This window comes from Nymphalis io, chromosome 15, assembly GCF_905147045.1.
Source record: "Nymphalis io chromosome 15, ilAglIoxx1.1, whole genome shotgun sequence".
NCBI classification, from domain to species: domain Eukaryota; kingdom Metazoa; phylum Arthropoda; class Insecta; order Lepidoptera; family Nymphalidae; genus Nymphalis; species Nymphalis io.
The window spans coordinates 7,603,717-7,747,895 of record NC_065902.1 but is presented as its reverse complement, the minus strand read 5'-3'; the positions used below and the strand labels follow the sequence as shown (position 1 = coordinate 7,747,895).

At 34.5% G+C, this 144,179-nt stretch overlaps 10 protein-coding genes and 1 long non-coding RNA gene across 15 annotated transcripts in view; 4 read left to right on the top strand and 7 right to left on the bottom strand.

Annotated features, from left to right (window-relative positions):
* The window catches only part of LOC126773699 (uncharacterized), a 9,280-nt gene extending 4,253 nt beyond the window's left edge, over positions 1–5,027 (bottom strand). Inside the window, exon 1 of the mRNA XM_050494779.1 lies at positions 4,838–5,027. Within this exon, the coding sequence (XP_050350736.1) occupies positions 4,838–4,906 (69 nt within the window). The 5' untranslated portion in view covers positions 4,907–5,027. The remainder of the gene's footprint in view (positions 1–4,837) is intronic.
* Positions 5,028–10,850: 5,823 nt separating this feature from the next.
* On the bottom strand, positions 10,851–23,274 carry LOC126773702 (uncharacterized). The gene is made up of 2 exons (XR_007669762.1): positions 23,139–23,274; positions 10,851–11,025 (listed from the first exon to the last, which is right to left on the bottom strand). It is a non-coding gene; the product is annotated as an uncharacterized LOC126773702 (long non-coding RNA).
* An 8,712-nt stretch (positions 23,275–31,986) lies between these two features.
* Positions 31,987–33,032, top strand: LOC126773698 (transcription elongation factor SPT4). Its single transcript, XM_050494777.1, has 4 exons — positions 31,987–32,238; positions 32,310–32,416; positions 32,631–32,686; positions 32,853–33,032. The coding sequence occupies exons 1-4, from the start codon at positions 32,170–32,172 to the stop codon at positions 32,969–32,971; spliced, it is 351 nt and encodes a 116-aa protein (XP_050350734.1). The 5' UTR covers positions 31,987–32,169; the 3' UTR covers positions 32,972–33,032.
* Positions 33,033–33,236: 204 nt separating this feature from the next.
* Positions 33,237–34,358, bottom strand: LOC126773700 (TP53-regulated inhibitor of apoptosis 1-like). Its single transcript, XM_050494780.1, has 2 exons — positions 34,108–34,358; positions 33,237–34,037 (listed from the first exon to the last, which is right to left on the bottom strand). Exons 1-2 carry the CDS (start codon positions 34,252–34,254, stop codon positions 33,936–33,938), a joined length of 249 nt encoding a protein of 82 aa, XP_050350737.1. The 5' UTR covers positions 34,255–34,358; the 3' UTR covers positions 33,237–33,935.
* Positions 34,359–34,884: 526 nt separating this feature from the next.
* On the top strand, positions 34,885–40,803 carry LOC126773685 (ESF1 homolog). The gene is made up of 8 exons (XM_050494760.1): positions 34,885–35,501; positions 35,718–35,841; positions 36,775–36,877; positions 37,361–37,478; positions 37,789–37,979; positions 39,259–39,460; positions 39,597–39,791; positions 40,117–40,803. The coding sequence occupies exons 1-8, from the start codon at positions 35,021–35,023 to the stop codon at positions 40,779–40,781; spliced, it is 2,079 nt and encodes a 692-aa protein (XP_050350717.1). The 5' UTR covers positions 34,885–35,020; the 3' UTR covers positions 40,782–40,803.
* A 96-nt stretch (positions 40,804–40,899) lies between these two features.
* Positions 40,900–48,162, bottom strand: LOC126773683 (DNA (cytosine-5)-methyltransferase 1-like). 3 transcript variants are annotated; one of them, XM_050494755.1, is made up of 8 exons: positions 48,128–48,162; positions 47,412–47,517; positions 46,252–46,669; positions 45,684–45,897; positions 42,602–45,605; positions 42,028–42,208; positions 41,685–41,866; positions 40,900–41,050 (listed from the first exon to the last, which is right to left on the bottom strand). In XM_050494755.1, the coding sequence occupies exons 2-8, from the start codon at positions 47,496–47,498 to the stop codon at positions 40,970–40,972; spliced, it is 4,167 nt and encodes a 1,388-aa protein (XP_050350712.1). In that variant the 5' UTR covers positions 47,499–47,517; positions 48,128–48,162; the 3' UTR covers positions 40,900–40,969. The 3 variants fall into 3 exon arrangements, with proteins under 3 accessions (XP_050350712.1, XP_050350711.1, XP_050350713.1); XM_050494754.1 differs by lacking the exon at positions 48,128–48,162 and adding an exon at positions 47,637–47,986; XM_050494756.1 differs by lacking the exon at positions 48,128–48,162 and adding an exon at positions 47,708–47,725.
* A 6,626-nt stretch (positions 48,163–54,788) lies between these two features.
* Positions 54,789–57,750, top strand: LOC126773690 (serine--tRNA ligase, mitochondrial). The gene is made up of 4 exons (XM_050494768.1): positions 54,789–55,521; positions 55,859–56,046; positions 56,538–56,705; positions 57,426–57,750. Exons 1-4 carry the CDS (start codon positions 54,919–54,921, stop codon positions 57,739–57,741), a joined length of 1,275 nt encoding a protein of 424 aa, XP_050350725.1. The 5' UTR covers positions 54,789–54,918; the 3' UTR covers positions 57,742–57,750.
* Positions 57,751–57,942: 192 nt separating this feature from the next.
* LOC126773693 (KRR1 small subunit processome component homolog) lies at positions 57,943–59,745 on the bottom strand. Of its 2 annotated transcripts, none has more exons than XM_050494771.1 (2): positions 58,586–59,745; positions 57,943–58,447 (listed from the first exon to the last, which is right to left on the bottom strand). In XM_050494771.1, the coding sequence occupies exon 1, from the start codon at positions 59,631–59,633 to the stop codon at positions 58,602–58,604; it is 1,032 nt and encodes a 343-aa protein (XP_050350728.1). In that variant the 5' UTR covers positions 59,634–59,745; the 3' UTR covers positions 57,943–58,447; positions 58,586–58,601. The 2 variants fall into 2 exon arrangements, with proteins under 2 accessions (XP_050350728.1, XP_050350729.1); XM_050494772.1 differs by having other exon boundaries at positions 57,959–58,051.
* A 16,565-nt stretch (positions 59,746–76,310) lies between these two features.
* Positions 76,311–108,678, bottom strand: LOC126773681 (NFX1-type zinc finger-containing protein 1-like). 2 transcript variants are annotated; one of them, XM_050494753.1, is made up of 27 exons: positions 108,566–108,678; positions 106,936–106,981; positions 104,941–105,066; positions 104,050–104,717; positions 101,240–101,462; positions 100,408–100,453; positions 99,869–100,094; positions 98,839–99,015; positions 97,814–98,767; positions 96,723–96,875; positions 92,646–92,793; positions 92,336–92,419; positions 91,807–92,075; positions 90,790–90,936; positions 90,246–90,420; positions 90,000–90,142; positions 89,211–89,362; positions 88,250–88,439; positions 87,961–88,089; positions 87,586–87,708; positions 82,345–82,503; positions 81,868–82,105; positions 80,944–81,106; positions 80,600–80,711; positions 79,944–80,161; positions 78,606–78,889; positions 76,311–78,459 (listed from the first exon to the last, which is right to left on the bottom strand). In XM_050494753.1, exons 2-27 carry the CDS (start codon positions 106,967–106,969, stop codon positions 77,729–77,731), a joined length of 6,072 nt encoding a protein of 2,023 aa, XP_050350710.1. In that variant the 5' UTR covers positions 106,970–106,981; positions 108,566–108,678; the 3' UTR covers positions 76,311–77,728. The 2 variants fall into 2 exon arrangements, with proteins under 2 accessions (XP_050350710.1, XP_050350709.1); XM_050494752.1 differs by having other exon boundaries at positions 108,402–108,611.
* A 4,112-nt stretch (positions 108,679–112,790) lies between these two features.
* LOC126773691 (serine protease persephone-like) lies at positions 112,791–120,370 on the bottom strand. Its single transcript, XM_050494769.1, has 10 exons — positions 120,015–120,370; positions 119,862–119,940; positions 119,019–119,167; positions 118,755–118,793; positions 118,317–118,408; positions 117,378–117,487; positions 116,178–116,321; positions 114,991–115,106; positions 114,263–114,424; positions 112,791–113,966 (listed from the first exon to the last, which is right to left on the bottom strand). The coding sequence occupies exons 1-10, from the start codon at positions 120,070–120,072 to the stop codon at positions 113,800–113,802; spliced, it is 1,116 nt and encodes a 371-aa protein (XP_050350726.1). The 5' UTR covers positions 120,073–120,370; the 3' UTR covers positions 112,791–113,799.
* A 2,741-nt stretch (positions 120,371–123,111) lies between these two features.
* LOC126773688 (aryl hydrocarbon receptor nuclear translocator-like protein 1) lies at positions 123,112–128,675 on the top strand. The gene has a single exon (XM_050494764.1). It carries the CDS (start codon positions 123,372–123,374, stop codon positions 124,932–124,934), a length of 1,563 nt encoding a protein of 520 aa, XP_050350721.1. The 5' UTR covers positions 123,112–123,371; the 3' UTR covers positions 124,935–128,675.
* Positions 128,676–144,179: the final 15,504 nt, after the last annotated feature.

Here is a 144,179-nt window from a genome sequence, read left to right as displayed (position 1 = left end):
TTAGATGATCTTACTGAGTGTGGAAGGGACAAAGATGATCATGATCAAAACTTAAACTGTTTTATGGCTGTTATCAAAAAGTGAGCTATTTAACAATTAATAAACAAAAATCTATCTTTGGTGTCCATTCTATTAATCTACATTCGGCTACAATATAAAAGAGAATATTGTCAAGCCTGATTCTGATAGATTGAAACCAGTTTTAGACCCGCCAATTCCGACAAATGACTTTAGATTAAAAAGAACATTAGGTTTTTTTGCTCACTACGCGAAATGGAAATAACTAATTTTTCACAGAATTTTCAAAATTTCATTGATAAATTACGTGAGAAGCATAATTCTCTGTCACCCGAGCATTGTAAAAAATGATGCATTGGGTTCGTATGAAAAATTTACCGTATTCGGTAAATGATATAAAGCTTTTTACACTGTCTTGCCCATTATGTGCCGAAGTTAAACCTCGTTTTATACAATCTAAAGGTCAACTAATAAAAGCAACAACACCTTTTGAGCGACTAAACATTTACTTCAAAGGACCTTTACTGTGGAATACTTCACAAAAGTACTTATTAACAATAATTGATAAATACAATAGGATTCCCTTCGCATATGACTGTAAGGAAATGACAACTTTAACTGTTATAAAATGGTTACAAGGTTTATTTTACATGTTCAGAACATACGACTCTTTTTATACATAGCGATAGTATCTGCTTTAATTTCTAAAGAGTTTACAGATTTTTTAAGTTCCTTGGGAATCGCTTGTAGCAGAATAACACCTTATTATTTACATTTAAATTGTCAAATCGAGCGTCTCAATGGCACGTTGTAGAAAACTCTAAAACTTGCTCTTCGCACAAGAGAAATGTCAATTCAAAACTGGGAGCAATTTTTGCCAATGTCCTTACATGCGATTCGTTCGCTTCTGTGTATACAAATACAACTGCTCACGAACGGCATTATCATCCTCGCAGATCACCTAATGGAGAATTGTTACCTTCTTGGTTAGTTCCTGGACCTGTGCTAATGAAATAAAATATCCGTAATAAATATGATCCATATGTTGAAGAGGTTTATTGAACTGTTACAAAGTAATCCCTATTACTCTTTTGTATATCATAAAACGTACGTATATCATAAAAATGGACGCGATTCAACAGTTTCAAATTGAAAAGCTCCAATCCCTTCTCCTATTGAACACTTTATAAATCAAAATATAGAAGAAGAATTAAACGACTCAAATACAAAAAGAACAAGAAGACATTGTAGATGTTTTTTGACTCTGGAGTTCGAGCTCTAAGCTCGGAGCATAAGGGTAAAGAGAATATACAATCTGTAGCACCAAACATGATGATCATCTTAGGAGGGTCCGCAAGGGATATTGCGCGTCTGTGAAAATAAATGTGCGACTTTTTTTCCAGGCTAGAAACTCCCCGAATGTAACAGCCTCACTTTGAAATATCTACGTTATTTAAAAGCGCGAAATTTATATATTTTCATCATATAAGTATGTATTTCAATCGGTGTATAAAAATACTAATACTAATGACATAAATATTAGAATTATTACAGTCGTAGCCTATTCCAACCACAAGAAGAGTAAAGACAAATAAATAACTTTGACATCAAATTGACGCGATCTTAATCATTGTCGAGATTTTAAATAATCTATTATATTAACTATGAATTCGCGTTTTTAATCGGGACTTTGGAAGTAAAAAAAAGTGGTTATAACTAGTTAAGTGGAATATTTGTATTATAAATAAAGGTCAATTAATCAAGAATTGTTATCAAATCGCATGGAATATGTAAAAATAAGGTTTGTTTATTTTTCTTTCTTCTATTGAAATACGCACTTTTCAAGATTATGTATGTGTACAAGGGAAGTAGAATGAAATTAAATAATAGAAGCAAATTGTAATCAGTTGAAGTTAAATTAAAGACGATTTTAATTTTAATTAGATTTAAAAAGTAGTGAAGGTTTTGCTGTGACCGTATCCTTTAAAAAGTGTTTGTTGAGTGATGTCATCACACGACGTCGTACGACGCGCCCTTGAGCGTATCCGGCGACCGGCGTACCTCACGCCACGTTTTGTTCATTGATAGGCAACATGCACACTATCAAGAAACTATATTTAGGAGAGAAATGACTTTTAAAGAAACACCTGCTTAACGTATATTTAACGGACAATATATTTGACTTGTTTTATCTAATCTGCCATTTAAAAAAAATGTTAACTGTAAATATGTGTCTTAGAAACAGTTCTTAATATGTTGTCATCCGTATCCATGACCTGCTCCGAAACCGTGATTTGAACCGTGATCTTATCTCAACTAGTCGAAACCGCTGATCATAAATTAGCTTTATCTATATTGACTTCATAGTATACACAAATAAGTGTCATCTGTTCAAGAAATTCTTTTTTAGAAATAACTTAGAAATCTACGCTTATAGATTTTCTTTACAAATTATTTTTTTATCATTTTTATTTATAAGTAAAATTTGTATTTATAACTTACTTTCATAAATGCAGATATTTAGCTTTTATGTAACTTATTAAATATGTATACGTATATTATGGAGTTCTTCAATATTAATTGAATACCACTATTTTTTTACGGTGAATAATACTGTTAATGTAATCGTAGCTGTATGCGCAGGTATGTGCCGAATCACAGAATGAATGGCGATATCAAATACACACCATCACGTGGAAGCGCGGTCGTATAACTTGTAAACAGGAAATTATACTACTGCGTAAGAAGTAGAGAAGGTCGTTGACCATGCTATTTCATTATTTGCGCTTAAAATTGTTTATGTAATATTGGATTACTAGATAACAAATAAACAAACTACATGGTTTTTGTGTTTCACGCAGTGTAGAACGGTGCACAGATAAGAAAAAACCGATCACTCACAATTTTAAGCCTTTCATATAATTTCCGTTCAGAAAACCGTTACGTTGTATAAAATAACGTTATATAGATATAATTAATTGAACGTAAGATATAAAAAATAATTTATATGCATGTAGTAAGAATATATTTTCAATTCTAAGAGTAACTCTTTATTTACAAAATAAAGAGTTTCTAAAGAGCTTTAATTAGTGATCGTTGCTTTGCGTTGTCATACGTCCTACAATTTTGGCAACAACCACATTGTTTTGTCTTAAATATATATATATAATTCGATTGCTAAAAAAGACAGTTTGAAATTAGAACTAAACCATTTAAAATATCTCTGAAAAACAATTAACAGGAAAATGTAAAATAAATTTGTTTCCTAATATTGTGTCAGAATTTAGATGATGCATTTTCCAGCAATTTAAAAAAAATCTCTGGTAAGCGCTACTGGTAACTTTTATATAGAAAATATTGTATATGTTACATATATGTAAAATCTACTCAAAACAACATTAATCTAACATAAAACTAAACTAAATTGTTTCCGGGTCATCAAGCGTTAGGAGTGTAATTATAATTATATGCATTTGCTCTGTTCTTGTAGTTGAGATGAAACTGAGGTACGTGATGTTAGTCACGACGCTCAGCGGCATCCCGTCATCAATCAAATTCTCAGAGATGATACCACATTTTAAGATTTCCGTGCCAAAAATAATAAAAGGAATATCACTTTATCCACTTCAAGTACCTAACTCAATATAACACTCGGAATTCGATTTTATAGTATTACTAAACACTTACTGTTATAGTTTATAAAGTAAAGTTTTATATTACTTTAAAGTATTTTTAAATAAAACATAGAGAAAAAAAATCTAACAATACATTACATCTGCTCGACCTGATTCCTAGTAACATTAAACAGTGGTGAATTTTTAACATGATCTCATAAAACTGGGAATTGCGTCACCTCCTAAATTATAAATGAAGGGCCAAAATATTTATTTAACGTTATCTCGTCTAAAGTATTTGAACTTCCCCCCGAACATGGAGTAATAATTTTTATGTGAAAGTATAAGATTCTTGTGAAAATTAACATATTTATTTATTTCTGTACTTTTTAATAAAATAATAAGTATAAATATATCATATTATATTTTACTTTTAATCTTATTAAATTAAGTTAACGATTAAACATATCTAAACAATATTTGGAGTATGTAGTATGAAGTAATACGCAAACGTAACTATTATAATGAAAGCACTATTTATATATTAATATTAAAAAATAATACTTCGGCATTGGTGTAGATCAGGGATATCAAGGTATCGAACTACGAGTCTGACGCCATTACAACAGATGCATAAAGTTACAGCTAAATTCATAGAAATGCTAATAAGCTTATCACACATAAAGTAATTATATTAGTGATAAAAAAATTAACAAGATATTCAAATAATATAAGTAACTTTATTTAGAAATATATAAATAAATAATAATAAAACAAATAATATTTAAATAGTCTATAAACTTAAAACATTTTAATAACAACATCAATATATATATATATATACCAATCATATTCAGTTTCTATATATTTATAATTTAACATTTATTTTTATTACAATCGGTTAAGGAATTGCTTTGTTTTCACAAAGCGCAAAAACTGCCTGTAAACAAAATCATATATCACCAAACAGTTTCTTAGAAAACCTTTTATTTAATATAGTATGTGAGATTGAACTAAAATCCCTCTAAACACGTGTTTACAACAAGTAAATTGCGTCGTCATTTAATGATATTAAATCATAAAAATTAAACTATTAGTGCGATAAAATGTGTTAGTACATAGAATGTTTATATTGATAAATAAAACTGAAAACCTTTGTCTAATAATGCAATAAGCCGAAAAGTAAATTATCAATTAGAACTTACCCTGTCCTTGGGGACCATGGCGGCTGTAAACATACACATAGCAACTAAAACGATCAGTACTCGATTCATTGTCACTCGTTAACTTATGCGTTAAGTTAAAATCACGATTTTTAAAGTTCCAACAAGAAACGTACGGTGTGCGCGATGGCGGAGCGTGATGGAGTGTCGGCGGCGGGCGAGCGAACAGCGGTTATAAGCAGGCTGGAATGGCCCCACCGCTGCAGCGTGCCGTACCATATTTTTCTAATGGAGATGTTACACTCTTATGTCAGACATCTGTAGGGGCCTTTGACAAGTGCGATACAATAAGCATAATTCAGGAATGGTCAAAGTCAATGCCATATAAAGTTGCCGTAACGAATTAATCCAATCCTACTTAGAAATAAATATCTGTGAAGATATGCTTAACATTGATTTTGTTATAATAAATCACAACGTAAAACCACTACGACGTGGTTAGTTGACAGAAGTTATCGCTTGTTATTATTGCGATTTAAATGACATGAATGGACAAGCCTATTTGAGTTTACTCGCGATAACCGATGATACGCACGCGGTCGATCAATATACATAGTGAGTTGTTTGTTATTCAGTACGAGTACTACGAGATCGATGATCTTAAATTAACTAATCATTTATTTAATAAGCAATATTTTCATAATAAACTTAACTGCGCTATGAAGTTCCAAATATCATTTCACAATGTATTTAATTGAACACGTGTTAGATTGTTTACTGATTCTTAAAATATAACGTCAATTCTATCTAACTACGCGTTAGTTGCTCATTTCATCATCATTAATTATATTCAACATTTTGTAATGCTTAGTTTTTTTCCCATTATCTTTATATTTTTTAATGTAGTAGTTTAGTGGAGTTCACATTGTTAAAAGTATTAAATTCAACGCTTAAAGTTGGAAGCGCGCCCGCCCTCGCCTTGCGCGAGCTTTGATGTGGCGTGCAACGGAATTGCGTCATCCGACCATGCACAATGTTCTCAAAAGCTGAATAAAATTTCTAAGTCTTCCATCACATTCTTTCACCTTTTGAAGGAACTTAAATAATTGATTACAATGATGAGAACTTGTAAAATAAAATAAATGTTAAAAGTAATAATTAAGGAATTGTAATATAAATCTAATTAAGTATTTATTTAAGTTTCGAAAACAAACAAACGGTTTGACTTGACAATAGAACGATAGAATAAATATATGTCCATAACAAAGTCTTGAGAGTTTATAAGTTTTTTTTATTTGTAAAGAAATTCCTTATCTCACGGTAAAGTGTCTGGAGTTTAGTACATTCATAGTAGTAGTACCTACTACTATGAATAATAGTAATAGTAGTATAATGAAGTAGTAGTAAACTAATTCTCTACAATAAATTGTTTGAACGTAAATTATGTGTTTGAGTCAGTCGCAATAAGCCTATAATAAATAATGTTTAAGAGAACTTTATTCGAATTAATAAATAGTTACAATCCCAATCAAGTCTTTTAACCATCATAGTTTGGTTCGTCGAGCCGGATAATACGGTGCATTGTTTCTCGGAAGCCGGCCGACGAGCGATAAGGATTGCAGTAAACATTTTTTTTCATACGGACTTCTATGCGTTAGTGAAAATACAAAAGAAGTTTTTTTGTATGCAATTTTGAGCATCGGCGACGCGTGTGACTTATTTAACAAAGTTAAAGCAATTATTAACATATTAAATAAGATAAAATTAATTTTTCTGCTATGTCTTTGGTGGAAAATTTAATTGCAACGAGTGACGATTTACACCAACAATAAGAAAAGGCTCAAATAAATCATAAAAATAGTCCGAAAATAAGATTGACAACTATGGATCAAAAAACTAAGTTACCATATTTCGTGGAAGACAATCACAATCAATATGAGTTCTTAATTTCGAGTTAAGAAGCGTCCTAATAGACGCATTGGAGAACGTTGTATCTACAAGTAGTTACAGAAAGTTCGAGCACGTTTCTTCGGATATACTTAGTCTTCTAACTCGACCAACACTGAAGTAAAGTACCTAAGATTAACCTACCTACTTTCTCCGGTGCTTATGAAGACTGGCAGTCATTCGAAGACGTGTTTTTATCGCTGATTCGTAGGAACAATAGACTTAGTGATGTGCAAAAGTTATATTACTTGAAATCGTGTGTTGGTGGAGAATCAAAAATTGCTGTTAAAAATTTTCAAGTCATAGAGAAGAATTATAGTGTAGTTTATGAAACATTAAAAAATTGATATTCACATAAAAGACTAATTGTAGACACTATTTTGAAAAAAATATTTTGTATAAAAGGGTAACAGCAAACCAATTAAAACATTTAATCGATAGTGTACAAGAATGTTTAAGTTGTTTACAAAATTTGGATATTGTTTCGTGGGATCCGATATTAATATTTTTAATTTCACAGAATTTAGACTCAGAGAAGGCAGAGGATAAAGAGATAGGATAAGAGCAGATTGAGAATAAGGATTGGGAAAAAAATTTAGTACTGAATACTAAAAGGAATTGCCTTCATTTAAAAGTTTAATTAATTATCTTAAATCTAATATTCAAATTTTAACGCGCGCCACACGGGATCGTTCTTTTCGTGTCAACTCTGTGCAAAATATACGTTGTAGTTTTTGTAATCGAAATCATTATTTGTATAGTTGTAAAAATTTTATTAAGCTAGATCCTAGTGACAGGTCTAAGTTCAACAACAACAACAGTCAATTACGTGGTACGGTGGTTGGAGGTATGATCTGAAATTTAATCTTTCTGTAAGGGCATATGTATTATCATCACACGTGATGACAACATTTCCATGCCAATCACTCAAGCCAAGGTGATACTGGAAACATTTGAAAGGTCTTATCCGCATTATCATATTGCCATTATTAAAATATATATATATTTCCTACAGAAGAATTATAGAAGAGTATATACTACTAAATCATATGGAAAAAGTTCCAGAAAACGCAAGAAATAAGAAAGCTACATACTTACCTCACCATGCAGTACGCTGTAGAGGTCATTAGGGCCAATAGCAACTAGACAGTTCGAAAAAAAACCATGCAGTCATCAAAGAAGAAAGTGAACAAAATTCTGAATTGTATTTGATGCTTCTTGTAAAGGTTCAAACGGATAACAGTTACAAAGAAGATCTTAGAAGTCTTGTCAGGAGATGGCGTTTGAAACCAATTTGCTTCGTGGCAGTATATCTGCCACCAATAAATACGGATACTGATTTTAAAATACTTACACCTGATCATTTTTTAATTCGTGAAACACCTGTTACGAACCGAGTCGAAATCTGCGTGATTTTAATTTAAGTAATTTATCAAGGTGGCAATATGTACAAAGATTAGTTAGGGATTTTTGGCATCAATGGCAAACTGAGTAATAAATAGGTTGCAAGAACGTTTCAAGCAGCTAAGGGATTTTAAAGAGTTTGAGTTAGGGAATATTGTACTATTGAAGGATGTTTATCCTTTGGTGTTTTAACACCAACCAAGTAGTCACTTGGTTGTGTCGTAGCTAAACAATCGGTCCAGATCATGTTACAAGAGTATATAGTGTAAAATGTGGGAGTGATAAAATTAAATGATCAATATCAAAACTTTGTTATATGCCTTTAGAAATTATTATAATATAAAACAGTAACAGTAACAGCCTGTTATTGTCCCACTGCTGGGCTAAGGCCTCCTCTCCCTTTTGAGGAGAAGGTTTGGAGCTTATTCCACCACGCTGCTCCAATGCGGGTTGGTAGAATACACATGTGGCAGAATTTCAATGAAATTAGACACATGCAGGTTTCCTCACGATGTTTTCCTTCACCGTTAAGCACAGCAAGCAAGTTATAATATACTATTTACGAATTATATTGTTCGATTCATACTGTCACATAAGAATTGTTAATTGGTTAATAAGTTTTAATTTAACAATAGCGATTTTAGTTAAAGGTTTCATTTAACATTGTACCAATAATTAAATAGTAGGTATAGATAAAACTTTAAAAGTGTAAAATTGTATAAGTATAGGTAACATGACATTGTTTAATGCCGTTGAGCATATTGAATTGTAAGGTGAAATTCTGTACACCATTTCTGTATTGTGGTGAACTGCAGACCTAAATATATGCATATCTCTATATATGTAAACTTAGAATATTTTTGTTACGTATATTCGTGATTTAAAGGACTATCCTTTAGTGGGCAGTATGTTCGGACGTAAATTATCGTCGGTTCTTGGACCCTCTTCTTTACACCCAAATGAATTTATTGATCGACCTTAAAGGGTGTCTTCCTGTGCAACTCGAGATCTCACTCAGCCTCAATAGTACAGGCGGCGTGCAGCTCACAGCGTCCAAGGGGGTTGATACCGCGTCCAATATGACCGAGGCCGTCGAAAGAAAAAACACGAAACACTTCCCTTAAGGTTTTTGAAAACAACGACTTTGAGAATAGTCGTCTGCTATCCTATTTTTATTTGGTTATTCACTTTAAGACATCTGACCTAGACGTAACTGTTCCATATTACGTAAAAATTAACTATAAAATGCATCATAAGAAAATGTAAGCTACCTCATTTCATTTAATTAAATTAATGTTGACTTCTTACATAAATTACATAAGCGAAAATGTAACTGCATAAAAATAAATATTTACAAGTTTTACTACAATAAATATGTATTTAAGTCTAATAAACCTATTAATATATATATAATATATATAACTAATAAAATTCGCCTAAATTAATATATATATATATATAATGTCGAAAGCCACATCTTCCCAATCTAATATTATTAATCGTATAGTCCTTTCCACTATTTGACTTAATGTTTTATTCCAATATTTTAATACTACCAGAAATAAAAATTGTTATGTAGGTAAGAGAGTTTACTATATTTTTTTCATAATCTCTAAAAAAAATATTAATCTGAATTTTTTTTCAAAATTATATTTTAAGTCAAGCATTTTATAAAATCCATTTTAAAATTTTATTGCATTTTTTAAATAACGTAACATTCGTAGCTTTCGTAAAATGACTAATAAAACTGAAATGCAAATAAAATAATATCAGTTCTTCTTTGAATATTAATTAATTTCATTTATAAAAGTCGACAATAGAATATCAAAAATAAAATAATAATGTGTCTTTTTCATGAACAAAAAAAAACTTAATCTTATTAATTTCGGAATTTATGTTCCAACTATAAAACGATATTTTGTTTATTATTATTGTTTACAGGCTTAACGATCAAAGCAGCTATTAATTTTTGATAAGCACATACGTATCAATGCAAGCGTTCTAGTTTTCTCATTTCACATCCCAATCGCAGGAAAATTTTAACAGCCAAATAGAATTGCGCCATTACTCTTATCTACTGATAATTCACGCTATTTCGTCATAACTCTAACATATAATGGTACTTATTCAACTTTAAATACATTAATTAAGAAACCTAAAACTGATGAATACGTCAAAATCTTTGTACTTTCATGATGGTGACCACCATTAATTTATATTGGCTATAGAAACATTTATCAGAAATTATACCATTTTAAGACGTTTATAGAAATTCAAATTTGACTAGTGAGAGTAGTTTTTCTATTTTTTTTCTCACGCAAAATGCATTAAGCTGGACGAAAAGAAAAGTCGCAAGTTTTAATAATAACTTTATGTTGTCAACGAAAATTGTAATAAAGAATCGTTTACCATTTTAGTCAGTACACTTCAAAGGAACAGGACTTATTTTAAATTGGTTTGAATATCAATAGAAACCAAATCTGGCCACTTTCTGTATAATTGGAAACGCAGATCTTGCCAAATTATTCAATAAAACCTCGCCTTCAAACAATACTAAACTTTATAATAGCAGAACAAACTTTTAGGACTCTTTCTCGCAAAATATATTATTTTTATACTTTTTAGCAATCTATTTAGAAATAAAACTACACAAATATTTTAATAACCACCCGATCAAATAATGAAAAGACATGAAAACTTTAACCTCTTTTGTTAGATTTTTTTATTGGGGAACAAAGAAGTGCTTCCTGTAACAACAATTAACAACATTCTCACGTAACGAGATCTGTATTCTAGGAAACAAGTTAACATGGGTGACGAATCGTATACAATTTATCTCGCTTTATATCATTCTTCTCACTAGCGAAGCTCTTTCTTATCTGAAAAAAAAAACAATTTGATAAACAGCAATATAATATATTTTGCTGTGTTCTAGCTTGAAATTAACCAACCCAATTTCAACACAAGGACATACTATGGCAGTTACTAATTTTGACTGAAGGGGCGCAAGGCGGTAGATTAAGTGGTTATTATTTTTACACTATTAATTTCTATGGACGGTGGAAATAGTTGCATATAAGTAAGTAAATAAATAAATAATAATTTTATAATATTTGTAATTGAATTAAGAATCATTAACCTTTCTCGTTAATTTATAATTTTACACATTTATCCTATCATTGCATTTTGCTTAGCTCAGACGTAGCTTGTTAATGAATAAAAAAAGCTGTCTATTGCCGTATCAATCGCTCGTGTCAGCGTAATGTGGTGATTAATTATACAAATATAATATCCTGCCAGTATATTATTAAAAACGAACTGTTAAAAAATATTACCAAAATAATTAAATTTAACCGAGAATTATATTTGCTGTGATGGGGGTACAGTTCATGCGGATAGACAATAAGCCAAATTTAAAAAAGCATAGGAATATATATTCTTAAATAACCTCAACAAATAATTATTATGGTCATGTTTTTTATTGTGTTGGAGGAATGGAGTTAATGCTAAGCGCAAGTTAAAAAAGTAAAGGGATGCGTCTTGTACCTTGTTGCGAACCATTTGCTAGTTTGTCCGTGTCTCGAGCTTCTCCTCTTTTATGATCTTTTATCAATAATTATGCATAGTTACCGTTTTTATAAAACTTCTTTAGGGATAATTTATAGATAGATTTAATTTTTAGATTAATTATTATTACTACGACTGCCTCGTAGGTCTAGTGGCTAGATATAAGACTGCATACCCCGGAGGTCCTGGCTTTAAATTCCAGGTGGGGCCAATAAATAGTTACTAACCCAGTAGCTATTTATTGGCCCGAAAAATATCTGTCAAAAATTTTAAGTACCAGCCCAGAGTCTGAAAGTTGGAAGTGTTTACACTCCGGTGCCTCGGAAAGCACGTAAAGCCATTGTTCCTGCGCCTGAACTCTTATTATTAGATAGTGTAGAATTGCCGACCCATCATCAGCTTCGATCACTAATAAGTTTTTATTAGTGATCTAAGCCCATCGGATGTTTTTTTATGTAATAATAGGCAAACGATTATGAGGGTTAGGTAATAGAGAGAACAACTGTGTTTGCGCACACACTTGTGCACTATAATATGTCCTGCGCAGTTGTGTAATCTCTCTTGAGATTGACCACCATGACCGAAATCGGCCCGCTGGATTATTATTATTAGTGGGAGCAGACTGGTCAACGCGGCGCGGATTTTCACACAATAACTTATTTATAATAAATTCAGAATGATGATTGCACGTGCCGTCTGTGGCATGTTTTATATATGTTTGAGTTTAAGGATAAACTTCCGAACCAAAAAAACCAATCTTTTGAAAATTTATCCCTCAATATATATGTTAAAATTTCGATATCTCGTAAAATATTCAAATGCGACATAAATCGCTTGGATTGAAGTCTTATCAAAGCAAAGATTTGTGCCATATAACAAACAGTTCGCAATTCGGTTATCACCTTTGGGATGTACACCGGAGTGTGTAATAAGCTTGACTTTTAATCAGTAGCAGATTTTTTTATATATACTCTTTATTGCCAATATAGACAAAAATAATAGGAGTAAAACAAAAACAAAGAAAAGAAAAATGTACAATAGGCGGCCTTATCGCTAAAACAGCGATCTCTTCCAGGCAACCTTTGGTAGAGGAGAGAGATAGGATGGTAGGGGTGTACAAATTATTTAATACATAAAAAAAAAATAGATACAATATATATATGTATACGATACATAAATAAATATTCCATAAATATATATTTATATAATAATATAATATTTATTTATTATTACAGATTTATTTATTTTCTAAGTATAGACCGTTAAATTTTTTTACCGTTTTCGTTATAGGTAAAACCAGGTATTATCGTAATTAATTATTGATATTTCTATATACTGAGATTCATTTCAATCAATAAAAGAGAATGAAGATTTTGAGAAATGAAGAATAGGCAATAATCTATCTATCTATCCGTGCAGTGACGGAGAAAGAATACATTTCACTGCCCCTCTCGTTCCCATGGGTGTCGTAAGAGGCGACTAGGAATATCTGAGCGACCATCTGCTCATCTGGTGGTAGGATGTTAAACATCCGCCTGGCTTGTTACCACCGTACGCATGGTGAAAAAGTCGTGAAGTGGCTTGCAGCCGCGTTTCGAGGTCAGCCAGCGTACAGCCAGTGCCCGAGCGAGTATTGCCGCGATGGGTGTTGGTCCAATGGAGACGGCTGTTGAATTAATGCCGGGGGAAACTGTATTGACCTGCCGGACAGGGAGACCCGAAGAAACGGCTGTTCCGCTGGCCACCCGTGGCATCGTACAGGGGCCCGAGCGTGCCTAACCAGCTCGCGAGGCTGCCGTACCAGGCCACGCATAATCTCGGGGTGGACCGTCATGCTGGTTGGTGACCGGAAGGTGGGGTCCCGGTGGCCACTTCCGGGGGGTTTCGGGGACCCTTCCGTCCGGCGGGTTAGTGTATTTTTCCTTTTGGCAACCACTTGGGGAAACACGCCTCCACACTTTCCCATCCCTATCGTGGTAATACGTCGCTCGCTTCACGTCTCTTTTCCATTTTTTTCCCAAATAGTAGCGCAACAAAACAGAAATAACGGTCGTACAGCGGTGCACACCCTCACCATACCCTCGCTGTTTGAGGTCGAGTTCTCTAACATCCGTGGACTCCACGCTAACCTCAACGCTGTCCACCACCATCTCGAGTCAGCACGGCCAGCAATGTTGTTTCTCACGGAGACACAAATACTCCGTCCTGTCTATACCAGCTTATACTATACCTACCTATATACTACTATTATACCTATACCTTAATTATCCCGGCTACACGCTTGAAGAATCCTTTAAAGCGAAAGCCGGAGTATGCTTGTTCGTCAGGACAGATGTTTGCTGTCACCGACTGCGCTGCTTGAAGGACCCCTCCTTCTCCATGTTGGTGGTACGTGTGGACCTGGTTCGTCAGAGTCGAGTCTACGTGTGCCTCTACAGATCCCACAATGGTGACTTGGAGACAAGCCGATTATTTGACCATCTTAGTCGGGTGGCAGATGCTGCGCAAGAGCAATTTCCAAGAGCAGTTTAAAGCGGAATTTGTGTTTTTGGGGGATTTTAATGCTCACCACGAATCATGGTTAAACTCCCTCAAAACTGACCATGCTGGAAGGACTGTTCATGCTTTTGCTCTCACACATGACTTGACCCAACTGGTTGATCAGCCCACCAGGATCCCAGACATTGATGGGCAAGCACCTTCTCTACTGGACCTTCTACTGACTTCTCACCCGGTGGAATATCAGGTTGTGGTTCAAGCTCCTCTTGGTTCTTCGGATCACAGCCTTATATTTACCAGAGTGCCACAGGCCAAGCTGCCGCCACTAGCGGTATGCAAACGTCGCGTTTGGCACTATAAGTCGGCAGATTGGGACGGTATGCGCGATTACTATGCGTCGGTCCCGTGGAAGGAACGTTGCTTCAGTGGGAATGACCCGACAGCTAGTGCCCTGCTGTTGCTGACGAGATCATGTTGGGAATGGAATACTACATTCCTAGCTCAGATCTCGTCACTAAGGGTACGCGTAACCGTTGGTTCACTCGCGAATGTGCCGATGCTGTATCATCTAAGCAGGCGGCATATCGGAAGTGGATCAACGGCTGCATTAGCGGGGCATCTAACATTGACTCACTGAAAGCAAACTACAATAAAAATTCCAAGTCCTGTAGAAAGGCATACACGAGAGCGGATGCACAGCGCATTGTACAGATTGGTCATGACCTTGTTTCGCATCCTAGGGGCTCCCGTAGCTTCTGGCGTCTGACCAAGTCTGTGCAAAACAATTTCTGTAAACCTTCGCTGCCACCGCTCAGAAATCCGGACGGATCGCTAGCTCACAGTCCGCAAGAGCAAGCCGATCTCCTGGCTAAACTCTTTGCCGATAATTCCGTCATCGATGATTGTAGTGCGTTGCCACCTAAAATACCTTCATGTGGCCATACGATGCCTGACATCAAAATCAGGCAATGTGATGTGCGTGCGGAGCTGCAATCACTTGATGTACGGAAAGCTAGCGGTCCCGATAGAATACCAGCCATAGTGCTGAAGAAGTGCGCAGCGGAGCTGTCTCCTGTGTTAACGCGCCTTTTCCAACTTTCTCTCTCTTCGGGATGTGTGCCGGAGGCTTGGAGAAGAGCTAATGTGCAAGCGGTTCCCAAAAAAGGGGATCGGTCTGACACCTCAATAGCTAATCATCAATAGCTATCACCTCAGTACTTTGTAAGGTGATGGAACGGATTTTAAACAACCATCTGATCCATTACCTAGAAGATCACTGTCTAATTAATGATCATCTGTACGGGTTTCGACCAAAACGGTCCACAGGTGATCTTCTAGCGTACGTAACCCACCTCTGGGGTGAAGCTATCGACAAGCATGGAGAATCGTTGGCTGTCAGCCTTGATATCTCCAAGGCTTTCGACAGGGTCTGGCACAGAAGTCTTCTCTCCAAGCTGCCGGCATATGGTCTGCCTGCTCAGCTATGCACCTGCATTGCCAGCTTCCTACACAAGCGTAGCCTTCGTGTTTTAGTTGATGATTGCGCTTCACAATTCTTTGTAGTGAATGCTGGGGTCCCCCAGGGATCTGTGCTATCTCTGACACTCTTTCTTTTGCATATATTTATATATCATTGGATATGCTCTCTCTTGCATAGCAATGTATGTTACATTGCTATGCAGACAATAGTACAGTGCATGGTGGATACCACGGACGCGCAGTGGCTGGGCGAGCGGAAATTGAGGAGAGGCAGAAGGATCTTGTCATTGAACTCGATAGGACATTAGAGCTCATCGCTAAATGGGGCTCTGATAATCTTGTTGAGTTTTATGCCAAGAAAACACAGGTATGCGCTCTCACAGCGAAAAAGTCAACATTTTCCCCTCTTCTATCCCTCTGTGGTACTCCGCTGGTGATACAAAGCAAAATCGCCATGCTGGGGATTGAAGTTCGCTGCGACCTTAGTCCAAGGGATTACATCGAGGCTGTTATAAAAACAGCTTCACGGAAACTCGGAGTTCTGAACAAGGTGCGACGTTTTTTCACGCCACAACTACTTTGCCTGCTGTACAAAACACAGGTACGGTCTTGCGTGGAATTTTGCTCGCACCTTTGGGATGGCTCCGCTAAGTACCTACTGGAGGCCTTGGATCGGTTGCAGCGACGTGCGGTCCGCATTATTGGCGACGTAAAGGTCACAAACACCCTCGAACCTTTACAATTGCGTCTAGAGATAGCAGCACTGAGCGCTTTCTATCGACTGTATAACGGCGAATGCTCTGAGGAATTATTCTCTCTAATTCCTGCTTCCCCCTTCCTTCTTAAGTCCACGCGAGCTGGTTCTCGATGTCACCGCCTAACTGTGACATCAATTCCATCGCGAACAAAGAAATTTGGCAACTCCTTTCTTTGTCGCACTTCCAAAAAATGGAATTCCTTACCAGCTCACGTGTTCCCCTCCTCTTACAAACCGGGTTAATTCCTTCAAACGAGGTGTGAAGAGGCATCTTGCGGGCCGGCAAGGCGAAGGCGGCTAGTGCAGAACGTTTTTCCCGTCTGTACTGGCCGTCGTCGCGTTTGGACTCTACTACCACTTACCATCAGGTGGAGTAGTCATTTGCCCTCCCGGCGAATATAAAAAAAAATATATCGTATTTTTTACTTTTGTGTCTTTACAATTATATAGTTTATATAAATACATATCCAGATCTTTATTAAGTATTTAAATAAAAAATATTAAAATATTTGATCATACTGATGGTACTTTTAAAAACATTAAATTATGTTTCCAAAAATTTGTTTCACTCTTCATAGGTATAATAAACGGAATAAGACTGGAGAACTATTAAAAAAAAATATTTCCTCCCTATGCACATAATATATAAACCATGCGTTAATGTGTGCATTTGCATTTTTTACCTTATTCAGACAATCTGTCTAAAAAAAAATTAAACGTTAAATAAAAATAACAAATTTAAAGTCACTCCGCACAGGTCACTTTTATGGCATCAGCGTCTGTAAATATTTTTCTGCGTGCCAAACTGCTCGTCAAACGTTTATAACAACAACAAAAATATGGATATCTAATATGTAAGTAAAGATGAAAAAGTATATAAATTCATCTATTTACTACAATAATATTAAATAAATTTTATAGGGTATATTATTGTATAGTAGCATAATTATTCGTAATTTTATTAAAAGTAATAACTTGTTATTGACAATTTGCTTTATATGGATGTAATTTTCCGCAATGTTATTATCTATTTAATACATCTAGAAAGCAAACAAACTACGTCAACGTTTTCATACATGTTCGATGCAATTCCAAAAACTAGACGTAAAATGATATTTTTCTAACGCCGCACCCTCAAAGTGTTTCTACTACCCTGAATGCATTTCAATAAACCGTGTTTAAATAAACAGCATCAAAGGAAAATATAGGAAAAGTTTCTGCTAAGACCTTGACTATGCTCATGGCCGTGGAAAATATAGCCCCCGGGAGTCTATTCCAAGAATAGCAAATGCAGTCAAACGCCAGTTACTATAATCGAGTGCATTGATGTGCATTATCCATGTTGATACTTTATAAATTACTATAAATAAATGATCGCTGAAATACCTTGAAACTATCGGTAAATATCGATGTCACGAAAAATTCTACGAAAAGAATAGGCGTGTTGACGTTATTTAATGACACTTGGTCTAATTTGTGTAGTATAAAAGATAACGTCCGTTAAAAGTCAATTACGTGTAACGGTATGAGTTTCTGTGAGTTCATGGAAATTTTCTGTATATAATAACAATATATAATAATTTTAAGTATCTATCTAAATTTTTAAATTTAGATAATTAAATAGATAATTTAATAAGTTCAGCATCTGTAGTTTTAAGTTATGTTATATATATATATATATATATATATATATATATATATATATATATATATATATATATGAGATAAAATGAGATAGATATATATATATATATTTTTTTTTTTGAGAGAATCAATTTAATATGTCTAGAAAGGTAAAAATAAATTCACTGATCATGTCGCATTGCCGTCTCATCTGAGCACCTCTGTTTCTGCACACGCTTATGAACTATAACACCTATGTACCTATGTCCTGGGCAGTTGGCTAGCCTCTTGTTAATGGCTGCCGTGGTCAAAATCTGTCAGAACTCTGAGAATATCACCATTATCATCATATAATATATGTTTCTTAGTCCCAGTAAGATACAAGTGAGGTCGCTCAAGGTTGTCTTAAGGTGAATTTTGCCTAAGGTACATAAAGTCAAGCTTCTCAAGTTCTACGTATACTTGTAAATTTGTTCTTCATATTATTAATCAACTTAAATTATTAAAATAGCTTACCTTATAATATTAAGCATCCGATTGAATTACTCTTTCGTCATTATCATTACATGGTCTCAAGATTAGCGAGACGTTACATACATTCCGCTACCCACGCAATTATACACAACACACACATACGTAATTACACAGCAACCTTTTATAGCCATTTGATTCTCCATTGAATGATTTTATTAAACATTAATAGAAAACTAAGTTCTTCCCGTGACTACGTCCGCATTAAAAAGGCATATTGATCAATACAAGTTTACATAGATGATAAAAAACATGGAGCTAGGTCTATTTGCTGATATACCCAGGTACGATATATATATTTAATTGGTGGAATAGAGTAACGATTGAGTGCCGGCTTTTCTCTGGTAATCTACATTCTGAACCAGTAATAGGCACTTAATAAACCTGAAAAAAGCACAGAGATAAACCCCTTTTTATATTAATTAAAGAATCATAATCTTTCGTTTTTTTAATTTTTGAATGTATTAAATACATCTATATTATTTTAATCAATCAATTGCAACGAAAAAAATACGCAAAAAATCATTTAACAATAAAATCGTTATGCCTACAATTATATAATTTTAAACAAGTCACATATGCTGGTTCCCGGTGTTATTATGTTTCGCAGCCCTCTCATTATATACATTCTCGAAACTATGGAAGTAATACTCTTTTCAATACATATCCTGCTTATAAGGAGTAGATTAAATAAATCAAGGCATCAAGCGTCTTTGAATACGACACTTTGGCTTAAGATCAATTCTTATTACCGTCAGATGACTCAGAACATAATACGATCTGGAGTGTTGCCAGGCTTCTAACCTACGCTACAGTCTTTCACCAAAAATTCCCAATTTTACGACTTCCACAAAAAGCGCGCATTACGAGGTGTGCGACGTCGTGCACGTCTGGTTCCACAAACAACAATAACACAGTAATTCTGGTGATTTATTTTCCCGTCTGTTCGTACGTCTAAGGATTAATAAGAATGACTGAATGAACAGAAAAAAATGACATTATTTCAAGTGCTCATTTTTGTATTTGTATTTTATACAACACTTGTATTTAGACAGTTTACCGCGAAACGCCCTCAGTCGTAAACATACCCACATCCTGTCTCACGTGGTGTGCACCACAGCATTATAAGATGAAATCACGTGACATTTAGTTACATTTAAAATATTTCGTTAGTAAAATTCATTGTCTTTACTGAAAAAATCCAAAAGTAAATATACATATGAAGAGTAGGTATAAAAATACACAAATAAAAATTCTGCTTTATGTTATCGTTTTAAAAAAAGTTAACATAATTTTTAACCTAAAAACTAGTTTTAAACGAAGAGAGTAATAAAAATTTAATTTTTGTAAAATATATTAATTAATTAATAGATAGGTGTCGGTCATGCTATATGAGTATATACATTCGGTTCGAAAATTTACTATTGTTTAGAAGATACAGTGAATAAAAGCTTTATTTATGTTATGTTATGCTATGTATATGTATTATAATCGCGTATAAAAAAAATTAAAAAACTACCATAACAATTAAATTTTGAGGAATATAAAGATTCTTCTTAACACAATGCATAATTGCAGATATTAGTTAAATCTAAAAATATTACCCTATTTATATATAAAATAAAAAGCTACCAAACTTCGTTTACTCTGGTGTCTGCGGCGAGCCCACGTTAAATATTGCTAGAATGCTTAAGAAATTTTTTTTTTTAAGCTGTGACCCAGCAACAAAGGTGACAAACGGGGTCGTAAAATACGAAAGTAATAAAACGTGTAAATGCTTGGGCTTCGATACCTGTTCTTTTATAAATATGTATGCAGTTCATTGCTATGGCAGTTCTTGGTTACTATGCGAGTAACTCTTTAAATAAGTTTGTTTGCTTTTAGAACTAAGGTCTACTACCACCGTTATGATATGGCTGAACATAATGTGTTAGTTTTTAAAGTTTTTGAATTTACTTATCCTTTTGTCCACTTAATGCTGTAATGAGAAGATGTTAACAATTCCTAATTAAGTAACAACAGCAGAATTTCAGAAATAGGTATATTTTGGTCAGATGACAACAAGAAAGTCTCTAAATTCGTTTATGTTACATCCCCTTTTATAAACTTTTAAGTAGTGACGTCGTAACGTAATTTCTAACAAATTTTAAATAATCAAATTTATTGAAAAATAATGATGTAATATTGGATTTTAGATAATTGGTAGCAGTAATCATAAATAAATTCAATCACACTTACTTCATATTTTTTACCGTCCCCATGACTTGATGAGATCTGAGTAAAACAGAAATAGATATTAAATCGAAAGAAATATATACGGGCTTGCACAAAACTGGTAGGGTTTTGAATTAGTCAAAAAGTGTAATTACGTTAAAAAATAGAAGTTAAGGTTATGCCAGCACTATTGTTAATATAATAGCATAAATGTTTTGTAATTTTCAATAAATATATTATAAAGATTTTGCTGAAAAATAAGGTAGATTAAATGATTAGTGCGCCAAAGCAATTTTGTTGCTTTAAAAAACGCTCCCAGACAACCTTTGATCCACGACACATGAACACGTCAGGACTGTGACTAACTAGTTACAAAATATTAATAATTGTGTATGCGATCATATAGAATGTCATTAATTAGAGAATTTTTATATATTTGCCAGTACGCGAGGCGTAGTCTCAGGGTGGGTATTAAAAGTGGCTTATGTCCGTTTTGCTTCACAAATGTTATCACAATGTTCAGTAATTTAACCTTGAAAACATGATACTTTCACATTCATAATATTAGCGTAGATATATATTAAGAGATATAAGAAACTCAAGACTAACTTATTGTGGTAATGTTACAGAACATATATAAATTTGCTTAAGTAACATTGCTTATAAAGAGCTCTGTTAATAATATAACGTATTACGCAACTAACTTCATGTGTTTACCAATATTTAGTCGGTTTAATTTTAGGCGTCCAACCCAAACACCTGATGATCTTTTCATGGCTGTCTGACAAACGTCCCTGGACGGCTTATTCGTACAGGTGACCCAGATAAGTTGGCTCACTGTTGCAGTTCACTGCCCTATTGAATGTATTAATATATTATTAGCCACTATACATTATTGTCTTGATCATGGATGAAATAAAAAGTAAGGAATATATATATATATATATATTTTGCAAACCTTTTATGGCAACAGTTAGACTATTCTATTCTGTAAATTTGTAACAGAATATTTTATAATTTTTTATATATATTAGTTGTGTCTCCATTAAAGTACATTTGCCCACTCTAAAAACTAAAATTGCGAATAAAAATTAGACACGTACTCACATCATTATGATAAGTAACGATTAAAGTAGTCTTATGAAGTAAGTTATTGTATTGTGTGTTTCACTTGATGATAAAGGGCTTTATGCGAGCCAGTCTGAGTAGGTACCACCCACTTATGAGATATTCTACTGCCAAACAGCAGTACTTGGTGTGTAATGTGTTCCGGTTTGAAGGGTGAGTGAGCCAGAGTAGTTACAGGCACAAGAGACATAACATCTTGGTTCGCAGGGTTGGTGGCGCATTGGCGATGTAAGCAATGGTTACATTTCTTACAATGCCAATGTATATGGCCGTTGTTGGCCAAATGGCATCAGGTGGTCCATATGCTCGTCGACCTACCTATACTATAAAAAAAAGGAACATTATTCTTCTTGAAAATCATAAATCAGAAGTCTCAGAATGGTCTGTTCGTTTATATATAGGTACATAACTGATTGAGCTTCAATCGGCTTTTTTTTTAATTTTTGTAAAATAATATGTTTTTTTCAGTGTCAGAGCGAACGTAATAGGTTGAAGACGCATTGGCGACGTAAGGAATGTTTTATATCTCTTACAGCGCCAATATCTTTGGGCGTTGATGAACATCCGTTGGTACATTTGCCCGTCCACCTTACTATATTATAAAAAAAAAATAAGTACGTATATATTTTAAATACCGTCCCTTATATGACAATAATTGAAAACCAAAAAAAAAATGTGGTCATGATTTGCGCCATAGCTAATTAAATACATGTAAAAAGATTAATAATATAATATCAAAATAAATATTTGTTAGAATGCTGATACAAATAATCTTCTACTAGATACATTTTTTTACTAGAAGTCGTGTAAGGTTATCGTGTATTATAAATCTATTAATTAAAAAAGAAACGATTCTGAGATGGCAGCTAATGAAATAGGTAGTCACGTGTTAATTGTAAAACGATCGCAGACAGCAGGGCGACGCGGCGGGTAAAACCGCACAGAGATACCGGCTCTATGTCTACAGCCAACATTTACAATAATTATATACTTCCATAGTACATACTAGGACGAACAGAGGTCGAGCTTTGAGAATGACTTTGTCTCCAAGCATTATAAATAATATTCTTATATATATGTACATATAGTTATATGCTCTGGTAAATACAATGTAATATTAAAACAGTTAGGTATAATGATGTATAAATGTGGTTCTATTAAGCGATCTAATCTACTAATTAAAGCCTTACTTACATATAAACATTGTTTAGCTGTTTTTGGTTAAACAATGACTTCTCTCTTTCTGACATCATTTGATTTGAGATTCGAAAGAAGAAGACGCAACAATGCTTGTATTGTAGCTAAATCAACCACTAAACAACATTTTTATATACGACCTCTTTTTATATAAAATAAAATGTTGCCATTATATTAAATTATTTAATACAGAGCGGAACTAAGGCAAATGGTAGTTATATTAATTATGTATATTATAATTATAAATACTGCACAAATATTTGATATATTGTAATGCGTATATGAAGTTATACATTTGCACGCTTGCAATATTTGGACGAGACTGAGTTTACTGATTGATTAATTAATTGTGTTGCAATGTAGTGACAGTATGTAGACATGACAAAAATAATGCTAGTTACTACCTATATTAACAAATCATACTTATTATTATTACTGTAAGTAGAATCAAGTATAAGCGATGATACATTGATATTGATGACAGATTTTTTAGGAATCTCTTGAGGTTCCTAATATGAAAACGATGCTGATCCGACTCGATTAGTATTTTTTAGTTAATTTCATATATTTTGTCTGACGTTATATAGATATATATACGTTATGAGGTTATTATATACTTTTGTGAAATTTTACATATATTAAAACTGATTTCTATTTATAATCTTTCTCGCTCGAGACATTTACGTCATAGTATGTTTACAATAATATTGAGTATTACATTAACGACAATATAGATCATTTTGAAACGATGACAATGGTGTTTATACAGTAAAAAGTTAAAGACATCTGCGAAATCATTAAGGTTTTACTCATAATACTTATTTTTTTCTAAAACAAGAGTCCGCAGATATTTTTTGCCTATTAATACATTTAAATCTTATATTAGTAACAGCTTGTAAATATCCCATTACTCGGCTAAGGCCTCATCTCCTTATAAGTAGATGGTTTTGAGCTTATGTGGAATAAGCTCAAATGACGGTTGGTGGATACGCATCTAGCAGATTTTCATCCGACGCATGAAACGCAGGTTTAGTTACGATATTTTCCGTTATCAATGTGAATGAAATGATATATAAAGACAAATTAAGAACATCAACACTCAGAGATGTTTTCCCGGGCTTAAACCTACAATATTAAAAAATATATATTAATTATGAATTATATAATTATGAAAACACGAATTAGAATGTTATTGGCATATTCAACCAAAGCTTATTTTTACGCTTAATTTGACTGAAATTGGTAATTCATTTATTAAATGCTTTTGCCATGTTAAATTATTATGACGCTAAAAATATTTTAACCCAGAATGTAAATATTAGAAAAATATTTAAGTTGATGGATTGCGATACTAAATTAATTTTAAATGGAAGCTCTCTTTAAAAAGGTCACATTATGTTAATTTATTGAGGGTTGAAAGAAGGACATCTAAACACGAAAGCAGTCGTCCTTAGCTTAACCTTTCTTCACATTATTTAAAATTGTTAAATGTATGCTGAATTAGTTCCAATTAGACATTCCTCACTCTAAGGTTACTGCTTTGTGACACACCAATGTAATTTAATGCAACTCAAAGTGTCATAAGTCATAACTAAGAAGATCTGAAATAGACCCTAATCATATGTGGTGGACTGTCAATACCTTATCACAGATATTAGTATAAAACTGTAGACAATTTAATATGTTCTAATGATTTGATATATTCCTAACAAATAGTTATCGTGATATCGAACAAGAATTACGTAGGAAATTTAAGAGATTACTTTATCATACATATCGTAAAATGTTCATTATCAAACTTGTAAAGCATATTAATACCAGCAATTACATTATTTGTAAACAATTAAAGCTTAGTATTGATTTTATAGTCTTATATTATAACAAATTAACGGTTGAAGAGAATTTTATTAAAGTTTAATATAAATAAATAAAACAGCAAAAGTACTTAATAGGTGCAAATACATTTTTCTTCCTTTCGACGGTCTTGGTTCATAAAACAAGTAATCCCTGTTTTTTGCACTTAGAGACAGCTTCACATTTACCTGATGATGATTGATTAGTTATTTACCCCATTTCCGAAGATCCTTATAAAACCAGACCAACGTTTGAACTTGCTAATATATAAATAATAATACAAGTACGTACTATATGATTGTACTGTACGCTGCACTATTCGTTGGTGGGGGAGAAGTAAAAATGTCATTGGAAATCTTGGTCGACTATTTCCAATTAGCTTTTTTAACCCAATATCTAAATTCGGCATTCTAGGTTCATATCCATTTAGTCCAAGTCTGGACTATTCAAGAAAGTATAATTTTAACAGCTCTCTTAACGCGCGTTTAATATTCACACAAAAATAAAGCAATTTACCAAGAAGTTAAAGATCTAAATTAAATAACATAATAATAACAATATTGCTATGATTATATTTTCAATAAAATTGAAATATCAGTAATAGGACTACGGATAATAAATTATAATTAATTAATATATTTTATAGTATCACGTGCTTATCGTAAAAGCTATAGTTCAGCGGCTATCTGAAACTTTAACATATAATTGCGTTCGTAAGTAATATAATATTAATTACTACGTATTCAATTTGTGGGAACTTGAATCTCATATTCACCATTGCGAATTAGCTGTTGTCGGAAGAATTCGAAAGGATTTATTTCGTTCAAAACAATTTAAATCAAAATACTTAATTCAACATAGAAGCCTTATTATTTTATATAGTATATGTATTATAACCTTAATAAACTATCGATAAATAAGTGTACTTACTAATTCATAGTCAAATTTTATTTATTTTATTTACCTTAATTTTATGGGTTGTATTTGAAAATATCATAAAAAAAATTATGTTATAGACAGGCGGATAAGCAAATAGGACACCTAATGGTAAGTGGTCACCACCGCCCATAGACATAGGTGATGTAAGAAATAATAACCATTTCTTACATTGCCGATGCCCCATCAACCTTGGGAACTGAGATACTATATCCCTTGTGCCCGCGGTGACACTGGCACACTCGTCCTTCAAACCAGATCGCAACAATACTAGGTATTGCTGCTTAGCGGCAGAAATGCGCTATATCAATGCAACTAAATATGATGTCTCGGAATCTGCATCCATATAGACTAGACACTACACCGACGAGGAAATTTGTATGCTGCTGCTACATATCAAATTTATATCGTAATAAATATACAAAATATAAAAATAATATTACTAGGTTTATAATTTTTATTTTTTTATAAACACATGACTTAAATTATATAATATTAACTTACTTGTAAATTACTATTAAGTAAAAAAAATATTATACGAATAGTCACGATGTCTTAAATTAAAAAGTTCAATGCTTCAGTTACATTTTAAAACCAAATCTACTTGGAAAATATGTCTCAACAACCAAAACGTGGACATTATAATGCATATATTCCAATAAGTCAGATACATTAGAATATTGTTTCTTAATGATATCCAGCTGTTGAATTTTGATTCAAATAGTCCGATGTTATTACCAACATTATAATACATAATACTTTTCACGTTACATACATACATAATTTGTGCATATTTTGACGAGAAACAAAAGACGAAAGAGAAAGAGACTCCGGCCCGCTTTAACCTCGGCAGAACGTGTTCACATTCGCACTATCTTTGAGTGCAGCGGGTTCAAGCAGCGTAAGGCAATCGAGCACCGCTATTTGATGTAACTGTGGCTTCAATGGAAGTAGATAACGAAACCAGTTTATCAACATACACCAGAAGGAGCCACGTTACACCCAACAGTAACAGTACACGATCACAGTTAGAGCAGAGTACGCCTGATGACCGTAGGTGTTAGAATTTGACTACAGCCCTGTTCAACTCAGTGTTCTGTATCAAGACTAGTTCTTGGGCACAATTAGGATATACGAGTATGTATAACTAAACAATAAATATCGTCGTGTATATCAAATGAAAAAGCTTATTTATAAGATGTAAAAAGAAATATATGTATTTTTTTAAACTGCTTAATTTAATATTATTTTAAAGAAAATACTTATACTAAAATCGAGCATACATCCTCATCGCTGAAAATACTATACTCTCTCCACTCTTGTTTTAGAGGAAAACTATGAGAATTCCTAATTCTTTCAATTCCAACGAAATCTATTCGTGAAGTGGAAATGCAATGATTAATTTTAACAGAAATAACTAAATGTACTGGTCTACTGTAGTCGCCTACACAAACGACGAATTAAATAAATATATATTTCATATTTTCTAGTATCCTAAAAAATACAATTTCGGGAAAACTAGTCAGTAGAAAGTTTTTCCGAAATTGTATTTTTTAGGATACTAACAAAATTTGAAATATATATTTATTTATTTCGTCGTTTGTGTAGGCGACTACAGTAGACCAGTACATTTAGTTATTTCTGTTAAAATTAATAATAGTTTTAGTTTTCTAATTATATGTACTGTAATACATACAGTGAATAAATTGGCATAAATCAGTTTGATCTAAGTACCACGTACCTAGAATTCTCGCATCGCGTTAAAAGACTAGAAATGTCATATGAAGTTTACGCCAATGTTTTAGTATATTTTTTTATAATTATATATTATATAAGAGAAAGGGACGTGCTTCCACCAGTGAAATTATAAATTCGACTTATAAATTGTCAGCCATTTCCAACAGCAAAACATTGCGGTGCACCGTACACGGCACTGTGCTGCGGCACTGCGACTTGCCGATACACGGTGGCCGATGCCGCACCGTAAAACTGGGCCTACGCCCACAGTTCGTCCCTTTTTCTTGTACGTTAATACCTATTACATTATAATATATTACTATAATTCTTTTTTAAATTAATACAAATATTTGTCATTTTAAAGTAAACTATCTTTTTGGATTTTTTCATGAATTCATTTTAGTTTTCGATTCCCAGTGTTTCGAATGTCCTGTATTGATCTCTTTATTCTAAGTTATCCTTTAAATGTTTTTGTTTTATAAACTTCTATGTACAACAATAAGCAATAAAAATCAACATAAAAAACGTTTTGAGTTTGAAAAAATATCGTACACTAAATCAAATACTTGCTTTTACCGACGGAACATGTATACGTAAGTGATATATCGTCTTAAAATCCTGATTAGAAGAAGTACTTCTGGCTTAAAGCAACATGTATCAAAAGGCAATCGCATGATCGTTGTTTATGCTGGCGAAGACTTCGTTTAATATGTATAAAAATAACTAATGTATAAAAGTATTTCCTCTATTTATTAATCTGCTGACGGTGCACTAGTTTAAGCGTCAAAAAGCTCCAAAGAGATTTGACTGTACGTGTTTTAAATTAATGTCTCCTACACAGGATAAGTTAAATATAGCAAAATCAATTTAAGCTCCATACAACCGAATAAACTGATATTTAACACACTAATAAAAAATAAAAATAAATACAAATTAATGTCCTATAATTTTTACAATTTGTATCTATAGGATACCTACCCGTAATACTGGATAATTATTACGGGTCTATCTTTTCGATTTTTTTTAATATATATTATTAATGTGCTTGTATGTTTTTAGTACTTGCCCGGGTAGAGGGGATAACACTGAGATTCATACCCAGACTAGCTAAGGAGAATCAGGAACTTAATCACTCTCTCTCTTTAATCTCGAATCGAAAGGACTACGGAAACAATGTGACTGCGCTTTGTAATAATAAAAAAGTGGTAAATACTATCGGTAAATACTAGTGGCAAAAAGGGGTAAATATTATACATAGAAAAAGGATAGAAATGCAATCGGGTGAGGGTGGAGTAAAATATGTTTTTGACTTTAGCCGCACTCTTACTATAACAAGCTAGATATCTAAAAAAATATACTACACATAAACATACAATGTTTATCCTAAAACTATAAATTAAAATAAATAATAAGCAAATTTCATATCAATTACATATAAATTGGCTATAGATAGATTAAGATAAGAACTCCTCCAAATACCCTCTGAAATAAACTTAAAAAAAAATACAACAAATTCATTTTAATCAATAACGTAAAACTTTATGCGATGTATTTACAAAAGGAAATTAGCAACTTTTATGTTGTCAATGTGACCAAAATAATTTTTATGTGCTTCTTGTTTATTATATATTCATCATTCTCGACGTTGAAGAAAAACATCGTAATGACATGCATGTGTCGTATAATAATCTGCCACATGTGTATCTACTGAATATGTACAACAATTAAGGCTTATAATTTATATAATTACTTTGGTGCAGCGTGGTGGATTAAGCAAAGGCTTCAGTGAAAACGACAGCCTTGTAATCTGAAATTAATATATTCTTATGAACATCATTGATATTGGTTATATACTCTCTAACACTTTCGGTTAGTTTTATTTTTGTTTTTAAAAACTCGGACTTATTTTTGATATAAATGGACGCCCTACAGCAAGGTGGACCAAAAGATCATCACATTTTATGAGCTTTCATGAACTTGCCGCTTTCCTAAGAAGCATGCCAAATGCAAAATATGAATCGTTTACAAAAAAGAAATAGTTGTTTCGCAAGAATGAAAATAATATATATTAAACTGCGCGTAAAGCTTATTAGCTTCTTAATATTAAACTAGTTATATTTACGATAAAAATAATAAACTACGCAGTATTCGATTTACTTTGATACGTGCGCCCTCCTCACGCAGCTGCCCGGTGCCCGCATTACATCAGCGGAGGACTCTCTGACCTTTCACCTATTCATTCATAGATTTCTAGCTAACTCCTACGGTCAATTTATAGGTTATCATAGAAGAACAGATAAGCCGGGTTGAACGAGGCCGCTAGAATTCAAGTAAGGTCAACATATACCTAAGCGTAAATCTTAAAGTAAGATCTACTTAAGTCCAAATCCAAATATTACCTAATCAAAAGAGGTCAAACAAAATAATGTTTTTTTTCTTTAACTGTCATAAATAATTTTAATAATTCAACAAATAATAACGCTTGCACAATTATAAGCACAATATACAAAGATCAGTCCGTATAGGCACTTCGTACTACTGTCGTGTAGGTCAATACGATTCCTTATAAATTTAGTATACCTAAGCATTCAATTTTCATCTGCCTAGGCTATAATTTTCAAATTATTTTATTTTAAGCCCTGTGCTTTATTTTAATTAGTAAAGCTTACGAGGTGATTCTAACTTATAAAATTACGAATACGCTTTGTTAAAGAAATCCCTGTAGATCATATAATACAAGTATAGTACTGACCAATTCGAATGGAAAAAATAAAACTACAATTTAAACAGTAACTTTTTTAACAGAAAATTTGGATTTTTGTATGAATTAACTGTAAAAGAAAATCACATTAAAAGGCATAAAACTACTAAAAAAAGCTCTGAAATAGAAAAATATGTAACTAAAAAACTTTAAAAAAATATATAATTACTATGTCTCAAATGCTACAAAAGTTGAGTTGGGCTTTCGAACACGGTATATAGGTAGGACCTTTGCCAAATTTTTGAGCGCCAAACCACGCCAAACGATATAGAACAAGACAGGTTACTATAGTGCGCCTATATACCTATTGTAGTCATATATCATTTATTTATTTTTTAAATTAAGAAAACTAATTGAATATAAGCAAACTCGATCAAAAAAAAAAAGTTCAAAAACGTTCTTACAAGTACAAAAACAAAAATATAATGGTAATACAAAACCATATAAAAGCGCTACGGTTTATGAACCGCACACAAGTCCCAGATTCGAACCTTCGACTATTGTGTCAATTCCTGGCACAAGCTTTAAGTTTAATTGGATTACTAAAATTCCTAATATTTGTAAATTCCTTAAAATGGGGATTACTATTATTCTCAAAAAACACTATAATAATGTACACGAGGGAAGCCGCGGGTGGATAGCTAGTGGCAGCAATTCGAATGCACTCAAACTCAATCACTGAACGCTCTCAAATCACACAATGGAAAACACTGAAATATCACAAAAATAAAAAAATAGTTTTATTGGATTTTGACACATCTACCAGCCTTCCCTAATTATTATCTTAATTAAAAATATTTTAAGAAAAAAGTAAAACAATAAATTATTATTTTTTTGTTAACTATCAAGATTGCTTAGTCACAGTGACAGCGCTGTGTCGTAAACTTTAAAACCCGATCGAGTCGTCGTCATGCGTAAATACCTAATCTTGAAAAATGGAATTTTGTGATAGGCCTCTTAATATAAAATTACTAAAATATAAAAAATAATATTAGTCAAAAAATGTCCATGATTATTATAATATAAAATCAGCAATCACGATCAATAAAGAACGAAAGTAATCAAAAATGTAGAGTGAGTTAGTCAAATTAGTGTTCCAGAGGATCCCGGCGCGCCTCAAATTCAGAACAATTTAAAGTTATTCCGTAATTGTGATTGATGATTACACGTTGTAAACGTAGTCTGGCGATAACTGTAACGAAATGTGATTAAAGCTATTACTTTCCAGTGGAAGTGGCTCTCTAAGCTGGTCTAACTCTATTAAGCTGTGGAATATGATTTATAAAATAAGCACATTTATTTATTATGTCTTATTTAATAATAAGGAAAAATAGTCTTTTTTGCTTAAACTTCTCGTTAAGAAATAAGTTCCTCTTTGATATTTGATATCTGTTTATCTTATTAAAAAGTAATAAACACTATTAAAATGACCAGCAGCCTTTTTTTATAAACTTACATTAACGGTTGTAATGACATCACTAAAATTGTTAATCTATAATATTATTTTGACATCTTAGATGTATAAATGTTGTCAGTTTGAATTTGACATTAATAATATAAACTGGCAGTGGTAATGGCTTTTATGATTTACGGTTACCTACTTCATTTTGATAGTTGTGATGTGTAATAAAAAAATAACAGTTCAAATTTGTTATAATATTAGTGAATAGGTTCACAACATTTCTAAGAATTTTCAGAAACGCCAGAAATCCTATTTTCGTTTAGTGCAAAAAATCTATCATGTCTTTAGACACAGTACCTAAAGATTTAAGAGGCCTACGGGCCTGTTTAGTATGTTCTTTGATTAAGGTAATTCCAAGCAGTTTTACGTTTAGAATCCTTTTAAAATTCTGTGGTACCTAACATTTATTTGTTTTTAGACATTTGATCAATTCGAATATGATGGATGCGACAATTGTGATGAATTTCTTCGTATGAAAAATAACAAGGATAATGTATATGATTGCACAAGTAATAATTTTGATGGGTAAGTATGTGTATCTAGTGGTTAATAGATTAGAAAATTATTTAATGCTTATTTTGTTATAAGTGTCATAAAAGCTCTATTTCATAAAGCATTACTTTAGCGTCAAAATAATATAACAGATTTACCTTCTGTTTAGACTTAATTATAGATCTAATAATTTAATTTTTTTTAATGGATAAGTGCCCCATATAATGTAACATATTTTTAATTTCAGCATGATTGCTGTTATGAAACCTGCCGATAGTTGGGTTTGCAAATGGCAAAGAATTAGTAAGTAGCATATATTTTGATGATTGATTTGAATTGTATTGCTGTTACCTAAGCACAACTTTTTCTTTCTTCTCATACTTTTGCATAAGGAAATTTAAATCAATTCTCATCCATGTTCTACTTTCATCAAAATAAATATATCTAAACAAAGCATTACTTTTTGCAGGTCGGTTTTGTCAGGGAGTTTATGCAATCTCAGTCTCCGGACGACTTCCAGCAGGGGTTATTAGGGAAATGAAAAGCCGTGGTATTGCTTACAGACCTCGTGATACCAGTCAACGATAAATAACTGACACCAATTCACTATTAACATACTAACCAATAGAAATAAATATTTTTATATTTATGATGTTGTGTTTATCTGAAGAATTTGATTTCATAAAAATGATATAAATTGATATATAGTTTTGCTACAATAAAATTGAAACCCTTAGGTAGTACCAATTCAAACTTTATTAAGATTGCTCGACTATATTATATACAGACCAATATTTTTAAAAATACAAATAAATTTCTTGATAAATAATTCTTGTACATTATCCTTCTAAATTACTATTTAGTATTATAACACACAAAATACAAACAATATACATCATAATCACAAAAAATATACATCATAATCATACTGAAAATATTAACAGCAATTTTATTTATTCATTCTTACATAATATTAATATTTAATTTTGCACTTGTCTTGATAGCTTATTTGGGTGCTACTTGTTTGTTTAATTAAGGAAACAAATATTATTAATTATAAATTTAATATGCCACCAAAATTACAATCTATCAATAAATTTCTGTTCTAATTGTACTTAACATTATTAAACAACACAAAAGTTTTTTTAATTAAATTTTATATGCTATTACTATTAATTTAATATTAAGCTCCAGAACATTTAAATGAATACTAACAATACAAGATATATGTTATTATCATTAAAATTATTTTGGGATATTCTATTATTACATATGTTTTGTAGCATTTTTTATCACAATAAAAATTGCATGATAAAAATCAATACAATTCAATGAAAAACATTTACTATTTATAAACTTAAAACAGCAACATTTTGTATGTGTCATTTTATTTCATAAATAAATGCATACTTTCAAATTTCTAAAGTAACTATGTTCAATTTTTATTTTCTGTAATAGCTGTCTTTAATACGTTATTTGAAATTTCAGTATTAAAAACATGCCAAAAGGTAATTGGGCTAAATGCACATAGAAGGCTGCAGATTCCCGATTGTCAACTGCTGCTTTCGGAAGGTGGAACTTTGAACTCATTATCTGTCCCTAAAACATCTTTGTCTACTTCTTTGAAATCAATACTTTGTTGCTTCATTGCTTTCTGAAATAAAAATAATAATGATGAATCGATAAAAGAGGTATAATGTGTGGTAATGTACAATACGAATCACCTTTACACATTCTTGATAAACCTTAAAAATTCCAGCACACATGGAGTCATCATGGTCGCCTTTAAGAAAACGCTCCGAAAACCATGAATTAAAACAATCATCATATTTTTTCTTTAATTCAGTACACTCTTCTCCTATGCTATTCATTATATTTTCTTATATTACGTAATAAATTTAAAAACTAACAATAGCCAAAATTATTGCAAATATTAGTTTTATCTTTTTATCGGCTATTTTGACATTTTTGTCAAAGGTGTCTGTCAATGTCAAATAGAAAGACTATTATAGGAAGGTACCTAACCTAATTAAACCCTATGTAGAAATATGTTTATGGTTAAACCTCCAAAAATTCACTTCATTAAAATTTCAACGTATTAAGCATATTTTACAAAATTGAAACTAGTAAAGTAAAAAAAATAATATTTTCTATTGTTAGGACTTAAATACTAATAATATATTAAGCTTTAAAATAATAACTTTTAATTATTTTTTCAAATGAGCACGTTAGTTTTTTCAGAACTGATCTTTACTTGCTTAAAGTTAAAACAACGTGCAACGCGTCCTAATACTAATAATAATGATTATAATAAATAATACTTATACAGTAATAATGATTATTATTTATTGTATATATAAGCCGAAAAAAAACAAGCAGCAGTTTAGTAAAAAAAAAATACTTATATTTTTATTGCCTTCTTTTTCTGGTGTCAACATTACATCTGTATTTATCACAACTGTCAATTGTCATATGTCAGTGTCACTATTAAAAATTGTAACATTGAACACATGAGTTGAAAACGCTTTTAGTGGTTATATATTTTCTTTGGTTGAATGTTGATATTTTATTTTAAGAGGTTATGTCATATGGTTTCGCAGTATTTAATTATCTTTTAAAGCAACACTAACTAATAAGATGAGTGATATACTAAAAGACAGCCGATTTGCAAAATATCTTAATGATCCTCGTTATAGACAAATCCCTAAACATGAGCGAAAAGTTAAAATTGATAAAAGATTTCAGTCAATGTTTAGTGATGATAAGTTTAAGGTTAAATACACAGTAGACAAGCGAGGAAGACCAGTAAATGAAACATCCACTGAAAATTTACGAAAATATTATGACTTGGATGACTCGAATGATGATACTGATGATGATTTAGAACCTAGTGATGAAGCTGTATCAAAAAAAGAAGAAACAAGTGAAAATGTTGAGAAAGAAAAAATAAAGCCGGGGCGTTTTGTTAGTAGACTCCCAAGTGACGATGAAGATAGTAAAAACGAAAAGAATGACCAAACAAAAATATTTAAAAATGACAAACTTGTTCGTGGAAGTTTAGACAAAAGAATTAAAAAAAGATTATTAGATTTAGACATTGATTATGCTCGTGGCGAAGGTAGGGGGTCATTTATTATTATTCATAGACTTAATTTTGTTATTGAATTTACATAACTACTAAGTTAACATTCATACTGTACAAGTGTTTCTATGGTATAATATAACTTAAATTTAAAGTACTTTCAAATAAAATTTACAATAATACATCACATATGATATCATCATTGAAAATATCATAAATGCAAAAATTAATCCCATTTTATGAATACTTCAGGTGTGATCATGACTGACTCTTCAAGTGATGAAGGAAGCAGTGAAACGGAAGATGAAAGTGAGCTAGAACATGAGTGGGGACAGCTGGATGCCGATGCAGAAACAACTGAAGAATCAACACGAAGGTACAGGATTATTTTGTACCATTTGAAAATATTATTCAGTCTTGTTTAAATACATGATTTTTGAATTTTATTGAACAAATTCTTGGTCAGAATATTTATTTGTACTTAATGATTTGTAGTCAATGATTTGTTTTAAGCGGACCCTGGCGTTACTAGGCGGGAAAAACGCTAGGCAGAAGAAGAAGAAGATTTGTAGTCAGTACTATATGTATTGGGCCATCTAACATTGTAATTGTACATTTACAATTACAATTTTAAATACTCATTCACTGCCAAGCTCATTTACTAAAACCTGTGTGGTGCAAAAAATTGTTGAATGTACATTTTCTATCCCATTGACACAAACCACGTAACATGGTTCCTCGATGCTACTGTACCAGTGCACTATCGAATACTTCAATCAAAGAATGGATAACATTAAGCCAATGCCACTGTGTCTGGAACTAGATTCACATACCTGCAAGGAGGATTGTCAAGATTACTTATTTACTAATAAATTAATATAATTTATTGGTTGATAATTGATAATTTAATTCACAATGCTGGACACAAAAAATTGATAAATAATGTTAGGCTTGTTTAATAACATTATTAGGATACAATTAGTCATTTTATTCTTACTTATTGTGTTTGTGTATGTACTAACTAATTGTATCACACTATAACTATTATATCATATAATAAATTTAAAAAAAAACATTTGTAATTACTTTGGCAGTGAAAGTGTTAAAAAACACTTTAGTATAATAGGAGCTATATCTATATTTTGAATTTTAACCGTTAATTTCACTCACAATACCAACATATTTCTCACCATTGCCTATTGACATCTTCCGCAGTTCTCTTGGTGAATTTTTGTCCATGCAAACCTGACCAAACATTCTTTTATTATTATGTTGAGTTATTAACTTAGTTCTTATTTTAAAATTCCAGGCTCGCCATCTGCAACATGGATTGGGATAATATAAAGGCAGCAGATCTTATGGTTCTTCTCAGTTCATTTTTACCTCCAGGAGGACTCATACATCATGTTACTGTTAGTTAAAACATAAATGGCAAATATTTGATTAATTTTCTTTTTTTTTTGCAAAATAAAAAGCCCTCTTACGAGCGTTAAAGCTTATTCAACTATGATGTCCTAGTACTAGTTGATGGATGCAGTTAACAGAATTTTATCTAACACACATTTAGGTTTCCTCTCAATGTTTTCCTTTAACTCCAAGAAAAAAATTAGTTATAATCATGTGGAAACTCAGTTCTTACTAAGATTTAACCCACAATTTTCTGCTAATATTCAGGAATTTCATCTATTGGATTCTTCTTAGTTGTTTGGTTATGGAATCTAAATATATAAATACATAATTCCAAAAGTTAGGTATTTAATAATATTTCCATTATATATTTAGCTAGATTATATATAATATAAATCATAGCTGAAACTGAAGTATTACAGCTAATTGTAGACATATCAATTAATTAATCATTATATATATATAATTACTTTTCACTTCTTTTTAAGATTTATCCCTCTGAATATGGATTGAAAAGAATGCAGGAGGAAGAATTAAGAGGACCAATTGAGTTAACAGAAAAGGTAGATGAAGAGCATCTTTCAGATGACGGTGGAAATGAAGAAGGTAAATCTGCATTATAAAAGTACTATTTTCCTCCCGCAGCTTCGCTTGTGTGAGAATTTTATAACAATATAAATAAACTCACTTTCGCAATTGTAATATTAGTTAGAAAAAAAAATGTAATCAAGGCTTTACCATAATTTCAATTATCAAAATAAAAAATCAGTTTAATACAAAATTTAAATAAACTTTATTGTTGTAGGCTTAAGTCCTTATTTTAAAATTTTTGCCTTTTAGAATGTAGATTCTACCAAGAATAAAGAAAAAAAAAAGTATTTTAATTGTTTATTTATAAATCATAAACCATCCTCAGGTTCAACATATCACATGGAAAAACTAAGACGTTACCAACTAAATAGACTAAAGTATTATTATGCTGTTGTCGAGTGCGATTCCGTGACAACGGCCGACAAGTTGTATAGCGAATGCGACGGCATGGAGTACGAAAGTAGTGCCACCAAGGTTGACATGAGGTTCATACCGGATGATGTCACTTTCGATCAGGTAAACATATATATGTAGTTAGTATAAAAAATAGCTTAAAATAGTTTGAGAATATAATAGCATTTGAAAGAGATTATATTCTAGCAAAACCTTTTTTAGCCAAAAGCGAGAATACTTGATTGAAGCAAAAGTTATTTTAATAATGTATATTAAACATTTAACCGCCATCACTTACGGTTTTAAGGAGACGTAATATTACATTTTAAAACATTTAATTCCGAGGACGCCAGCGGTGTCCACAACATTTAATCGTATTACGTATATTAACATGCCAAAGCCGCCCATTGGCGTTTTAGTTTCCAGCTTTATTATCTAGATTCTAGAACAAATGACAATAAATAAAAACCGATATATCAGGAAATCCTCAATTTTATTATTATTTCGCTATAGCCAAGTTATAGTTAAGTACTTATTTGTAATGTGGATTTAAACTGCATCAATTAGTGAGGCCTTTAACGTTGAGTGTTTTCTTAAAATGATATGTAAAGTTTTCTGATGGCCAGAACATTTGCTTCCCTACAATAACCCTACTAGGTCTACAGTAGGAAATAAGCGTGGTTTAGTGAGAGTTACATCATTATTTGAGCTCCTTTAACTTCAATTATGTGAATTTTGTTAAAGCCACCCCACCACCACCCATACGGATCCGTATGGTATTGGGAGGAATCTTTAATAGCATACTGTATGGTATGCTATTAAAGATTGACATGTTTCATATTTTTAAAAATACATTTAAGTTTTCAGATTTCTTGTCTTAATTGTGCCACCAAGATGTCCTTTATTATAAAGATTTTTATTAATTGTTATAACTAAGAATTTGTTTACTATTTCGAAAGGTGTTTTATTCATATTTAGATATTCAAATAAAATAAAACCACAAACCCACCCGGTTTGTGGTTTTATTCAAGTTATTAATATTTTTTATTACGTTCCATACTTTTTTATTATTATTTCCAGCAGCTTTAATTTAATTTCCTTCATAGTGCTTTTTACATTTTTTTTAAATTTTATCACTAACATTTCTGTAATGTTTATATGTGATTCTTAGTGTCTCATTATTTACCTCTAATTTTTATATAAGATCAACAAATATGTTCATGCACTGATCTGGATTGTTATAAATATCATATATGTCACTAAAATCTAAATCTTCATCATACAAATCTAGTCATCCTTTTAATGTGTCAAAATTTATTATTATTTTTTTTTTATAAATATCATTGGTATTTTTATTCATACATAAATTCCTACGGTGATGAGTTAATATTTTAATACACAGGAACCTCGCGAAGTTTGCACAAAGTTACCTGATTTGACTAAATACAAACCTCGATTGTTCACGACGACTGCCTTGCAACAGGCCAAGGTAGATCTCACGTGGGACGCAACAAATCCCAACAGAGCTGAAGTTATTAAAAGTGCATTAGATGGGAAAATTGACGATTTAGACCTAAGAGAATATTTGGCTTCTAGTAGTGAAGGTAATTCGAGTGTATTTTTATTAAATTCTAATGTTACATTATATTTGGATACATTTTAGGCATAAATATTGTATTTTAACTCTTTATAATTGTTCTTACTTAGAAAGACACTTCAACATTTTTAAATTATTTACAGATGAAAGCACAGAAGAACAGGAACAGAAAGCTGATGATGAAAATGAAGACCCTATTCAAAAATATAAAATGTTGCTAGAAAATATAGATAAGAAAGAAGAGAAAAAGCAAAACAAAGATATGGAAATGGAGATTACCTGGGGCTTGGGAGTAAAAGATAAGGCTGATGAACTGGTTAAAAAGAAAATTAATGAAGGTATGTTTTTGTTACTGCTTTAGTGTTGAAATATACGCCTCAAAATATAAATACATAAATGGTCAGTTATTTTTTTTAATGTAGACAACCAAATAAGACACCTGATGATAAGCCATCACTAGACAAGACAGAGACTTAGACCGTCATGCAACATCTATAGGCATTACATTGTCCTCGTATTTAATGTCTTAATCATCTTTAGGATACTATATGAAATAATTTAAAAAAGCACATTACAAAGTATTGCTGCAGTGCATACCCAGAAAGCATGCTTGCACAAACCCATTGAGGAAAATCTTTAAATTTTTAATTAAAAAATTTTCAGTTGACAAGAACCTAACACCTTTCGAAAAACTAGTGCAAAAGAGAAAGGAAAAGAAAAAAGAGCGTAAATTAATGAAGAAAAAAGAAATAGAAGACAATCAATCTAATGCTGATGATAATTCATCGGATGAATTACCTTCGGATGTAGACATGAATGACCCATATTTTGCTGAAGAATTTAATAAACCAGAATTTAAGAAAAATAATAAGAAGAAAACTGACCATATGATAAAAGATTGTAGGAATTCTGACGAAGAAGAAAAACGAAAAGCAGAGTTAGAATTACTATTAGATGAAGATGATGGCAAAGATCATTTTAGTCTGAAAAAAATACAAGAATCAGAAAGCATTACAAAGAAGTCTAAAAGAAAAAGGAAACTTAAAGAAAAGATGAAAGAACAAAAACAAACAGTCCCTGACTTTGAAATAAATCTACATGATCAAAGATTTTCTGCCTTATACGATTCCCATCTTTATAACATTGATCCATCTGACCCGAACTTTAAGAAAACAAAAAATATGGAGAAAATTATACAAGAGAAATTAAAAAGAAGGCCAAAAGATGACTTAATATCAGATAACAAGCCTAAGAGAACAAAAGAAGATAATGAACTAAATGTTTTAGTTAAAAATATTAAAAGAAAAACAAAACATGTATTAAAGTAATAATACTTTTTTTCCAATCATAAGCCTTTTATTTACATGAAAGTCAAGAAAATAATAATATACTTCAATATTATTTAACTCTTAAAATTTATACTTATAGTTATTAAATAAAGTCGAATTCTATTAGTATAGTATATAATTGTTACATAATTATTGTGAGAAGTTACATAATAAAAAGTATGTCGCTGTTATAAATTTGAGGTGCTCAATGCTTTTTTGATTTCTCTACCCAAAGCTGCACCCAATGGTGGTGGAACTGCATTTCCAATCTGTAACATATCAAATTAGCATTATGTGACTTAAAACGCAACAGTTGAGACTATATAAATATTTAGAGATTTTTTAATCGCCGGTTAACTTTTATTAATGAATACTTATGAGAATAAAACAGAATAAGAATAGGAATGAGATGTTTCTTCAAAATTACTTTACAATAATTTTAAACTTTAATACAGATAATTAACTGGCGATTAAAGAAATCTGACGTATCACTTACAAGACACGATAATTACGACATTTCAGTACTATGACGATAAAACTAATATCACATATTATCTGCATGAAAGATCCGTGTACTTTTTAACATATAAACATTATAAATGCCAAAAGCTTAAAAGTAAACTAACTTTGGTGCCTAATTCAATGACAATCCAGGCAGGCTTGCCTAAAGCTTCTACTAGTAAATTTATAAATACAACATATTTGATAAAATCATAATAATATATACGACAATCTAATAATAAATAATGAAGAGTTAATTAATCAGGCTGCTCGGTAAACTAAGACATCTCAAATAACAATAATCATACAATCATTAATTGCTTTATATTTACTAGGATGAATAGTGGTGCCGAGGTTAAACTCACTGGTCCTTCATCACTAGATAGCTTTTAAAAGACTTACCTGGCGATGCTTGTCCTGCACGGAGCCTGCAAAGAGATACGTGTCACGGAAACCCTGCGAGCGCGCACACTCGCGCACCGACACGACGCGATGCTGCTGTGGGTGCAGCACGCGGCCCTGCTTGCCCATGGGCTCGGGGTCTGTCACCGTCGTGCTAAAGTACCCATCCCAAGATATGCGACCTGCAGAGGATTTTCTTTATTTGTCAAGCAAATAAGCGCAAACAATGTACTGCAACAACAATAAACTGAGCAACGGAAATACCATTACAACCGATAAACATGCGAGAGATCGGAGGAATCCTTATAAAATCAGAAAGTTTATTCTAAAAATTATCGTTAACCGTAGAGGCCGGCCCAGTTGTTATGTCGGTTGGCTGTATGTGGCAGGCACCAGGGGATGAGTGTGTTCTCCTGCTTGTCTGCGGGCGAGCAGGGCGCGCCACTCGCGCATGCGCACACGCCGCGCAAAGCCCCTCGCCCGGAGCGACCGTTCTTCTTGTCTTCGTGGCGGTAATGCAGCACCTGACGAAACGTTTATTCATTAACGTTAGACGTATGAAGATTTTATGTTTTTAGCTTTTCGGTGACGTATCGAACGTGATATTAGCTTTAATCATATTAAAGACACTGAACTCCTGTCTATATATATAAACTATATTATAGCTTTTTTAAATAGGTGTTTTGTTTAAATAAACTTTAAAGACATGTCAACATGAGGGTCCATTTACTGACACTGAAATAGTTAACTATCTCTATGTTTGCTATGCTTCAAAAATGCACCAACTATTACACAACATTTTACATGTTTAAGTTTATAACTAAAGTTAATTACTGGTTTTTTTATCATGAACCCTTATTAACAGCACAAAAACTTTTATTCAGAGATACGGCTTTAGATATACCTTTTTTCCTTACCTTGCATTTAGTTCCATCAGAGAGAGTGACCGATACATTTGGCAAGTCTCTCCAGTCTGAGCCAGGGGTGGTCGGTATTCTGCTCATACGCGCCTGTATCAACGGTGCCATGTTTTTACAAATGTGGTCGCGCAACCTTGTCGTCTCATCCCTGCTCCTCACTAAGCGTTGGAAGTACGTTTCGGGCATGGATCCATAATCTATTTCGATTTTGTTGGCTCCGTTGCATATCTGTGGCAAATCGCTCATCGCATCTTGGATCGTACATGTCCGTCGTGGAGCAGATTCGTCCCATTGAATATTTGTCATAAATCTTTTACCGTCGATGGTGGTAGTCAACGAGCAAGCGCGTCTGCTAAACACGTGCGTCGGTTCTGGATATAATGGTAGTTTGTAACCGGGAGCTGCTGCTAATATTATTAATCTTCTTCGCGTTTGCGGTACTCCATAGTTACCAGCTTGCAGAATACCAAATGTACACTGGTAACCCATATCAAGCAGTGTCCTAAGTGTTAATTTTAAAACCATACCTTTCTTAAAAGCTACAAAGTTTCTCACATTCTCGAGAATAAAATACTTTGGTCGATAGAAGTCGCAGAATGAGAGATATGATGCCACTAAGGAGTTTTTAAAGTTTGAATACTCTCTAGAGTTAAACCTATTCATACCGGAGAAACCCTGACAAGGTGGCCCGCCACAAAGTAGTTCGACTTCTCCTTGCATCGGAAGCCTCAGGCCTCCTTCACTATGAGTTGCCCCAGACATTGCTTCTTTCAGTAATGCATTGCAATCTTCATTAAAAATTATACAATTCTTATTGTTGAGGGAGTAAGCGTGGGCTGCAGCTTCCACATTCTCTACAGCCCACCGACACTCTGCTACGCCGGACTGATGTAGCCCTTCAGACAGGCCACCGCATCCAGCAAACACATCTAAAGTTCTTAAAGGTCTTATATTTATTTCCGGATTTGCCCCAATATTAGGTTCTAATGGTTTGCTCGACTTTCCTTTACCTTTGCCCTTATCTTTTCCTTTATCTCCACGTCCTACACTTTTTGCTTGTTGTGGAACATCTTCAATCTGTCCAGTAGCGTTATTATAAGCCATTCTAAAATAAATCCTACTTGGATCTTTTTCGAGCCAATCGTAAATATAATCTTGCTGTGGAATATTATCTACGTAAACTAACTGACAGGGCCCTACAACTGCTGAAAATGGTACTTCTTTTATTTCATCACTCCAATAAACAACATTAAGATCTTCATGGTGGGGAAATCTACTACTTGTATTCTCAGGTCTGTATAAAACGTTGACTTTAATGTAAATATCTTGAGGTACAACAAGAGGTCCTTCACCTGCTGCAGTAATAGCAGCTACATATCCCACACAAAAAGGTTCACCAGTATCTATATTAGAACCTCGTAGGTAATTATCACTTTTTCTATAATATTCAGGGTAGATGTCTTCATCAACCTTTTCCAATTTCATCTTCCCATTACTGTTATTGTTGTAAGTATACTTGAATTTAAATGTTCCCGGTTTGAGAAATACGGCACATCCTTTTTTATAATCATGATCTCGCCACCTAACAGTTGTCCATTCACTTCTATTCATTTCAGGGACGACAGAAGTTTTTTCTGCTAGTTTACCAGAAACCTTTGGTATATCTTTCGCGTCACGTTTCGTTTTACGCTCACATGATGGACAGAACCTGTGCTTTCTAAGTTCATTTGGACATTCTGGGTCAATTGGGAGATCTTCAAACCGTGCTGTAAATCTTTCATAATATTTTTGATAAAAATAAGTTTTACCATCATCTTCAAAATATTCTTCAGCCACCTCTTTACCACCTAATTTAAACCAATCTTTAGGCGGATCTCTTTTTTCCACGTGTGCTTTTCGTAGAATCGACGACAAGGGTGCACCATGACAACATCTATTACCTAAAAATACTTCTCTTGGATCTCCAACCTCACCGAGGACTGTGTCAGAAGATCTTATAAATACTTCGGCATGAAAATAACCAGACTTAGGATTTATAATTTCTTTCCACATATAAGAAACTCTTGAGACTAATGCTGGAATATTTAGTTGTGATGTTTCCACCATAACAAAATCTCCTATTTTTAGCTCTGCTCCATCAATCTCAACACTCTCATAATAGACTTTAGTAGCATCTGCTTTAATAGGTTCCCCTATCCATTTCAGTTTTTTATTATTTGCTCCTGTTAATTTAACAGGCACAGTATCATCTATTTTATCAAGATGACGTTTTTCCGCAGTGTGTTGATATTCTTCTTCATCTTCAATCTCCGAGTCCTCTGCTTGTTGCACAGCCATATTGGGACAAAGTCTTCTAATGCATGCCTTTTTTGTCCGACCGTGGCCCCCAAACTTAAGCATAGCTCGACATGCATTGCATTCTCCACAATCTGGTAATTGACAAGCTTCACATACGCCGCATCTTTTTCTTCTTAACACAAGTTCATGGTTTGTCTTGTCTAATTGATTAGTAAAGAAACTTTCAAATGTCTTTCTTACAAGAGGTGTAGTAGTGGCTTTTGTCCATGCTTTTTTGTCTACCTTTTTGTAATCAATTTTCGCACGAACTTTTCTCTTTCCAAACTTAATACCCATTAACTTAATTAGCTCTCTCATACATGGCAATGTTATCAAAGGTTCATTGTCTTCATCAGCTTCTAAGCAGACAACTTGATCACAAACAAACTGGGCATGTTTGTGTAGCATTTCTTCGGACATTTTTTTATCATCTAAATCTGGAATAGTACATTCCCTTACCATTTCAAGTAAATCTTCATAAGTTGGTTGTAGGTAATGATATTCTTCTAAATACTCAACTACAACTTTGCTAAGCCATATTTTTTCATACAGATTGTCCATTAAAGGTGTATATTCTTTACTAGGTTTGAGTAGGTTGTATTCACCAAATTCTGTAGATAATGTAATGCAATTTTTCGTTCCGCCATCAAAACCATGTATAAACCTACAAAATTTAAAATCATGTAATAATTAATTATCAATTAATTTGTAGTTTTAAAACTGGGAAATTAATAAATATTACCATTCAATAATAGGCCCCACATCTTTCACTGGTATTGATTCATCATCAATATCAGGTATGTCAGAACAAATAGACTTGAGGTAACCTGACATATATATTCTTACATCACTTTCAACAAGGCCTCCATCAATCGGACACAAATGGCCTTGTTGATCGAATATTGAAAATCCTGTTATATTTGTTTGTGGTCTCTCCATTATGTCTCCATCTTCACCTGCAATAAATATGATTACATAAAACACTTTTAAGATGGGATTGAGGGGATGTGATTTTGTTTTTTTACTGTTGTTTATAGGAATCGTTTCAAGCACAAATACAGTGACTGAGGCATGTATTTCATGCATCAAAGCTAAAGACAAACAATTTTGTTTGAGAAGAAATTGGCTGAAGTTAAGATTAAAGGGAATTATTAGGCAGGTTAAAAAAAAAACAATAATTAAAGATAAATTAAATTTGTCTAAATTTACATACAATGTTTTCAATAATTACAAGTACTTTCTATTACAAAATATTTATATTATATAGGTTGCATACTATCAGTTCCACCTAGAATTAGAAGTATTCTTACCAGAGGCTAAAACTAATTTTTCATTAGTTAATGCTATAAATTCCTCTACAGCATCTTGAGGATGTCCTTGATAGTATATAATATCCGAGTTATTCAAAAATTGTCCACATATATCACATTTTTCCGTATCAGGCAAAATGTGTGTTTTTTCATTTTGCTTTAACAACTTATCTGCTTCTATTGTTTCAGATGTAACACTCAATTCATTTTTATTTAATTTGTTTTGGTTCTCATCAGCATCATTTTTACTAATAGCTTCAATATTGGAAATTTTATTCTCTTTAATAATTTCATTATTATTTTTTATAACTTTATTTGAATCATCAATAGAATCAGTTATTTCAATGTCACTTTTGATATCACACGTATCATCAGCATTTGTTTCACAAACATCCACAGTGTCTAATTTTATTTTTTTCTATAACATAAAAATTTCCATTGTAGTAATACTATTATCTCATTTTATACTTTACATAGTACTTACAAATAATTCAATTGTGTTGTTGAAGAAATTTTAGTTATTTTAATATGCCATTGCTTTCTAAGAAATTAGTAATCATTATTAACATGATTAAATTATGAATCTATTTATTTTATAAAGTGTATTGATAATTAGGAATCATATTTATTCGACACTGGCACAATAGATAATTTCCCATTTTATGTCAATGATTGCTCATTTACTGTCCTTTTATTCGCTCAATAAAGAAAAGCACAAATAGTAGAATACAAAAAACATGCCATTGCCAAGCCGCTCTGAACTATATATAACAAATAAAAATCATACAGGAAAAAAAATGCTTATATATATTTAATTCTGATAAGATGTTCTGATTACTACATATAGCACTAACAATATTTAATAAAGCTTATAAGGTTTTCTTTTACTGCATTAAAATACAAGTATTAATACTACATTATATTAATTTTGTGTAGTATGAAAATTAACATAATTTTTCAATAACTTAGGGTAAATAAAACTACTTTATTATAAAAATCTATGTGAACCTAATAATCGAAAAAACTACTGATACTATTAGAATGAACAAGTACACATTTTGATTGAAATGTAGTTCAGTGGAGTACGAATATATAGTATTTTTCTATAATATGATTAGGCACGCTACTAGAAGTTATTTATGTATAAAATGATTTCTTACAGAGTCATTTTTTTCAGGTTTCTTATCAGGGCTTCTACTGCGTTTTATAGTAAACATATTGGTAATTTTTAATTGATTATTTTTCATTGAAGGCTTTTGTATTGATCTGGAATGGAAAAAATATGATATAAATAGTATTAAGGTAAATGCATTGCGAATAACGGAGGAGCATAAAATATACAATTCTATAAAAATTTAAGCAGTACAATACTGGACGAAAGTTACTTGCGTATTGGAGAGTGCGAAGCATATTTTTGATCTCCATTGTGTTTATTTTCATCTATATTATCACTTACGCTAGTAATTGACGCCGGCATTTTTAATGTTACAGTTTACACGAATACATTTTAAATTTTATAAAGGTATCTTTAAACTATGTAGATAACAAAAGTTTTACAGTAAAAGTATCAAAAAGTAAATTATCAAAAATTATTTTTTATGTCAATCCAAAACAACCTAACCAACACAGCCAAAAGCGCGCCAAAAGTTTTTTTTTTATATTGGTGAGGCAAAAAATCAACATTGCACAGTCTAGCCTAAATCTTCTTTAAGTTTAATATAAGTGTCAAGTTCAGTTTCATTAATCGCTAGTAAGTGTAATTATTAATAAATACATTTATTTATTTAAATCTTAGGCTAAGAGTGTCACAATAAAATATCTATTGCTAGAAACAAAAACCAAAAGTATAAACTGTAGGTAAATTAATTATTAACACCTCACTTCTTCTTTCGTAGTTCGGCTACAAGATTAGAATAATTTCTAAAAATAGATGAAAATCTGAAGAAATAATAGGTAATGTCCAAGATTTAATGTAATGTAATGTAAGTAAAAAAGATGGATTTTCACTTTAACCTTAGACACAAAAATAAAAATCAGTCACGGAATAATACTTAATATTACTCATTGATTTCAAATAGATTTTTTTCTCATATGTACTGATATTAAATAATAATTCTTTTAACATGTACATACTAAAAGTATTGCCAGTAGATTCTTCGGCACTTGACCAACAGTAGTTTGAAATTAAGATTAAAAGATGCATAATTGCTGTAGGAGTCATCTACCGACCTCCTAAATTTAGTTTTAGCACATTTTTATCTACGCTAGATGACAATCTATCATTTTTCAAAATACCAAAATATGAATACGTATTTGTAACTGGTGACATAAACATTGATTTAAATTCGCGGAATATAAATTGAATCAAATAGTTAACAAATCTACTCGAGTCACGAATACATCTAGCTCTCTAATAGATGTTATCTGTTGTAATGATAGCTTAAATATAAGTAAAATTAATGTTCAATATAACGATGATTTGAGTGATCATGCTTTTATTACGGCAATTATACCTGTGGAAGTAAATAAACCAATTCCAAGAGTTATTTAGTACAGACCATTTAATAATTTTGATCTTGATACATACCAGTTCGCTTCATCTATTACACCTTGGGATATGATATTACAGTATGACCATGTCGATGCTATGGTAGTGTTTCAAGTTTTTAATTCTGGGCATTTTCAATCATTTTGTGCCTTTGAAAACTAAGCGTTTCAAATACCCCCCTTCCCCATGGATAAAAGATACCATTAAAGTAATGATGATAGATAGAGATGAGGCTTGTAATATTTCTAAAAAAACGAACTCTGGTCGTGATATACATTCATACAAACAATTGAGAAACGCTATATTTGAGGTAACTCAAAAAGAAAAATCTTTTTATTTCACAAATAAAATTAATAAATTCATTAATAATCCGAAAAAAAGGCACGGTGAACTTAAAAAGTTTTTAGGCACTCACAATAACATAATTCCAGGTTATCTCAATCAACAGCCAATCGTTGTCCACTGCTGAACATAGGCCTCTCCCAAGGTGCGCCAAAGCTCCCTGTCCTCCGCCTTCCGCATCCAGTTGGTGCCCGCCACCTTCTTAAGGTCGTCGGTCCACCTGGCTGGAGGGCGCCCTACGCTGCGCTTGCCGATTCGCGGTCTCCACTCTAGGACTCGTCTGCTCCAACGGCCATCGGTCCTACGACATACGTGACCAGCCCACTGCCACTTCAGCCTGCTAATTTTGCAAGCTATGTCGGTGACTCCGGTTCTTTTCCGGATAATCTCATTTCTGATCTTATCCTTCAAAGATACTCCGAGCATAGCTCGCTCCATAGCACGCTGAGCGACTTTGAATTTGTGGACTAGTCCCGCAGTTAGTGTCCACGTTTCGGCACCGTATGTCATGGCAGGTAAGACGCATTGGTTGAAGACTTTCGTCTTCAAACATTGCGGTATAGACGACTTGAGGACTTGACGAAGGTTGCCAAATGCTGCCCATCCCAAGCGAATTCTTCGATCGGCTTCCTTCTCGAAGTTGTTCCTACCGATTTGTATAATCTGTCCTAGGTAGGTATATTCACTAACAACTTCGAGAGGTTTGCCCTCGACGTATATCGGTCCCGGCACGACATGCCTATTGAACATGACCTTGGTCTTGTCCAAGTTCATGCCGAGACCGACACACCGGGAAGACTCGCCTAGGCTACGCAGCATTTCGGTGAGTTGTTCCAGCGACTCTGCTATGATGACGATATCGTCGGCAAATCGAAGGTGTGAGATGTACTCGCCGTTTACATTGACTCCATACCTAGTCCAATCCAGCGTTTTGAAAACGTCTTCCAACGCGTTGGTGAACAGTTTCGGGGATATTACATCCCCCTGTCTCACCCCTCTGCGCAATTGGATCGCCTTCGTCTTACAGTCCTGGATGTGGACAGTCATTGTAGCGGCGTTGTACAGACATCTCAGTACCTCGATATATCTCCAATCGATATGACATCTCTGCAATGAGTCGAGCACTGCCCAGGTTTCGATGGAGTCGAAGGCTTTCTCGTAGTCCACAAATGCCATACACAGCGGCTGATTGTACTCTTCGGTCTTCTGCACAATCTGCCGAACAGTATGGATGTGGTCCACGGTGCTGTAGCCTGATCGAAAGCCGGCTTGCTCTGGGGGCTGGAACTCGTCAAGTCGTCTGGCGAGACGGTTCGTGACGACTCTTGAGAACAGCTTATACACGTGACTCAGGAGGGAGATTGGTCTGTAGTTTTTCAAGAGGGTTTTATCACCTTTCTTGAAAAACAGTACCACCTCACTCCCGCTCCACGTTTCCGGGGTCTTGCCATGTTGGATGACGGAATTAAAGAGGCTTGCTAGCTCTTTCAGGACCGGAGTCCCGCCTGCCTTAAGCAACTCTGTTGTGATTCCGTCATCTCCCGGAGATTTGTTGTTTTTAAGCTGTTCTAGAGCCGCCCTAATCTCTCCTTGGTCAACGACCGGGAGCTCCTCGGAGTAATGGCGCATAAGAGGGGCGCGCTGGTCATCAATACTGATTCCCATGGGTTTATCCGATCTTGAAGAGAACAACTGCCCATAAAACCTCTCTACTTCTCCGATAATCTCAGGCCTAGAGGTAACGACCCCACCATTTTCAGTTTTAAGTTTTGTCAGACGCGGCCTCCCAAACTTGCGAGCGAACACTTTCGATCCCCGATTTTGCTCAATCGCAGCCTTGATGGCACGGGTATTGGAGCGTCGGAGATCGCGTCGCGTCAGCGTTTTTATTGTTCGGTTTAAGGCCTTATCTGACAAAAACGATGGTAGTTCTCGTCGTTTTCTCATGAGCTCGAGTGTCTCAGCAGAGAGTTTTGGTGCGTTGTCTCTTCTCTGTGGCGGAAAACACTTGCGGGATGTGTTTTGCAGTATTTTGACCAGCGTGTCGGTTCTCTCATCAATGCTGCTTATGGTTTCCAACGCGGTGAATTGATTTTGAAGTTCCATTTGGAACTTTTCGGAGCCTTGAGCAGCTTGGAGCATGGTAGGTCGGAGAGTAGACCTCATCATTCTCGATCTTTCGGCTTTTAAGTTGATATTTAGAGTGCCTCGAACCAAGCGGTGATCACTTCCGGTATTAAACCTGTTGATCACTGAAACATCTCTAAATATGTGCCTTTTATTCGAAATGATAAAGTCTATCTCGTTCCTTGTCACGTTATCGGGGCTTCGCCAGGTCCACCTCCTCTGAGGCTTCTTTTGAAAGAAAGAATTCATCAAAAAAAGCCCCTGCGCTTCGAGAAAGTTTACCAGCATTTGCCCCCTGTGATTTCTGCAGCCCAAGCCGTAAGGTCCGACTTTCGATTCACCGCTATCTTGTACTCCCACTTTAGCATTAAAGTCTCCCATAACAACATTGTAGTGGGCCCTCGAGGTGTCGTTGAGGGCCTTTGCGATGTCCTCGTACATCGCTTCGACCACATCATCAGAGTATGTCGAAGTCGGCGCATATACCTGTACAACCTTCAGGGAGTACCTGTCGGAAAGTTTTAGGACAAGGTACGCTACCCGGTTCGACACACTACTGATTTCCACAATGCTGCTAATGAGATCCTTTTTGACTAGAAAACCGACACCACCCTGGGAGAGGTTATCACCTTCGCGGAAGTAGAGTAAGTTACCGGACTCTAGAGTTATCGTGTCCTCCCCCTGTCTTCGGACTTCAGATAACCCTTAGTACATGTGAGTTTATATGACTTAACTCTACTTCTAATTCGGCGAGGTGATGGTCCAGCCTCATCGAGCGTCCATTATACGTTGCCATGTGCAGTCGTTTTATACGGTAGCCTGCCGTGAACCGGTGATTCTTAGCACCCCCTGCCCTGCCGATACCGCGACCGCTACCTTGGTCGGGCCTAGCGGGCTTGCCGGTAACTGGGGGCCTTTTTTTGGGCGCATCTGCCATTTAGGGAGGTGGTTTGCCCATACTCACCGCGCTGGGCAGGCGTGTTGGCGAGCGCAGTAGGGGGTAAGATGTTTATGGGAGGGGGGACGCTGCTGCCCATCCCCCCTTTTCCCCGTCCCTCAGTCGCCTCTTACGACACCCACGGGATGAGATTGGGGGAGTACTATTCTAATCTTATCTTAATATATATAATATGGTTATCTATGTGATCCAAATATAATAAATAAAGCATTCCTTGACTCGGTACCTAGTGTTTCACATAATAGTAACATTATAAATAAATATAACAAACCGATTTATTCTGGATGTGATTTTACAGAACTTTCCGCCGAGAACATCTTAAAAATAATTAATTCTATAGTCTCTAATGCCGTTGATACTGATGACATTTCTATCAAAATGGTAAAACTTACCCTCCCATACTCGTTAGTTAGCTATTACACATATAATAAATACTTCATTACGCACGGGATACTTCCCAACATCTTGGAAAACTACAATTATTAAACTTCTTCCGAAAAAGAAAAATGTAGACTCAGTGAAAGACTTACGACCAATTGGTATATTGCCTGTTTTATCAAAGGTTTTGGTGGTAAAGGCGGTAAATCAACGAATTGCTTCCTATTCTGAAAAACATTGCATTATTCCGAATTGCCAATCCGGTTTTAGAAAGTCACACAGTTCCACTACAGCGTTATTACATATTGTTGATGAAATTCTTTCTGCATCTAATAATAATATGGCTTCAATTTTAATACTATTAGACTACAGCAGAGCATTTGACTGTCTCAATATAGATTTACTTCTTGCCAAATTGAAATTTTATGGTTGTTCTGATCTCATATGTAAGTGGTTTTCTAGTTATTTCAAAGATAGAATAGTAGAAGATACAAATAGTAGAAGTTTCTGGCATGAATGGCACGCCTACAAGGTCTAGCGCTATAAAAGTTAATAGAGGTGTTATCCAAGGTTCTATACTTGGACCTATTTTGTACTCAATTTATACGGAAGATCTTTACGAATGTGTCAAAACTAGTTTAGTCAACAAAGTTAACAAAAATGTACTTACATAATTTTTGGTACTAGGCAACAAATGGTATCGCTTGGTCAAATGTGTCATAGGATTTTTATAGATGGTCATTCCTTAGTTGAGTCTAAGCTAGCGAAGAATCTTGGGGTAAAGTTGGATGGGTCATTACGTTTTGAAGAACACGTATCATCTGTTACTTCGAAGTGTTACGCTTTACTCAAAATGATTTATAAGTTTAGACCATTTTTGAGTGAATCAGCGCGATCAAAACTTGTAGAATCCTTGGTTTTATCTCAGTTGGACTACTGTGATGTCCTTTATGGCCCCTGCCTTTATAAAAAGACTGAAAGGAAAATGCAGAGGATACGAAATTCTTGTCTAAGATTTTGTTACAATATACCGAGGTATATTGTATGTATGTATTTATATATGCGGATATCGAGATATTCGCATATTACACCGTATTTAAATTCCAAGAATATATTAAATATGAAAAATCGCCGTACACTTAAATTAAATAATATCACTTTCACCTTAAAATATCGTAAAATTCCCAATTATTTGGCGGATAAACTTAAATGGTCTGAAACAAATGAATCCAATTGTAGATTGAGCCGAATTCCGCGACTAGTACTGCCTAGACCACATTTGCAAGCATTTAGAGGTAGCTTTCGTTTCGCTGCCTAAGTGTTGGAACGATATCCCACCTCCGATTAAGAACAGTACATCTCAAAATAAGTTTAAGGCACAATGCAAGCAATGGCTTCTATCTATGCAAAAGACGCAATGTGTCTGGACAAATGTGTGTAACTAAACTTCAATATTTAATTGTTACTTTGATTGTAATTTATTAAAACATATATCTCTATTTGTAACATTTTAAATATTTTATTACTATTTTATTTTCATTTTTTATTCAATATGAAAAATTTTCGTTTTTCTAGAATTTAAAAAAAATAAATAAAGACCTCACTGTTTTAGTAATGCTTGCATGTTTTCTTTTATTTTAGCCTATTGTGCGTGTTATAAATTGTATTAACTTTTATTATTTAAGTAATTTTATCTCCTTTTACCTTTTACTGCACTGAATGTAGCGTTTGTGTTGGCAGCATATGTACAAGGCGTAGACTGAAAAGCAGCTTAGCTGAGACTACGACCTTTTCACCAAATTATGATATTGTTAACTCTTTTTGTTATGGTTTTGTATCTTAATTTTTTTGTCTTTGTTTATTTTTGGTGAATAAAGTTATTTATTATTATTATTATTATTACTACAAAAGATAATTTGCTCATCTAATTTGTCTTGGCAACTTGGTTTTGTAAATGATTTTAATAAGTGCTTCTTTTTACAATTATTAGTAAAATAATATTATTGGGCTTTGTGAACGTAACAGGGGTTCCAGAAAAAAAATGGAATAAATAATTTATTAATTTATCACTATACAAATATAGCTAGGTATTTTCGGACATTGTTCAAATAAAATTATCGTTTGCGATTTGACAATAATTGACAATGGTTGTTTTCAGTTTTGACTTTTGACATAAACATCAATCATCAATGTCTAATATCCATATCGAATACGAGTAAACGAAAAAAGAACAAATATAATTTTATTATTCTACGAAGTAAAAAGGATTATAACAATTAGAACTGCTATTTAAAATTTTTTAGTTAAGCCCAAAATGATATATTATCTTAAAAGGATTAAGTCATTTAAAAAATTAAATGGACTAAGATTTTTGTCTTCAATATCTCTGCCTGATATCGATATTGACTATTACTGCGACATAAAAAATATTGTACCTATAAGAAGAAACATCAAAAACAGAAAAGGTATAGGTGATATAAACAGAGTACAAGAATTATACAATTTGTACAAGGTTACGCCAGTCAGTGATCACACATATTTTTCTATTAAGGAGAACTTATATGAAGAACTCGCCAAATTGCCTAACAAAACTCATCCTATAGTTGAAGAATATAAAGAAAAACCACAAGTGGTTCATGAAATAAATCAAAAAGTGAAATTTGGTACATATAAACCTCTAGAGTTTAGTGAAATAACACAGCACTTAAATCTAATGCGAACAGACAAATTAGGTTACACTTGTGGTAACAAAAGCTACTATTATTTAGGTGAATTGGCAGAATTGGAAGAAGCATTAATCAAATACACAATCTCTACATTGTTAAAAAAGAATTTTCATTTAGTATCTGTTCCAGATATATTATCTAGCAATGTTTTAAGAAGCTGTGGAATGGCAATAAATAATGATCGTACCCAGGTATCTAATATATTAGCAATTTGTGTGGAATAGCTTAATACAAAAAGTTTTTATATAAAGTAGGCTAATACCTCTTAAGATTGGCTGCCATGCCTGTGATCGGTCTGGAGGACATTATAATATACATATAAATGTATATAAAACACTTTATAATTTTTTTCATATATCTATAAAGCCTTTTTCTATTAGTTTTGTGTATTTGAATTAATTACAGAATATTTGAGAACACCAGAAAATAATAATAGCATTAATAAAATCATAGGTTTTCAACCTTTGTAACTTATTTAATATAGGAATTATTATATAGATTTACCTTCACATTCAGGGAAACTTTTAGATATATTCATTGGACCCAATGCATCACGGCCCAGACTTATATTTATCAGGTACTGCAGAGATGTCACTGGCTGGTCTATTAACAGATTCCGTGCATTCTAAGAAAGATTTACCTTTGAAGCTAGCAGCTGTAAGTAGATGCTACAGAGCTGAAACATCAAATTTAGTAGATGAAAGGGGAACATACAGGTTTGTTAAATTAAATCTAATTATACAAATTGTCAAATTTAATTATGGAAACAATATGAATATAACAAATCAAGTATAGACACAAAATGAAGAGTATAATAAATTTCTTACAATTAATAAATTAATCTTAATAAATTATTTTCAGTAGTAGTAGTAAACAGTAACAGCTTCTTAATGTCCCACTGCTGGGCTAAGGCCTCCTCTCCCTTTTGAGGAGAAGGTTTGGAGCTTATTCCACCACGCTGCTCCAATGCGGGTTGGTAGAATACACATGTGGCAGAATTTCAATGAAATTAGATGCATGCAGGTTTCGTCACAATGTTTTCCTTCACCGTCAAGCACGAGATGAATTATAACACAAATTAAGCACATGAAAATTCAACGGTGCTTGCCCAGGCTTGAACCCACAATCATGGATTAAGATTCACGCGTTCTAACCACTAGGCCATCTCGACTACAACTTATTTTCAATATTTTTATTTTGTTTATAGAGTTCATCAATTTACTAAAGTTGAAATGTTTGCTGTTACTGAACCTGAAAACTCAGATGGAATGCTAGAATACTTAAGAAAAACTCAGGAAGATCTGTTTTCACCATTGGGTTGTCACATGAAGGTTTTAGACATGCCACCTCATGAACTTGGTGCTCCAGCTTATAGGTAAAAAAATTATTAAAATTTTACATTTCATCTTTCAATATTTAAAAGAACAAATGTGAAATAGGACCTCTAAAAGGAAAAAGCAGATTTCATTAAAATGTAAGCTTTATTATTTTTTAGTGTAGTTATTATTGAGTTAGTGGTCTAATTAAATATCTAACCTTTAGTTTGTATTAATATAGAGAAAATACATATTTTAATACTTTTAGTTTGTCTTATATATTTATTTTATGATATGTGGTTCTCGAGCATTATGTGGTCTTGACATTTGTTGTGTCAGTCTCAAAATAAGTATAATATAAGGGAGCCTCTTAAAATTAAATAAAAAACTAATCTAAAAAACAAATCAAATATAACTAATGACCTTAATAAATTCATTAAATAAATTGTACTTTTGAGATAAAACTGTTTAACTTTTGAGAAATCATAAAATACAGTTCTTTTTTACTTCATTAAAGTGACTGCCTCGTTGGTCTAGTGGCGAGATGTAAGGCCGCAGACGCGTAGGCCCTGGGTTCAAATCCCAGGTCAGGCCAATAAAAAGTTAGTTTTTTCAATCAAAAATTCTCAGTAGCAGCCCGGAGACTGGAAGTTTGTACACTCCCATGCCCATGTCTCACTGCTGGGCTAAGGCCTCCTCTTCTTTTTTGGTGGAAATTTGTTTATATACTGACATTAATTTAATCTTAAATATTTACTTGAAATTATATTATATTATAGGAAATATGATATCGAAGCTTGGATGCCAGGACGGGGTAAATATGGCGAAATATCAAGCTGCAGCAATTGTACTGATTATCAATCAAGAAGACTTAACATAAAATATGTTGATGTCGACATTCTGAAATATGTACATACCCTGAATGGAACAGCTTGTGCAATACCTAGAATGCTCATTACTCTACTTGAAACACACCAAAATCCAAAAGGAAAAATTAACATACCATTAATATTACAACCGTTTATGAATGGTAAAAAATTTATAACCAAAAATAATAAAGTACCTAAATTAAAATTAATGAAATTAAAGAAATAATAAATGTTGCATTTGATTTATTATTTGTTTACATTTAAAAAACAAATTACAATATGTATTTACCTACAATTGCATATATAAGTTTATCTTTTAATAAGAAAACCGATTATTATGACTATTTTGAATATTCAAATAAGTTATAAAACTTATAAAAGTAAAATAACTAAATTTGTTATTTTATTTTTATTTTCTTCTTAAATTCACTTACTAATTTATTAATTATTTAATGATAATTAATTATCATTAATATTATTTTTTACATATATCGTAATATTTCTTTGTATTGTAGTATTGTTCGATCTTTTTTAACCTGAAATAATAAGTACAAGTAGTATGTAATTATATAATGTTTTATAAAACTTTTAATGGAATTCAATTCAACAAATATTCAAGTATACTTTTATCTGCTTTTTTTTTCCAATGTGAATATGCAATGTACGACATTACGCGAATGTACCTGGTGGTAAGGCTGTGTGCAGGCCTGTCGAGGTGGGAACCACCCACTTATCAGATATTCTGCCCTTAAGCAGCAATACTTAGCATTTTTATGTTCCAGTTTGAAGGGTGCAAGGAGCATAACACCTCGGTTCCGCAGGTTGGTGGTGCATTGGCCAAGTAAGAAATGGTTATTATTTCTTACATCGCCAATGTCTATGGGCAGTGGTGAGCACTTAACATCAAGTGTCCCATTGGTTCGTCCACATGCCTATGACATAAAAAAAAGACAATCAATTAAGCTATGATTATATATTTTTGAAAAAGTTTCAATTTATTTGGTGTAATTCTATTGATATATGGAAGAATTTCTTTTATCAAACAAAATATATTTACAACTTAAACTAACCGTTTAATAGTAAATTTTATTCTTGTTTGTTAGTAGTTAGGGATTTGTTCTGTTTGTGCACTTTTTTCATTTTTGCTTTGAACTTTTTTATGTCAATTGTAGATTCATCCACAGTATTTTGTTTAATTTTGTTTTCTTCTGGAGGTATAAAACCTTTTTTCCTTTCTTCTTCTTTAGCCTTCTTAGCTTGCATCTGCTTTTCTTCTTTCTCATAACGATGTTTAGCTCTTTTCTGTTCATCTTTAAGGAAATATTCACCAGTTGCAAGTTCTTTATCAATCTTGCTTTCAGGTTGAGGTGGTGGGAATGGTGTATATGGCTTCTTTTTAATTTTATTTTTAGGTTGTTTTCTTGGAACATTTTTACTTTTGAATTTGGGTAAAAAACGTTCCCAGCTTTCATTTTTCAGTCTTGGATCTTTCAGCAATTCCCTTTTAATCATAAGACTTTTTATATTATACATAGGATGTATATTTTTCATGGTATCTTCTACTATTCGTCTAACTTGTACCAAACCTTTGTATGGTCCAACAGCAGAAACAGTGTTACCCTGAACAAGAACATAACATTCTGTCAGTAATTCAATGGATTTAAGTGTCACGCCATTTGGGCCAATCAATCTTTGCCTGCGTTTTAAAAAAGTTTCCTTTTTTGTTACATATGAATTAATTTTTATAATGTCACAACCTATTTCGTCCTCTAATACTCTCACTGCTTGTTCAAAAGGAACGCTCCGCGAAAGCAGTTTCATAAAGTCCCTCGCTTTTATTATGATGTAAGGATCCCAAGTTTTTCTTGTTGTTTTTACTGTTAAGCTTCCTTCGATGAGGTCTAAATCGGCTATAATATGATGATCTTTCAAAACTTTTTGGACTAGTGGCCAACACTCCTTTAGATATTGCTCTCGATACTTTGGAAATAAAGTGGCAAATTTACTTTCTTCAATAAGACCATGTGGATTATCGTCAGGTGTAAATTTAGGAATTTTCATAGCCCAAGCATTTTCAATAGGACCGTTAATTTCGCTTTCATTTTCTTCAACTTCCATTATAACTTTAACGTTTGTTTGTAAAGTGAAAGCAATAATTACATTTAATAGGTTATTATAGAATATTTAGCTTTTTAAAGTTGACAACGCAATTGCCATTGATGACACTTGACAGACGTGAGACGACAGTTTATAATTTGACTGTTTGTGCTTGTACTGTAGACAGAGAAACTAATAGACCAAGGGGCCGTGAAGCCGCGATTGAGACAGAGAACGAGATAGTTTGTCAATGTGTGCATATAATGTTGCCATAGTAACTGCATTCCCTAATGCAAGCATTTACTAACTCTGTCTCAATCGCAGTTTCAAGGTCCCTTGGTCTATTAGTTTCTATGTCTACGTGTTGACCTGTGTGTGTAATTTAATAACGTTTTAAAATGTGTAAGTCAACATTACAACTAAAGCAAAGTTAGAAAATCGATACTAATGTTGATAATTTTATAAATAAAACGATAACCTTTTAAAATTATACGCAATACTTTATTAACCTTATTAAGATTAAAGATTCAACAAGGATTCTTATTAAAGACTGACCTATAGCTAACTCTGAGAGTAGTTTGTTTAGAATCGGTTACTTATATGCGTAGACAGAGAAACTAATAGACGCAATGACGATTACCTTCTCACTTACACAAGAAAGAGAACGAAAATTACGGTACAAATGGCTTAGACATAGATAGAATTATCAAATCTTTTGTCCCTCATTGCGTAACCAGTTTTGGTGCTTGTTTTGGTACCTTCTCCTCAAAATGGAGAGAAGGCCTTAGCCCAGCAGTGGGACATTAACAGGCTGTTACTGTTTTCACGCGTAAGAACGACTATTTTGTCCCTAAATATAGTTTCTCAGTGATGTTTATTTATGCCATAGCATGCCGGAACCTTATATTGCAATAAAATCCTAAAGATAAGAGGATTTTCCAGTTTTTTATTACAATTACCTATAATTATTTATCATGTAAGTGCTGCCAGCGTCGGCTATAAAAAATGTCCCGATTTTCGATAAAAAATATCGAGTCGTCGACAATCGATAATTTTGGATAATATTATTCTTTTTAAGTTAGAAATATCAGCGTCTACAAAAACTTTATCCCCAAAGTATGGTAAAAAGGGATGCTTTTAATATAAGTGAATTAATTTCCTTGTCGGTTCTCGGTAGAATCTACATTTCGAACCGGTTTTTAAGCTTGACGATTTGACGGTTAAGGGTCTATATTTGGGTGCCTATCATAGGCGAAATGCATAAGAGACTTATAAAGAAATCATAACATCTGTAAAACTATGTTTCATGCAAATAATTGATAATTGAATGAAATAATTGAATGATTATTATTATTATTGTAAACAAATAAATACGGAGTCCAATATAACCTAAAGTGTTTCGTTATATGTAAATATGTTATTTTAATTTATTCGTTCTCCTATTTATAATTTCCTAACGGCAACATTATTTAACATTCTTCATGAATTTATAATATTATTAGATTCCGAGTCAAGAGGTTAACATAGTGGCAACAATTCTTTATTAATAATTTAATTGAGTGTATTAGATTTAAACATCTGAGGAGAATGCTAATCAAATACCATATATAGATACTGAAGTACTATTGATAACGGAAATAAAAACAAACAATGCAACGGTTTTTGGGTGTAGTAGGAAAACAAAAAAATATTTTATTTAAAAAATGTATAATAAACATTAAAAAGTAAAATTTAATAGCCGTATTTTGTTTTAATTAAATTTTGAAAATTATTTATCTCCGAAAACAGGGAATGCTATGGCAACATTATATGCAAACATTAACAAACTATCTCTGTCTCAATCGCGGTTTCACGACCCCTTGGTCTATTGGTTTTTCTGTCTACGCATATATGATATAGTTTTTTTTAGTCTTTTGCCGTCCACTACTAGACGAAAGCCCCCCCCCCCCATAGAACGCCAACCATCCCGATTTATATTGTATATAATAAATAAATTATATTATTATTTATTATGTAGTTATTTCTGACAGTGAGTTTGCTTTCTTATGAAGGAGAAATTATATAGGGCTACAATATAAAGGGCTTTATAGAAACGAAATGATACATAAAACAAAAGGTAATAATTACATTAAGTAAATAAAAAATAGTTACATCTTTTAACTGTATTACGCGTTTTATTGGATTTTTTTTTCTCATAGTAAATTTTTTTTTGCCATAAGCCATCTTCCTGGCTCACGATGTATGCTGATGACATAGCACTGGTAGATGAGGACAAGCAAGTATTGGAGCATAAGGTGAAACAGTGGAAGTGTGTGCTAGAGAGAGGCGGTCTGATGCTAAATGTTGCGAAGACCGAAGTATATGGCCTGTGGCAGTACCCCGAACCCATAAAGATAGGCGGAGAATCCGTTATCAAGACGGAAAAGTTTAAATACCTCGGGTCCGTACTGCACGAGTCTGATACAATCGTCCACGACGTCGGAGCTCGAATAAACGCAGTCTGGGCCAAATGTCGGGAGTCACCGGGGTAATCTGTAGTCGCAGGATATCAGTGAAATTAAAGGGCCTTGTGTATTAGTGCATCATCCGATCAGTCTTATTGTACGGCAGCGAGACGTGGCCAGCTCTCGCGAGACACGTTCAGCAACTTCACGTCGCGACAATGAAGATGCTGCGGTGAATGTGTGGCGTTACGCGACTAGATCGCACTCGTAACCAGCACATCCGTGGTAGCCTTGGCGTTTGCGATGTAGCGGATAAGTTGCAGGAAAGCCGTCTGCGTTGGTTTGGCCACATTAGCCGCAGATCACCAGACTATGTCGGGAACCGCTTGACTTTGTTGTCGAAGGCCCCAGATCCCGCGGCAGGCCCAAGAAGCGCTGGCTCGATTGTTGTGAGGGACGATATGAGAGAGCACGATCTCACTAAGGAGGACGCTTTAGATCGGGCAAAGTGGAGGCATAGATGCAGGAAAGCGGACACTGACGTTACTAGGCCGGAAAAACGCTAGGCAGAAGAATAATTTTTTTTATATATAATATAGGTTGGCGGACGAGCATATGGGCCACCTGATGGTACGTGGTCACCTACGCCCATAGACATTCGCACTGTAAGAAATGTCAACCATCGCTTACATCGCCAATGCGCCACCAACCTTGGGAACTAAGATGTTATGTCCCTTGTGCTTGTAATTACACTGGCTCACTCACCCTTCAAACCGGAACATAACAATAACAAGTACTGCTGTTTTGCGGTAGAATATCTGATGAGTGGGTGGTATCTACCCAGACGGGCTTGCACAAAGCCCTAACACCAGTGTAGTAATACCATAAGTGTATTAAATATCGATAATATAAATGTTTTGCATTACAACAAAACGTGTTGTGTGTCGAATAAAACACACAGTGTGTAAGATGAAGAAGCTGCTTGTGAATTCTCCTTTAATTATAAATTTAAGAACTAAGAAGAAGTCTTTGGATTTTGAAGTTTCCAGGAAGTTTCATATACTCACCAGGAAGAACGCGTCCATAGTCTATGTGTAAGCGCTGTCACTGTCAATTGTCACAGCATCTTCAACAGCAAGCAGTTAACTGCGACACTGTGTGTTTTATTCGACACACAACACATGTTTCGTTGTAATGCAAAACATTTATATTGTGTGTCTATCTAAAACACACAGTGTTTAAGATGAAGATGTGTTTGATATCTGCTGGTGAATTATAAACACAAACGCTGTGTGAATAAGCATTTAATAAATCAACTAAAATATAACAAAATTCATGAATAAAACACTATTCATGATTTTAAATTACAACTCTTATATAAAATTTTAATAGTTAACATTATTAGAGACATTAAGTCATTCCTTAAACTGTAGTAAAATTGGCTGATAATAAATCTGTTTTATTATTTTCTCCTGACAAAATAGGTCGACAGTAAAATTTCTTGAAAGTATTTGCACTTTGCCAGTTACCTCTTTTCAGTATTTCTTCCACTGGCTTATTTTCTATCCATCCTTTAGATGCAATTGCAGAACGTATACTACCTGGTGATGCATCTATTTCTGCTGCTCTAAAAATAGATCTTATCCATCCTGATATCATACTTCTAGTAGCGGGCTTAACCTGTCCTGTTATTGATAGAAATAAACCGTCTATGTCTTTTTCCAGTCTTCTGGTTTCTGATGCTTTTATCAATTGTCTAATATGTAATACTGGGCATATCTTTGGATCCGAATGAGCCAGTAACCGCCAGCCAGATTGTTGGTAGGTAGGCGTATCTGTTTTAGAACCAATTTTCTTTTTTTTTTTATAGAATAGGAAGGTGGACGAGCATATGGGCCACCTGATGGTAAGTGGTCACCAAACGCCCTTAGACATTGGCATTGTAAGAAATGTCAACCATCGCTTATAGCCAATGCGCCACCAGCCTTGGGAACTAAGATTTTATGTCCCTTGTGCCTGTAATTACACTGGCTCACTCACCCTTCAAACCGGAACACAATAATATCAAGTATTGCTGTTTTGCGGTAGAATATCTGATGAGTGGGTGGTACCTACCCAGACGAGCTTGCACAAAGCCCTACCACCAATTCAGGCCACAAGGTAATCTCATTCTCACTTTGTATTAAATTTTCTTTAGATACTTTTAATAATGTTAAGTCATGTAATCTGCGGCCAGATGATAACAATAAAATAATTGCAGTACGTCTAGAAATATCAAATAATGTATTTTTGTTAGAAATGGTCTGTAGCCAAGTAAAAAGTAGTTTAATATCCCAAACTGGTGGCTTTGAGAGTTTTGGTCTAGCTAGGGCTATTGAGGGGACTTATGTTATTGAAACGAGTGTATTTGGTAGAAGATGATTTATTAATAATTAATTAATGCAACGATCTTAATATTTATACGCCATCTGACTTACATACTACTTATTACACTACACCTCGGGTGAATTGAAAAAAAAAAAAGGTTTTGATACAATTTTTTTTTTTAGGAATAGGTACATAATAATTGAATTTAGGTTTTAAATGGTTTAGTTCTATTTTTATGGACAATATAAGACGTAAAAATTTTAAAATGTAATATTTTAAAATTTTTACATTTAGTCCTAAATCTTCTAAAATTACAAATGGTCCAATCCACTGTGTCCAGTTTATTTGCCGTTTCATTTTTAATTAAAATTAGTTGTCCATTTGTATAAGTTACATTATTTGTATATTTATCGTAATTACATTTACGATTTTGTTTGCTTAAAATTAAATTTTCACGAGCATCTTGCTGCGCTACTTGTAACTTAAACTTAAGATCTAAAGCATAATTATCTGGGTTATATAATGGTTCAATATATTGACTTACTCTACAAGGTATTACACTAGGTCTACCAAAAACTAGCTCGAATGGTGTGTATTTCGTTTCTGTGTGAACAGTATTATTAAAACTAAAACACCAAAAAGATAACCATTGACTCCAGGTGTCTTTCTGACCATCACACTGAATGCGTAAGAAAGCACCTAAATTTTTATGCGAATTTTCAAGTGCACCGATAGATTGGTGGTGATAAGCTGTAGAAGTCAATTTTTGTATATTTAAAATTTTACATACCTGTTTCATTACAGTAGATACAAACTCTGTCCCACGATCTGTAGCTATGGTGTTTGGTATCCCGAACCTTAATATAAAATTATTAACTAATGCTTTTGCTATACTTACCGTGTCCTTATTTTTTAGAGGATAGGCCTCTACGAACTTAGTCAATTCACATTGAAGTGTTAAAATGTAGCAATTGTCTTCAATGTCCTTTTGCAAAGGTCCTACGACGTCAAGATAGATCTTTTCAAAAGCATGTGAAGCCGTTGTAGTTATGTCCATGGGCGCCTTGACATACCTACTATGTTTCATTTTTTGACACTGAACGCACTTGCTAACAAATGTTTTAACATCTTTATCCAAGCCTGGCCAGTAAAATTTTCTTTTAATATTATTTGTCATTCTACGCACACCTGCATGACCTGCGGTGGGTAGTAAATGAAAGTCATGTAATATGTATTTTCTTTCTTCCCCATCATATATTCTTTTAACTCCTCTTAGAACATAGATACGTGGACCACTCCAGTCCTTACGTTCTTTCATTTCTTTTAACAATTCTTTTATGATATTTTCAATTTCATTATTCTTTACTGTGCATAGTTCATTTATTTTTCTAGTTTTACAAAATTCTCCTAATTTAGTCACAAATTGGGCTCGCGTAAATTGTGCCCTAAAGTTAAGATTAATATATAATATTTTTCTACGTAGACTATAAATAAAACATACTTTCTCTTCGTATAAATTATCATTATTTTTCAATTTATTTAACTCCTCATTATTTATAAAAGTCATTTCCACTGAATCATTTGGTATCTTTAGTACCTCAACTATTCGTGGTTGATCAGGCCACGATTCGTTAGGTTTACTAATTTTAATTGCCCTTATCTTCTTTTAATTATCCTGCTCTACTTTATTTTCTAAACGCCTCTTTTGGCCTCTAGTCATAACTAACAATATTTCTTCGTTCATTTGTTTTAAAGTGTCCGATGTTATGCTAATTCTAGACAAAGCGTCCGCTACGCTATTATCCTTACCTTTTACATATATAATTTTAAAGTCGTATTCTTCTAGTGCTAATCTAAACTTAAGAAGTCTACTTGAGGGGTCTTTCATTGAGAATAGATATAATAAAGGTCTATGGTCTGTCATAATCGTAAAAGATCTATCGTATACATATGGTATAAAGTATTTTACTGCCCACACTATAGCAAGTAACTCTTTTTGAATAGTGGGGTAGTTTGTTTCGGCTTTATTAAGAGGTCTGCTTGCAAAAGCTACCGGTTTCATATTTTGATTACACAAAACAGCGCCAATTGCTGTACCTGAAGCGTCAGTTTGAATGACGAATTCATTATTTTCTGAAAAATCGGGAAATTCTAATACTGGGGGACTTGTTAAAGATTGTTTTAATTTTTCGAAACTTTTTTGACACTCTTCAGTCCAAACAAATCGTTCATATTTTCTCGTTAATTTATTTAAGGGATATGTTATTTCGGCAAAATTTTTGATAAATTTTCGATAATAATTACAAAACGCTACGAACCTTTTAACTTCGTCAGTATTAGTAGGTATGGGATATTTTTGTAGGATTTCGATTTTTGCAGGGTCAGGTAAAACTCCATCTTTTGAAACTAAATGTCCTAAATAAAGAATTTCTTTCTTCAAAAAATTACACATCTTGGGATTTAATTTTAAATTAACTTTTCTTAGCCTTTCCATAAAGTCAATCAAATTTTTATTATGTACGCTCAAATTTCTTCCAAATACAACTAAATCATCTAAATAAACAAAACACTTATCAAATGTTAATCCTGACATTGCAACTGACATGGCTCTGCTAAAAGCGCTAGGACTAGTCTTAAGACCCATTGGTAATCTTTTCATTTGGTATTGACCAGCGTTTGTCGTAAAAGCCGTGTATTCCCTACTTCGTTTATCTAACTCTACCTGATAGTAACTTTGATTAAGATCTAAGTGTGAGAAATAGATAGAACCACAGAGAGAGTCTAAAATTTCATTTATATTTGGCAAAGGGAACTTATCGTCCACAATGCAGTCATTAAGTTTCCGATAGTCGATAACAAGTCTCCACTTTTTATTACTATCACTTTTTTTCGGTACTAACAAAATTGGACTTGACCACTCGCTCTTAGCTTCTTCTATAATGTCATTCTTAAGCATTTCTGTAATTTGATTATTAACTTCATTTTTTAAAGAATGGGGTAATCTATACTGCTTAACATATACCGGACTCGTATTTGGTTTCAAAGTTATTGATTGTTGATAAATATTTATAGTATTAAATTTATCGCCTGGCAAAAAGAAAATATCTGAATACTTTGCACATATATCCTGAATGGATTTGCGCTCCTCTGTATTGAGGTGATTTAAATTTAATATGTTTAATAATTATTTTTATAATTAATAATTTGTGTTTATAATTCATCTCGTGCTTAACGGTGAAGGAAAACATCGTGAGGAAACCTACATGTGTCTAATTTCATTGAAATTCTGCCACATGTGTATTCTACCAACCCGCATTGGAGCAGCGTGGTGGAATAAGCTCCAAGCCTTCTCCTCAAAAGGGAGAGGAGGCCTTAGCCCAGCAGTGGGACATTAACAGGCTGTTACTGTGTACTGTATGTTTAATAAAGCTTTAGCCCTATTTAAGTCATTAGCAGTTGACCTAAAGTCGCATAACTCATAATCTTGAATCGAATATATTTCCGGTTGAAACATTGGCAAAGTAACATCATGTTCATTGGTATTTAAAATTTTAACAAGTAATCTGTTATTTCGTATCCTACTGATACAACCTGCAAGGAAAACGTTATCAGCTAATTGCTGACTGTGGATAACAAAGTCATTTTCCGAATCATTATCCAAAAGTAAGTAATGAAATGATTCACAACGCGCAGGTATAAGTAAACTTTCATTAGAATAATTCAACGAATCATAAAGTGGTAAGGAACATTCCATTCCATATTTGTTTAAGGTAATGGAATTGTTATCAAAGTTGATACTTGATACGTAGCGACACAGAAAATCTAAACCTAAAATACCGTCAGCCTTTAAAGGTAAGTTATTGAAAACATGTAGCCTTATATTAAAGTCAACATGAAACTGTTGATCACGATGAAATAAGATGACATCAGTGTAACCTATGGACTGAATTTTACCTTCAATACCATTTATAATAGTTTCGTCTCTAATTACTTTACTGTTACTGGGTAATGCCTGTTTCTTTATTACAGATAATGATGCTCCTGTATCTACTAACCAAAAATATTTCCTATTGTTAATAAAAAATGATAAATATTTGGCTTTGCCAATTAATGCCAAAATGTTATGTTTCAACACTAAAAAACTGCATTTCACTATTATTATCTGCGTTTACGGATTGATTTTGTTCAAGTTTTTCTGAATAAAATACTCTGTTTCTATTGCCACTACCACGAGACATCGAACTCGATGGATTCTCGTTCGAATCTCGTCCGCGATTCAATTTATGAAATTTAGGTCTACCATGATAATATGTTTGGCCGCGTGGATAATTATTAAAATTTCTTCGATTGTTAAAATAACTGGAATATTTTGGCTTACCTGCGTTATTTTGTGGGAAATATGATCTTTGGCCGCGAATCTGTGGTCTAGTATGGGAATTAAAATGAGAATGTGACTTACCTCTTCCACGAGTGGAGAAATGCATGACATCCTCACCTCGCGACGAAGATGCAGCTGACAGCTCTTCATCTTTCGTAGCTTGAATCGCCTCGTTTAGGTGTTTGTAGTTGCGTGCTGCAATAATCGTACTTAGTCTTGAATTTCTTAGACCGTCAGAAAAACGTTGTATTGCGAATCGCTCATTAATAGGTTTTAAAATTTCGTATTTTTCAGCATCGCCGTCTGCCTGAGCTATCGTTAAATCTGCAAATAAGTTCTCTATCTCGGTTCCAAACTGTTCTATAGTGCGATTTCCTTGAGATACAGTTTGTAGCCGTGATTGTATTGCGGTAGGACTTTTCTTTACCAATAATTTGTTTTTTAAATCCTTAATTAAGTCTTTTGTAGAACTGTATTCAGGTAACATTCGTAATTTAGCATTCTGTGACAGCCTACTTTTTAAAACAAATGTAATTAGTAATTTTTGACCCGATGATGACAACATATCCGAATACATTTCTATAGAGTCAATGATACCTTTAATGCTGTTTTCGTTATTATTCATAACAGGAATTAAACTACATGCTGTTTTCAAATCGAACTCCATTTTTAGTTCAGGATTCGAACACGTTTCGCTGTCACTGTCACTACTACTCATATGACATGCAGGCTTAGAACATAAATTGATAATTTGTGAGTGGTATGACTTTATTTCATCGCTTATTGAAGCAATGAATGTAAGAGACTTAGGCTTTATTTCTTTAGAAGCAATACATTGGATTATATTCGAACTTTTCTCAAATATTTTCTCAGTTTCCGCTAACTTATTTTTTATAACATTACCTTGATATCTTAACTTTCCCTTCTTAATTAAATATTTTCTTATCAATTTAAGTTCATCTAAACATTTAACTAAATCATCTTCCATTCCCTTATAACAACATATTTATAAAAGAAATACATACCAAGTATATTAACTCACTTACGAGTAGTTACCATGGTAGGGGCTACGACCTGATACATTGCAATATGAAACTCTTTGTTTACATTATACATACTTAATCGATTAAATAATATTAATAGGATACATTTATTTTACTAGATTCTACACTAATTCGTTAAAAAAAAACACCTTAAAGTTTCAGCAGCATTCGTATTTCTTCAACTTGTGCCTGGTTCGAGCCTGCGGCGTTTTGATTTACAAATACTGTTTCTTTCTCGACACTGGATCGGCACATAGTTAGATTTTTTTTTTTAGTAAAACAGTAACGAAGAATAAACTTAAATTTCTACATATTGCTTTAATTTGAACTTATATCCAATTCTTCAACTCATCGTCCGATTTTGGAGCTGCAACACTATACTGCGATCAAATTCGCGTCGCGCGCCCCAAATATGGCAGGGTCGCCATGAGGGGACTTATGTTATTGAAACGAGTGTATTTGGTAGAAGATGATTTATTAATAATTAATTAGTGCAACGATCTTAATATTTATACGCCATCTGACTTACATACTACTTATTACACTACACTATTGATTTTAATATTTGTTGAACAAAAAAGTTTGATGATACATTTTTACCTCCACAATATGTTGAGATTGCTGATTTATGTAAAAGAATTGTATTAAATGCAAAATTATGATCTATATAAAGTCTAGCTAGGAACCTAGCAACATCATTCCCATTGGGATTTCTATGATCAATTTTATTCTTATTACACCATTGAATCCATCTTCTGATGGGTGGCGTATAAGTTGATAATGTGGATGGTCTCCAACTAGTTGACAACAAATTTCTTTCTTCTGTATCCCACTGTTCTACTTTGTCTGCCCACCCCCAATTTTCCATGCCAGAAATTCCTGCTCTTTCATCTGTGGGGGTGGAAATCCTGTTGACAAGTCTATTAGGCACATCTCCAAATTCTTTATTGGTTCTGGTTCCGCCTGAGCTCTCGACTGCAGATCTGGAAGCCAATAGCATTGTGTCCAGTGTGGTGCTATCAGAATGTAGCTGCCTCTGGCACTGTTGAGATGGGCCAGGACACGTGGGATTAGATGCGGTGGAGGGAATATCCATGCTAGATCCCAATTCCACTGATGGCTGAAAGCGTCGCAATATTCTGCGCAGCCATCTTTCGAGTCCAAGGTTACATATCTTGGCGCTTCTTTCTGATGCGAATAGGTCTATTTCCGGTGTTCCCCATTTTTGAAATATGACCTCCGTGGCCTGGGGTAAGAGGTGCCACTCTGGTAGAAGTCGGCCTCGTGACAATCGGTCTGCAATTCCGTTTAGCTTTCCTGGAAGGTAGCAAGCCGACAGCGTCACATTGAGCTGATCGGTCAGGTGAATTATTAGGGTGGTCAGGCTCAAAAGTGCTATTGACCTGGTCCCTCCCTCGTTCCGTATGTATGATATTAAGGTTCGATTGTCGGTCTGGATCAGAATGTGAGCATTCTGAAGAATGTTCTGGTAACTTTTTATTGCACCATAAACAGCATAAAGCTCTTTGACATTTGAATGCCATATCTTTTGTCTTTGAGTCCACTTCCCTGACAAGTAAAACTGGTTCAGGTGCGCTCCCCAGCCCGCATCCGCTGCGTCTGTGGTGAGAAAGTGGGTAATCTGCCTTCTCTGTATTGACATGGAATTGTTTTTTATTGAATTTATCCACCACTCCAACTCCAACGAGGCCAGTGGTGGAAGTTCTCTTCTTTCTCTCGGTCTGTTCTGAGTAAACTTTTTTAGGAACATCTGTAGTCGCCGGCAATGTAGGCGACCACTCCGGACGGTAAAATTTGCAGAATTTAGTAGCCCCAAAAGTCTTTGAAGTTCTTTTAATGTGCAGTCTCTCTGCTTCTGAAGTAGAACCAGAGATCTTTCTATCTTCAAAACCTTCTTTACTGGCAATGCTACTAACATTTTTCTTGTGTTTCAGATCAATCCGAGATATTCCAATGCTTGTGTTGGTTGTAACACTGACTTTTGGTAGTTTATATGCCAACCCAATTTTTCCAAGGTACTCAAAGTTTCCGCAACTTGAGTAACTAGCTTGGACTGGTCCTGATGGACCAGAAGGTAATCGTCTAGGTAAACTAGAACACGAATACCTCGAGCCCGAAGGATTTCCGCAATCCAATTCGATACGGCGGCAAAAGTATGGGGGGCAGAAGATAGGCCAAAGGGTAGAGCGGTTAGCTGTAATACATCCCCTTTGTAAACTATCCTTAGATATCTGCGGTGGGATTCTGAGATTGGCAGGTGAAAATATGCTTGATGAATATCTATTTTTACTAGCCAGTCTTGATCCTGCAAAAAATCACATCACTGTCCGTTGTGACACCAGATAAAAATGTCGGGTTGACACATAAGTGTTGAGAGATCTCAGGTCGAATATAGGCCTCTGAGAGCCATCTGGCTTTTGCACCAGAAACATCTTGCAATGGAAGCCAGCATTGAGATCCTTTGGTCTTTCTAAAACATTTTGTTCCTTGAGCTTTTCTATTGCCTGTGTAATTGCTGGTGTGACTTTTGTAGCATATTTTTTCAGTACATGATGATTTGGATAATGTAGGGGAGGCTTTTTCACAAATGGAATGCGACAATTGGTAATTATTTTTAATATGAATTGGTTTGCATTTAACTGATTCCAATAAGTTACATGATGTCGCAGACATCCACCCTGGAACCTGTTTTGATTGTCACTTTTGTGCACCCTGGGTGTGTCTTGTACCTCTGTCACGAAAGGGCTGATTCTTTTTGATATTTGCAGGTCTGGATCTTTTGTCGGATTTATTGTTATTATTTTTATTTTGACTACATTTTTTATTTGAACTCATTCGTTTGTAATTAAATAATGGGGCGGAGCTCCCTGGCTGTCTCTTAATATATGTAGGTGTGTTTAACCACACTTGGGGACCGCCTAGAGACTGAATAACTTGTAGAAGAGCTTCTCTACCAAATAAATGCTCAGCACTAGGAGGTACATTTTTCAGGGTCTCTTTTAAATTTGTGTTCGTAATCTGTTTTAATAGTTGGTCCCGTCGAATTTCAACACATTCAGCTCTTTTACCACATACAATCTGCATTGTTACCTCTGAATTTTTATAAATAGGAGTACCAGGACCAAAGGTCTTAGATACTCTTTCGAAAAGACTTGTAGGATTTAGTTGCTGAGGGTTATCTGAAGCCCAGTTTACTAATCCCTGCAAACCAGCTTGAAGTAATTGCCTCTGTTCTAAAATAGCATTAGATAGGCCTGCTAAAACCTGTTCTGTCGAGGCGAGATAGTCTTTTGAATTATTTAAGTGGCATAACTCTTCGTTTACTCTTAAGGCTATAAAACCAGGTGTTGCTGCTAATGCTTGTAAATGTTTTTTGTATCTAATGCCCTTCCAAGCTGGAGTATTAAATTGCTGAAGGCGGTATAAATCTTTTAATCTATCCTTATCAGCTGAAGGAATAATTTTATTTTCATCATAGTCTGTATTTAATTCCCCTAAGCTAAGGTTCATAACAGAACTAGAATCTGGATTTTTTAAATATTGATTGGGTATTTATTGTTTATTTGTATTATATTTATGAGCCGAGATGGCCCAGTGGTAAGAACGCGTGAATCTTAACCGATGATCGTGGGTCCAAACCCGGGCAAGCACCACTGAATTTTCATGTGCTTAATTTGTGATTATAATTCATCTCGTGCTTTACGGTGAAGGAAAACATCGTGAGGAAACCTGCATGTGTCTAATTTCACTGAAGTTCCGCCACATGTGAATTCTACCAACCCGCATTGGAGCAGCGTGGTGGAATAAGCTCCAAACCTTCTCCTCAAAAAGAGGAGAGGAGGCCTTTAGCCCAGCAGTGGGACATTCACACGCTGTTACGGTTACGGTTACGGTCACAAGCAGCTTCTTCATCTTAAACACTGTGTGTTTTAGATAGACACACAATAAAACGTATTTTAACAGTTGTTACGCGTGAGTCGCGTGACATCGAAGCGAGCCGTAAGCGATAGCTGCGAAGATTTTAAGTCAGGACTCAAAGGGAGTAGTTTCGTATGGCGATCGGCGCTTGCGTACCGCATGACAGACGAGGACGTGCAAGATGTTTGTGTGTGCTTGTCATATTTGCCGACAATTCCGTCATCGATGATTGTAGTGCACTGCCACCTACAATACCTGCATGTGGCCATACGATGCCTGACATTAAAATCAGGCAACGTGATGTGCGTGCGGAGCTGCAATCACTTGATGTACGGAAAGCTAGCGGTCCCGATGGAATACCAGCCATAGTGCTGAAGAAGTGCGCAGCGGAGCTGTCTCCTGTATTAACGCGCCTGTTCCAACTTTCTCTCTCTTCGGGAAGTGTGCCGGAGGCTTGGAGAAGAGCTAATGTGCAAGCGGTTCCCAAAAAAGGGGATCGGTCTGACCCGGCAAATTATCGGCCAATAGCTATCACCTCAGTACTTTGTAAGGTGATGGAACGGATTTTAAACAACCAACTGATCCATTACCTAGAAGATCACTGTCTAATTAATGATCGTCAGTACGGGTTTCGACCAAAACGGTCCACAGGTGATCTTCTAGCGTACGTAACACACCTCTGGGGTGAAGCTATCGACAAGCATGGAGAATCGTTGGCTGTCAGCCTCGATATCTCCAAGGCTTTCGACAGGGTCTGGCACAGAAGTCTTCTCTCCAAGCTACCGGCATATGGTCTGCCTGCTCAGCTATGCACCTGGATTGCCAGCTTCCTACACAAGCGTAGCCTTCGTGTTTTAGTAGATGGTTGCGCTTCACAATTCTATGTAGTGAATGCTGGGGTCCCCCAGAGATCTGTGCTATCTCCCACACTCTTTCTTTTGCATATCAATGATATGCTCTCCCTTGGGAACATACATTGCTATGCAGATGATAGTACAGTGCATGGTGGATACCACGGACGCGCAGTGGCTGGGCGGGCGGAAACTGAGGAGAGGCGGGAGAATCTTGTCATTGAACTCGATAGGACGTTAGATCTCATCGCCAAATGGGGCTCTGATAATCTTGTTGAGTTTAATGCCAAGAAAACACAGGTATGCGCTCTCACGGCGAAAAAGTCAACATTTTCCCCTCTTCCCTCCCTCTGTGGTACTCCGCTGGTGATGCAAAGCAAAATCGCCATGCTGGGGATTGACGTTCGCTGCGACCTTAGTCCAAGGGATTACATCGAGGCTGTTATAAAAACAGCTTCACGGAAACTCGGAGTTCTGAACAAGGTGCGGCGCTTTTTCACGCCACAACAACTGTGCCTGCTGTACAAAACACAGGTACGGTCTTGCGTGGAATATTGCTCGCACCTTTGGGATGGCTCCGCTAAGTACCTACTTGAGGCCTTGGACCGGTTGTAGCGACGTGCCGTACGCATTATTGGCGACGTAAAGGTCACAAACACCCTTGAACCTTTACAATTGCGTCGTGAGATAGCAGCACTGAGCGCTTTCTATCGACTGTATCACGGCGAGTGCTCTGAGGAATTATTCTCTCTAATTCCTGCTTCCCCCTTCCTTCTTAAGTCCACGCGAGCTGGTTCTCGATGTCACCGCCTAACTGTGACATCAATTCCATCGCGAACAAAGAAATTTGGCAACTCCTTTCTTTGTCGCACTTCCAAAAAATGGAATTCCTTACCAGCTCACGTGTTCCCCTCCTCTTACAACCCGGGTTCCTTCAAACGAGGCGTGAAGAGGCATCTTGCGGGCCGGCAAGGCGAAGGCGGCTAGTGCAGAACGTTTTTCCCGTCTGTACAGGCCGTCGTCGCGTTTGGACTCTACTACCACTTACCATCAGGTGGAGTAGTCATTTGCCCTCCCGGCGATATAAAAAAAAAAAAATTTAAAAAAAAATGTATTTTATTCAACGAACGAAACGATTTTGTATATAAAAAAATGAGTGTTTTATTACTTAAATCAGCACCTAATTGACTGTAACACACTATTGTTTTTGTGAAAGACATCTATACAGTTATTTTTCAAAAAGACATTAACGACGGCGCTACTGTTCTTATAAATTATTTAGGATTTTATCCGTTATAACTTAAGCTTTGCTAAAATGTTATTAATATTAATGATTTGTTTCTAAAGTAATGCCTACGGAGAGTCCAGAATGGGCATTTCCCTTTTAAGACGAATGACAAAATTAATCCAGCAATTGAATGTTATCTAATCTTTTTTATACCATGAGACACTGGATAATTTTCGACAATATACTCAATTAAATAATGCATAAGTACGTATTTTTTACTAAAAATGTATAGTTAAAGTTTTTGCGTACTAGACGTCTCATACTGTCTAAAACAAAACGCTGTAGACTTGTTTTAGGTAGGTGTTTAGATAATTCAAAGTACTTTTTAAAACAATTCTTTTATTAATTAACACATTTACTAATTGTTACAAACTTCCTACAAAATTAAATGGTTACTGGTTATGAAATAACTGAAAATGTTCTTAATTTTGATACCTATGAAGTTGCAGATTTATGAATCGGAAAAAAGCGAAAATAGGAATCGGAAATGTTAATGACGCCCTATGAAGTGCGTTTTCATCATCATCGAAATTTGAACAAAATGATTAGGGATACCAGTCCATGTTAAAGGTCTATTATAAGAGACACGAATACAAATAAGGGTGCCGTTATTAGGCTTCAACTAAGTATGTGTAAAACTCCTTAATTCTGCTGACAATAGTATTCATTAATTAATTATCTTTAAAAGGTTAATACAAATTAATAAGTTAAACTAAACCAGCCAATTACTGGTTTTTAACCTAAAATAATAAAATTTGATGAAATATGTTCTTATATTATAACACATTATATAATATTATTAATTACTCATCATTAATATAATATGCAAATTAAAACCTTGGCTATTTCCATAAAACAAAACTATTTTGAACATAACTTATATAGTTTGGTAATAACAAAGCGATTTAAAAATTGAGTTTGAACCCCGTTTTCTCAAAATATATTTTCGTAGTTATTGTATTTTCGATTACATTAATGATGTTTTAAAATTACTTTATTTAGCCTTTAATAAGCAATGTTTGATGACAATTTGTAACTTTTGCTAAGAACATCTAAGGAAAAGAAATAATATATTAAGAACATGTCATTTTATTTAAAAATGTACGTATTGTATGAATGTTTATAATACTACCTCTATAGTGAAATAGTGACGTGTGTGAAAAAGAGTGGATGAAATTTCTTACGATCGCCGATTTCAACTTTAGCTAAAGAAGATAATTTTAAAGTATTATCGGAACGTGTCTTGTAGTGATCGGTTTGTCTGATATACAATAATATACGATAAACAATAGAGTCAATATTCAGTTAAGATCTCATCTTATCATTAGTTGTATTTTGACATTATACACATTATGCAAAATCATACGATATTAGTGTACACAGAGAAAAATGCAGTTAAAAGTTTGAATTGAAATTTAGCAATATTTAAAAACGTCAAATTAAAAAAAATTACAATATATCAAGTAAATAATCTATGGCCAGATACATTCCTCTTAGATAATGTATTTCAAGCCAGTGCTCTATTGTCTAAGCCAAAAGAAAAAAAAAACGTGCGACTGTTTGTTTGATAGTGTGAAATCGTAGTGCGGTCTATGCAAGAAATAAAGTGTGAAAATTACACTTACAAGAAAACATACTTTATGATCCTAAAATAATATTTTAGTCAAGAACATATTATTATATATTCCATATAAATGTCAATTAATTGCAAAAATACTCATATAATATTCTTTAATCTTGAGAGACACACAAATTTGTGTGCAGTACACATTGTCAAATGGTACCTGGAATAAACATAAACTACCATTAATTATCGAAATCAAAGTTCGCCATATTGTTAGCCTCTTCTGACCATGCTGGAAATTTCGAATTATCAATTTCAGGCGCGTGCGCGTTATCACTAAGCAACGTATGATTAGTTCCTCCAATAGATGCTTTACATTCAACGCATTTGCTTTCAACCATGGCTCCCCCACATTGGTTTATGCTATAGTAATGACCATTTGGACACTTGTACCATTGCCCAGCTTTGGCACCTATAGCTTGAACCACCATATCACGTTCAGCCTTTGTCACTATACCACACACTTTTATAGCATCTTGAAACTTTTTTAGAGCTTTAATGGCATTATCTTCTTTGAAAATACCAATTACGAGGACCATTTTTTTTGCAGCTTCCATTGCTTCGTTTACTTTTGGTTCAAACTTGTAAAAGTTGCTGCTTAAGAGTTTTGAAAGCTGTACGATAGAATTCATGCGTTTTATTTCATTACGAATGTCCATTTGCTGTTGTTGGCTAATTTTATTTATGTTTTTTATAAGAAAGCAACATATTAAAGAAAAATTTTCAAGAAGGTGGTCATGCAACTCTGTTAATTTAGCTGTTTTAAAATTATTATAAATGTTTGACAACATTTCCAGAACATTTAAATAAATAAAATGCATATTCAATTGTAATAGTGAATTCTTTTTTTTATATATAAGGACGAAACTCTGCAACTTTGTAAAAGCTTTTTTCCAATCTGAGTATTGTATGTCTGAAAAAAAAGGCCGTTATATGGTTGATGAGGCTGCTTGAATATGTAAAATTTTATATTGTTTTAAATAATTAATAACATGATTTAAATCTTTCTGCGGACTAGAATAAAGAAAACTGTCAATAGTTCCAAATTTTTTTAATTACCTGTTAATATATTTTTGTGAGTCACTTGAAACTTACTCATCTTTTCAAGTAACATATTTTTGGTTTCAAGATTATTTTGTAGATTGCCGTAAACACGCTCTTTAATAGGATTTATATCAGTTTTGAATCTGTAATTGACTAAATCTTTGTAACGAGGCGTGTTTATGATGGGCTTGCGGCAAAACGGGCAAGCACGAAGAGATATAGATTCGGATTCTGAATTCATTAGATGTTCCATATCCTCAAATTCCATTATGTGACCGCAATCTTCTAATACGATAAATCTGTAAATAATAAATAAATTTGTTTAATATAATCTTAAGTTAAAATACGAATACATGCAAATGCACACGAACTTCGCGTATTTCGCGTAACGACCAACCGAACACCACAAACCGAATGGTGTCGGTTTTTATTGCTAACTTCAAAGTAGCGTTCACACGTTAGTCTCTTATTCAGCAGTCGAGTTTCGAGTTTGCTCTTACAGAACACTACTCTTCGAAGTACGTACTTCGTTACTGGTGGTAGAGCTTTGTGCAAGCTCGTCTGGGTAGGTACCACTCACTCATCAGATATTCTACCGCAAAACAGCAGTACTCAATATTGTTGTGTTTCGGTTTGAAGGGTGAGTGAGCCAGTGTAATTACAGCCACAAGGGACATAACGTCTTAGTTCCCAAGGTTGGTGAAGCATTGGCATTGGTGGTGGTTTCTCAAAATGAATGATGATGAATGAAAGCAGTTAACACATTCGTCTATTCATCATCAAACCACTTATGCAGAATGATTAATAAGTATAAATGTGAGTAGTGTTATTATTGTGACACCTGGTCATTATTGAGATGTAGGAGAGTTTCCGAAGAAAGTTTATTCAAATATTTTTATATAGCATTTATATAAATAATTAAATTTAAAAAGTGAAAAAATTAATATCGATATTATTTGTTATTATCTCCCTAGATTCTCTTTAACTGTATCTGTGTGCGTAGAATGACCGAGCTGCAGGAGATGGCCCTGTTTATTGTTTATGTGTTCTATTAAAGAATGCGTTTGTGCTGTTACTTTTTTCAATGATTGAAATTTTTTTTAATGTTTGTCGTATTTATACATTAGTTTTTGCAGTATTTATTTAGACGGAAAAAGAACGGCGACACATGCACTTTCAACTAATACGCAATGTTGTCATATCTCTCAGATATCTATGGGCCGGATACGTTACACCAAAAATATAATGTTTTATGTCGAATCGAATCTAGTCGAAACTTTACATGAGTTCTGTCACTCGGAGTAATACAACAAATATGTATCGAGGTATGTTAGTTATAAAAACGGTTCGTACAAAGATTCATCACGAAATTCGTCTCCCAGGAAGTCGGTAGGGAAGTCGTCTGGACGGCAAATCTTGCAGATGTCGGGACACTTCTCGCCGCAAAGACCACGACACGCGTGTCCGCACGCGAGCCGCAGCGGACAGGGGAGGGAGCAGCCCTTGCGCGAGCACTGCTCGCCGCAGCGACGCGAACATCTGCCGTGCGCGCACGCACGTGTACACGGCTCCTATGATGTGAATTGTTTATGATTAGCTGAGTTTCCGATAATTATTGTTATAACATTTAACAAATATGGACTGATTTTGTTCTGTTACGGTAATTTTTTTTTTTTTTATAATCGCCGGGAGGGCAAATGACTCTACTCCACCTGATGGTAAGTGGTAGTAGAGTCCAAACACGACGTAATAATAATAATAATGTAATAATTGCATATGGCTTTAAAAAAAGTAAACACGTGTGTTGAGTACAATGTGTTTCGTGTCCATATCTATTTCTTAACAATAAACATAGTTTTTACAAGTTATGATAATTTCTTACACTTCGAGACATTTTAAATATCGTATCTTACGACACGTGTTTTAATTACTCTCGGCTTCGCAGTCAATCGTATGTGGATTGAGGTTATGGGCTATGTATCAAATTAATATGGTTATTCGTTGCTCACTTTGCAGGGAAGGCAGGGCGCGCCGCAGGGTCGCGGACAGCGTGCGTGGACGCATTTCATCTCGCAAACTTTGTTGCAGGGCGGGCACAGCTGGTTGCACGGCTCCACGCAACTACGATTACGATTTAATTGTGTTTTCTCAAGTTAAGTCGGTAACTTGTTGTTATTATACGATACATAATATAAATAGCACGTTCAAACATACACAATTTTAAAAACAAATATAAAATTTTTGCATATATTATTTTTCGTTTATATTTAAAATGTAATTGTTGACTTATGCTAATTATGTAAAAGGTAAATCTCAAACAAAAGGTAGTCGGTATCGACTCCGGTGTACTCACTCATGTCCACAGATATTGATCTGCTTGCATATCTGCTGGCAGGGCTGGTGCAGGCGTCCGCGCAGACAGCTTGCGCAGTCGCCCGTACAGGTGTGTTCGCACGCTAGTTCCGCGCCGCACACTGCACGGCAATGCTTCAATAGCGACTCGTGGCTCGGCGAACCTAAGACGATTATATTTGCTTCAGCGATACTACTTAGCATAGCATTTTTTTGTAAATAGCAAATTTTTATTGTATGTTTAGCCAAACTGGCCACCACACATAGACTATAGCTATGTAAGAAACATTAACTATTCCTTACATTGCTAATGTGCCATCAACCTTAGGAAGTAGGATGTATTGTCCCTTGTGCCTGTAGTTACACTGGCTCACTCACCCTTCAAACCGGAACTAAGTATTACTTTCCGTCCATTTATCTGTTTTTAGTTAAATGTCATAAATTCATCAAATAAGACGAATTATCGCGTTTTGATGACGACGTGTTTGTAATTGTGTATACAGTATACACCAAATATTTAGTGTATAGCGATATGACTACGCAAACAGTCTATAGAGTAACTACGGCATATGTTGACATAGTTATTTAGTTAGATTTTTATTTACCATCTGAAAAATCGTCTTTTATCTTTCGTAATTACTATATCGTTTCGTATGACGTGTGCGTTCAGTAATATAGACAGACGTTTAAAAAAACAATTAGATATTATATAATATTTTAATAAATCATAGCAAAAACCTTTGCAACTGCTCATCGCCTAGCTCCTGTCTATCAAGGCATCTAATATTTTACATATCGTTTAGTACGATGCGCTTAATTCTAGTGTGAGCTTTACCATATTCGCTCTGAAGTAAAAATAAAACTTACACTTTCATAAATGGGGACGATTGAAACGATAGTTTCAGGGTTCAATGTTACTACATACCATTTTCGGCGGAATAAACGTTGCAAGGCAGCTGCACTTTGTGTCCGCAGGGGGAGTCGAAGTCGTGCGGGACCACTTCTGTGCAGAGTGCCGCGTCGCAGTCGTCGCGACAGCGCTGCTGACAGCGGTGCCCGCAGCGCAGGAGTCGTCCGCACTTCTGCCCACACAGCGCGCGAGTCGCTGCAACGCTGCACTCCAGTTCTTCCTCGTGACCGCACTCCAAAATTGTCTTTTTTACCTTTTTTAAACATGAAACGTTTTGAAATGTAACATTAAAAAATATTTCGTTAACTTGCAACGCAGAAGCGAGCAAGAGCAGTGATTTTACCCGACGCATAACATGAATTACTCGATGTTCGGCTTAAAATGAAGTCGGTCGTAACGAAGTAAATTATTTTTATCACATTTTTCTACGAAGGTCGTTTGCCAAAAAATTAAGATATACCACAGTTAGGAATATGTCAAAACTATAAAAACCTTTATTTTGCAGTCTCCACAGTTTTCAAAGCACTTCTTCATACAGAAATGCCCACATGACATGATTCGCGCGCACTTCTTGCGGCAAGGTTTCATATCCACGTTCTCGGAGCACTTGATGCGCTCCTTGTGCTTGCATGACGATCTTTTCTTTAGAACCTGTAATTATTATATTTTGTATATATTAAGATTACATCAACCGAGATAGCCCAGTGGTTAGTAAGTAAGAATCCCACATAAACCAGTTCCCCCCCATAGGAGCTGGGTACCTTTCTGAAGGTTTCCAATGCTTGACAAAAAAAAGTGGTTAGAACGCACGAATTTTATCAGATGTTTGCAGGTTCAAACCTAGCACCACTTAATTTTCATGTGCTTAATTTGTGTTTATAATTTGTTTCGTGTCCAGGGGTGAAGGAAAACATAGTGAAGAAACTTGCATGTCTAATTTACTGTAATTCTGCCACATGTGTATTCACCAAATCGCATTGGAACAGCGTAGTAGAAAAGTTTCAAGCTTTCTCCTTTTTTAAAGCTTACTTAACTTTTTAAGGATTACAAAACTGGCCTGGATATTCTTTTAGCATTGTAAGACATTCGAAAGGCCCAAAAATCAATAATATATATCTATGCTGACTATACCCACGCTATATTAAAGATAAAACTTTTTATTAATATACTCGTTTGTCGATATCCACTTATTTTGTTTTTCATCCAAAATAATTTTGGTTTCATTATTAATTTTGTTTACTTTGGGGAACTAATGAGAGTTCTTAAAATCAAGTTTTATGTAATAAATTTTTACTACTTTTAGTCCAGAGGGTGGATCTACCAGTTATCTGTCCGATAGCTGGTTGGAATCACTACGGGTACGCGACCCCGGACTGCTCTAGCTACTAGTGTCACATTCCTGTATCTTCCGTGATCACAGTATCCTCACCCCTCTCCTTGATACGTTGTTTCCCAAAATTATCCCAGCGTCACGCCAAAGAAGAAGGAAAACTAATATTAAACCCGGAGCGGTGCCTCCGTTTAGGCGTAAGCCAGTCACCTGCGGCCAAACCAGCACCACACGTATTGACTCGTCATTCCTGCGGATCCTGCTGGGGAGGAGGAGAGGGTGGCATGGGTACTGGGCAAGCCCGTGTTGCCATAAAGTCGCCAGGCCCAGGCGTAGCAGCATCCACGGAGAGGACACTTCGCTCACCTGTCTTGCAGGTGGAAAACAACACGGAGAGTGGCAGTCACCGGTTATAAGTCAGCACGAATAGGCGTAAGTGCGGACGCCAGGGGCCACTCTTGACAGTAGGAGGATCCATCGTAGATCCATTGATCAGTTACCGCCTGCTTTAAGTCGGGCAGCCCCCGATCAATAAGGTACTGATCCGCCTCAGCGTTAACTTGTTCCGCCTGGGTGAACGGAACACAAGCCTTACAGCTAGACGTTGACGCTGTGACATTAACCACCTGCTCAAAGGAACATAAATCCCAAAACCCACACCAACGCTGCTTACATGCGCTTTGCGACATGGAATGTCCGAACGATGAGGACAGGCTTCCCGAACACCTATGGAAGCTCCGATTGCGCCCAAGAACTGCGCAAAACTTACAGTATCGACGTGGAGCTTACAAGGCTCAATATTGATATTGTAGCCTTACAAGAGACCAGAACTGAAGACGAAGGGTCTTTGCGTGAAGCTAACTACACTTTTTACTGGAAGGGCAAGAGTTCCTTGGAAACACGAGAGCATGGTGTAGGTTTCGCGGTTCGAAACCATCTCATCAACGCCATAGAAACACCTGTAGGCGTTTCCGAGCGAATTATGGTCTTGCGTCTAAACACAAAAAGCGGCTTTGTCACGCTAATTTCCGCTTACGCACCGACGCTTAGTTCAAAACCCGAGACCAAGGATCAATTCTACGGCCAGCTCGATGAGACAGTGCGCAGGGTAAATCCAACTGACAGACTGCATATTTTGGGTGACTTTAATGCCCGCGTCGGTCAGGGCACATCAGCCTGGCCTGAATGCCTCGGTGCACACGGCATAGGGAAGCTTAACGACAACGGACAACGACTGTTGGAGTTTTGCTCAAGGCACCAGCTGTGTGTTACCAACACCTTTTTTAAAGGCAAAATGATGCGGAAAGTCTCGTGGATGCACCCTCGATCTAAACACTGGCACCAATTAGACCTTGCTCTTACAAGAAGGAGGGATCTACGGGAAACGCTCCACACGCGGGCGTTTCACAGTGCCGATTGTGACACCGATCACAGCCTCGTTGCTACTAAAGTCCGACTTGTCCCTAGAAGAGTCCATTCTTCTAAGCCACCCGGTCGTAAAAAGATAAATCTTTTCAAGACTCGTGACATGGAAGTAGTGGAGTCATTTGGGGAACTCGTCCGCGAAGAAGTTGCAACTTGGGATAGTACGGCATCAGCGCGAGTCGAATGGGAAAAAGTCAAGTCTCTTCTCACTGACACTGCAGGCAAGATTTTTGGCTATCAAAAGGCAAAATCTTACGACTGGTTTCAAGAAAACGAGGAGCACTTACTTCCCTTGATTGACTCGAAACGCCAAGCCGCTTTAAATTTTCGCCTTAACCCTTGCGATGCGACGCGTAAAGATCTCACGAAGGCAAAAGCCTCACTCCAGCGTAGCACGCGCTTCTTTGTAAATGCGTATTGGACAGAGCTTTGCCAAAGCATCCAAGCGTGCGCAAACGCGGGGGATATTGGCGGGGTGTACGCGGGCATCAAAAGAGCTCTTGGACCTACTCCAAAAAAGACGGCACCTCTCAAGGAAACCGACGGTTCTGTTATAACAGACAGCACCCGTCAGATGGCAAGATGGGTAGAATACTACAAGGGGCTCTACTCGTGCCCAGTGGATATTCAGCCAGAAGCAATGGAGCTTGTCCCGAATCTGGCAACTTGGCACGAGCTAGACGTTGCACCCACAGTAGAGGAACTTTATCTGGCCGTCAAGAAGCTCAAATGCGGAAAGAGCCCCGGAAAAGACGATGTTGTCACCGAAGTCGTCAAGCTTGAGTGCCTCTTGCCCATCCTTCATAACCACCTGGCTAAGTGCTGGGAAGAAAACTACGTCCCTCAGGATATGCGAGATGCTAACATCGTCACTCTTTATAAAGGCAAAGGCGATCGTGGCGACTGCAACTGTTACCGCGGTATATCTCTTCTTAGCATCGTCGGTAAAGCCTTTGCCAGGGCCATTTTAGGCAAACTACAAAGGCTCGCCGACCGCGTATACCCTGAGGCACAATGTGGTTTTAGGTCCCAACGGTCAACTGTCGACATGATATTTTCACTCAGACAGCTACAAGAAAAGTGTAGGGAGCAACATACCCCCCTAGTCATTGCATTTGTAGACCTAAATAAGGCTTTTGACTCCGTGAGCAGAGAGGGGTTGTACTCGGTTCTTGTCAGAATTGGATGCCCCCCAAAACTCCTAAGGATAGTGCAATCGTTCCACGAAGGTATGGAAGTCACCGTCCTGCACAATGGCAACGCATCCACGCCATTCGACGTACGCCGTGGCGTTCGTCAAGGTTGTGCACTGGCCCCCACCTTGTTCGGAATATTCTTCTCGGTGCTTCTGAAGGTTGCTTTTGGAGATGAACAGCAAGGCGTCCACTTACACACGCGAACCGATGGTAGGCTGTACAACATCTCAATGCTCAAGTCCAAACGCTACAGGGAGGACCTATTTGTAGATAGTCTCCTCTTCGCTGACGACGCTGCCTTCGTTGCTCATGACCAAGCTCAACTCCAGAGTCTAATGGACAAATTTGCCAGAGCGTGCGACCTCTTCTCAATGTCCATAAACTGCAAGAAGACCGTTATTTTAGCGCAAGGATGTTTAGAGCAACCAGTCATCTTGCTTAACGGCGCACCTTTACAGGTGGTTAACAAATTTTGCTACCTTGGGTCGCATTTGTCGAGCAATCTCTCGCTTGATGCAGAGATCGACTTCCGCATCGGCAAAGCAGCCTCTATGTTCGGGAGGCTCTGTTCAAGGGCTTGGGATAACAGACACCTTACGGTAAAAACGAAAATGCTTGTTTACCAATCATGTGTCCTAAGCACACTCCTGTATGGAGCAGAAACGTGGACAACGTACGCAAAACAAGAACGCCGACTAAACACATTTCACTTGCGCTGTCTTCGGAACATTCTGGGCATCACATGGCAGGATCGCGTGACAAACGAGTCTGTTCTAGGCAAGGCACAGCTGCCTAGCATCATGGCCATTCTCAAAAAAAAACGGTTACGGTGGCTGGGACACGTGCATCGAATGGAGCAGACCCGTCTTCCAAGGCAAATACTACTGGGAGAGGTTGTGGATGCAAAGAGGTCTGTTGGGCGGCCTATGCTCCGTTACAAAGATTGCGCTAAGCGTGATATGGTTGCGTTTAACATCCCTAGCAATCGATGGGAGGAACTGGCAGAGGACCGTGCCAAGTGGCGACGCCTTATTTACAAAGGTCAATCAAAGCATGACAATGACTGGTTTAAACTACTAAAAGAAAAACGCACTAGGCGTTATGAGCGGGCTTCAAACCCCCGCCCATCTGGGGGCGCATACACTTGTCGGAAGTGCGGCCGGGGGATCCTCTCTCGCATTGGTCTTTTCAGTCATGAACGCAAGTGCCTTCGCGATGCCGCTTAAATCATCTGTCAAAGATGCAGAGGCCTATATTTTACTACTTAAGATATCTTATGTATATGTATAATTATGTATGTTTTTATAAAATCGGTAGGCAGATTTTGCTCAATTAGCCTGATAGAGAGATTGCTCAATTAGCCTGATGGCAAGTGGTCACAACCACTCATAGTCATCGGCGCTGTAAAAAAATATTAACCATTCCTTATATCCCCAATTTTTGGAAACCAGGAATTATGTCCCTTGTACTTTTATACACACAATACTGGCTCACTCATCCTTCTAATGGGAGCCACAATAATACTATGTATTACTGATTGGCGGTAGAATATTGTTAGTTGGTGGTACTGGTACCTACTCAGATGGGCTTGCACAAAGCCGTACCAAGTAAATATTTTGTAAATTTGAACCACCGAATATACGAAGAATTGGTAATTGACTAGAAAAATATAATAATATTAAGTATCAAAGTTTAAAACATTTATTTTTGTTAATGAAAATTAAATAGAAGATATAGACGAATAATCGGAAGTGAATTGGTATCTAAAACAAAGAAACATACTTCTATGTTACAATCATCACATGGTTCATGGCACTTCTTTCTGCACTGATGGTCCCCGAGATCGCCTTCCAGCTCCATTGTGCAGCCTTTATTAGCTTTGACACAGGGCTTCGTGCATTTATACTGCAATTAAAAACGTAAATATTCATATTTTTGTTTATTTGAAAGTAGCAGATCGGCTATATATAGACTAAAAGATGCTAGAGTCGAACTTTGTTCGTCTCGTTTGTCGTATTAGGTGAACATAAAGATCAACCCTGCTCATGTATTTATTTTTATTTTCGACTAAGACTTACTGTATAGTGAAGCAAAATGTCATAATCTGTATAAGTCATCACATCCGTCAATCGAAGCAGCTATATCTGCAGTACTTACACGTTCATGGTCGGGGTCGTCCTGCACGTGGCAGCTGCGCGTGCAAGCGTGTCCGCAGCGCTCCACGAGCAGCCCGCACGGGACTGGACACGACATTTTAAGCGGATCCATATAACACGATTTATATACCTGAAACGATTCCCAGTAAGAAGAAAGTTCAAACTTATGAAAAACTAATATCATGAGGATCCTTATCGATTTAACCTAGAGGTATAATAGGTAATCATTTATAATAATAATTGAACTACATACATACATAGATAATGGAACCAATAAAGAATATATTTACCTCATGTCCACATTTTGGTAATTTGACAGAAACGGATGTCAAACATTTTATCTTTGGATCTTGGGGATTTAAATAGCAGAACACTTCCTTACTATGCCCGCACGGTAATGTTTTCGTCATTATTTGCTTGCACGGTTCACATTTTTTTTTGCACATCAAGGGACAAACGTGTTTCAGCTCACAAATAATTCTGCCAAAAAAATACTTATGTCAATATCTTCGTTAACATAATATTATGCTACTATTACTTTACCTCATATGGATACAATCAGTTTACTAATGATTACAGTACAGTAACAGCCTGTTAATGTCCCACTGCTGGGCTAAGGCCTCCTCCCTTTTGAGAAGAAGGTTGTGGAGCTTATTCCACCACGCTGCTCCAATGCGGGTTGGTAGAATGTGGCAGAATTTCAATGAAATTAGACACATGCAGGTTTCCTCACGATGTTTTCTTTCACCGTTAAGCACGAGATGAATTATAATCACAAATTAAGCACATGAAAATACAGTGGTGCTTGAAAAATCTTCTATATTCATTATGGATTCGCGAAAAATTAGTGTTTTGAATATCGGCGATGTTGTTATTGGAACTTACAAAGTTACATTAAAGTGAATATATTAAGTAGTTAGGTAGAATACTGTTGTATATATAATAATCATGAAATGTTCAGTACATAAAAGCAGAGTTAACAAACCGCATTAAATACGTTAATCTTGGATTATTTACCTTTATTCCTTTTTCGATTAAAATACGGCTATACGTATATCGCGAAATAATCGATTCTCTTATAGTTTACGATGAGTCAGTGTTTCAGTCGCTTGTTTTTATTCTTTATTCGCCTTTAGTAAATGTATTTTATTGCTATCATATAACCGCCACGTCGATCATATTAAATAGCTGTGTTACCGGCTACCGCACACCTTTGCAGACACTACTATGTATGTAATAAATAAATTTCACCTTTCGCATTTTAACGGGCATACAATAGTAGCATGTCCTGGGTCGTAGGGGTGACATACTAGTGGACAAGCATGAAGACAGGGCAGGTTGTAATTGCACTTTACGAGGCAGCCGCCTTCAGGAACTTTCTGAAAGTCTTTCGCAGATGAAATCTGAAAAAAAAAAACACATTTGATTATTACTTAATTAATACATATAAACTTCATTACAATTTCTCTAGTTCTAGTAGTAGCAATTTGAAGAACCGATCACATACTCACGTGAACGCATTATCTATAATGTACTGTAATAACTGTTGACTCAATACCAAATAGTATGTGAATACTGACTAATTAAGTAATAAAAGTAGTATTTTTCTATGGGATCATCTTAATAACTATGATTAAATCTAAATATTTGACAGAAAGCCTTTTTAGAAGGCTATATGTGAGTAGGGTCTATATCAGATGCCCTTACAATAATAAATACGTATATATAGAGAATATTAAGAGATACACGAAACTAGAGATTTAGTGAGAATAATACATTATTGTTGCTAATATTACAAAAAAAAAGAGTGTTCGCCTTATTGAATTTAAATTCGGTAAGGCGAACTTATATATATAAGGAATTTCGAGGTATGGTACCGTAGTACAGTATAGATGGTATGAAAATCTAAATTATTAGTTATTCTAATTAAATTATTTTAAAGGAAAAGCGGCGTGTTCTGTCACAGGGGTAGTGTGCTCCTGCCTAAAAGTTATCATAAATTATTATATTTTTGAACTATTAGCGTAACGATACACTTACGGTTGTTATTTGTTCCGGATGATTTTCACATTTGAGCTGTATGCTTGTCCCCAATGACCCCTGTTTTTCCAAGGTTTCAGCGATTTTTGTCCACAAGTCTGAATTCTCTTTCAAAATATTAACGTTGCCGAATATATAGAAACCTTTAACAAGTTATTTAAATTATTATTATCATTAAATAATATATCTAAGTAGTCATTTGTCAAACATGTCAGATTGGTTTATATTAGACAAAATGATACACACCTTCCTTGGCTCTGGATAACGCAACGCAGATACGGTTTTTCATTCCTAAAAATCCAATTTTTTTCTGATCGTTATTTCTCACAAGCGACAGTAATATAATTTTTGATTCTTCGCCCTGGTAATTATCAACAACCGTGATTTTTATTTTAGACAGATAGGCATACAAGGGTCTTTGCTAAAAAAATATAAAATATATTAAGTTACATGTTTCAACTTATAGATGTACGAAAAAAAATCGAAGTGTAAATCGGAGATGAGATCTACTCGTTTCTTTCTGAAACGAGTAGATCTCTACTACTAGATCTAGACTACGATTTCCATCATCAAGAAGCAAACCCAACAAAATTACGCCGAAGTTTGATAATCTTTCGGAAAGCCGTCGAGCATTCCCCGAGAAATGACTTGAGTGAAACGTAAATAAGTAATAGCAAATAATATTATTTACTTATTTATTATAATATTTTGCAACACTGAAATGGGTCAGATTTATCGTTTCAACTCATTCAAATTTGAAATTTTCTATATAAAATTAAAAGATAATTACTTTTCTCAAATAAAACATTTGACCGGCGTAAGCGGCTAAAATTGTGACCTCTTCTGGCCGGTAACCCTGTTGCATTATATAGTTGGCCAAACCAAGAGTCAAGTCCGCTTCTCTTTTGTTCATTTTACTGGAACTGTCATCAACTTTCTAGAAGAGAAACCAACATTCATAACAATATAATGATAGTCCTCTAGACCGATTTCGTCTTTACATGCATTCCGAGGCACGGGAATGTACAGACTCCAGACTGCTATCAATAGCAGTCTGGAGTCTGTACATTTCCGTGATTCTTCTGTAGCTGTAGCAGATTGTACTGACAGCTGTCAACAGCTACAGAAGAATCAATAACTTTTTATTGGCCCGACACGAAATTTGAACCAAGAACCTCCGGGTCTGCGAGGCTGTCTCTATAACAATATAGAGACTAGATCACGAGGTACGAGGCAGATAAATTACTACATTAAACAGCTATGGTTGCTCCCTCATTCTATCACAATAACTATTATATCATTTCGTCGTGGTCAGTATTATTTTATTATGAACATAACTTTTTTTAATTATTATTTTTTAAACATCCAAGTAAAACAATATGAGTACTAAACAAATTACAATTACTTTTCTTTCAACAACTCGTCGTTCTACATGTATTGTTGGCGTTTCTAAAGTGGCGAAGGAAAATATCGTGAAGAAACATGTGTCGGATGAAAATATTCTATGTATCCATTAACTTGCATTGAAGTGGCGTGGTCAAATACTCTTCAAATCATTTCCTCGAAAGGAGAGGAGCCTTCCTTAGCCCAGTAGTGGGACATTTACAAGCTGCTTTAATAAAAATATATTTTAAAATGCTTATTATTGGTAACGAGCGCATGTTTGGACAATAGAGGTAGGGTGTCATTACTTAATTTTATTACCTATATAAAATCATATTTTACCCACTACTTCACGCTCGTTTACCATCCATATAATTTGGTATCGGGTTATATGCAATAAGTAATAATGTTATTTGACGCATACCTCCTCCTGGTACTCGTGCGTGAAGAAGAAAACGTTGTCGGTGACGCCGCGTACGTCGGGGTAGTCGGCGACGGACGGGTGATCAAGCAGCTCCGCGTAGATGTGTGGCACGATGAGTGCCGAGATGCGCGGGCGCATGCGGTGCTGCACGGACAGGCGCCGGCTGTGCACGGCGTTGAGGATCATGCGCTCGAACAGCGACACCTCCAGGTGGAAGTGCTTGGCCAGCCGCATGTGCGCCGCTGACGGCCGCAGCTGCTGGTGGTCGCCTGTGATACCGGACGGACTCGAGTGACGCTCGATGATATTTATATATATATATACAATTACATTATTGAGTGTATTGCGTAGACTGCGTGCTCGTTATTCTCATACAATTTCTTTTAAACGGTTTTTTTTACAAATGTATTTTAGATATAATTATTTACTTTTTCATATTAACTATACAGTAAAATGTAAATGGATAAATGCAATATTTAATTCGAATAGGACTTCTGTTTCTATCATAAAATATATTTTAGATTCTTACCAATGAGGATTAGATGTTGACAATTTTTAGTGAGCGATGTAACAATATGCTGTTCTAATACTTCTGCAGCTTCCTCCACGATAACTAATAATGTAAAATAAAATGTATGTATATATTACTTTGTCATGTTTGAAAGACTTTTTTATTACAGACTTGCTATTTAATTAATTTGTAACTTTTAGCACATGAGTTCCGATTGAGGCAGCTTAATAATGATAATTGCCGTAATTTAGAATACAATTTAAGAAAAAAGTGTATTAAGAAAGAAATATTAAGTTTAGTACATAATTACTATTTAAAAAAGACGTACCAATCGGTGGCGCTAACACCTGTAGCAACTTTCTTAATCTTGCTGCGCCGCTTGTTGTCATGCCGATGACTTTGACATTCTTCAACAACTGAAAGTCTAGCAGCATTCTTGATTCCTCGTACGCGGTATTAGAATTTTTGATAGACTCCTGTAATACGTTACTTATGACTCGACAAAAAATGATAATGATAACAACGAAAAATGGAAATAATATCCACAAAAAGACTAAGGACACTGATTAAGAAGCGGTAGGCTTTATTATAAACACAAAAAAGAGTAATCTCTACTTTTTTTTTCGCTGGAAAAACGCATTACGCGTTTCCCCCACGGGATCAGTGGGGGGGTATGTGGGGCTCGCCGATGTCCGAGGCGCCGAGTGCGCCCCGAACAACGGAATACCCACTAAAAAACCAACGGTACCCTTTCCATCATAACGAGGAGCGCCACGGGATCGCTTGCGCATGCTACCGCGACGCTCTGACGGGTGGCCTGCTTATGCAGGCCTCCATTCTCTATGGGGATTACCAGGGTACTGAGAACCCCCTAGTCCCAGCAACGCCTATTGCGGTGGAGGGAGAAGGTGCGCATAGCGCCTCATTCTTCTCCCCAGTCTTCTTCGGCGGAGCAGGCTTGCAGCGGCGTCCTCTTCCCGCTCCCGCTCCGCGGCCTCCTTCTTCGACATTACATTTTCACAGAAGGAGACCATTTCCGACCAGCACTTATCGCTTCCGAGCATCGCGTTGATGATGCTCGACAAGGAGAGGTCTCCGCCGACAACTGCCGCCAGGGAAAGCCTCTGGGGCCCCCACGCGGCACACTCCGCCAGGGTGTGTTGCGCCGTGTTGATTGGCGCACCACACTCGTGGCAGGAAGGTGACATTTCCCGCCGTGCTATCTTGTGCAGGTACTTAACGAAGCAGCCGTGTCCGGTAAGTACCTGCGTCAACCTAAACGAGAGCGTGCCTCGTTTTCTTTTGACCCAGCGACTCAAGTGGGGACGTACCGCCTCCACTGTCGCCAGGCCCGCTGTGGGGGACCCCAAATCTTCCTCCCATCGGGCTATCAGGGCTTGCTGGGCTAGAGCCCTGATCCGCCCGACATCCGCCGACCCTGGAAGGTCGCCGCGGTCTCTCGCCTCGGCCCGGAAGCGGTACACCTCTGCAAGCATTTTCGCCTGGAGTTCCCAGGGCGGATCGCCCGCGAGGAGCGTCGCCGCTGTCTAAGACACCGTACGATACCCTCTTATCGCTCTTACCGCTATGACCCTCTGCGGCCTCCGCAGGAGGGCCCGGTTGTGAGCAGTGAGCGCATCGACCCATATCGGGGCACCATACAGTGCCATCGACCTCACTATGCCGGCATAGAGGCGCCGACATAGCGATCCCGGTCCTCCCACGTTGGGTAGGAGGCGACCCATGGCGACAGCTGTGTGATAAGCTTCGGGTCGAGTTGTACAAAGTGCTGTCTGAAGCTCAATCGCCCGTCCAGGATCAGGCCCAGATACTTACACTCGCCCCCCGAGGGGGGCCTCTCCGTGGACCGTGGAAGAGGAGAGCCTCCGTTTTGGATATGGAGACTCTCAAGCCCAGCATTTCCATTCGGTCCACGGTCAAAGTTGTTCCAACTTCGGCCAGGCCGCCCGCCTCCCCAAAATCCGCCCCGTCGCGGTAATGAGGGTGTCGTCTGCGTAACACAACACCCCCATACCGGGAAGGACGGGTGCTTTCAGAAGCCAATCAAAGCCGACGTTCCACAGAATTGGGCCTAGGACCGACCCCTGTGGAACGCCGCAGCCTATCCGGACCAACTCCCCGTCGCCTCCTGCACATACGATCTCCCAGTCCTGGAGGTACGCCTCCAACAGTCTCCTCAGATAGATCGGCACCCCTTGGGATCGGAGTGCCTCCCTGATCGTCTCGAATGGGAGACTGTTAAAGGCGTTTGCAACGTCTAACGATACCGCCAGGACCACTTGCCCCTGGGCCACTGCTTCCGTGGTCCGAGTCTTCAGGGCGTTCAGGGCGTTCAAGGCGTCGATCGTCGAACGGCCCGCCCTGAACCCGAACTGAGCCTCCGAGAGACCCGGACCGGCCTCGTCGAGGTGTTGAACGAGACGAGCTGCGAGAATCTTATCAAACAATTTGCCCGTCTCGTTCAGCAGCACTATCGGCCTGTATGCCGAAGAGGAGCCTGGTGCCCGCCCCTCCTTTGGCAAGAGCACCAACTTCCCTTGCTTCCAAAGCTTCGGAAACTGCCCGCTGCGCAGACATTCGTTGAACAGCTCCCGAAGCCTTGTACCTAGGTATTCCAGGGCATCGCACAGAACACGCTCTGGAACACCGTCCGGACCCGGCGTCGTGTTTTTGGCCCTCAAGCGGCCGAGGGCCATCTCCATTTCTCGCTCCATGATCAATGGTGGAGCCACCAGGTTTTCTATCACAGAGCGAGGGGCCATCTGTGGAGGGAGAAACTCGCCTGGGTGGGAAACAGTTCCCCGACCAGGCGCAGGACGAGCTCCGGCGGTAGCGTCTCCGTCACGGGGGTGGTTTGGGTGCGGAATTTTCCACGAACCCCTCGATATGCTCGCCCCCATGGGTTTCGGTTGAGGCTCACCAGCAGCTTTTCCCTCGCCTTCTCTTTGGCCCGACTTATTGCCAGCTGCAGGTCCTTTTTAGCTGGCGGTAAGCGGCCAAAAGCTGTCCCTCCAGGTCCACATCGAGGCCGTTGCGTCTTCGACAGTGGACGTAGGCCCGCCGCGCCCGATTGCACGTCGCCCGAAGCTCGGCTATTTCGGGCGACCACCAGTACACATGCCGCTGGGCTCTGCGACGGGTCCTCGACATGGCCGCATCGCAGACCTCTTTGAGAGCACGGCTCATGCGGCCCGCCAGCTCTTCCACGCTGGCACCCTCCCTCCATCCCGCGGAACCCCACGGAGTAATCTCTCTCCCATAATTTACAAGTTACTTTACCTCAAGATAAAATTACAAGAATGAAATTGAATTAAATAAATTCCGTAGTATAAAACGCTGTAAGGTTTAACAATTCGCTAGTTTAGTGGGACTATTTACTTCAGCCTGCCCAGCTGTCAAATACGGTTGGCTTTGTTTGTTCAGAGCATCCTCTTTGAAAATATTGATATTTGAATATCAAGTAGAAGGTTATCATTTGTCATTGGACAGACACACTGTCCAATAAAAAAAAATATTATAAAGGAAATTGTAAATGGGGTGGGTAATTTCTTCGGACAAAGCCCTCGTATAATTATGATAGAACTTCACGTACAGGTAAGTTCGTTTAATCATTAAATATTCTTAAGTTTGTAAATGTGTTATATCTGTTATCGTAAATTGTGATTAATATACATAATTGTTACTGATCGTGTGATTTTTGAATCCCCATTAAAACCCTTTAATAAACTATTACGAGTATTAAGTAGTATTACAATTGTAATTATAAATTTAAGCTGCCTGATACACCCATAACAACCATGAGGGTCATCTCGCATTATGTATGTATGTTAAAACTATAAACTACGTGCACAATGGTAGCGCCTCCTAGCGTTTGTAGCTATTCCGGACGATTCTAAAAGGGCTCTCCAACATCTCGGTCGACTCTGTCTATTTTTCCAGGGACTCCGATAGCGTAATCCATCTTAAAATCTATTGCATGGTCTTATTAAGAATAGATCTAACTACGCGATGTACATAAAGTTAAAGTAGGTATGGTCTGTGAATCTCTGATAAAACTCTGTTCTAAGAACTAGTGCCGGATTCCATATCAACGCCGTCCCTGGGTATAAAAAATGCCGATCCATTATCGAAATTTTGCACAAAATGGACACAGCTTCGATTTACATTTTTAAAATAAGATAGCTCATCACTTTGAATCTTGCCGCCCTAGGCACTAGTGTTATTTATGCTACATGCTTGACTACATTTGTACTTCAATGAAAATCAATGCAATTCAAGGGTATCATTTTTACTTGAATATGTTAAATTCGTGATCAGGCATTTTCATCTATATATAGAATATAGAAATTGAGACTATATTCAAGGTTTTAACTACGTCACCTACCTGTAGGGGTTTAATATCTTCTTTAAGTTTGTTTGTAACTCTTTTTGCCCAACTAAAGTACAGCACCCACCGATCAACCGTAGGTAAATTTTTAAGGTTTCGTAGATCAACTGGTGTCGCATGCGATCCTAGCAGAGCATATTTTTTCATTTGCTGTGAAACAAACAATAATAAATAGAAAAGGGTTACCTTAATAATACATAAAATAATTATGATACGTTTTGTTATTAATAATAATAATAGATAAGATTTAGATTCCTCAACTTTCGGATGCTTCTTTTAAAAGTAGATTCACCACGGCCCTTTATTAAATTTATCTATCTAACCTTATTTATAAGAATACAAGAACTTCAAAATCACGCTTGTCACGTCAATTGTCTTAATTGAAAACGGGTGAAACTGCGAAGCGCCTTTATTTATTTAATAAAACCATACATTTAGTGCATATTCTGGTATAAATTATATGTATTATACTAGAATACCACTTACTGGTGGTAGGGCTTTGTGCAAGCTCGTCTGGGTAGGTACCACCCACTCATCAGATATTCTATCGCAAAACAGCAATACTTGATATTGTTGTGTTCCGGTTTGAAGGGTGAGTGAGCCAGTGTAATTACAGGCACAAGGGACATAAAATCTTAGTTCCCAAGGTTGGTGGCGCATTGGATATGTAAGCGATGGTTGACATTTCTTACAATGCCAATGTCTAAGAGCGTTGGTGACCACTTACCATCAGGTGGCCCATATGCTCGTCCGCCTTCCTATTCTATATAAATGCAGATGAATGATGACATGATGAGAAAAAACTCCTCTAAAAAAATTTGTATAGATAGATTTGAGATAAATGAAATGACATATTATCGCTTAAAATTGTTACACCTTAATCTAAGTCAAGGAAAAGGTTGTTCGTCAGCTGCAGCTATCTTTAAGGCAAAATCAACTAATATTCTAAATTTCTAATTTAGAATATTAATTGATTTTGCATTATTTTCGTTAATCGTTAATTATTAATATTTCCGGTATATGAAGGTAAGTAGAAAAATTAAGACAATTTTATAATTATCGCTATAAAAATTAAGATAAAATCTTACATTAAAAATCTTTATCCGGGCTCTTAAAATAGCAATATCCTTGTGTAATTTACGTTTATGAATGAAATTATTTGGATGAATGTTTTGATACTGTTTAGTACTATATAAAAGTTTAGCTTCTGCGTTTTTTAAACAAAACGCTTTCTGAATATTAGAATTAAAAATATCGTTATCAATTTCCAAGTCATCTAAGATGACTTGATCTCTGGCGTCATCATGATCCTCTATGACTTCTTTATTTGAATATTCATCTTTCTGAATATCTTCGAACACAATAGGTTCTTCGAAGTCGTATACTAAGTTCTCAAATAACCAATAAGATAATGGGTCTTTTTCACTTTTAAGAGTTGTTTCATATAAATCTCCAAGAATTTCACATTCTGGAACATATTCTTTCATACAAGTGTAACTAATTATGGACTCGTTTATGGATTCAATATTATTTTGAGCTCTTTGTAATTCCAATAAGTCCAGTTTTAAAGCATTTTTTTGCTCACTATAAAGTCTGAAAGCACTTTGTGAAGTTTGCCTCACGAATTTCTTCCTACGTTGGTTTAAATTAAACTTTTCCAATGCCTCATTTCGAGATTGACCGCCGATCCTTACAATCGAATTGGTAACCGGTAGAAGCCCTTCCAAAAATTGATCCAAAGCGTGGTTTGTGTAGCACACAAGGAGTAACACGCATCCAGGTTTGTCTAAATTATTTAATAATGTTTGTGCTACTTTAATACCCAGGAAAGTCTTGCCCGTCCCCGGCGGACCCTGAATCACAGCAAACTCACGAGTCAAAGCGGTTTTGTAGGCTTCATACTGACTTAGATTGAATCCTAAGTGCTCATTAGATGGCCACGTATTTAAATCGAGTACATTAAATTTTATGCTCGTGAAATTTTTTTGTTTTATGGTATATGTTTTGTCTGCTTCCAAATACGCGGGATGAGCAGGTTCAGGCTGAAAACAAAGGTCAATTGATTTATCGAATTAGCCTTTACGTTCAATATTAAAGTATATACTGAGCTTACATTAACATCGACGATATATTTTTTCATTGCTACATGTTCAGGGAATGTCGGATCCTGTAAAGCTTTCAGAATATGATAATATGGTTCGTAATAAACTTCACTTTCTATCATCGTATAATTTTGCTTTCCGTATAAATTATCTCCAACGTCGATTATATCAACAATTGACACTGGAATCTGACAAAAATGTTTAGTAAAAGATGAATAAATGAATAAATATTACTTAACAATCCCTTGTGATATTATAATTGTGCAAGTCGTTCTTTAACGGAGCAACCGCGGGATGACCTGATTTTTGCATTGACCTTAACGTACGCTACTTTTATTCCGTGCGTAGATTTCTACTTATTTAATATAGTTTTATTATATTTATCGAAACACAAATTATAAAAGATTTTCAAAACTATATCCGCAGATTCAAAACAATGATACTTTAAAAAAATATTAGTTTCGTAATTTAGTGAAGATAAAAATTAATCTTTGAGATTATAAGTTAATTTACACTATAATTTCCCCATTTTTATAGCGGGACGATTCTAATTTTTAATATTTGTCGATAAACAAGACCAATTGTAATGTAAAAGGGATGGGTGTCTTAAAATTTTCTTAGGTTAAATCTTAATTTGTAATGAGGCAAATAATTTATTTTTATTTGATTGAGTTGCAAAAATTTAAACAAAACAAACCTCAAAAAAATAGTGCTCTCTAGGTCAGATAGAAAATACCCTTTTTGTTACAAATAGATTCACCAAATAGATTGCAAATCAATTTCAAAAAATATCTATTTAAAATAATATAAATTTATTCTAGATCACTAAATATCAAAATACACTCGTGCTCCAGCGCCAGGATGACAACATACGTTTGCTAAGAAAACGTTGTACGATTTATACTGTATTAACGCAAATGTTTGCAAAGGCAAAAAATCACGCCGATCCGTTGCTCCGTTATAGAAGAAAAAGAAAAAAAAATATATGAATTCACATTGATAATATCAGTTACGAATTTACAAAAATCCGGATATATTTACTTTTCCGTTGTCAAGGTATTTTATATCCCGGTCGATTATCGTCGCGACAATAAATGTTTTACATTTGTCCTTGGTAAATAGAACCAGTGATCCATAAATAAATCGCCTGCTATGTGACCAGTTTATCTTTTTAAATCTTTTCTTTGTGTTATCGTCGACTTCGACAATGGAACCAATTTTCTGTGGCGATACATAAGGCTCAACAAATCTTACGTTATGAATAACCCTGAAATTTAATAATGATAATTAGGTGTATGTATTGTGTTAATAAATTTGACGATTTTTAGTAGTATCAGATTGTGTTTTCATATATAAGTTCTGGATAACTTTAATACTACCTCGGTTTTTCAAGCATCACAATCATTTTTAAATTAATATCGACATTTGTTTTGTGCACTACTTGGTGGTACCAGGTAGTATAGTTGTTACCTTTCAAACGATTGAAGTTTAATTTCCTTCATTTTGTCATAAATAGTAAAAATTGAGTTTGTGACTTAATTATAATATATTATGAATATAAATATTATTACTAAGCTTACCGTATATTGTCATATTTCTTTTTGGTAGGGTCCCGCATAAACTGAACTGTAATAATAACATTTAATTAGTCAATTCTACACATATAAAATGAATTCTATATTTTAGAAATTAAAATAAAAGCAGCAACGTTTGAGGCATGTAAAAGTAATATTTGCTTAAAATAAATTTGTTCACGCATAAGGAAAACTATTCAGTCTGTAGAATTGAAAAGTTTATCATGGACAACCATTGTTCGTGTACCCCTCGCTCAGTAAATTCTTAAGATTGATTTGTTTCAAAAAATAAAAAACGCGAGCTGATCCACCTGATAAAAAAAAAGATAAAAAAGAGAAGTGCTATCCTCATAAACCCTGGAAAAATGAAGGTTTATGTCCAATACCAATAGGGTTAGAGTATCGAACTTAAGTCGAAATTTTTGAAATTCTTATAAGGAAATTTTCTGTATTCCTTACAGTTTCGAATTCGTCTAAGTACCTATACTTGAATATATTTTTTTTTTATAGAATAGGAAGGTGGACGAGCATAAGGGCCATCTGATGGTAAGTGGTCACAAACGCCCATAGACATCGCTATTGTAAGAAATGTTAACCACCGCTTACATCACCAATGCGCCAACAACCTTGGGGACTAAGATGTTATGTCCCTTGTGCCTGTAATTACACTGGCTCACTCATCCTTCAAACTGGAACATAACAATTTTTGCGGTAGAATATTTGATGAGTGGGTGGTACCTACCCAGACGAGCTTGCACAAAGCTCTACCACCAGTACATGTTCCACGTATTTGGTAATTGACAAAATGTTAAGCGTTAAAATAACAATTATGACTCACGTATTCCTTCGCGAAGAGGTCCGAAGCAATCTTCACGGAGTAGTCTGAATTGTACATCAAGATAATGTTCCACATCGCGGTAACTGCCCGATATCAAGTTTGCTCTCAAATATGGACGTTCATCGGTCAAATCTTCCCGGCGAGGCACTACGCTAAGTTCCCTGAAATTCTCCGGCGGTTCTTGTTCTTCATCCGCAGAGTGTTCGTGCTTTCGTTGTTCCTTCTAAGAAATATTTTTTGTAATATGTTTTGACCAAGATTAAAATAAATAAAAGACGTAACTTTTTTTATAAATTATTTATAATCATATATATTAATAGCATTTCAGCAAGTTAAAGAACATTGTACGCGCTGTAACAAATGATTTTGTTCACGAAGGATTTATTATAACCAATCGTCCGTATGTGTAATACACCAAGGCCTCAAGGAAGGCCCTTGAGAGACCACATTACGAGTTAAGTTACATTTATATAGGTCACTCTTCGATCAACAATAGTACTAGATGCCCGGTCGGAGTCTCAAAAACGGCCAAGCGAATAACGCCTCACTTCAAAGTGGGGTCTTATTTCAAATTTAGTTTACTTTCGATTGCGCCACAATGCCTCAGTGTGTGTTCAAACACCGCAAAAATAACTATCGAAAAATAAATGTATCGGACGGAATAACATACTTTCGGAAAATAAATGCTGTGTTTTAATATAAATAATAAAATACCTAACTATTTGAATTAATCGACAATTATTTAGTTTTTAGCCAACCCACGCGCCTATATTCACCAACGTTTGGCCAACAAATGGTTGCTCTAGAACTGTAAAACTATAGAGTAGTTTAATACTTTATATATTTTTTATTTATACGATATTTTTATTGCAACTGAAGGAAAAACAAAAGTGCTTCTTTAGTATTAAATAACTAATCGATAAAAAATAATTTTGTACGCTATCAGACTAACTGGAATGAACTGGAATATTGCATGAAAATCTTTTTTCAAAAAATTTTCTCATACAGAAAAACTCAAATATGAAGATTGTAAAAGTAACTTGTTGACCACAGTCAAACTATGAATTCATAAGTAAATAGATATAAGGAACGCGGATGGTTTGATCTATGCATCTCATCTAACGATGTTTTTAATCTATGCATGAAAACTAAAGGCATTCTATAAAATTTACTTCGTGTAAGCGGGCGGGGTAAGTCAATAAAAAAATATATAATAAAAACTAGCTGTGCCCGTGATTTCACCCGCGTATCACTTAAAGAAATCACTAAGAGACTTATAATTTTTCAGTATATACACGATTTTTACTTAATTTTCGTGGGATATTAAGTGTTTATTGGTTTTTGCCGCACCCGGATCTAGACAGGGCAACATACGAATCCTACTTGAGAAAAACATCATTCCCTTAAATCTATTCCGACATACTTGAATGTCTATCCCTGTGCTTTATTTATTATGACTGCAAGCCACCCCTTCACAGGAAATTGTCCTTTTAAAACTAAAACGTAAATATGTTTTTTTTTAAATAGATACTTATTATCAACTAACCGACTAAGTGGTTCATTTTTGCCCAGAGAAGCGGAATTGCCATTCATAGGAGAAATGCTGCTAGCATTCTTGCCACCATTCCACGCGGTCACGATTTGTACTATTTTAACTATTTTTCTATGTATTTATTTAAGGCTTTACTTCACTTGTCAAACTACCCCAACTAAGTAAAAAATTAACAAAACTATGAAATAAATATATATGCGGCAACGAAACGAAATACCTACCTAACCTATAAACTTAAAAGGTTATTTACAAACCGTTAATAAATACGTAGGTATGAGTATTTTCAACAACCTACTTAAGTACCCGTTGAAATAATATGTCAAAACTATAAAAAGTACTAAAAACTGTCTATGGTCTTATCTCGATATAAAACGGCTGCAAATAATGCATTATTTTAGAACAAATTTGATTACCATACAAAAAGTTATAGTCAACCTTAAAAGATAGACATAAGCTGAACCCTATGTAATATGATCGATCGTATAGATCTGAGCTCAACTTACATTGGAGGCATCTAAATATCTGTTCATTTTTTACTTTGTTTTGTTCCTATAAACTTTCTATCGTCATCATTTTACAGACTATAATTTATAGTTAGCTAAATTTCAAGCCAATTCAACTGAACAGTTATTTTATAGCAATTTTATCGAATAAATGTTCGACGTGATTCTTTAAATTGACATAATTTTATTATTTTTGAGCCGATTGAAATAAAACAAAGACTAAATTTTAAGTGAAGTTAGCTACAATACGTTAGTGAAACCGCACTCAATTATTATTTCTATATCTTCTATGTACAGACAGCGACCACTTACAGATTGATTGTATGTATAGATAATTAATAAAACTAATTAAATTGTTAAATTATCCAAATGCAACACTGATAAACGAACATCACAATGCTATAGTGATATAATAAAAAGTAATTTAAAAAAATTAATCCGATTTCAAAAAGTTATAAAAACATAATAAAAATAAATAATTCAAATTATTCTTACAAAAAAAAAAATACGAAGCGCGATTCCGTAATACTGTCTTCGGAGCAGTAAAGTCTTAATATCGTAAAGTTAAAATGGCGTAAGTAAAATGTTGTATCTGTAATTATCTACTGTATTGCTAACAAAATAAGGTTGATTTGGAAAAAAGTTATTATACATTTCATTGTCAGTGAATAGCGGCTTAGATTGTATTACAATCTATTATCAATCGCATTTATCGTAAAAAAATAAGATTGTAAATTTAATAATATAGTAATTACCGCATTTTTTTGTATCTCATGCGCCGTCAATGTCTCACGAAGTTGCATTAACTTCAAGCTGTATTCCTCAGGTAAAGTGAAGTTATGTCTATCTCTTAGCCCATCTAAGCAACATTTAGAACTTCCTTCAATAAGAGATCTACACTTAATCAATGCAGTCGATGGCGACAATGCTATGATAGATTCACAAAATGTTATGAAATTCTTCCAAAATTCAATTTCATTTTTCCAGTATTTATTGTTGGTAGATTTTTTTTCAGCATACGGTAAATTCAACAGATAATTTTGTAAGTTGGCAATAAACTGCGAATTACAAACATCTAATAGTACCGTCAATTTCAACTGATGAAAAGAAGATTCGCAAATTTTTGTTAACAATTCCATAACCAGTACGTATACATCAGGTCGTTCAATTGGAGATTGCAGAAGATTCGAAAATCCTTCCTTTTTATCGTTCAGGTTTGTAAGTATATCTTTAACATCTGATTTAACCAATGCTTCTAATGTTAAAAATCCGATTGTCCTTATTTTCTTATGATCGCTTTGAGCTCGGTTCTGACGGTTATTATTGGTTGTCATATTCGTTGAAAACATTTGTTTAGTCGTATTAACTTTTCTGTCGTTTCTTAAATAAGGATGCTTCGGTTTTTGTTCTTTAAAATGTTGCGCTGTAATATTTGTTGTGTTATTGTAAATAAATATAAAATAAACGAGTGTTTATTTTTTTAATTTTAATTTTTTTTTTTTACAAAATAGAACTTTTACTTAGTATTTGCATGTTTAAGTTTAACTATTAGTTTTAAAAAAATCAAGGATATTCAAGAATGGCATGAAGTTTAAAATACAATCCGTTGAAAAGATATATTATGTCGCCTTAAGCTTAAAATGTACCTCTATTTCTTGGTGATTGGTTCCGACATACGATCGTTGCTAGTTGCAATCCAGCAGAAGCACTATTTTCGGGATGATTTTTAAGTTGGCCCATCATCCTTCTAGGATTCAATGGCTGATTTCGTGCTAAAATTATAATATTTATTTATTTATGCAAAGTATACTGGTGGTAGAGCTTTGTGCAAGCTCGTCTGGGTAGGTACCACCCACTCATCAGATATTCTACCGCAAAACAGCAGTACTTATTATTGTTGTGTTCCGGTTTGAAGAGTGAGTGAGCCAGTGTAATTACAGGCACAAGGGACATAAAATCTTAGTTCCCAAGGTTGGTGGCGCATTGGCTATGTAAGCGATGGTTGACATTTCTTACAATGCCAATGTCTAAGGGCGTTTGGTGACCACTTACCATCAGGTGGCCCATATGCTCGTCCGTCTTCCTATTTTATATAAAAAAAAGGTAGCAATATTACCACCTGAAGGTCACGGACGCCCATAGATAGACATTGGCACTGAAAGAATCATGAACATGATGTCTTTGTTACTAATAAGTTTAGTTACACTGTGTCACTCACGATTTAAACCCGATCACACCAATATTAAGGTTTGCTAGTTGGCGCTTAAATACGTGACCCAGGCGACTCCCACTCAGACCAGCTTACACAAAGCTTCACCACCAAGGTAAATATTTTTGTTAAATTTGCTTATCTTTGTAGATATATGATGATGTAATTTGATTCAATGACAGCAAAAAGTGATGAAAAATTACTGAGATACTGGGTTATGGTGTGGCTGCCACAAATTTATATTTAGGTGTTTTATGCTACATTTGCATGGATAGTGAATAAAACAAATAATTAAATTAGTATGTTACATCGGTAGGTAGTTATGCAACCAGTGCCACACAAAGTATTCACAGTAAGAGCCTAAAAGTGCATTGTTGCATTTCTCGTTGGGTAGTCTACTGGATGACATAGCTGCCTAAGTAAATTCGGGGGAATTATAACATTTACAACATTTTAATAATAATGTAGTAATATCCTGGGACATTATTCACACATGGACATCTAATCCCAAATTAAGCAGAGTTTGTACTATGGAAACCAGATAACTGATATACTACTTTACTTTTAAAAATACATACTTATACAAATAATTACACCCAGATTCAGGACAAACAGACATGTTCATGTACACACAAATGTCTGTCCTAGGTGGGAACCGAAGCCACAACCTTCGGCGTGAAAGGCAAGTATCTACCACGCCAACCGGCCCGTCAAATAACCATCGTCGTATAATCTATGATATCAATTACCACGTTTCCAGCCCTCTATTGTAGTAAGCATACACTATACACACTTAAACCATAATGTTTATTTTCAATATTTGTCTGATAACCTCCAGGTGATGTTTACTGCGAAGTTCATATACAGCCTATATAATGTATATATTCAAGTTTTTAACATAAAAAAATAATCAATGCGTTGACCCAGATTATATAGATTTACTAAATTTTTAACATCAAAAGATAATTTAGATTGTGATATTGATCATAGATTATACTTTAATTAGAGTTTCACAAAATGAACTGTTTACGAATAAATAGAGTTCATTGGTCCAAATATATTCTATTTCGATGAGCCGGTTGGCGTGGTACCAGGATGCTCGCCTTTCACGCCGAAGGTTGTGGGTTCGATTCCCACCCAGGATAGATATTTGTGTGCATGAACATGTCTGTTTGTCCTCAGTCTGGGTGTAATTATCTATATAAGTATGTATTTATAAAAGTAAAGTAGTATATCAGTTATATGGTTTCCATAGTACAAGCTCTGCTTAATTTGGGATCAGATGGCCGTGTGTGAATAATGTCCCAGGATATTATTATATATGTATAATATGTCCGACTGTTCCTTGCTAGGCTGTATCGCTAAATCAATTAGGAGTAGATACATTTTATTTTTCCTATTAAAATTAATTTTACAATAAACGTAATTTTACCTGCACGCCGTCTTAATAGATCATCTTCGTCCATTTTTAGGATATTCTGTAAATAAAAAAAAATCTCATAACATGAAACTACAGACAAATTGTGATAAAATTAACTAATATTTAAACAATGCGAGTTTAGTCCATCATTAAATACATGGTTAAAACAATTTAACGAAATAATTTGAAATAACATACATTTTTGATTGCAGTATTAATAAAACCGAAACGGAGAGCTAATCTTTTTGCCATATATAATTACAACGAAAAACTTTATAAAATCAAATGAATTATGAAGGGGCTTAAGTTCGCATTTCTTTCATTTTTGTCAATCCGAAAATCCCGAGATAGGTCAAATTTAATCTCGAAATTATCGGGACTGGAAAACGACCCAGGGAACTCGAGAATCAGGATCCCGGGATCGTATGCTCCAATCCAGCGGTACTCAACCTGCAGCCCACCGTGCTTTACAGGTTGGCCCGCCTGCTGTTACTTTATTTTCAACTTCAAAGATTTTTTTAAACACTTAATCATTTGAAATTAGTGACCACGGACACTGCAAAGTTTCAGCAGTACGTCGTCACACACACACACGCCACGCTTACCGCAATATATGACGTCATCGTTTGAAACAACGAATAGCTCACCATGAAAAAAAAATTAAAATATACGCGACAAAATCCGAAACCAAATTTATTGTTTGTGGCCCTCGACACCATGACTGACATGTGTTTGTGACCCCTATAAAGAAAAGGTTGAGTATCGCTGCTCTAATCAATCTCTATTACAATTATTTATTAATAACTGCACAAAGTCCTTTTGTGCGTGTCGTTCGCTTTGAGTTTTTGAGTTTATCATAATACAAAGGATTAATTATTAAATGTACCATTTAGGTTAGAAAAACTATCAATGATTGGTATTAACTATGACTGTCATATATAATTTTAAAAACCAGCATGCATGGCATTCTACGGCTATCTAGCTGATATTTTGTGTACACTCATGATACAGATAAAAATAGTACGGTATAAAAAAGACATTCAGCTCTTTTTAAAAAATACATGTATTGCACAATTTAAAAGAATCGACAACTTTTTCTATGTTAAATTGGATATTTTGTCAAGTTCCAGCTTTGTAGTTAAGTGATTTAAAACCCTCTACCTTGTTTATGACCCATATATAATAAATAAAATAAAATATACGAATCAGCTTATTTCATTTTCATTGGAATTAATAAGATAGCATAAATATGCGAAAATGTATTTTGAAGCCTGATAACAAATATATAGCATTTGAAATACTAAAACAAAATACCTAATCAGAAATCAGGACTCAGATATTTTAAATACAAAGGAAAAAGGAAGTAACTGAAATACATATATCTGCAATTCAATTACGAGTAACTCTAATTCTGAAAATTACACAAAGGAACATTACAATCTTTAAATATAAATGTTGATTGAAAGCCACTTACTTACCCAAAATCACAATAATATAAACAACTATTCAATGAAAAACTTGTCAACTAAAAATTCTTTTTTAATTGATTATAAATAAAGAGTATTTAATCACTAGACTTCTCTTACTCTTTTTAGTATTTATAAGGATACTTCACAAAGTCACTTCACAAAAGAGTACTTACATCACAAATACGATATTGTACTTGATCTTGGTTTTGGTTAGTAGACTCAAGACTGAAGCCTTTAATCTGAATGTTGCTGTCTAAATTCTATCTATATAAATAACTATGTATTGATATCCACCGCCACGAGTCACTACAATATTGCAAGACGTAGCGAATTTTACCCCTATTCCTTTATTTATTTCTATAGTCAAATCTCTATATCCTACATTATATAATATGATTTAATGTTTTAACCTCCATTTAATAAATTGAGTAAATTAATATAAAATAATCGTGTAACTACAACATGTACAACTACAATCACTTGTTATACTCGGAAATAAGGAATTTTATTTTTCTATTAAGGCAACATTTGTATTTGAAAAAGGGGACTTCCAGTATGGTGTAGTAAACATTATAAATAAAGTAATGACTCAGGGATTCTTTAACGATATCATACACTTAAAAAAAATCTCTCAGTAATTTTTTTAATATTGTTGATAAAATAGTACGCCCTAGTATATATTTTCTTATCTCTATTTTAATCATTTAATTCTAAAAAGATTTATTTACGCAGTCACTACAATTTTATAATGTATTTTAATGAATATTATCAATTACTAAAGGCCTATATATAATTATTTGTTTTATTGAGTTTGATAAAAACATTGCAACTACAATAATAACATCTTAATGTATTCTTTGACGTCATAGCTTCGGTATAATGATAAATGTTAAATGTAAATGCTTAATGACATATCTGCAGAATTGCGGGGAAACCCAGTTATAATAATTAATTTTGTAATACGACCATAGATACATAAAAAACAGGGTTTTTTATATATTAATGAATACGACCAATGAAATTTTCTTAAGGTACAACTAGAGACCTCTCGGGGCAGTCATAATAATTAGGTACATGAATACTTATGATTTCTGAGTTCAAGCAAGCTTAGAATTGTAGATGACAGATGGCGCTAAGACAACAAACTATATTTTATTTTATTTATAAACAATACATATCAAATATACATAAAAATCGCTTGTATTGTTTGATTTGATTATTATCTTTAACAGTGTTTTGAAGATAAGCCTATTCCTTATTTCAATGCAAGTCATTATTGAAACAGGAAGGTAATAATCATAGATAAATACACTATATACTTGGTAATAATAATACCAATATATGAATAATCGAATGTATATTTATATCTTAATAATTTTTCCAATTCCCAACCCTTATTTTTCGTTGTCATAGGCACATCATCTCGTCCGTTATTTTAGTTGCCACAGCGAAATTTTTGTACAAGAGCCATTCGTTCTTGGTTCCGTTCCGTTATACGTTCGTTCCGAAATGAGCCGATCGGGTATTAAGTCTAAATGAAGGCTGTCGCCCGTAAAGCGTTCCCTCCACCCAAAGGGGTGCAGCAAGAAAGGAGCAAGTCTCGCTTCGGCTGAACCGACACCCGCAAGTGGTGCAGCTTTAAACCAGCCAACGCAGAGTCCGGCCGGTCAGCCAACTAGCCAGTCAACCGGTAATGGTCAAGGGGCGAGTCGCCCTAAGGGCCCTAAATGGCAGTCCTAATTGGTAGGTTTAAACCCCGCTGGATAAGTATTGCTTCCTTTAATGCAAACGGCCTTAAGAAGCAAATGCAACTTGTTCGCGATTTCGTTACCGCCCATCAAACCGACTTCCTACTAATACAGGAATCCTTTTTAAAAGCGAGCTTACGTGATTCCGATTCGGGAGCACACTAATATACTATATATAGGGGATCGTTTCATTGCACTCCTATAGATCCTCTTAGCTGCTTAGCTACATCGAAGCGTATGTATGTGGGATCAACCGATCATACTTGCCTGGGTGTACTTGTTCCCGTCTAAAACGCTACTCGAAAGCGATATAATATCGCAACTTTCGATGGGTAGCTTGGTCATTCTGGCCGGTGACCTTAACATCAAACATCCTAGATGGAACTCCATCCAGACTAATCGTAACGGAACCATCCTTGATAGCTTGACAGCCCTATGACCTATCAAGTTTTAATTTTGAGATAATTGCTCCCACGACACCGACACCAATAGCGATCATTATATAGCGTGGGGCTATGTAGTCTGACGTTCCATCACTTAAAAAATAAATTCATACAAGTCTTATTAAGTAAAATTTGTAAAGAACTCCTACTCAAATATTCGTGATATTAGACAAATTATTTACTTCATTTTTTTACACGTTTAATAAACCATGTTTTCGTAACAATGTGTACAAATTTTTACCCATAAAAAATATCCTAAGTTATGACTGTAAACATTTCAAAAACGAGCAAATTCCCTACATGAGATTGGATTTATAATTGGTAAGTAGGCATTTGCAACAATCATCTCCAGACGTTTGTATCATCCGATATAACAGTTAACGCTAATTGGAATATTTTAAATGAAAACATGGGTAGTGATCACCTTATATTCAAAATAACTTTTAGTATTCTAACTACTCGCTCATATTTGAAGAAACGTAATTTGAAGAAGATTGATTGGACAAAATATAATTATTCTCTTCAGCAATCATTTTGTAACTTGGATTTAGGGATTTTTAATGACAATATCCCTTTAATGTACAACTACTTTTTAGAAATTTTTTTTAAAGCTATTGAAGTAAGCGTCCCTTTCATCAAAATATGCTCTGACCCGAGATAAGCTTACCACCTTTGTATTTTACACGAGTTTTTTTTAGCACATAAATTTGTCCTTAAGTGCTTTCTCTCTGAAAGGATGTTTCAATAGAAATTTCACAAACCATGAATACTCTTCAAACTATCAATTATTGGTTAAGCAAAAAGAAACCTTTATTAATAAAACCCTATGATCAGGTCAGATCTGTTGGAAATGTTCTCCTAGCAATTTGAGTTTCATAGATTGGTATTAAAAATCTTATTTAAATTAATTTCGATGATGTTAAAGGTCCAAAAAACAACTATGACATTAATTTTTTGAAACGAACAACTACTTCATATTTAGAACAGGATATAGAGATTTCTATAGTTTTTTTCGGATGGTTCCAAAACTGATAATCTTTTAGGTGCTGCATTAAAATGCATTAAACTCATTGCGATCTCAGAAGCTTTGACATACGCTACTACATAAGTTAATAGTAATAAAATCGTAATTTTATAGTAAGAGTGCCTTACTGCATTTGGCCTTTGATATTTTTAACAAAGTACATGATTTTCTTAAACACAATCGGCAAATGAGATTGCAATGGGTCTCGTTTCATATCGGTATACGAGGAAACGAGGAGGCTGATATACGAGCTAAAACGGCATGTGTTGAAGGAAGGATTTTCATTATTAAGCCTAGCTTAACAGAATTGGATACGGAGAGAATATTTTGACCGACGGTCAAAAGACAAAGGCATATGGTATAAAACGATCGTAAATCAGCCTCCTCAAATTCCATGGTTCGAAAATATTAAAATGAGTAGGTCGCATACTAAAATATTATGTAGAGTTCGCTCCCCTTGTAACAATTTCCTTTTTCTCATGAAAAAGGCTGATTCCCGTAATTGTAATGTTTATGGTAAGATAGATGACATATATCATATTTTAGTAGAATGTAATAAATATAGAGACCCTAGGGAAGCATTGATAAATAGATTTCAGTTATGTCGGTTAAATGTCGGAGTTATGCAAAGTGCTTTATCAGATCCCACGTTTAGAGTGGCCAAAGGAATATACAGTATGATGTCTGTTTGTCAATATGTAACGTAATTATAAAACCTATAAGATAAAATTTGATATGTAAGATAGCTTAAGATACGATGGGTTTGACATGCCGCAAGGATAGCGCAAAGTCGTTTTGACTTAATTTTTTATTTATCTGTTTTAACTTATTTTTAATGCAATCGTTGTCGGGAATTGTTGCATTCAGCTAAATAAGCTGTTATTTTAAATAATCTGAATATCCTATTATATTTTCGTTGAATTTGCGTATCACATAAAAAAATAGACTGCAAGTTTTGCAAAATATGAAAAAATATTCAGTGCAATATCGTTACGTGAAATCTTATACATCGAAAAACACTTCATTTTAGAGACCATGCAATCAAGCATACTTAGATCTATTATAAACTAGTGTTCGCCCACGGCTTCGCTCAACAAAATAAATAGTAAATCAAGTAAAAGGGATATAGCGGAGGGTTATACCTGATAGTTGCGGATATAGGTGGGCACGATGATAAATCAAATTAAAAAAGTATAAATATTTATTCACATTTCACAATACATTCGGCATCTTCGGTATATATATAAAAATATGCTAAGACAAAAAATATTAAAATCACAGTATTACTAAAAATAGAGAGCTTCGTTTATCTACATTGACTAGTGTTATGCACCATATGAGTTAAAACAATTTTGAATATATTCAATATATTACGGCTTATTGATAAACATAGAATAAAATAACCATTATTTAAGAAAAATAAAACGTTATTGGTTTTTAAGCAAATATTTATAGAGATAGGTACTAACGTGCCACATTTTGCTACTATGACGTCACAAGAGCAATTTAATATTAGGAATTTACAATACATCAAATGTCTGTACTTTTTGTTTCAGATAAATTAATCGGCTTTATAAAAATTTAACGGACAAATCATGCTATAATTCGGGAACTGGTGTGCAAATTTCCATAAATATTGCTTATTTGGCAGACATTGTCAATAGTGCCATCAAAAACATAAAAGCCCAGACCAGAAGCATCTCCAATGGTAAAGCTGCATTGTCAAATTTGTATAAAAAAAGGGTACTATTATACAGTACATTACTCATGTCTATTTCTGACGATGTCAAAGGCTTCAGAATCTTTCTAAAAATGACGAAAATAGTAGGGAAATATGTCAAGGGCTCCAACTTTTGTACTAATATATTTTTATGATATAATAAAGTTAATATAAATTGCTCACTTGACAGATCTGAATTGTGAAGGATCTCGGAAAAATCTGCCAGTATGTGGACTCTGCGTTGTCAAATAACTGCGCTTTGAAAGAAGGCGTAATATATTATGTGTCGAGTCGTCCCAAAAGACAATGAATTAAGTGGGATTTGGGAATTATAGGCGTCACCTGATATACCGATTCCTAGATACGAAATTGTGCATCGTACAAGTACACATAAATGTATAGTTAAATTCTCTATTACATTTTACCACTAAGTGTCCATAATATTATTAAGAAAGCGAATCTGGTCGAGTTGTCAGTTAGTGGCCGGCCAGACGATGCTCTCGATCCAGTCGAGGTAGTGCGAGATGCGCGTGTACACGCCGGGCACGGGCGAGCCGCAGCCGCGACCGAACGACGTGATGCCCACGAGCCGGTACTGCCCGTCGCGCTCCGTCAGCCCCTGCAGCGGGCCGCCCGAGTCTCCCTGAAACGTCAACACGCGTGTCACAGTCACGTATACGTATACGTGTTCTTGAGCATGTAGTAAATACTAACACTTCTCACAAATGCACCCTTCAGTATCGCACTATTCATTTTTCGTAAACCGTTCTCGCCAATGCGCTCCGATATTTAAGAAGACTTTTTTTTTTATATTTTTACGTAACCGAAGAAATTTTTGAAAATACATGACTATAGTTAGTTTACTCTTAAACAACATAAATTATTTTATTCGATTACCGTTTTTGTCTATATTGAGTTAAAGTTATAATGTATACGTGCCTGGCAAGTATCGCGCAGTCCTTGAGGGTCTCCCGCGCAGATCTGTTCTTCGGAAATACCCACGGGCAGTTTCCGCCAGTTAGTATAAGATTCACCACATTTAGCTCTTGGTACAACTGTCACGTTAGCTTTCAACAATATTGTACTTTTGATGTCTCCTGTGAATTTGATAACATGATCATTAATACAAAATTGCCTTTTTTCTCTTGTCTTTGGTATTAGATTTATCGAGAACTCCTTGCGTTTCAATGTTTTGCAAAGGACTAAAAGAAAGCAAAGAGATGGCATAGTGTGGGTAAGTGATTCCAATATTTCTATAGAGGAAGGGATGAGAATGCCTTTTCCTTATCCTTGTTCTTAAATGTATGTATTCTAACAAGATTGGACTATATTTTTTAGATGATTGTCTCAAATCTATGCATAGTGAGCGTGTTGAACATGCTTAATTTATATTAATAGCTTTAGTCCGCGGCCACGCTTGCGGGGGAGGGGAGCGGGGTAGGTGTTAAGTCAGGGTATAAACTAGCTCTATTGTAAATCTCATTTCCTTCTTCACAAACTTATGGTGACTACTTACTATCAGGTTATAGTTCATCGATTGTCTTTCCTATTACAAATTTAAATGACATTGTTTGTCCAAATTCAAATGAATATTTTTCTACAATATATACTGGCAATAATTGCCAGTTAACACAATTACGAGGTAACCTATTAGTGAACTTACTTGTGGTACTAGTTTTACCCCAACCGGTGATCGTTAGTGGTACTCTAGGATTATCATTTTTAGTATACAGGCATACAGGGTTTAAATTCGTTGAAAACTGTGCCGGACTTTCTAACCTGAAAATAATAAGACTATAGCAGAAATTGTTATTCAAAAGCAAGAACGTTATTAAAATGATTTTTTTTTATAGATGAGAAGAGTTGTCCTTTTTTTTCTTTCTTTTATTACTTGCTGCTGCTGCTTATCCATGCCTGTTTATAGCATGTTCACGTGAAAGTCATGCCAAAGATATCGTCGTACTAGCAAATGGAAATACTACAACTAATGTAGTATATGAGGACATTATAATAATTCAATGTGTCCATCTTTAATAACTAGAATAATAATAATAATGTAATCGTAATGATATCATAAATACGAAAAGTTGCATGTTCAGCGGCATAGCTTGCTATTGTTGGGCACTGTATCAAAATTTGAGGGGAACTTTTATTTTTTTTAAACTTTCCCTTAAAATTTATTTTTCAAATGTGTATAATATTTTCAATTTTTTCCCGGTAGTGTACGGTGTAGAGTACGGTCTTAAGAGTTCCAGTGTGATTTTGGGCCCGTATCTTTGATACAGCTGATACAGGTAGTTACGGCCCCGTGTGTGTTATGAATATTTGTTACTTTTTCACGCTTTATCACAGCTAAAATATGACATAATTAACATATATTGGCCTTTTTATTCCGTTTAACTGGATTTTCGATTATGACGCGGGCGAAGCCGTACTCCAAGCACTATGATACCAATATATGTACATTTTCATATTTACTTGTAGTAAAAGTTTTACCCCAACCGGTGATCGTTAGTGGTGCTCTACGATTATCATTTTTAGTATACAGGCATACAGGGTATTAATTTTTCTTGATGTTAATGGACAAAATATAAAATAAATGGCGGTGTGTCAAATAAGGTCTAAGATTTGTTTGATTGTTTTTTTTTTTTTGGAAAGAGATTAGATCGGGATTCGAGATTCGCGTATTCATTGTTTATTAATAGTGATATTATTTGAACTGAACTGATTCTTTTTTCGTTGGACATTTACGAATGCATAAATGGAATGACCGCTTCTGATACAGATAACTTTCCTTTGTAAAGATATTATATATTAGATAAACTTTCAGCTTTCAAAGCTTAGTTGTACCTCAGTAACGCCAAATCGTGGTATTTTGTACGCCTCTTGTATGACGGGTGTGTTATAATTTCACTTATTCTACCATCTGTCTCGTCGCTCCACTGTCTATCACCAATTTCTATTGTTCCCATGCGAGCTATACTCGGCTTCACTCTATGAAAAATAAAAATAACAAGTATTATAAAAACTCAAAAGACAGGATATACAGTTAAACATATGTATATTAGAAGCGAAACAAAAAAACTTTTTCAATACTACGACTATTAATATGTGGCCTTACTTACAAATGTTGCTTAGCGACTGTTTTTTGTCAGAAAATTCTCAGTAGCAGCCCAGTGTCTGGAAGTTGGAAGTGTATACACTCCCGTGCCTAGGAAAGCACTTAAAGCCGTTGGTCCTCCGCCTGAACTATTTTCGATCGTGTCGGATTGCCGTCCCACCGGATTATGAGAGTCAGGGAACAGAGCGTGCACCTGTGTTTGCGCACACACTTGTGCACTATAATCTCTCCTGCGCAGTTGGCTAATCTCTCTTGAGATATGCCGCCGTGGCCTAAAAATATACTTTATTCAAGTAAACCTCGCTAATTCCCTACTTTACCCAAGTTTCGGAATGTAGATTTTACTGAGAAGAATCGGCAAGAAAATTAGTAGTAGCTCTCTTTCAACAATGAAATAGCAAAGCGAGGTTTTTACCTTTAACGTAAATATATTATCAAAGAAAAAGGGTGCCCCGTTTTTGTGGAGCGTGTTTGGGTGAATGCAATGTGGAAATTGTTATTGGACTGAAGTAAAGCCTTGATCTTAGCTGTTACGCCTCTCTCGTAGGCTTCGCTGATAGAAAATGCTACAAGATGTTTTCTAGGTTTTTACAATCATCGCTTCCTTCCATTTCCTTTCATTGATTGGGGAAGAGGCTTCCTACCAAAAGAGCATTATATATAGACCAGGAAATAGGGGAAATTATTCCCGAATCGCGATCGAGTTATTTTTGTGATACGTCAGGATTAGGAGAATCTACAAGTTAAATATTTGAATTGTTGTATATATAACAGCATCGTGTGAAAACATACACGTGTCTAATGACATTCTATCACAACTATCGGTGCATCATCCGCAATAAAGTAGCGTTGAAGAATAATATCCAAATTTTCTTATGAGACTGGGAGGTCAAAGTCTCAAAGTAGTATAATTACAGGGCATTACTTACTGATCCAAGGTGTCCACGCAGTGAGCAGCTGTAAGGACGAATGTTCGCGATACTAACGACCCGCCGCACAGAAAGTCGTAGCCATCAGTTCGTTCATACCCTAGCGCCACCTGTAACGTCACGGACATGTTTATTAGTTTTCAAAAACTTGTTAGCAGTTATGTTAAATTAATGTTTTTTACAGAGCCAATTTTTATGGGCGGCGGAGACAATAAAAGGTTACTCGTAAGCCGCCTTAGATTTTATACCATGCGATTTGCTATTTAATAACTCTGCTATGTTATGCACAACAAACATTTAATATTTAAAAATATTATTATTATGTATATATAGAAAGCAGTTAAGTGAGCAAAAGTCATTGGAGAAACACAAATAAAATTCGCATTGCAATAAATAACGTTGAAATTGAATTATTTTAAAAATTATTAAAAATAAAACTATTTCATAAAAATTAAATGACGCAACAAAATACGAATATTATTGAGATGATCATAAATTATCAATTAAGGTCAATGAATTATCTTTATTGATTAACAGGAAAACTTGTGTTGTTATGAGTCATACTTGAAAAAACCCACACATTATTCTGTTAAATTTCCTAAATCAGTGAATAATAACCTTGATTTGTATAATTTGATAAATTAACTATATAAAAATAAAAAAATATATAATTATTACATTAGTTGTAAATTTTTTTTGATTTGATTAAATTTAAATGAATAAGTGATCCATCATTTACTATTATATAAATATATATAATGAACATTTAATAATTATAATAAATTAATTAAATATAATTAATAGCTTTTAACCCATTGATTAATAATGCAACATGTTTTAATAATTAAGTTTTAACCTAAGAATAAATTTCCAGGAATTAATATTATATCTGTTATATTTATAATAATATAATATATTACAGGAAAATGATGGTATTACCATGTGTGGAAATTCCCCAAGTGATACAGTTTCGCCACCAATTATATGTAAGCCCAATGGGGGCAAGCTTGTCTCCACTATCTTCTGGCATTCTGTAAAACAAAATATTGAAACAATCTTAAAAAAAATAATTTTTTAGAATTTAGTTTCAAAGATAGACACTTCTACACTAATTCTTCAAAAATAAAATATTAAATAAATTTAATATTTGAAAAGTTAAAAGTTATAAATGTTTTAGGGCATATACTTAAGACTTGAGATATAATACATTTAAACAAATTGTGTACTTTTTGAATTGCCATTGTATTTAAATCTGAGTTGTAAAGCTATATATAATTAATTTGTAACTGAAATTAAAAATGTGAGTGTTTTGTTAGTAGGAACTCAACAAATCAGTTAGTTATATGATGTATTCTAACAAATCAAATATAAACAAACCTTTATCTGCAATTCTTAGAGAGCGTGTATTTGTATCACCTGTAAAATAATGTTTTTGGTAAGTATTTTATTTCATTTTAATATAAATATTGAATGCGTAGAATTGACATGTATTAAGCAAAAAAACAAGAGTAAATGTAAAGATTGTAATTGATAAAGTGATTTTAAGAGGTAAATAAGGTAAGTAGATGGGTATACAGAATTGTATGAAATTAGAGTTTGAATACTTAGTTTAAATTACTCTGTAATTTTTTATTCGTATACCAAATTTATCAGCCGTTGGGTCTGGTCGGACAGTAGGTCTTTTTGTTGGTTTTGGTATAACATAATTTGTAGTCGGGCAACACACGATTTCCATATCTTTATAAAAACCACATCTTCTAAAAGGATGGTTTCCAGATTGTTGGATTATTCTGAAAAATAAACATTTCATACATTATGACATGTTTTTTCTTTTATTGGTAAGTTTAAAAATATAGCAGTACAGTAACGAAATAAGTACTCTTATAACTTGTGTTATTGTTTATAATTATGTGTATATAACATATATTTAACCGCAAAACTGTAACGACTATTAGTTTATAATAAAACTAAGCAAAATTTGAACTGTAAAAAAAATTGTAAACAGAAAATTATATTTTCAATGAAACATAAAATTTCAATAGTTTCTTCTCTTCGTCATCTTTTATATGAGGTTATTTAGGTAAGGTTAGTGTGTTCATAATTTAACTCAAACTAGCAATTTCTATTATAAGCAATATGCACCGTTTCTAATTTTTCAACTCATAATCTAGCTAGACTTATGAAACTAACAGTCCTTACAATTATATGGTAACAAATACAAAGGGAAAGCCTTGAATATATATTTTATTTATTTTTATATATTTTCTATATATATTTTATTACTTTAATCATATCAATAAGCAAAATAACATCATATATAAAATTGTAATAACTACATATCCTTGTAGACTTGGAGTATTTTAAAATATATTATAATTAACTATTTAATATTAGTTATTTTTGCATGCACTTATTTGTAATTTATATTGTCTAATTAAAACAATTAAATTATATATATATAAAGGTTATCATTTAGTCACTGACCTTATTGCTACCTCACAATCTATCACAGATTTGCACAGTCCTTCTTCAACATCATCGTTAGGTATGCACTTATCACCAACTGAACATAAAAAGACAAATAATTTAAAGTTGTACACTGAAATTCTAAAAAAGTATGAATAAAGCAAATAATACCTTCTCCGGCGATGATGATTTCGAATAATAAGAACAAGAAAAATTTTTTTAGCCACATTTTCGTAACAGTTGAGAGTCACTAATTCGATTTTCCTCAATTGAGATTTGAGACGAAATATATATGTTAGAACATACTTAACGAAACCGGTTTGCTTGATAATAACACGTATATATGCTTAAAAAAATAATTTAATGCTACTGCTATTTATAAACTGTTAGATATAAGTTACAGATTAGATTTTTTTTTAAATAAAAAGTACTCTCGACTATTTTTGAGTATTTAAGCTCGTAACGTATTTACTAATTTTAAAATACGTGATTACCAATCAAAACTATACCAAACCGTTTATTAAATACTAAACTTATAAAATGATTCCAATCTTGTTTTGATTTAAGAAATGTCATTGTCAAAAGAATCGATTTTTAAAGTGTCTTAATCCGAGACATAGGTATAGACTTAATACTCTGTCATTATAAAATGTAAAATGAAGTGAGTAGTACTTACAGAATATTTAATTTTGTAATGATATAGCCCAACTAGGCATTTTATATTAAAAATAATGTTTTCTTTAGTGTAGATTTGTTTACTTAAAAGTATTTCTATGCTTCGGAGTTTCTTGAGCTTAATATTGCAATCGATTTTTAAGTAATGTAATACTTAAAAATCGATTAAAATATTGGCTAGATGAGCATTTTTGTGTACATGTTTTATATCGATAACGATGAAAGCTCAGATCAACAAATCAATCACTGCGTTTCATATTTCGTGGTTTATTAAAAGAGCCCTTAAGACTCCAATGCGTATTAGGTACATGAGAGTACCATTATAATAAAATATAAGTTAACTTACAATGTACAAGAAAAATAAATACAAATGGCATATTAACCATACTCGTGTTATATCGTTTCACTTTTTCCACTAAGTATATCAAAGTACAAAAAATTATAAATCAACGTAAAACAATTCAAGCTTTGTCCATTACCATGGTAAATAAAATCACTTTGAATCTATAATTCTATAGAAATAAGCAACTTTGACACTGATATAATTGGTCACCGATATCAATTGACGCGATATTATTGGTCGAGATCTTGAATAGTTTATTATACTCACTATAGATTCGAGACAAAATTGCGTTTTCAATGTCCGCAAAGTTGAAATCGGAACTTCGAAAGTTAAATTAATGTGGTTATAACTAGTTAAGAGTGGAATAATGTTGTATTATAAATAAAAGTAAATTAATCATAAACGATTTATAGTGCGTAATACAGCAGAACCTTTAGAAAATCTCATGTAATTTGTAAATCTACGGTTTGTTTACCTTTACTCCTACTCCGATAAGAATAGGGTATATAGCATGTTTTTTAAGTATTTTTAATACATTTTTAGTATTGCAAACCATTAAAAATTGGAATCGAAAAAATGTTTATTATGGAAAAGGCACATTCTAAGATATTTTCTTAAAAGAGATTTAATTTTTATAAATTATATTTTTTATAATACATACTTTTCGCAGTTATATGCCATAGCAATAATATAATTTAAATAATAATAATAACATTACAAAAATAATATTCTGTTAAGAATATAACCTGAATTTGGCAACCTTCGTCAAGTCCTCAAGTCGTCTATACCGCAATGTTTGAAGACGAAAGTCTTCAACCAATGCGTCTTACCTGCCATGACATACGGTGCCGAAACGTGGACACTAACTGCGGGACTAGTCCACAAATTCAAAGTCGCTCAGCGTGCTATGGAGCGAGCTATGCTCGGAGTATCTTTGAAGGATAAGATCAGAAATGAGATTATCCGGAAAAGAACCGGAGTCACCGACATAGCTTGCAAAATTAGCAGGCTGAAGTGGCAGTGGGCTGGTCACGTATGTCGTAGGACCGATGGCCGTTGGAGCAGACGAGTCCTAGAGTGGAGACCGCGAATCGGCAAGCGCAGCGTAGGGCGCCCTCCAGCCAGGTGGACCGACGACCTTAAGAAGGTGGCGGGCACCAACTGGATGCGAAGGCGGAGGACAGGGAGCTTTGGCGCACCTTGGGAGAGGCCTATGTTCAGCAGTGGACAACGATTGGCTGTTGATTGATTGATAAGAATATATATCTCGACTGAGATCTATCATATGTTGTAGGAACAACAAAATTATGATGTGTAAAAAAGGATGGTCCAAATAAATATGGTTAACGTATAGTTTGCTACTATAAATAAAACTCTTGTTAATTAAAGCCAAGTTATCTTTTGGTTTGGTCATTAAATACTGGCCACGCAGATACTCCAAGGCACATGGGAATCAGAAATTAAGAAGAAATTATATATATTATAGAAACGGTCCTATAAAAAAATTAAAATCTACGTTTGTTGTCGATTCATAAATCAAGCCTATTTTAATTTGTAAGCATTTTATAATATTTTATCTGTTATAAATGTAATCTGTAGTTCGTTTAGTTGAATAACCGTAGACAGAGAAACTAATTGTTTTTCTGTCTACGTGAATAACTGACAGAAGAAATGACTTTAATGAGGGTTACCTACATCAGAGGTTTCCCTATAAACTCTGAATATTATTCTAAAATAAGATTTTAAGGAAATAATAACCATAAAAACCTACGTTTTTTAATAACCTTTGTGAAAAAAATGTATTACTTTTATTTTGTTAAATAATATACACTTATATTACAAATATTTTTATTATGACATTTGTACTATCTCATTTAAAATATATTTTTTTTAATAAAAAGTATAAATTGTGTTTCTTTAAAGAGCTTTTTAGGGGTAAAAATATGTTTAGGACTTAGTTTAATTATATATTTAAATTAATGGTCATCTTAATTTAAGGAGAATATTTATTTATATTAAAATGTTAAGTTATCAGATTTCTGCCATTTATATCATATTTAATCATCAATCAAAATTGCTTCAAATTACTAACGCAATCTTCATTCCAGAAAAAATTAAAACTTCACTTCTTGAATTCCCTGCATTTTTCAAAATATTAGTTGAGAGTTAAAAGATTTTTTCATCACTTTTAGGGGTAAAAAATCTAAGTGCTGGCGACACTGTCTTTTCCAGTCAAAGCTATTATACTGTTTAGTGCAGAGAGGTGTAGTGTATACTGTATAATTGTAAACCGAAAAATTACATTGTGAACATTAAATATTTCATTTAAAAAAAGGTTAAATTTTAATATATTAATTAAAAATCATCACGAAACCTATGTGTAATTTTATGTGTGTTAATTAGTTTAATTATTGACAATGTAGCGATGTTATTCTTATATTTATAAATAAATATGTATTTTGAGTGTTGATGAGTGACTTTTAAACAAGGACACTTGTGATTAGTTGATAATGATGGAATCTCCCGGGCCAGCTACTACACGTCTAGGAGTCCATGCTGCTGTGGCTAATCAGGTAGGGCTAACCAGTCCAGATTTTGGAATGGCAGTCTCTGTTCCTCAGACTTTTGATTTACAAAATGTAAGTTGTGGTGATTCTTCGTCGGATGCACACTCGCCTGATTTACCAATTACTAAAGCAAGCGATCGGCAATCTCGCATTAATGCTGAAAAACATCGGAGAAGTCAGTTTAATTCTCAAATTGCTCAAATGATGTCCTTACTTTCTGATGTAGTACATTCACAACGAAAAGTTGACAAGACTAGCGTTTTACGCCTTGCAGCTAACAAACTTCGAAATGAACATGTTTTTGGTGATACTATTAAATGTTGTCATGTTGAAACTTGGTCTCCAGCTGTATTAAAGATTTTTGACCTAATTGGGGGCTTTATGTTTGCTGTTACATGCAAAGGTCGTATATTCATTGTCTCTCCTAATGTTCAAGAGAAGTTAGGATATTGCCATATAGATCTACTAGGACAAGACATTTATAATTACATACACAACGAAGATAAAGAAATTCTTAGACAACATATTTATCCTTTAGAATTACAGACTGGTTGTAATGCTAATAAATTGTTCGAACAGCATCATAATTTTCATCTCAGAATAATGAGATCAGGTGCAAGGTCTGATCCTCCTAGATATGAACGTTGCAGGATAGATGGAATGATACGACGTTCTGATCGAGCCACAGCCAATGCTGTCCAAGATGAACAGACCATTAGAAGACAGAGAGTAAGACACCATCGTACATTTTCTTCAAGTGGAAATGATTATGTGTTTATAGGAATGGTACATGTTTTATCAAATAGCTTGCCTGCTAGACTTGTGCCACCTACTGCATACTCAGAATATTGGACAAGGCACTTAATTGATGGTCGCATAGTGCAATGTGATCAGAGTATTTCTCTAGCTGCTGGTTATATGACTGAAGAAGTTACAGGAACATCTGCCTTTGTATTTATGCATAAAGATGATGTCCGTTGGGTGATTTGTGTCTTGCGACAAATGTATGACCAAAGCCGAGAGTTTGGAGAATCATATTATAGACTTATGTCACGTTCAGGCCATTTTATTTACATGAGAACTAGAGGTTTCCTTGAAATTGACAAAGATACTAAGAAAGTACAAAGTTTTGTATGTGTCAACAGTGTTGTAGGAGAGGAATATGGTAGAAAAATGATGGAGGAAATGAAAAGAAAATATTCTGTGATGGTGGATACTGAAAGATCAGAGAATGAAAAAGAACTGGCCATTGATGAAGCTCCTGTTGAACATCCGAAGCGCTTAGAACGAATTGTAATGCACTTGGTGGAACCAGCAGTTAGTGAAAGTATTGAAGAATTAAAATTAATTGCTCCATCAAAGGAAAATATAATTTCTGCTATTAAAAATAGTGAACGAGTTGTTAAGGAAACTGGGGTAAGGTTTGATACTCGCAAAAGAAAAAAATCAGATAGCGATGACAACAGTGAATATTTAAAAAGGCATAGTGGACTTTCTGATCCTTAAGTGTGTATATTTGAAAAATGTTTTTTTGTTTGATTTAATATGTACAATTCATATAAATTTTTAAAATGCATTATTATCGTTGTAATATTTAAAACTAATTGACCTAAACATTTTAGATTATGAGAAGGCTTGAGTCAATTAGAATCTATGTGTGAGTACAAGTAGGGAGCTATTTGTAAAAATTTAGGTTATGAGTATTAATTTACATTTCTTATTATTGTGATTTCCAGATTTGTTTCATCTGCAGGCTTTGATGGTGGTATTGGAAAACTTTTTTATCATTATTATTTTAAATGTATGTGCCAAATGCCTGCAGAAGTATTTGAAAATCTTAAAGGTCTGAAATGCATTGTTGTCTGATATAAACAGGTTTACCACAACTTGGTTATCAATATCTTATCTGTTCATGATTGCAAGTTTTATCTTGTAATATTTATAAAACATAGACATATCACATATTTTCACTCTTTACATTCATCAAAGGTAAATTAATGAAAGTATGTATAAATATAAAGTATAAAGTATGTCTTTAAATATTTGGCCAAATTTTCGAATAGTACATACTAAATTTTCATGAGTGAAATCATCTTTGTCAAGATATATAAGGTCTTCAATATATTATTGTGGTTACTTGTAAAGTAATGATCATTTTATAGCTCCTCAGTTTAAATGTATATATTTTGGGTGCCTAATTATAGTCACAGTGGAAGTCTTTGATGCATTTTAATTAGTGTTTTATTAAACATCTCCGTTGTTTATAAAAACTGCATTGATTACTGTATCATTATTGATTAAAAAAGTGTAGGATAGGAGTATTGACTGATACCTTTTCTATTTTTATAAAATTTAGACAATTTATATGGTCAAATCTACAAAAAAAAACCAAGCACTGTGTTTTGTGCATGCCATTTTCATTAAATTATGTAATAAATTTCGCTAGTAAGATATATGATATTCTTCTAGAAAAATGACCATTTATGATAAAAAAATATGTTTTTACGCATTTAATCTTTATATCTTTAATTTTGACTAGATAGATCCTATTTGGGAAGTACAATGATCCAACAATCTGATTAAGGCCTTTTTTCTGTAATCAATAGAATTTATACAAAAGCAAATAATATATTGTAGTTCAATATGTCATGTCAGTTTTTCTTACTTCCAAAATAAAATGAACACTTACATAATTTTTATTGTGCAAATGTTTTTTTTTTAAATCATTGTGATATTACTTTTATGCTGAAAGAATCAACCGGTATCATCAGGTTGGAAAGAATAAAAAAATGGTGAATTTAAAATGGCAGGGTTTTGTAAAATGTTTAAGGATACAGGCCAATTCAATTGACAATACTTGTTTTGGTGTGGAGCAAGTTGTGCTGTAAGCAGGGTAAAAATAAGGCTAAGTATACATGGACAATGTAAATATTATTTTATAAGGTATTGGAAAAATGTTTTTAGAAACTGAATTGAAATTAGATCGGGTTGTACTGTTTTTCATTGGCAACAATATAGTAGCACATGTAATATTATTTGATATGTTATTTTTTACTCTAGGGCTTGGAGAAGGTCACTTTCCTAATTGATTTATAGAAGAAAAAATATCCAGCTAACTGAAACTTATTTCGTTATAGTAATATTTTTATGTAGCTACTAATAGAATAGACTTGAATTTCTAATACTACTAACACAGTAATATTGTGACAATAGTTGCATTGCTTTATTTTGAAATGAATTTTAGGGCCATTTCTATGTTTTTTAGAAGCTTTATTATAATTGAATATATTTCACTAAAATAGGCGGGAAGGCATTAAATCAGTAATAAATTCAATCACATCCTAACAATACAACTTCAGTTAAAACGGATACTACTACTAATAATAAGAATGAATTATATAGAAGACTAGCTAATTGTCCCGGCTTCGCACGGGTATAAGAAGAAAAATATATTTTGGAAAGGATTTGCGTAAAATCCATGCTTAGTGCGCGTCTACGTCGGGGAAGAAGTAACTGTGACTAATTTCAAGTCAATCAGGCACGTAGTTTAGGATTTAGTTTATTATATATATAAATAAACAAACAAATCTAAACATGAAATCAATCTTTCTGTGGCATTATATGCATATTTTTCTTTGTTAAATATTTTAGTACACCAAGTATTATGGTAATGAATATTCTTTTATGTATACAATTTTTTTTTAAATCTTTAATATCTACGGTTTTCGTTAACAAACATTTTGTTCTCATTCTTTTAATGCATCACTTGATATACATTCTTCCTTTTAGGCCATCAAACATCATAGTATTAAAAATATGTTGAGGAATGTTTTCTAGTTTTAAAGTTTTGGAACAGCTACGCAATGATAAATGGACAACGAGTTTTCGTTGTCCATTTATCATTGTGTCTATCACTATGAGTTTTCATAGTTGTACCATATTTACTAGAAAATCATAAATATAAAAACGGAGATAAACACGTAGTAGCTTTTACAAATGCATCAAATACTAGAGACCTTTATGTTTGTGAAGTAATATACATTTTTAATATGTTACAAATTAAAACGTAAATGTTATAATTCGAAGGCAACTTACTTTAGAGATAATTCTTTCTATGATCTGATTTTTATGTATATAGCGTTTGAGATTGAGTGCTTTTGCCTGTCCTATGTGCGTTAGAAAGTGATTCACATCGATTTATTTTACAATAATATGTCGATACACGCGCTTTTGCGCGTAAATATCTTAGGATAATTCTTCATTATTACATTATATAAAGTCAAATGTCTAAACCGAGTGAGACAATTTACTTTATACAATGGTTCAGCCATAATACAAAGGTAGTCGTCTTTCTCGGGGTCTCACTTGTATTTTGTAAATGTTGGTATGGGCATTTTAAGATTATTCATAATAAAATATATTGTATAAGTATCTGCTAACTATGTGTTTACATTTGCGCACTTTGTATGAATTGTATATAACTACATAATTATAAACAACTTGTTTACCAACTCCAACGTATGTTTGTACGGCATTAGTTCTACAATGTTTCTTTATGTGAACTTTATACTAAAGAATATCTAGAATGTTTGAATAATACTATGTTTGTATTGGTGTTTTAAATATGTAAACCTTATACGCACATACATGTCAAAACCCACATTTCTCTATATTTACATTATAAGCGATTAAATTACCTACGTAAAAAATGTGTTAAATGTAAATGCCGACCATACATTTATTGTGCCTAAGTGATAAGTGAAAGATATAAGAAAGATCTTGTATAAAACTACACATAGGTGTTATTGGTGTTTGCATGCGTCTCAATGTAGCTGATTTATTTTGTAAAACTTTGGCGGATAAGAAGTTATTTGCATTACTTATATTGTTATATGTGTGTAAGATATTGGTTGTGATAATTTTTCTGATATGTCGGTACAACGCATTCCTTGTTGATCCCAATTAAATATAGCACAGCAAATGAACTGAGAGCTATATAACTGTATATATTCAATATAGCTGTGTCACAATTGCGTTGCAATTTTACTGAAAATGATCAATGTTGATGTTTCGATAAGAATGACTGTAGTTAGTTTTAGTTGGGTTAACTTAATATTTCTTTTAAAATGCTATAAATAAATTGTGATGTTATACTTGTTTTGACCAAAAACGATACTTTACAATGATATTATTTTATGTATGTATCTAATAAAATATATGAAATTAAATGACTTATTTCTCTTTGTGGTTACTTTCATTCTTTAAAAAGCACGCTTTGATTTATTAACGTAAGTGGATGTTTAAAATCTATATGATAATTTATTCCGTCATCTTTAAAAGTTACAAATTCATTTAAACAACTGACGTTCATGACGTTTCAACCACTTGCAGTGTCCGTGGCTACAAATAGTAGTTTAATTCAAAATATTTAGGTGCCAGTAAAAACCTTTGAAATATAAAATAGTTCACTATATACATATTACTACAAAGATTGTATATAAAAAAAAACAAGTAAAGTACGATCTGTATTAGTTCCAACATTGTAACTTTTTTCAACATTTTCACTAAGCTACTTCGATAGGAATCCAGTTCTACAGGGCCATCTCGGTTCTATATTATAAATTGCGTTAGTATTTTCTTTAATTGTTTATAGTATTTATCACGAAAAAAAAACAAGTATGATTCAATGCTTTGAATATTAATAACCCAGGCACAACAGCTCAGTATCATGAATTATTAGTGGTAATTTGTCGGCTACAAATATGACTGCGACATAACTGTTACATCAATGAACGTACCTACCTCAATTGGTTGAATAGACTACCGCTATTGAAAGAGCGTTACATCACGACGGATAGTGAGTGACGCTCAGTCAGGGCCGCGGCGTCCCTGACCACGGTCAATGGCAGCGTTTGAAGGTGCCCTCCAAAAATGAGCGGCAACGTTTGCCGCATTCCTACCACCTGGCCCTGTAGACATGGTGTATACCATAAGCCCATTGAACTGTTATCCTTAAAAAATAGGATTTTGAAATGTATTTAAATTTTTATTTTGGCTATTATTTTCATATAAAACGTCGAACGAAACGTAGCCGTGGTTTTAAATATTTTTTAGTTAATTTACAAATATTTTGTTTTCTTTTAATTAATCAATCCAATGGAGCAAAAATAATCTTTCATATTTAAATTAAATTCCAACATTCATACTAATGTAGCTTAAAGAATAACTAAAGTTAGATTTAATGGCGTACCAGTGAACGCCCGAAAATATTTTAGTAGTTGTGTCAATGACCTCGCTGTTCGAAAAGGCTTGTTCATTTTTAACCATTCCATCGCTCTCAGCTCAGTGCAGGTAAAAAAATTAGGTCACCTTCAAAAATTTGGTTTGGGAAGTGTGAACATTGTGAAGTTACAGAATAAAATTACAATTTGTTACAGTAATAGGAACGGTACAACTTTGAGTTTGTGTTGATAAGTCTGCAAGTAGCAAACAAAACGTATCAACTTTCTAAATTTCATAGATTGGAATTGGAACTTGAATATACCTTAGAATGCGCCGCAAATACAAAATGTTATCTAGCATTTATAAGCTTTTTTCAAAAACACGTATGTTTGTTTTGGACGATCGACTTTTGTTAAACGTTGAATGTTATAAAGCAGGAATAAGCATGAAGAAGCAGTCTAGTCGTAGTTTTTAACTAATAACAAAATCAAACGCTGAATGTCATTACGACTAACTCTAATGAAATCTTTATATTTAAAATAATAGAACTTAGCCAAGAAATTAAATGAAGCCTATATTTTATGTTGACATTGACATTTTTGTTGTAATTAATAATTAAGATATTTTTTTTCAATGCCACCTCCTTAGGAAATAATAAAATATATCTATATATATACACAGCAAAATTATGCTTAAGTCGAGAATGAACGTTTGCGAATGGGGTCAGAGCCAGTTTTTTATTGCATTGCCAAAAATTAATTTATTGAAGTCGTTTGCGCGGTTATTGCGAGTAGTTGATAATTTCTACCAACCCGCATTGGAGCAGCGTGGTGGAATAAGCTCCAAACCTTCTCCTCAAAAAGGGGAGAGGAGGCCTTTAGCCCAGCAGTGGGACATTCACAGGCTGTTACGGTTACGGTTACGGATAATTAATATTTTAACCCTCGAATAGGTACTTACGAATATGTAGCTATAGAGGTTGATGTAACACTGTCCAGTATCGCCATTTCCTCGCATTATCTATTATTATACTAATTACTAGCTCTCTCTGTCTCTCTCTTTCCCCCGGAACATATACAAACGCATAATTCAATACCAATTGCTCTATAGTTGAATATGTATATTTAGAGTTATGGGTGGTTTCCCTTAACGATGCACTTAAGGTCTCAATTATTGTTTTGATATTTTAATATGAAAATGTCTACGTAAAATATACGTTTCACTATATAAACTGGATATATATGTCAGTAGATATAACTACTTTTTAATTTTAATATGATATTCAGCCAATCAGGTACAATCATTTTGAATTTTATACAGTCTAGGTTAATGAGACTATTAAGTGACCTGAAAGATTTCGGTCCCGGCGACCACTCTAAACGAAGATTACCTTACGGCGCAGGACGCAATATAGTGATGGCATAAAGAGTTCACCAGTTGTTGCGTACAACAGCTGTTGAGCTTAGCCGACACAACAACGATGTAACAACTCATTTTGTATCCATTCGTTAAATGTTGACGTGGCTTATATCAATACGCTACTTTAATGTGTAATATTTATACACATCGAAATAGCGCCTAAAACTTTGAAATGTTTCGACTTTACTCGCTACTAATATCGCTACAGCTATCGCGATCGCTTACCTAATTGGTTATAAAGGGTGAAATGATTTCGTGACTTTGTAATTCTCATAAAATGTTGTATGATATTACAAAGAAGCAACTAAGATCTCATATAAATTATTAAAACTGTTCCGCGATTGGCATTGAAAACTAATTGTATCTTTTCCTGTAAAGTTAATCGAGGTAGAGGTGGGATGATTTTTCAAGAATGGCTTAATTAATTATAATTTTGTACACATAATTTTCTTTGGATTATTGAATAATAATTCGTACATAGTGATTTTAAACCACAGACAAATATAATAGCAAATGAACAAAAGTTAAATCAACGAATATTTATATTAAAAAAAAAAACAAACTTTAAGTGCAAATAATGTAAATACTTTCGTAGTAAAAAAGTTCAATTATTATTATTATGTACTGTAAATATGTCTATTGTATGACATTCGGATAGCAAATATGGTTAAGGGAAACTCTACAATCTAGTTTCTGTTAGCAATAGGATTAAAATATGTATTTCGATTGCCACAAAATTTACCAAAATTATTAGTAATTTTCAGATATGGTAAACCACATATCAGAGTGATTTTCCCATAAGCCATATTCAATTAACATTGCATACATTGAAATAAACTAAAATACTGTATACTTTATGACTGGTTCGGGAAAGCATGCAACGGATGTAGGCGCAAAAGTAGAAGCCTCCCTAGAAGTCTGCCTAATACTTTTCCTTTCTCTGTATGCAATTTTTCTTACATACAAAGAAATTGGCTTATTCCGAATAGAGTACTTAGAATATTCCCAAGTCATACAAAATATGCCAACTATGCCAATCGACGAACCTTTGCCCGAAAAGTAATTTATAAGCACATTTACTAATAGGGGAAAATATTTTAGATTTATCACAATTAATTGGAGTAAAGGATTGTAATTCATGGCAAAAACGCAGGTAAAAATCTTTGTTTGTTTGCTATAAAAATATATTTTAGATTAGAACACTTAGAATGTATGGTGATGGGCAAAGTTACCCTTTAATGGTCAAACCAATGAATGCCAACATTGCCTACTGTCGAAAAGTACTCAGGGTTATCATATTTAAATATTTGAAAGAGTTTGTTAAAATCAGTTGTCCTATACATATACATACCTATACATATTACGATTCTGAATATTAACTAATAACTTCATACAGAGTACAGCTAATAATGTTTCTCTGGAGACATATTACTGTAAGTTGGTATTTGTAAAACTCTATTTGAAGAAAAATATTGTTGCTTCATTTAATTTGACTACTACTAATTTTATTGATAACTTAAATTTCGACAAATAAAAGAATGTCCAGCAAAAAAAAAATAAAGATGGTTAATAAAATCCCGCTTATAAAAATACTCCGAAGACGAAAAATAATTTTATATTATTTACTTAAAACCAAATTTTCTTAAAAAATATAACAACTTGATAGATTGATTTTCGTTCAGTAGGGGAAGATAGCCCAAAGTGGGTACGTTAAGTTTGTGGTATAATAAAAATACTATCTAAATACACATACACATTTTAATATTTTATGTGTGTATTTACCATGTATCAGTGATTATAAATCTAAAAAAAAAACTTTAAAAAATCTTACAATTTGGAAAAATAAGAAAAACCTAATAAATATTTTTGACCGGCTCTTTGGGCAAAGCAGGTATATAATATATACAGCGAACAATTACTTTTATTACGATAATTTAATAAACCATTTTTGTGACATATAAATGAACATTTTATAATCTTCAAAAACAACCAAGTTCGCCTACTAATATAACCAAATCAGTCTCTTCTTAGGAGTGACAAGAGATAAAGGTTTCTGCGCTGTTTCCAGATAAAAAATTGTTAATGTTTTCAAAGTCTTGTCCTGATCTTTTTGCATTTGAAATAGTTGGTGATCCTGACTCCATCCGACTTTTGAGCCTCAATTGGTTCAATAAAATTTCGTCAAGAATCGTAGGTGAGGCAGGACGATCAGAATCAATCAAATCAGAGGTGCTTAGATCAGGTTATTTTAATGAGACCAGCAGCGAGAGTCTTGGATATACATATTATAAGACGCAGCCTGATTGGCTTCAACAGTGCCGCTATTAATACTGACTTGCCAGTCTCGTTGGTCTAGTGGCTATAATGTAAGGCCGTAGACCAATAAAAAGTTCTTGGGTTTTTCTGTCAGAATTCGTCAAAAAAGTTTCTATTTGTGGGTACGTACCCTGAGGGTGAAAACCCATTCACAGCTTTGTGTGAACTAGCCGCTTTTAAATAGGCCTCCCGAAATAATCTTGCCACCTTATTGAGAAAATGCGTCCAAAGTGGCATTTTTCTTCAATCGGGGGTATATCTGCTTTAACCCTTTGCCATTTCAAATGAATGAATTTTTTTTAGTGATAATTAAAAAGTTTTTTTTTTACCTTGAAAACTTTCAACGCCAATCGACCGAGCCGACTGACGCTTATTGGTCTGCCATCGAGGTACAAGTATGGCATTCAAACATTCACAATTATATCATTAGCTTACGGTTAAAAGAGGTATACTCGCTTTGGGCTCTATATGCGCTTTGGGTTACCTTCCCTAACCAAAATCATTGCTAGCATTGCCACCACGCGTTCTTGTGCAGTAGTATTTTGAATTTGTATATATTTATTTAAATCCTTAATTTTTACTTTCAAGTATTGAATACATAGAAAATAATTACTTTTAACAATATTTATTAATGCTTCATCATCATCTTGTGTATTTAATATAATTTGAACTCTAACCTTTTATAAAACATGGTTTCCTTCTAAAAATAATTATAAAAACAGACTGATGTAACTTTAATATTATAATTATTGAATTATAATATGAAAGTTATATCAGATATGTCTGTATTACAAGGGTTTATGCCTTAAATTTAAGATTAAATAAATATAGACATACTAAATTAATTATTTTGAAATGTTGTAAGGTATTAAGTAGGTTATAATGTTCTACATTCGATAAACTGGAAATATAGAAAAGCTATAGCTAAGCTATAGCTTTGAGGCCTAAAAAAATAATAAAGATTACATTATTTTTTTCGAGTTGAATATTTACTATTCCTAAGCTGCTACTAATGCGTATATTAAATTATTAAAACACATTTTTATTAGATGGCTATTTATGTAATAAAGAAACCAAATAAATAATATAAAGACTGAAACGTTGGCCAGTCACTACTATAACGCAGTGCATTCAAGATAAACAAGTTGCAGCCGATACATAGCTTACGGAACAGATAAGCGGGAGGGCGAGGGAGTGCGGTAGGGTGGGGGGTAGAGGGACTGTTGTCATTGCATGCTAGAGGTGACATTGTGCGGCCATCGAACCCGTCGGCCTTAGCGCTAGCAAGCGTTATAATGGCTGACTGAACGTTTCTAGTGCATTCAACATAATGGTACTTATATAATTAGTGACATTTTATTCGTTATAAAGTTAGTTAGTACTAATTTTATCATAAAATTCTTAAAATATGTGCATTTGATACATTTGACATTTTAGAAATATATATATTTAAAAAAAAAATAGGAATATTGGTAAATAAGTAGGTACAATAAGTACTATGCATTGTTTCTAAACAATACATCTAGTAACAATAACTCTAAGCATACTAGGCAACTTCTAGCATAGTGAATTGATGCGACAGGCGAAATGATATTTTCAATTGTCAAAGAATTAATGTCTTTTGACACATTTTATATTTAAAATTGTCCATGTGGAGGCAGCAAGAAGGAAATTTTTAAATCAATAAGTCAAGAGTTTCCGATTGAATGAGAATGGCATGACAATAGTCAATTTATAATATATTTTAATGATAGCTCAAGCTGCCATGTGCTACGCTTGATTTCTTAGAAGCAAGTACAATATTGTATAGGAAGAAATTCTCGTTTTTTAGTAAAAGTACTTATTAATAACATCTAATGTTACAAAAATAAAATTTATAAAAATAAGTAGTTTCTTAAGAGTATCATAAAAAATTATTAATGTTAAAAAATTTAACAATAATTGGTAAGTACTAAATAACAGGGTAAACTTTTATCATGAAACCTGTTTTCAAATCCTTTCTCCATAAAAGTTTGTGGTTTAAATATTTTATTTCGAAGGCTTTCGTTTTCCAGAATGTTTTTCAGATAGGTACATTTAAAACCGATTTTTCTTCCTTATTCGCCTATCTAATTCGCCTACTAAAGATGAAATAAAAGTATACGTAATTCTAATTATACAATAATGTATAGGTAGTATATATACCGTATAATAACAATTTTTTATAAGCGCATCGGAATAAGTTTTTGTACTAATTTATTTTAGTTCGTATTAAAAAAGTACTTGCTAATAAATTCTTGTCATTAAATTAAAATTTACTTTAATATTTTACAAATCAAATATCAGAAATGCGGCATCATATTTTATGTAATTTTATTAATGTATTAACACAATTAATACATTAAAATAAAGGCAATAAAATATATATTTGCGTGTTTTGTCTTTTTAAGAGACACGTTTTATAAAATTTAAATGATTGTATTTAAATGATTGTATGAATATATTTTTGTAAATTGACTTACCCAAACATAATATGTTAAAATGATACCTACTACACAATTGAACAGTACCTACATATTAATATTATGTAAAACCTAGTTTTTAAAAAGTTGCCAATTTTTATTTTATGTATATTTATAACAAAAATACTACATAATATAACTTTATGCTGTCAACCTTGAAGAATGGCAAATTGCGTTTAATGCATGTTTAATTGTTTGTACCAATTAACATATCATATTATGAACGAATCAAATGAAACTAAAGTTCAAACGGTAATTTGATTTAGTAATTTTTTTTTCATATATAATTTTCATAATATTTGAGAGGTGATCCAGTCCACAACATGTCAAATTTAACCGATGATTTATTTAACCCGTTCAAACCCAGGCAATATACTACTATTATACTACTGAATAACCCAGGCAATATCATTGTATTTACGTAAATTTCATTTGATTTTTTAATGTGTTTAATTGAAAAAGATTTTACCTTTTTAAGTACCTATTGATCTTATAATTTTAATAAAAAAATATACTCAAATTATTTTACTGATCATGTATATTTTTGTATTAAAATGATATTATTCAAGACGAAAAGTTAATAGTAAAAACAGATTTAATAAGTATTTTTACTCTCTTTCTTTCTATATACCTACTCGTATATTGTTGTTTTGAAATCTGTAAGTGTATTAATAAGCCTTAGTCCTGGATATTTGAAAATATAAATTTTATCATATAAAATGTACTCTCACTGACGATAAACAACATTGCACAGCGAAGAGAGTGCAAGAGGTGAGGGGTGGAGACGGGAGGAAATGCAGTAAGGGCATTACTTAATCTATCTGGGGTGGCCTTGCGCTCAGGACCGTTGCCAGGTAACGCCGGGAGACTTCACCGCCCATCTGACCCCTACCATGAAATATAAAATAAAATTCAATTTTTACATAGTTCTATTTTATCTATTATTGTTAAAATGGTCATCACTGTCATCATTAATTGCGTAACTGGTCGAGTCAATAGTGCCAGTTCTGAATTAACGTTGACTATTGATAAAGAAATTGTAAGCAATTGATTGGGAAGTTGTTTTAGTTTTTGAAAAAAAAAATTGTTTATTCCAGTTTAGACATTAAAGTACTATATTATCTTTCTAGCAGTTGCTGAGTCATTGATCAAAGAAAATGGGAATGTAGCGATGATCAATGTTATAAGTACATTTAAGTCATTACATAATATCAAGAAAACTGCTTGATCTATGTAGTTTTTCTGTTACTGATTAATAATATTAATCGATGTGATTGCACGTTACCTTCTAACACATTTCATAAATATGTTTAATTTGGTATATCTGCTGTCATAATAAACATATCAGAGTTATTGCGAAATTTAAATCGGCTTTTTATACAACAATAATTTTGATATTCAAACCTCATTGACAGTCAATTCAAGGAATAAACACAAATTAATTACTGCTACTATTCGACTCCATAGTAAGTGCTGTTTTGTAAGACTATGTTTAAGATTTTACACCATGATCCTAAACTACATACAAACAATGTTACTAAAAAAAGTTAATGGAGAGATGAACAAATTGGTGAATTCATAGCTGGTAATAGTAGGCAATCATATTCCAAGGTGTGAAGGTATTGTACCTTGGGATTGAAACGATTTGCAGCATTCGACGCTGTTTTTTTAGTAAACATATAAAATATACATATCTAAAATATACATAGTATTTGACGCTATTAAAATAAAATCAATAGAGTACTGTTAGGATTTCTGTGAATACATAAAAAATGTTTTAAGAAATTTCAATTAGCTCAAACTTGATTAAGGCGTGGCCTTAAATTTGTTATCTATGTAATTTATAAATTCCCTTAAACACTCTCGTACATGTGCAGATGTACTAAAGAGAAAAATTATACACATATAACAATTCTTACTAATTAATTTTTAAATATTTCAAAAAAAAAAAAACTTTTAAAAAAGGTAATCGTAAAGTATAAACATGCAAGGCATAACTTTTCTGTAAAAATACTCCGATTATGTACCACAAAGCGGTAATTCTGTCATGGTCTAAATTAGGTTTATCGAAACAGTTCAGGCGTAAAAACCATGTATTTAGTATTTCTGGTTCCTAGGTACATTTAGACGCACTACAAAATATTGTTCGTAAATAACAGTACATATGTTACTTTGTTAAGTAGCCTGTGATCGAATAAAAATATCTATTTTTATTTTTATAGAATAGGTAGGCGGACGAGCATATGGTCCTGGATATATATACCTGAAGGTAAGTGGTCACTAACGCCTATATACATTGGCATTGTAAGAAATGTTAACCATCGCCAATGCGCCATCAACCTCGGGAACTAAGATGTTATGTCCCTTGTGCCTGTAATTACACTGACTCACTCACTCTTCAAACCGGAAACAATACCAAGTACTGCTGTTTTGCGGTAGAATATTTGATGACTGGGTCGACCCTACTCCATACGAACATGCACAAAGCCATACCACCAGTAAACCTATTTTATTTCCTTTCTTTCCTATAATATTGACGAGCCGGTTGGCGTGGTTGGTAGAACACTTGCCTTTCACGCCGAAGGTTATGGGTTCGATTCCCACCCAGGACAGACATTTGTGTGCATGAACATGTATGTTTGTCCTGAGTCTGGGTGTAATTATCTATATAAGTATGTATTTACAAAAAAAAAGTAGTATATGTAGTATATCAGTTGTCTGGTTTCCATAGCACAAGCTTTGTACAAGCTTAATTTGGGATCAGATGGCCGTGTGTGAAAAATGTCCCAGGATATTATTATTACTATTATAATATTCTTACAATAAGATAAAAAAATATTTATTTATATTCCATCTTTGTTAGAATTAAGCTTATTGAACTCTATTTTATGATTTCATGAGTTTAAATAGTAAAGACAGACACGCGTAGTCGGTTGCTTAGGAAATTGCTATAAGCATTGTTCGAGTGTTTTAACTGCCGCACTCGCCTAGGAATAACATATTATACCTACATCTTGTTTATAATAAAATTTAGGCTTAAGGCAAAATTATTATTGGTTATTAACGTTATATATTTGTTGCAGTTATTCTGTCTAAATGCTTAAGACATATATATGCATATTTGTTTTGTCTTTAATCGTTACAAACATTTTAAATATATGAATTGATATTCTAAATGTATAGGTATATATTCTGTAAATGATGATGTTTTCTGTATAAAGTATTCACACCCTTATCTACTATAATATATAACAATGTCCAATAATCACTTATTTCAAAATTGGTCTTTAATTTGCTGATTACTTTTGCATTACCAATTAAACACTAAGCATTTCTTATTTAAAACTGTTTATGTAAATCGAAATGTTCGGGGCTTTGTACTAATTATAATTGTGATTTACATCATCAGTTATAAATAAATATCAAATACATTGTGACATAGGGCGAAACGAGTGCAATGAGCAGTGAAGTTGATGTTGTAAATATGCATAACAACTACATACAAGCCCGCATCTAAAACTCATTTTAAAAACAAAAGGTTACATCCCGCATTTTGACTTTCAAAAATAGACTATCGTATCCTATTTTTAGAGCTCAATTTCCGAAAGCACCTGAAGGATGTGATTCGTTTTTTATAGATATAAACTGTATACAGAGTGTAATGCAATTGCCGGCTTTATGAGCAATATAGGAGCGGACGACGCCATAATAATGCATTTAGGTCCGAAAGTTACACTCGTGCAGTCTAATATAGGAGTTATGAACTTATGCTTAGAGATATTAATTGCTTTATGAAAGTCTGATGACCGTTATCAAGGGAAACAGCTGCACTTAGATTAACGGTTGCTATGGTCGATTTGGTCTGTTAAAGTCTCATATCGAAACAAAGGATACAGATAATTGTAAACGAATTTATTTTAAAATGTTGGAAATACAACTGATAATTATATTTATAACATTTTAATGATCGGCTATATTATAATAATTCATAATATATATGAAACAGATATTTAATATATAATATAAAAAAAAATGTTTGCCTAGATTTTATGATAATATAGCTGCGGTAATATAATATGTTATTTATTATATTACTATTCTATCTTAGAGAAACGGTGAGGGCCACTAAGAATAGTAATCATTAAATATACAATGTGTAATATTATAAAACTAAAACACTCAATGTTTTGAGTTCATGTTGCTACAAATCATTACCAAACAACAAATGTTTTAATTTAAACAAACAAATTTAAACAAATGGGATTTAAGGGGAGCCGATAACAACCTAGGCTCTCTACCGTCAACCTCACCTGCTCGTGGTACATCCTGCTAATCAACGAACGAGGCTCTGGCGACCGAAATCGTGGCGGTATAACCACACAAATGCTGGAATCCGAAAATGCAAATCCTGATAGCGGGCAGCAGCGCTATTAGTGAAAGATTTCCAGCCACTGCGGTCACCAACCCGCCTGCCAAGCGTGGTGACTAAGGCAAAAACCCCCTATGAGCGACGACAAAAATTCACGGCCCCCAATTCCCGGTAATCACACTATTCCTGGCCACGATACCGGCTATGGTAACGGTGCGATGGGGGGTGCTAAGAATCCCCGGGCTACGGCAGGGTACCACAAACGGCGACTGTTTCTGGCCACGTAAAATGGACGCTCTCTGCGGCTGGACGAACATCTGACACAATTGGAAGTAGAGTTAAGTCGTATTAACTGGGATATAGTAGGTCTATCAGAAGTCCGAAGACAGGGCGAGGACACGATGACACTAGATGCCGGTGGCGTCGGCTTTTTGATCCACAAGTCGCTCAGATGCAATGTCGTGGAGGTTGGCAGTGTGTCGGCGAGGGTGGCATACCTTGTCTTAAAGATAACCGAGAGGTATGCCTTGAAGGTTATACAAGTGTATGCCCCAACGTCTACAAACACTGACGAAGAGGTCGAAGCCATGTACGAAGACATAGTGAAAGCTATGTCTCGTACCAATACCTTCTACACAATTGTTATGGGTGACTTCAATGCCAAAGTAGGAGTACAAGAAGATGGTGAATCGAGGGTAGGAAAATTCGGCTATGGGCGCAGAAATCATCGGGGACAAATGCTGGTAAACTTCCTTGAGGCTCAGCGATTATTTCTGATGAATTCATTTTTCCAGAAAAAGCCTCAATGGAAGTGGACCTGGCGAAGCCCCGATAACATAGCGACGAATAAGATCGACTTCATTTTATCCAATAAGCGCCAAATATTTAGGGATGTCTCCGTGATTAACAGGGTAAACACTGGAAGTGATCACCGCCTGGTAAGAGGCACCCTGAATATTAACACTAAAATAGAACGATCGCGGTTAATGAAGTCGACTCTTAGACCAACTCTGCCTCAGGTCGAAGCTGGTTGCGAAAGCTTCCAGCTGGAACTACAGAACCGATTTGCCATGTTGGAAACCAGGCAGGGCATTGACGACGCCACCAATTGTCTGGTGCGTGTCATCCGCGAGGTAGGCCAAAATTACTTTCGACAAAAGAGCAATGGACGTAAGTCGAAGCTCTCAGACGAAACTCTGAACGAGATGACGAGGAGACGAGAACAGCAAAACATGACGCCATCTGAGTGTCAGGCACTTAACAGGAAGGTTAAAAAACTAATAAGGCGTGACACAAGACGAGCGAATACCCGGAATATTGAAGATGCTATAGCACTCAATAGGAGCTCAAAGGTTCTTGCAAAGTCACTTACCTCCTGTTGTCACCTGACAAAACTCAGAACCATACAAGGCACAACCGTCACCTCAAAACCAGAGATTCTAGCTGAAGTCGAAAAGTACTATGGCGATTTATACTCATCACGAGTACCTCCACCTGAGTCCCACAGTGCGGATGACCCACGAGCCAGAATAACACGCCATCTATCAGACGATCTTCCCGACATCGATTTGGGCGAGATTAGGATTGCTCTTGGGCAACTTGGAAACAACAAGGCTCCAGGAGATGACGGAATTACCTCAGAGCTTCTCAAAGCAGGAGGCACACCAGTTCTGAGAGAGCTGGCTAACATCTTTAATTCCGTCCTCCACAATGGTATAACACCGAAGACATGGAGCAGAAGTGTGGTGGTGCTGTTTTTCAAGAAGGGCGATAAAGCTCTTCTGAAAAACTACCGCCCCATTTCACTTTTAAGCCATGTTTACAAATTGTTTTCGAGGGTAATCACGAATCGTCTTGCCCGAAAATTCGATGACTTCCAACCCGTGGAACAGGCTGGGTTTCGAAAAGGCTTCAGTACCGTAGACCACATACACACACTAAGGCAAATAATACAGAAGACCGAGGAATATAATCAGCCTCTATGCCTAGCGTTTGTGGACTACGAAAAAGCCTTCGATACCATCGAGACCTGGGCTGTTCTGGAATCCATGCAGAGATGCCTAATTGACTGTCGGTATGTCCAGGTGGTGAAGTGTTTGTACGAAGCCGCAACCATGACCGTCCAAGTACAAGATCAGAGCACAAGACCAATCCAATTGCATCGCGGGGTAAGACAGGGAGATGTAATATCACCGAAACTCTTTACCAATGCATTGGAGGACGTCTTCAAGACGCTCGATTGGAACGGACGTGGCATTAATATAAATGGCCAACACATTACACATCTGCGATTTGCCGACGACATTGTCATCATGGCGGAGACTCTGCAGGATTTGGAAGAGATGCTAAACAGCCTGTGCGATTCTTCAAGACAAGTAGGTCTCGGGATGAACATTGAAAAGACCAAAATTATGGCAAACCGTCATATATCCCCGAGACCAGTGGTCGTAAATGGCTCTCCACTTGAAGTTGTGCAGGAATATATCTACCTGGGCCAAACTATACAACTTGGCCGGCACAACTTTGAGAAGGAGGCTAAAAGAAGAATACGTTTGGGCTGGGCGGCATTCGGGAGGTTACGTCATATTTTTGAATCGTCGATCCCACAGTCGCTTAAGACCAGGGTCTTCAATCAGTGCGTCCTACCCGTAATGACTTACGGTGCCGAAACGTGGACACTTACCTTAGGACTGGTCCACCAATTTAGGGTCGCTCAGCGAGCAATGGAACGCGCGATGCTTGGGGTTTCTCTGGCAGATAGAATCCGAAATGAGGACATTCGCCAGAGAACTAAAGTCACCGACATCGCGCTTAGAATTAGCTCGCTGAAGTGGAAGTGGGCTGGTCATGTGTCCAGGCGTATTGATGGCCGATGGAGCCGACACGTGTTGGAGTGGAGACCACGCTTAGGCAAACGTAGTGTAGGACGCCCTGTGACAAGATGGGCCGACGATTTAAAAAAGGTGGCAGGTTCGGGATGGATGCGGACTGCCCAAGATCGGGCTTTCGTCCAGCAGTGGACGGCAAAAGGCTGAAAAAAAAAAATGTTTTAATTGCAAAACCTTGTCACCTTATATTTTTTGTGCCCTATGAAGGATAAAATTTTAATAAGATTTGTATTTTTGATATAATTCCGTGACATATTGTTTTGCTAACACAATGAGGCGCGAACAAGACTTAGGTATGATTTCAACCCTCTACTTTAAACTATTAGCACAGCTGGGCAATGTTTGTTGGCTGTTACAGTATAAATCATATTATTGAAAGAATACAGAAGTGTGAATAAATTGGGCACGTGATTTTAAAATGCCTCTTTGTCCATAGTAAAAAAATAAAATCCGCTACCAATTCAAATAATCTAATAAGGTCGAAATTTTTTTGCTGAAAATGGAAATTAATGTTTACACTTTACATGAATAATGAAATTCCTTTTAAAAAGAAATAAGTTCAGGTTAAGGACAAGGACTAACAATAACCGATTTCAAAAGTGTGAATTATTATATAATTTTAATTGTGCTTTGATTTTTTTTATACAGATGATTTTGGCTGAATTTAGTTTGTTCTAATAAATAAATGTCTAATGAATAAGTTAAAATGATAGATATAGCGCTCATACACAATCGCAATATACAAGTCGTAACAATGTTTTTATGCTTTCAAAAATCGATTACCGCAGCCTTATTATTAATATTAATTATTATGATAATTTTATTGTCTATATTATTTAATTAAGAAAACATTAATCATGATTTTTTTTTCATATAAAAGCATTTTCAGTACAACATTAAACAGAAATATTCGTAAGAACTTGAAGAATGAATTTAATATATGACTTTAATATATAGAAATTAATATATATCCCTTGCGCATGCTACTATAAATATGGTGTTTACCCGAAGTGAACCAGTAAGAAAATGATTAAAA

Coding starts and splice junctions, on each gene's coding strand:
- LOC126773698 (XM_050494777.1), top strand. CDS start 32,170: ATGTCTTTAGACACAGTACCTAAAGATTTAAGAGGCCTACGGGCCTGT. Junction 32,417..32,630: donor ACAAGTAATAATTTTGATGG/GTAAGTATGTGT, acceptor TTTTAATTTCAG/CATGATTGCTGTTATGAAAC. Junction 32,687..32,852: donor TTGCAAATGGCAAAGAATTA/GTAAGTAGCATA, acceptor TACTTTTTGCAG/GTCGGTTTTGTCAGGGAGTT.
- LOC126773700 (XM_050494780.1), bottom strand. CDS start 34,254: ATGAATAGCATAGGAGAAGAGTGTACTGAATTAAAGAAAAAATATGAT. Junction 34,038..34,107: donor TTTATCAAGAATGTGTAAAG/GTGATTCGTATT, acceptor TTTTTATTTCAG/AAAGCAATGAAGCAACAAAG.
- LOC126773685 (XM_050494760.1), top strand. CDS start 35,021: ATGAGTGATATACTAAAAGACAGCCGATTTGCAAAATATCTTAATGAT. Junction 35,502..35,717: donor TGATTATGCTCGTGGCGAAG/GTAGGGGGTCAT, acceptor TGAATACTTCAG/GTGTGATCATGACTGACTCT. Junction 39,461..39,596: donor TTTGGCTTCTAGTAGTGAAG/GTAATTCGAGTG, acceptor AATTATTTACAG/ATGAAAGCACAGAAGAACAG.
- LOC126773683 (XM_050494754.1), bottom strand. CDS start 47,728: ATGCCGGCGTCAATTACTAGCGTAAGTGATAATATAGATGAAAATAAA. Junction 46,670..47,411: donor AACCTGAAAAAAATGACTCT/GTAAGAAATCAT, acceptor TTTATGTTATAG/AAAAAAATAAAATTAGACAC. Junction 45,898..46,251: donor AAAATTAGTTTTAGCCTCTG/GTAAGAATACTT, acceptor TATTTATTGCAG/GTGAAGATGGAGACATAATG.
- LOC126773690 (XM_050494768.1), top strand. CDS start 54,919: ATGATATATTATCTTAAAAGGATTAAGTCATTTAAAAAATTAAATGGA. Junction 55,522..55,858: donor TAAATAATGATCGTACCCAG/GTATCTAATATA, acceptor GGAAACTTTTAG/ATATATTCATTGGACCCAAT. Junction 56,047..56,537: donor GATGAAAGGGGAACATACAG/GTTTGTTAAATT, acceptor TTTTGTTTATAG/AGTTCATCAATTTACTAAAG.
- LOC126773693 (XM_050494771.1), bottom strand. CDS start 59,633: ATGGAAGTTGAAGAAAATGAAAGCGAAATTAACGGTCCTATTGAAAAT.
- LOC126773681 (XM_050494753.1), bottom strand. CDS start 106,969: ATGGACGAAGATGATCTATTAAGACGGCGTGCAG. Junction 100,454..101,239: donor ACCTCTTCGCGAAGGAATAC/GTGAGTCATAAT, acceptor TTATTATTACAG/TTCAGTTTATGCGGGACCCT. Junction 90,937..91,806: donor CGCACGAGTACCAGGAGGAG/GTATGCGTCAAA, acceptor TTTCTCTTCTAG/AAAGTTGATGACAGTTCCAG.
- LOC126773691 (XM_050494769.1), bottom strand. CDS start 120,072: ATGTGGCTAAAAAAATTTTTCTTGTTCTTATTATTCGAAATCATCATC. Junction 119,941..120,014: donor AATCATCATCGCCGGAGAAG/GTATTATTTGCT, acceptor TTTTATGTTCAG/TTGGTGATAAGTGCATACCT. Junction 119,168..119,861: donor GATTGTGAGGTAGCAATAAG/GTCAGTGACTAA, acceptor TTTATTTTTCAG/AATAATCCAACAATCTGGAA.
- LOC126773688 (XM_050494764.1), top strand. CDS start 123,372: ATGATGGAATCTCCCGGGCCAGCTACTACACGTCTAGGAGTCCATGCT.